The sequence below is a fragment of the Bubalus kerabau genome, chromosome 7, assembly GCF_029407905.1.
Source record: "Bubalus kerabau isolate K-KA32 ecotype Philippines breed swamp buffalo chromosome 7, PCC_UOA_SB_1v2, whole genome shotgun sequence".
Classification (NCBI taxonomy): Eukaryota; Metazoa; Chordata; class Mammalia; order Artiodactyla; family Bovidae; genus Bubalus; species Bubalus kerabau.
Window position 1 is genome coordinate 21,265,837 of NC_073630.1, and position 106,032 is coordinate 21,371,868.

At 40.6% G+C, this 106,032-nt stretch overlaps 2 protein-coding genes, 1 long non-coding RNA gene and 1 other non-coding gene across 4 annotated transcripts; 2 read left to right on the plus strand and 2 right to left on the minus strand.

The window, feature by feature from the left end:
- Positions 1 to 1,807: 1,807 nt before the first annotated feature.
- MTTP (microsomal triglyceride transfer protein) lies at positions 1,808 to 54,980 on the plus strand. Its single transcript, XM_055587795.1, has 18 exons — positions 1,808 to 1,932; positions 8,508 to 8,695; positions 10,063 to 10,206; positions 16,849 to 16,956; positions 19,313 to 19,429; positions 19,720 to 19,859; positions 21,914 to 22,064; positions 24,779 to 24,936; positions 29,319 to 29,487; positions 30,465 to 30,572; positions 33,773 to 33,985; positions 35,689 to 35,900; positions 37,665 to 37,762; positions 37,864 to 37,985; positions 39,368 to 39,595; positions 48,565 to 48,689; positions 51,767 to 51,937; positions 53,497 to 54,980. Exons 1-18 carry the CDS (start codon positions 1,872 to 1,874, stop codon positions 53,666 to 53,668), a joined length of 2,685 nt encoding a protein of 894 aa, XP_055443770.1. The 5' UTR covers positions 1,808 to 1,871; the 3' UTR covers positions 53,669 to 54,980.
- A 9,942-nt stretch (positions 54,981 to 64,922) lies between these two features.
- Positions 64,923 to 82,540, minus strand: C7H4orf54 (chromosome 7 C4orf54 homolog). Its single transcript, XM_055587796.1, has 2 exons — positions 77,111 to 82,540; positions 64,923 to 69,214 (listed from the first exon to the last, which is right to left on the minus strand). The coding sequence occupies exon 1, from the start codon at positions 82,518 to 82,520 to the stop codon at positions 77,148 to 77,150; it is 5,373 nt and encodes a 1,790-aa protein (XP_055443771.1). The 5' UTR covers positions 82,521 to 82,540; the 3' UTR covers positions 64,923 to 69,214; positions 77,111 to 77,147.
- Positions 81,681 to 88,568, plus strand: LOC129657520 (uncharacterized). Its single transcript, XR_008716781.1, has 3 exons — positions 81,681 to 82,308; positions 82,414 to 82,560; positions 85,682 to 88,568. It is a non-coding gene; the product is annotated as an uncharacterized LOC129657520 (long non-coding RNA).
- A 12,560-nt stretch (positions 88,569 to 101,128) lies between these two features.
- Positions 101,129 to 101,200, minus strand: TRNAC-ACA (transfer RNA cysteine (anticodon ACA)). The gene has a single exon. It is a non-coding gene; the product is annotated as a tRNA-Cys (tRNA).
- Positions 101,201 to 106,032: the final 4,832 nt, after the last annotated feature.

The following is a 106,032-nucleotide window of genomic DNA, read 5'->3' on the forward strand; positions in this document are numbered from 1 at the left end:
AATTTAAAATAGTCCTTAATCTAAACAAAAAAGTGGGTAACGTGTAAATGACTATAGTGGCTTCATATCACTATATATGCAATGCAGAAATTGTGGGACTACATTGAAATCTATTCAAATGTAAAGCAATAAAGCACTTTCACATTATCTTGTATTTATAATACCTACCATTCATAAAAACTTATATTTCTTCAACAGTTATTTTTCTAAGGGGACAACTTATTATTTTCTATTTACCCCAGGACAACTTATTAGTTATAACTTTAAAGTGAAAGTAATAACCAAATATTTTATTTTTGTATAGGTACTTTAGCTATGATTTATATATAAAACATGATAGCAAATGAAGTTTTTATCTCAATAGAGGATAAAGACAAACAATTTTCACATTTCAGTTCTTTATAAAAAATATACATATTTCAAAAGGAAGTATGCTTAACTTTGAGATTTTATATTTTATATTTTATCTTGTGGCCCTGTCTATCAAGTTGACTATCTTTTACCTGTGTTGTCTAGAAGATTTAAGCTTAAGGTTAGGGTTCTAGAAAAGGGTTTGGAGAGAGATGAGGTTAGATTTAAGAACCCGTTATGCTTAAACCTGGCCATAGTGCTGCTGTTTATGCTAGGTTATGTCTGATTCTGTGACCCCATAGACTATAGCCCATCAGGCTCCTCTGTCCATGAAATTTCCCAGGCAAGAATACTGGAATGGGTTGCCATTTCCTTCTCCAGGGGATCTTTCTGACCCAGGTCTCTGACTTGGCCAAGAGGTGAATTCTTTACCATTGAGCCAGCAGGGAAGCCCCAAACATGGCCATAAGTATTTTCAATTTTATTTGAAAAATCCCTTTACCAACACATTATTCCTTCCTTTGCCAAAGCATCCCCACATGGTTTCCAAATCACCTCATTTTAGTAGGTTTTATTCATAGCAAGTTTCTCTTGCTGAAGTTTACAAGAGCAGAGCTGGTTTAGTTAGTGTGGTCTTAGCCATTCTAGGGTACTCACTTTAATTCTAGAGAAGTGTCCTAATTAATTTTCTGTTGCAGAAGTAGTAAGGACTGGAATCCCCTTTCTGAATTTCTGCCTAGAACAGGAATTCAGAAAGCACAGGGAACTCCAGCCAGCCAGTCTGAGGATCCAGACAATTGTTTATTGTCATAGCTATAGCTAGAGGGCTACTATGATAAACTCAGTTGCCCGCTAGTGTGTTAATGGTCAACAATGCTGATTCACACGTAAGAAGAATCATCTAGTTTTAAGAAATGAATGTTGAATCTATTCTAACATTATTTTGAAGTGATTGGTGGTGGTACAAGTTAAAATTTTAAAATTCAAATTCTAAAATTTAGAGTGATTTTTTAATAATAGCATACCCATGGTATAAAAAATTTCAGATGACCATACAAGAGAATAAAATTCCATCAAGTTTACCTGAGTTCGCAAATCCTCACCACCCTCCCACATCAAATGGTAAATGGGAAGACAAGCATTTAATGATATAGGCATGTTGATGATTATGCGCTGAGCCCTAGTTTTCCTTGATTGCCCCTCTGTACTTCTGAATTTACAGGATGGCAACTGGTTTAGTTTAGCTCTCAAAAGTGAAAATTTTCTTGATTTTTCTGATTGAGTAAAAAAGTAAAAGAGTGAGAGTCTGAAAACTATAGCCCACCTAAGTTTAATCATTAATAGTGAGCCCTTCTGTGAACTTAGGTCCTGATTTTGGAATTTGGAATCTGACCTTTCTCCCAAAGATAAACATTGTTGCAGGTTCTGAGAAGGGTCACTCCCTTGCTGCCATTGAAAGAGTCCACTTCTCAGTGACTTCTAGCTGGGAACTGAATGCATTAAAGGGTAGCTGAATCAATATGATTCTTCTCGCTGTGCTTTTTCTCTGCTTCATTTCCTCATATTCAGCTTCTGTTAAAGGTAAGTTTGTGTTGCCTTCTGCTAAACTTTAATTTTAATCGTTGAGGGGGAAAAGTGTGTGTATGTGTAATGAAAGAATTCTTAACTAAGTGATCCTCAAACCCATGTAACTTTAGAATGCTGGTGAAGGCATGACTGGGTTGGAATGAAAATTAAATTCGAATTCCTACATACATTAAGCAAACAGAGGTTCCTTTTAGTTTCAGTCCTTCAGACTAGCATGCTTCTTGCTTCATTCTCTCATTCATGGTTTATTTTTAAAGGGGAGAAAAAAGATGCCAACTATTGTTATCTGCTGCTGCTGGTCACTCAATGAACGCAGCTCCTTCATTTGAATTGTAAATGTAGATTTAAAAAAACCAGTTCTTAAATTTCCTTCTAGTTGCCTAGCAATGTGACATCAAAAAGAATTAGACTCAATGAAAAAGGCATTTAACTTACCAAAGGATTATGAATGAAATGGTAAAGCCTGTATTTAATTCTATAATCATTCAAAAAAGATAAGATTATCATAGTTGGTGGATTATAGAAAATAAAACTACATGACATAGATTTGAGAGATAACATTTATCTTTGGAAAAATAGTGTTGCTCATTATAGTTTCTATTTTAAGATAATATCTATTTAAAAACATACAAATTGCTAACTTTCAGAGCAAACAAACTTTTGAGTAATGATTTCAAAAAGCTGTATGAAATATATTAATATGTAATCTTGTTTTAAATCAGCTAATTTATGCATGCCTTGAATTTCTAAATATTGGGCCTGTAAAATGATCGCTTTTTTGAATCTCTTAAGAGGACTCTCCATCAAAGTCAGTTGCCCTATTACAAAACAGCATGATAGTGTCCAGTTTTAATAACTGTGTACGCTAAGCAACTGGTATAAAACAATTCACTTGTAAGCTTCTAAAATCCTCTTGAGATAACTGTGGCTTTTTTTTAATAAAGTAAAGTTTGTCTCAAAATTTTTTGCATGGAAAATTTCCACATGAGGAAAAGAGACAATTTTTGCTATTGGAACAATAAATTTGGGGGGGGACTAAATTATTTCACCTAAGCAAATTACACTTCAGATTCTTTAAAGATTATACATATATTTATATGCATTATATATGTATATATATTACTATTTTCTAAAATGTTTGGTAAAGATATGGCCCTTACTTGGATGAGAGAAAATTTTAATGAGAAAAAATAAAGGTTTGTAAATTATATCTGACAGAGAACTGTGAAACAGCTTGTATTTTATCTGTCAAATACTGCTAAATATTCATAATATGACCAATTTATGCACCATGAGATCAAACCTAATACCATGATTATTTTGAGAAAAATGATTGAGCTATTGTGGGCTTCTCTCTTTTCCCTTACCTACATAGAATATTGGATAACTTGATGTTTTCAAATACATGCATTTGTAAAGATTTAAATACACACATATACACATACAGAAATGACATACAGGAAAATATGACTGAGAACATAATAGATAGCTATAGTTTGTTGTAAGTTCAGTGACAAATCCAGAATTTTAGAAACTGAAGCTTATACAATTTAGGCTCCATTTTTGAGAAAAAAGTAATCCACATTTTCACAAAAAATATTTTACTTTTGCAAATATTACTGAAAAAAAGATTGACATGTAGGCATAACACTAGGGTCCCCTTCTAAGATCTTGGAAAAGGCCTTGGCAAGTGGGGGCCTCAAAGCTTAAGTGTTATTAGTGTTGTGATACAAGCTGCTTGTGCCAAATATCGTGAATAAAAAATATAGGACTTGGCAACTTTCTCTTACCCAGATGGGGTAACTTCTTATATTATGGTGCTTTGTTCACTCAGTTGGGTCCAATTCTTTGCAACCCCATAGACTGTAGCCCACCAGGCACCTCTGTCCATGGGATTTCCCAGGCAAGGATACTGGAGTGGGGTGCCATTACCTTTTCCAGGGGATCTTCCCAACCTAGGAATTGGACTCTAGTCTCTTGTGTCTCCTGCACTGGCAGGTGGATTTTTTACCACTAGCGCCACCTGGGAAGCCGTGTATTACAGTATCATGGTTTAATCATAGATTCCTTGTCCTTTGAAATGATTGATATTTAATAAGCGAACTAGTTGTGAAGAGTTTACTTTAAAATCAGGCCATTATAAATTTGGGATGTTATGCATCACTTCAAAACTCATCTCAAAGTTAATTATCGATGCAATTATTTAGCAAATCTCCAGATCTGTGTGGATGTTGAGAGCAGATTGGACTGTAAAGAGAATGAAGAAGGAGTTAGTATAGAGAAGAGATATGCTGACTCAACGTTTGGGAGACTCATGTTTCCTCTACTTTTTCTAAATCATATTTTGTAATGGTGGGTCTATTTTCACTACCTTCCTTGGGTTTTCTTCATAATGCTTTTCCTTTCAATAATCCACCCATATGTACACTTTCTACTTAATCTTGTTACCTCTAAACCTGAACTGTTCCTTCACACAGGTCTTTATTTCCTGGCCTGACTATACTTTTCAGTCCATTCACAACAACCATCTTCCATTTTTTCCCTCCCTTATCCTTCATCCTACTCTTTTCTTTCCAGCCTTCTGGGTTTCTGTTGGATTCCTGCTGCTGCTGCTGCTAGGTCGCTTCAGTCGTGTCCGACTCTGTGCAACCTCATACATGGCAGCCCACCAGGCTCCCCCGTCCCTAGGATTCTCCAGGCAAGAACACTGGAGTGGGTTGCCATTTCCTTCTCCAATGCAGGAAAGTGAAAAGTGAAAGGGAAGTCGCTCAGTCGTGTCCGACTCTTAGCGACCCCATGGACTGCAGCCCACCAGGCTCCTCTGTCCATGGGATTTTCCAGGCAAGAGTACTGGAGTGGGGTGCCATGGCCTTCTCCAAAGTCCCCTTATCTTTCATCCTTATCATCAATGCAGGTCTCTTCAAGCCTCACCTTTACTAGCTTATTTCTATTTTGTCTTTTTGCTTAAGTCAATTAACTATTATATTGATCTGAGTTTAATAAAAGAATACTTTAAGATTTTTTTTTAAAAGTTCAAAATTAAAAGCTTTTTTCCTTTTGTGGTAGTAAAAAAAAATCTCTCAAAGGAACACATTGAAAAGGTACAGACTCCTTTGGGGGCTAAAAATTGATTTGCTCATTTAATCTATCATCAAGTCCTGTTGCCCTTCTGCATACTCTACAGAGCAACACCCGAAGACAGAAATTTAGTCAAGATATATAAATGGAACATGCCCCCACGTGCCAGTATTGCTGGATCTCTTAGTAACATAAACAGAGAAATACTTATCAAAGAGGAAAGGACAGCCGGGACAACACTTCAGCACCATCCACTTATTTAAAGGATGTATCTTTAAATCCTTTTTAGGATGTATCTCCTATTGAAAGAGGTAGGAAAAGTTGTAGAACAAAGCCATTCTTTCCTCACTTTATCACTTCCAAGTCATCGTCAGGAACTGAAATATATTGTCCCTTTTCACATTCTTTGGACCAGTCAAGTAAAAACAAACAAACAAACAAAAAACTCAACATGATAGTTTGGAAGGCTTTGGCATTAAAGAGAAACTTTTCATAGTTATTTTAATCAGAAGCCACTTCAGGTTGTCCACAAAACTTGAATTTTAGTATATTCCTACATCAAATTCTGCATTGTATCTGCTACGTTGAGTTAAACGTGGAGTCAGCTTTTCTTAACTGCCGTATACTGCTTACCTATCAGAATTGCTGTAAGGGTTAGATAAGGCAACAAGTATTTCCTTTTTGCCCTTTGTGGAGTTTGATAGGTGTCATAAAAAAGAAGGCCTCTGACCAAAATATCTTCCTAGTCAGAAAGCCGGTGTTTGAACCTGCTGCAGTATCCCCAGTCTAGGGAGGCTGGAGAGACTCACAGACTTTGTTTCCTTCAAGGTTTTTCCTGCCTTTGGCTGCCTTCCTTATCTCATACCTGAGGTTCTGCCTGACTTGGTGTTTGGACACAGCCTGTTTTCATGTACGCATTTAGGTACCCACTCTATTACTTCCTTCTAGCTTTTCTGTTAAAATCCTCATCCCCTTTCATTGAAGTTTTGTCAGATGATGTAACTTCACCACCCAAAACTTTTCAATAGTTTTTCATCTCAGTCGAATTCTAAGTCTATGCAAATACCTTCCCCCCTCACCCACCATCTCCCAGCCACTCATGGGTGCCTATTTGACCTCATCTTTTTCAGCTTTGTCTTTTACCCAATCCCAGAGTCTTTGGCCTCTCTGTTGTTCCTCCATTACCCCTCTGGGAACTCTCCTCAGGGTCTTTGAACTTGTTCTCCCTTCTGTGGGGGGATGGAGTGGAGTGTGGGGGTGAGAAATGGGAGGAAGGAGGGGTGGGCAATGCCCTCTCGGCAGATATCCAAGTGACTAGCCTAATGTCCTCGCCCAGAATATTACCTTCTCAATAAAGATTTTCCCCTCAGCATCCCCATTTCCTTTCCTATTTCATTTTTCTTCATTAGCATTTCTAATATTCTTTATAATTTACTCATGTACTTTTCCAATGAGTCAACTCTTCGCATGAGGTGGCCAAAATACTGGAGTTTCAGCTTTAGCATCAGTCCTTCCAATGAATATTCAGGACTGATCTCCTTTAGAATGGACTGGTTGGATCTCCTTGCAGTCCAAGGGACTCTCAAGAGTCTTCTCCAACACCACAGTTCAAAAGCATCAATTCTTCGGCGCTCAGCTTTCTTCACAGTCCAACTCTCACATCCATATGTGACCACTGGAAAAACTATAGCCTTGACTAGATGGACCTTTGTTGGCAAAGTAATGTCTCTGCTTTTTAATATACTATCTAGGTTGGTGGGGAATTGGGGGCAGGAGGGAAAGGGGACGACAGAGGATGAGATGGCTGGATGGCATCACTGACTCAATGGACATGGGTTTGGGTGAACTCCAGGAGTTGGTGATGGACAGGGAGGCCTGGCGTGCTGCAATTCACGGGGTTGCAAAGAGTCGGACACGACTGAGCAACTGAACTGAACTGAACTATGTACTTGCTTTTTTATTGCCCTTCCCCCCTCATTTAAATGTAAATGCCGCAAAAGTAGACATGTTGTCTGCTTGTTAACTGGCATAGCCCCAGAACCTAGGAAAGTGCTGACTACCCAGTAGGTGCTCATACATCCTTGTTGAATGAATGAATGAATTCCTAGCTCACTCCCCAGAAATGGAATAGGTCAACCTAAAGGTTTATATGTGTATAGTGTAGGTAAGAACATGGTCTCTGGATCCAGACAGGGTGTTAGAGGCTTCACCACTAATTTCTTGAGTGATCTTGGGTAAATTGTATAATCTCTGTATCTCTTGATTTCCTCATCTATAAAATCAGGCTAATAACAGTACCTACCCCATTAGATTTTTATTAGGATTAAATAAGTTAATATGTATGAAAGACTTAGAACAGATAGTAAGGAGATTTTCTTAGTTTTTGACTTTTTAAGTAATTTTACTTCCTTTCTCAGTTGCCTCACTTCTCTCCTACTCATCTCAGCCTCGTTTTCTGTCCCTCCCCCATATGCATATTTCCTGTGGGGGGAAAAGAGACATGGTTGCTTGTTACAGTTAACTAGTCAATTCTGCCCCGTTAGCCCTGCGGAAAAATGCCTACTGAAATCTTTTTTTACTCTCTCCTGAGAGCTATGAATAGAAGATTTATCAAAAGACTTTGTATGACCTCAGTTCATCTTTGGGAAAGACTGGATGCTACTCTTTTATGTTTTCTTTGGGTTAAGATATACTGTTTGGAAAGGGTATGAACTCCTCCATATATCTTTTTTTTTTTTTTTTTGGTTATGATGCCGACTTGTATACTATTTGACATTAAACATTAAGTTGTCCCTTCCAAATTAAAACTTGTGCTGGATTTTATGTAGGAAAACATCATTTTATTCAGCAACAACTAATTTAAATTTACATATGTGTTGCCTTGAAATGTACTTTAATACTGTAAGTTTGCTAATTTAATTAATAGGATAAATTACCTTGAAGGGATATTTTTTAAATGTTCAAAATATCCAATGTAAGGGACAACCATCTAACTGCTAAAATTTCTTTGGCTTTGACCTGTTGTATTTTAAATATGTTAATTGCAAATTATCAAGCAATCTCTGGCTGAGCTTCTACTTGAAATCAAATTTTATTATTTGATTTAAAGAAAGCTGGGCAGGGAGAGGGGAAGAAATAATATACGTATAAGTTAAAGCAATACGATGATATTTATTTAAAAATATTCTATAGTTTAACCAAGGCAATATTTAGATAATCGGATTATTATTTAAAGATACAAACTAAGTTTTCTGAAATGGAAGCTTATTTCTTTGTTAGTTGTTGTTTTTGTTGTTGTTCAACCAATAATTTCAGCCGATGAAGAAGTAGAACCATGCTTCACTTAGCAAAGATTTACTCCCCTTAACAAATATAAGCTCCCACTGGGTACCACCGTGCTGGAGAAGGAATGTGTTGATGATAAGATAGTATCATGGCCTGCTGGGTGCCTTACAACTAAGACTTGACTTGTATCACTGTCTTTTTTACAGGTCACACAACTGGTCTCTCATTAAATAATGACCGACTGTACAAACTCACATACTCCACTGAAGTTTTTCTCGATCGGGGCAAAGGAAACCTTCAAGACAGTGTGGGCTACCGAATTTCATCCAATGTGGATGTTGCCTTACTGTGGAGGAGTCCTGATGGTGATGATAACCAACTGATCCAAATTACGGTGGGTATTTTCTACCAGAGAGATGCTAAGATTAGATGTTAGCAAAGTCTTTGAGAAGTGTACCATTCAATAGCACTTGTTTGTGCTGTTGGTCATATGTTCATTGAATATTATCCATCACTAAAATAAGTAGATATACAGTTTTGAAGTTTTTGCTAATCAAAAATTATCTGATCTTTCCAAATTATTGAAACAGGCAAATGAAGGTGTCTACTGCTAACTGAAGTATTATGTTCAGTTCTATATGTCATATTTTGTTGTTGTTCAGTAGCTCAGTTGTGTCTGACTGTGATCCCATGGACTGCAGCATGCCAGGCTGTTAATATGTCATGTTAATCGGTACAATAAACTGGAATCCATTTGAAATGTTCTGCATGTAAGGAGTGTAGAATCCATGTCATATAAAAAGCAATTGAGACCACTCTAAGTGAAGGAGGAGGCAAATTGTGACCTTCTAGCTTTCCTGTGTTCCTTGATCTGACAGGTGGAATCACCAATGAGGGAGTAACTTATTCTGCTTTCTTCCTGAGGACAGAACCAGGTGCTTCCCTGAATGGCAGTGTTTGGTTAGTTATGATGCTTTAAATTTATGTATTGACAAAGAAGGTCAAATTAGATGGCCTTTGGGGCCTCTTCCAAATTTAATATATGATTCCACATTTGCTTTTCAAGGACCTAAAAGCAATAGATTTCTTTAGTAAAGTCAGTTCTCCTTCTACATGTCAGTGTGAAACAGGTACCAGGACCATGATTTTCCTCATTGTAACTGGTAAGTAGTTGGTAATATACTTTATAATGAGGTATCATTGCAATACATTCATCAAGTGATCTTTGCTTCTTTGGGTGTCTCTAATAGCTGTGTGTGTTTTCCAAGTTGGATCAAAACTTTATCATTCACCTCCCCATTTCTCAGTAGAACAGTATTCTGCAGAAAACATTCTGTAGCTCTTTGTTCAGTAATCAGATTGTTAATGCTTAATTTTGTATGTATAGATGAGGTACAATGGGGCAGGATACCTTTCAAACAAAAGTTACAGAAAGTGAAGAGAGTAGGCAGATAGCAACAGTTCAAAACAAATGAAGAGAGTGAAAACGACATTAAAGAGCCATATTCCAGCCACAATTACTATAAACCTGAAGTCGCAGGTTCCTTTAATGTCAGTATTTTTACCTAATTCAAAAATCTAAGTTTTGAATACCTTCTCCTTTCTTTTAAAGATGATGGCTAGGTACTGTGAATCATGTGTTGAATGACAAAAAAAATTATGGCCAACCCTGTTTATTGCTTTACCATTTTTTTTTCTAGGAAACTCTGATGGAAACAGGTATAGGAAGTTTTTCTAATAGGTTTCTTTCCGTGATTCCAGATGAAAGATGTAAACGTTGAAAATGTGAATCAACAGAGAGGAGAGAAGAGCATTTTCAAAGGAAAAAAGTTATCTCAAATCATAAGAAAGGAAAACTTGGAAGCAATGCAAAGACCTGTGCTCCTTCATCTAATTCATGGAAAGGTAAACAAGATTTTTGGAGTTCCACGTGTTTTTTTTCCCCCAACTTCATATTTTTCTTTCTTAGGTAGATATTAATATTATTTTAGGTGATCATGGTGTCACTACTTTTGTGAAAATGGAGTTTTTAAAAAACAACTAATAAATGAAAGTCACAAATTAAATGTTTCAGAAGTAAGTCAAGGCATTGGATTCACTTATATTACCTAGCCACTTATGTTCCCTATTTTTATGAAAAATCTTTATAGTAGAATCAAGTATTTGTTTATTGATGAGAGGCAGTATTAAAAGGTACATTCCTTATTAAATTAGAGAGGATTAAAAAGCTACTGTAACACAATAGGTCATCATAGATGAATGAATAAATTCAGGAAAGTAGGCAAATTATAAGAATGAAATGATCTAAATTAGATAAGTGATATGCATTTGTCATGAGAGTATCAATAACTGGCTCAAGTACAAAACTGAAGCTTTTGAAGGGAGATGGCATTTCTAAGATAGAGTTGATTAAAAAAAAACATTTAGAGATTATTTTAAAGTTATGACTTTGAAGAGCATTTTATATACTAAAGTGATGAATGAGCACTATATGTTGGAAATTTGCTCTGAAAATTCTGTAAATGTGATTACTTACAATTTGAGTCTCATCTCTTAAAATTGTCTTAGTATGTTTAGAATTGAAACACAATTGTGATCTGTGAATTTTCAGGCATTAAATATGGGTTTATGAAGAGTATAGATGTTATATTGACATGTTAAAACATACTATATTAGTAAAGATGAAAGCTTACTTTCAGGAATTAATGTAGAAAAACAGAAAGGGATCATTAAAACTTCAAATCTCTAAAATTTCTCTAGATCAGAAATTTCCAGATTCAAACTAAAAATGAAAACAAATACTTTAAAATACAAATTTAAGACATGTAATATGTTGCTATTCCTGATGCTCATTTTTAGTAAAGAACTAAAAAGGGATTCTCAAGAAGGATTATTGTATCATCACTCTCTTACAACCAAATATGAATCACCATTTCAGGAATGCTTCTCTCCCTTCTCTACTTGTGAAATATTAATACTTATTATGCCTCAAGCTTTGCTTACAGGCCTTTTCTTTTGTAACATTCACACCCTTTTAACCAGCTGGAAATAACTATCCCTCTTTAGAAACTTCTTAGCACATTATAGCTCACTCATAGCCCTTATCACTTTCCTTTTGGCCATTTGTGTTCATTGCTAGATGATAGGTTTTGGTGAAGAAACTTGTTCTTCCTCTTTATATTCCAGCCCTTCTACTCTCTTCCTGCGCAAAGCAGTCAGAACCAATTCTTACACTGACTGATTCGGTGTTCTGGAAGCTTTTCCCAAACCCTATGCTCCCCTGAGCCTACCCAGGTATTGCTAGTGGTAAAGAACCTGCCTGTCAATGCAGGAGACATAAGAGATGTGGGTTCGATCCCTGTGTCGGGAAGATCCCCTGGAGGAGAGCATGGCAACCCACTCCAGTATTCTTGCCTGGGTAATTTCATGGACAGAGAAGCCTGACAGGCTACAGTCCATGGGGTCACAAAAGAGTTAGATACAATTTAGCTAAAACATACTTAACGCTTAATACCTGTACTGACCGAAGGTATTACATGAATTTTCTCTTTTATCTCCATAACAGACCTGGGAAGCAGGTGCTGCTTTTTCATCCTCTTGTAATAGATGAGGAAATCAAAGTTAAGAGAAGGAAAGAAATTTGCCTGCTGCTGCTGCTGCTAAGTCGCTTCAGTCGTGTCCGACTCTGTGCGACCCCATAGACGGCAGCCCACCAGGCTCCCCCGTCCCCGGGATTCTCCAGACAAGAACACTGGAGCGGGTTGTCATTTCCTTCTCCAATGCATGAAATTGAAAAGTGGAAGTGAAGTCTCTCAGTCGTGTCCGACTCTTAGTGACCCCATGGACTGCAGCCTATCAGGCTCCTCCATCCATGGGATTTTCCAGGCAAGAGTACTGGAGTGGGGTGCCATTGCCTAGGGTCACACAATTAGCAAGTGGTGGAGCTGGGATTTAAAAGAGAGGGTCTATGTGGAAACTTCTGTGTTTTTACTGTCTTTTCTAGCTGGAAAGTATTTGGGGGAAAAAACCATGTCTCTAGTTGCTTTGTAGTCTTCTTGTCATTCTTCACTGTATGTATTAACTCAGTTGATTTTCATATGGCCTAACTTTTTAAACAACAGGAAATACTGTTATTTTTTTCTTTGGCATTCCATTGTGGCAACATGCTTGAGCCATAACTTATTAATTGCATTTATAATCTAAGTGTGAAATGTTAGTCACTCAGTTGTGTACAATTCTTTGTGACCCCATGGATTGTAGCCCACCAGGCTCCTCTGTCAATGGAATTCTCCAGGCAAGAATCCTGGAGTTGATAGCCATTCCCTTCTCAAGGGGTTCTTCTCAATCCAGGGATCAAACCCAAGTCTCCCGCTTTGCAGGTGATTCTTTACCATCTGAGCCACCAGGGACGCCCAAACCAGTCAGTGCTAAAGGAAATCAACCTTTCCTTTCGTTGAAAGGAAATCCTTCTTTCATTGAAAGGATGCTGAAGCTGAAGCTTCAATACTTTGGCTAAACCACAACCGATCATTTTATAGCCCTGTGGGTGGCAGTTGAGTACAAAGTCTTTGGTTACACATAGAAAAGGACTCAGTGCCTCCCTGTACAAAGGCTGGGATGGAGCTGCCACATCATTATTTCAGTGACCCCAACGTGTCATTTCTGCAGGAGCTGTTTCCTGTGACACAAGTTAAAGTACATTGTGGTATCTTTCATTTATATGATAAAGTACTTGTTGGAAAAAACATGACCCTGGAGATAAAGAAGCCACGTGGAATTTTTAGCCACTTCACTGTCAGAAATATCATTATTTTAACTATCACATCATCTTACTATGGGAGAAATTATGAGAGGAAAGTCTCTACTGCTGATTGGCAGTTTTCTCAGAGAGTATTTTCTATCCCAGATGCAATTTAAGTTTTACTCCCTGAAATTTCTTTGATCTCAAGGTTTCTCACCAGCATGTATTTTTGTCTTCTCAGAGTCCAAATTCACATTATAAAAGATATCCCATGAAAATACACAGATGCATGTTTATCGCACATATGTTTTTTTTCATCTTCCCTTGCTTAAATGTTTGGGTATGACTCTAATTTATTTACAAATTAAGTTGGAAACATGACAGTTTTCTGCTTAAGACTGATGTGCAAAAGATGCCTCGTTACCACATGGATTCTTTTTTGGCCTGAAATGCTAATCCAATTAACTGGAATATTACCAGATTTCTATTTCTGGTTTTTACTCAGTATTGATTGAATTATGTGGCTGCTGAGTCTGCCCTTCATTTTTGTTGTCCTTAGGCATTGATTTGCTCTCTGAATCGAGCAGCGTGGCTCCTGTACCCACACCCAACCTCCAAAAGAAAAGTGACACCTTGAAAGCCTCCTAATTCTTTGTGTATTTCTTCACTTGTCTGTTTTACAAGGTACCATTTCCTAGCTATGCTCTTTCTTAGGTACATGTGAAAGAGACATACATGGCTTCAGCTAAGAAAGTAGACCAAAGAAAGTGACTCATCTCTGTTTGGTGTGATCCTTTTTGTTCAGTTTTGCTCTTTGGCCGGTTAATGAAGTTTTGCTTCCTCTTTTTCGTAATGAATGTATAAATTGAAGGAATGTATAGAAGCATTTTTTTCTTTAAAAAATATGAATAATCCCTACTGATTTCTAGGGGAAATTGGCCCTCAAAGTTGGCCAGAAGAAGCACTGCATCTCCTTCGTCACAACCCACCCTTATCCCTCTGTGTTTAGTTTCCTTGGGCTGACGGCTTACTTTGTGAGGACCATGCCGCTCTTTGGAAGCTTCAGGGGCTGTGAATTTAGATAAGAGTCCTGTGCTCTTGGATGTTCAGAGCTCATTTCAGAACTGAATGAAGTAATCAGATTTATGGCCTGAATATAATAAAACTTACTCAGTTCCTGTTGTGAAATAATGAATTTAAGATTGTGTCAGCCGCATGGATTAAACTTCAAAGTTCTGACTTTATTATTTTCTTAATTACCAAAAGTCCACTTTATTCTAACAGTTTTGACATTTATGGACAAAAGTGCTGTCTTCCCTCTGGGTCTCAGTGGTCTGCAACTAAAGGGAGGGAATGTAGGCCCCAAAGGTTAGCAGGCACACGAAAGGAAAAAGAGACTTGTCGTCTTTTCTAGTGTTATGGAGACAATAAAAACGAATAGGAGTAATGAAAAAGAATTTTCTGTCTCACACTTTGTGTTGTTCAGCCTTCCAGGAAAAAAAGTCTGTCACGCCGTTTTCTTAGGGATATAGCAGTCAAGATCAGAAGAAGGAGTAGGAGGGGAGCATTTAATCTTATATGTGAAGATTAAATCTGTCAACTGGGTTCCTGAAATTTTAGGGAAAACTTTATAAGCAATTCAGGCATATTTTATAGCTTGGAAGCAAACTGAGGGTACTGATCAAGTACAAGTATAGTAGTACTTTTCCTACTTAACGGATCCTCTCACTTTCTGAGGTATTTAAGGCTCAGGCCAAAAATGTCCCAGACCGTAGGCATGTGCGTATTGCTACCGAGCCCTTCTGACTGTGTATGGGCTCAAGAAATCCAGTTAGGATCCTTTAATAGTCCTGATATTTGGAGATTAAGTACTCCCAAATATTTGCAAGGAAAGTTACACTCTAATTCCTCAAAGGTAAGAAGACCTAGTTTACAAAATACAGCATCAGAAACTCAACCTTGGTTCTGAGAAATTGTTAGTGATTTGTTTGAGAATATGATACCGTGGATTTCCAGACGTTGAGGTCACTATTCCAGTTCCCTTTTAACCTGGACAAACACAATCCCAACATTTATAGGTTCATCCAGTGTAATGACTAAAATTGATTGCCGGATAAAGTACCCGGTAAATCTGTCCCTAGGCAGAATATATGTAGAAAATAAAAATAGAAAATTTGAGGTACTTGTTTGATTATTAGGCAAAATGTTTTCATCTAAGGTATGAGGGAGTTTTCATGTACACTAAATGGTTCAGATTGGTATTAATTGAATTTATTGCATAATGACTGAGCTTTCAGTTTTACTTGAGAAGTCATGGTTGGTTTTAAAGAGAAATAGGAAGGCATTCAGGATATTTCTGGTAGACATGCATCTATAATTACCATAAACCTTGGGAATTTTTATAGGGAAGCTATATCCATCCTCTCCATTTCTAAATCATGTGATGTGTTTGAAGTCAATACAAGGTAAAAAATGACAGCCTCCTTTCCATAAAATTCTTTGTATTTTTATCCTTGTTTCTTAAACATGAGCTAAATGGTCAAAATGGTATGAGACATAGTTATCGTCTCTGTGCCTGTAAATGTCAAGGATGAAACAAAGCTAAGATAAGCCGTTTACTATTGCAGCCAAATCAAAGTCCCTTCCTCATTCTAGCCTTTTTCCTGCTTTCTGAAGAGAAACTCAAAGCAGTGCCTGTGGCAGGCCATGCAGTGTTAGCACCCTAAATCTCAAATCTTCCAACCTTCTATGTCTCCTCATAGCCAAGGCCAACAGGAATGCTCTGCAGGGCCAATGAACATCAGTTTTGTAGAATTTTGTCCATGGGCATTTTGGCCATGTGTGGGCCCTTATCATAGCCCTTAGAGGCCGTGCTGTCTCAGGATTCTCAAGCATGGTGATTGCCATTCTCTACAAGAATCTATTTCTGTGCTGCTGCTGCTGCTAAGTTGCTTCAGTCATGTCCGACTCTTAGCGACCCCATGGACTGCAGCCCACCAGGCTCCTCCGTCCATGGGATTTTCCAGGCAAGAGTACTGGAGTGGGGTGCCATTGCCTTCTCCCCTATTTCTGAGATGTTACTTTGAAACCTGATTAGTTTTTTTAATTCTGTTTATATATTTTTGACTGTGATGAAGACTTGATTTTTGTCTTCGCTGCTCTGAGCGGGAATTCTCTAGTTGCAGGGGCTGCTGTTCTGTGAGGTGCAGGTTCCTCATTGTGGTGGCTTCTCTTGTTGCGGAGCATGGGCTTTAAGCGCATGGGTTTCAATAGTTGTCGCATGTGAGCTCAGCAGTTGTGGCACTCCAGCTTAGTTATTCTGCGGCATGTGGGATCTTCTTGGACCAGAAATCAAACCCATGTCCCCTGCGTTGGCAGGCAGGTTCTTAACCACTGGATCACCAGGGAAGTCCAAACATTGGTTAATTTTTGTTCCAAGCAGAATTACAGGTAGGGAATATGTTGACATGCTTGAAGAGAATGTTCCTGATTTCTCTTTCTTGGGCAATCCTTGTTTTCACAGAAACCCCATCCTGTATCAATGCTTTTTTTCCTTTTCTATGTTATTCCCATCATAGCCAAAGCCTTCATTATCAACCTCCTGAAATGTCATATTTTGGTGGTCTAGCCTTTTGAAATGTAAATGGCTTCTTTTCACAAAAAAAGAAGTCCCAGCTTTGAACTAACAGATCTCTTTCTCCCAGAATTGATAGGAGTGAGAATCTAACCTCTCCTGCTATTTATTTAACCAAGTCTCGTAAATGATCCATTTCTGCTCTATTTATGTTTGTTCTTTTTTCACCTAGATCAAAGAGTTCTACTCATATCAGAATGAACCAGCAGCCATAGAAAATCTCAAGAGAGGCCTGGCTAGCCTATTTCAGATGCAGTTAAGCTCTGGAACTACCAATGAGGTACTTAGTAATATTATTAAGCATCTAGAATCTTATTTGTTAATATAGTTACTAAAATTGTTTATATGGCTTTCTATTTGCAGAAATTCAGTAAAAAAAAAAAAATTTACTCCTATGGTAATGATTAGAAAAGGTGAGTTGGGTAGTTGTCTCATTTACATATGAAACAAATCGTCCTTTACCCCAATTTGTATTTGAAGACAGGGGAAAGGAAGTTAGAAACAGTTATACTAAGGAGACCAATAGAATGACTGAATGATCAGTTCAGTTCAGTTCAATTGCTCAGTCATTTCTGACTCTTTCTGACCCCATGGACTGCAGCAGACCAGGCTTCCCTGTCCAAACCAACTCCTGGAGCTTACTCAAACTCATGTCCATTAAGTTGGTGATGCCATCCAACCATCTCATCCTCTGCCATCCTCTTCTCTCCCTGCCTTCAATCTTTCCCAGCATCATGGTCTTTTCAGATGGTCAGTTCTTCGCATCAGGTGGCCAAAGTATTGCAGTTTCAGCATCAGCATCTGTCCTTCCAATGAATATTCAGGACTGATTTCCTTTAGGATTGACTGGTTGGATCTCCTTGCTGTCCAAGGGACTCTCAAGAGTCTTCTCCAACACCACAGTTCAAAAGCATCAGTTCTTCGACACTCAGCTTTCTTTATAGTCCAACTCTCGCATCCATACCTGACTACTGGAAAAGCCTTAGCTTTGAGTAGACAGACCTTTGTTGGCAAAGTAATGTCTCTGCTTTTTAATATGCTGTCTAGATTGGTCATAACTTTTCTTCCAAGGAGCAAGCATCTTTTAATTTCATGGCTGAATGATAGAGACCCAAAAAACTTTGGAGAACATTCCAGTGACCTCACTGTGCATCCCTATGCCATAGGGAAGTTATAATTCCTGGATTATAACTTCCTGGATTCACTGCAGAGATTCTGGTTCAGTAGATTAGCATCTGTTTTTTAATAGTTTTCTCAGCTAATGTAGGTGCAGTCAGTTTGAGAAACTACTAGTCTATATGAACCCTTCCATTTAATAGATGAAAACAAAGGTTAAATGACAGAAGTTTAGTTGCTCCCCAAGTATTATATCTAAAGCAGAGCTGAGTCCAAGTTTTCTTGTCTGAATTCAGCCAGTTCATGAGCTGGTAAGAAAATCTGATGGCAAGGCTGGGCCAAGAGAATGCTGGTTAACTTGCTGAAAAGACTGAGGGTAGAAAGACTGGCTTGTAGAGGCCAAAAGGATGCCTCAGAGAAGCTATACAGAGTCAGTATTGAGATGTATTTGTCTACATTCAAATTATTGATGTGCCTTATGGTGAGCTGAATTAATGCCACAGGTTTTAAAGGACTTAGCTCATCAAAGCATGTGTGTGTTTGCATGTATACACACACACACACACACACACAGCCTACACATAGTATTAAAAGTCAACTCCCCTCACCCCATAATTACCCATGTGAGTGATTTTGACTATGACTAGGTCATTTTGGGGGGTTACAAAATCACTGCAGATGGTTACTGCAGCCATGAAATTAAAAGATGCTTGCTCCTTAGAAGAAAAGTTATGACCATTCTAGACAGCATATTAAAAAGCAGAGACATCACTTTGCCCACAAGGTCTGTCTAGTCAAAGCTATGATTTTTCCAGTAGTCATGTATGGATGTGAGAGTTGGGCTATAAAGAAAGCTGAGCATTGAAGAATTGATGCTTTTGAAGTGTGGTGTTGGAGAAGACTCTTGAGAGTCCCTTGGACAGCAAGGAGATCCAACAAGTCCATCCTAGAGGAAATCAGTCCTGAACATTCATTGGAAGGACTGATGCTGATGCTAATACTGCAATACTTTGGCCTGATGCAAAGAAATGACTCATTTGAAAAAACCCTGATGCTGGGAAAGATTGAAGGCGGGAGGAGAAGGGGATGACAGAGGATGAGATGGTTGGATGGCATTACCGACTCAATGGACATAGTTTAAGGAAGCTCCAGGAATTGGTGATGGACAGGGAAGCCTGGTGTGCTGCAGTCCATGGGGTTGCAAAGAGTCGAACGTGACTGAGCAACTGAACTGAACTGAACTGAGGCCATTTGTCCAATTCCTATTAGACATTAGAGAGAAGTAGGAAATCATTTATTATTCCTGGGGCAATAAGAATGTGCTCATAAGACTCAAAGAGGATGGAAAGGAATCCACATGCTGCAGGAAACACTGAATTCTTCTGTCTTCCTATCTTGTCAGAGAAAGGAATCCTGCATGACGTATTAGAACCCCAATTTTTAAGCTACTTCCCACTGGAATTCAAATGGTTCATATGAGAATCCCATCTGAAACATTGTATTTTGGCTTTTCTTTTTAGGTAGACATCTCTGGAGATTGTAAAGTGACCTACCAGGCTCATCAAGACAAAGTGACCAAAATTAAGGCTTTGGATTCATGCAAAATAGAGAGGGCTGGATTTACGACCCCACATCAGGTATGCTCCCTATCACTTTCTTTGAGGCAACCAAGTTCTTTTTGTAGAGACGATTCAGAAATAATAGGTGAATAAAGCAGCAATATAATTTGGGAACACTTGTAATTTTTAGTTTAGGGTATAGTATTATATAATATCAAATGAATGGATTTATTTTAATATATTGTAGGTTTGTGTGTTGAAGGAATATGAAGGGGGCGTTCTTGTGAAGATGAAAAGATAATTTGCTATTTGGCTTGATTCAAAGATAAAAAGCTGGTTGCTTGTTACAACCACATTTATTTATTTAGGTCTTGGGTGTCACTTCGAAAGCCACATCTGTCACTACCTATAAGATAGAAGACAGCTTTGTTGTAGCTGTGCTCTCAGAAGAGATACGTGCTTTGAGGCTGAATTTTCTACAATCAATAGCAGGCAAAATAGTATCGAGGTAAGATAATGCTTAAATTTTCTTTACTGTTATTTAATGTATTATTAAAATTTAAAAATATATATGCCTATATATACATGCACATGAATTAATATATTTATTGCTTCCTCATTTTGACTGTGAGCTCCTTTAGAACAATTATTATGTCTTGTTCATCTTTATTTTTCATATTATCTATAATAATATGTGGCATGAAATAAATACTTAATGTTTTAAAATAGGACTTCATTAAAAATAAATTGTTTATTGAATAAAATTTAAATTTTTAAAAGGCAAACACTTTGATTCATTCTTATTTATTTTCTGATTTCTCTATCAAATGCTTTTAATGTTTAGATTAAAAAAGTGGCATTTGTGTATTCTCTCCTCAAGATTATTTTTTTGTCATTGTTGTTAATAAACACAAAAATGTTCTATCATAAAGTGATATGACAGAATTTTTGCTGTGATTTATAGTACTTACATATTCAAGACTGTTATTTCAATTTGAGAAAATTTCTCTGGTCAGCATAGTTCTCACAGACTAAAGGACTAAAATTTCAAATCTAAGAGTATGTCTTATTTTCAGATTTTAACTTAGAATAACACATCCTAGCATTAAATGTAAGTTATATCTTCTGCTATTATTTCTCAAATATTTCTTCTGAAATAACCCTAATGTCAGAGGTAAATGGTTAAAATCTTGGTAGAAATGTCTCAAACCACAAATGCTTGAAATTTTATTGAAGTCTCCTCTGGATTAGAACCTTGCGTGCTACTTTGTACTACATCCGTCTTGTTTTCATATAAAATTAATATTTTAAATTTAGGTTTATCAGGATTCCATTGTTCTATAACACACCACTCCAAACTTAGTAGTATAAAAAGCAGGAATCACTTTATTATTTTCTCTCCCAATCGTGACGCTCGCCTTGATCCTGCTAGCTTGCTTGGTGTGTGTTGTGCAGTTGCAGAGCTGGTTCACAGGCTGCTCCCTCACCTATCTAGCTTCTGGGCTGGAGAGTCACACTCCTTAGGCTCTTCATGCATCTCTCTTTATCTCCATGGGGCCTCTCAACATGGTAGCTTCAGTAGCCAGACTTCTTACATGGTAAGAAAGTATGTGCTGCTAGCATGCCAGATGAAAGCTGAATTCCCTTTTGTGACTTATTGTTGTTCAGCCACCCAGTCGTGTCTGACTCTTTGCGACCCCATGGATTGCAGTACGCCAGGCCTCTCTGTCCCTCACCATCTCCTGAAGTTTGCCCAAGTTCATGTCCATTGCATCAGTGATGCCATCCAGCCATCTCATCCTCTGATGCCCTCTTCTCCTTCTGCCCTCAATCTTTTGCAGCATCAGGGACTTTAGCGATGAGTCAGATGTTCACGTCAGATGACCAAAATACTGGAGTTTCAGCTTCAGCATCTATCTTTCCAATGAGTATTCTGGGTTGATTTCTCTTAAGATTGACTGGTTTGATCTTGCAATCCAAGGGTCTCTCAAGAGTCTTCTCCAACATAAAAGGACTTAGCCTTACAAGCCATATATTGAAACTTCTACTGTTCTCTACAAGTCCTGGCAGTCACAGAGTCCTGCCCAGGTTTTAGGAGAGGGATGTAGACTCCGCCTTTTGAAGGGAGAGAGGCAAGCTACTGAAAGAGCATATCAGATTATTGAGGCCATATTTGCAAAACAAGATTTCCTAATTGTCTTAGTAAGTGACATGTGGTTGTCCTGAAGATATCATTTTTCAGAGAGCTGGGCTAAAGCCCAAAGAAGTGACATCATATATCTTGCTCAGCATCCAGGCAAATTTTCTTTCCTGTAGTCTCTTGTCATAATATTTTGAAATCCCAGGCTTAAACTTTCAAACCTTTGAATAAAATTGTTGCTTCAGAAAAGTTTCATAATTATCTTGAGGTTTCTGTTACTGCTGGAGATCTCTCAGTTTGAAAGACATGGCCTTACAGAATTTGAATACATTAGTATCGTTTGCCAAAAAAAAAACCAATTAATAGCTTGTTCACTCAAAAGAAGGCCGCTGATGTAGTATTTCTCTTCCCTGGTTATGCAGGCAGAAACTGGAGCTGAAAACCACGGAAGCAAGCCTGAGACTGAAGCCGGGAAAGCAGGTTGCAGCCATCATTAAAGCAGTCGATTCAAAGTACACGGCCATTCCCATTGTGGGCCAGGTCTTCCAGAGCAAGTGCAAAGGATGCCCTTCTGTAAGTGTGAGCCACAGCGCTATGTGGCCAAATCATGGAATAATCATGGCCTACAATTCTGTTTTCCTTTTGTCTCCAATGGAAGCTTCAGTTAATTTATAAGGAAAGTTTACAAAGAACTTCCAGCCAGCACTGAGTTATAATAGCAGTAGCCTAATAATATGCTATAATAATTAACAAATGACTACCACATCCACTTATTTCAAATAAAAAATGTTATGACTTGAAGGCAGCTTCCTCAAAGCAGACCTCAGAATGCAGTGGGGATAAGCCTGATGAAGTTAGGGGAAGCATAGAGCATTGAGAGCATAGACAGTGGCCTGAATCCTTAAAGTTCTGCCTCTCGGGAGTAATATGTCCAGGCTTCTCAGGTGGATCAGTGGGTAAAGAATCCACCTGCAATACAGAAGATGCAAGAGATATGAGTTGGATCACTGGGTCGGGAAGATCCCCTGGACGAAGACATGGCAACCTACTCCAGTATTCATGCCTGGGAAATCCCATGGACAGAGAAGCCTGGTGGACAAAAGTCCATGGGGTTGCAAAGAGTAGGACACAACTGAAACAGCTGAGCATGTCCACAGGTGAAATGTTTTACTGAGCTCAGTGTTCTGAGAGCTGCTAGGAGGACTAGAAATGGATACCAAGCTCTTCACCTAAATCAGGAACACTTATTTACCACACCCCAACCTCTCCTACTGTTACAGCCAGAAATGAGCACACCCCCAAGGCTAAGTGTGTGAGTGTGTGTGTCTGTGTGTGCAGGTGTGAGTGTATCTGTATGTATTTGTGAGTGTGTGTGTAATATTTTTAATCTAGTAAAGAATAATTTCTTTTGTTGCATAAATCAGTTGTGATGTATGGCCACAGATATGACTCTGGGTTCCAGCATGTCCTAATACTTAACCCTTGTCTTCAGGCTCTGTTTGTAGCTACCAGAAGATGCTCTTCCCTTGGCCATTATTAGTGTTCAAAAAAGTGGAATCATCAAGAGCTAATACCAGAATTTGCTTAAAGTGCAAGGCACTAATTCCTTATTAGTTTCTCAAATATATCAAAATTGAGTGAAGGGGAAAACAAAATGAGACAAAAATAATTGTTCTCAAACCTTGTTTCTTCTTTTTTCCCCACAAATTATCTAATATTCCAGTGTCATTTTCTAATGTCATATGAGATGGAAATTATTTAGAAAGGTGACTAATGAAACCAATGATCTTTTCTTATTCTGTTAATTTCTCTCCCCATAGTTATCAAATATTATGAGCCATCTAAGATTTCTCAAAACTATTTCTTCATTATTATAGGAAAGATAGGAAAATAATTCTTCATTATTATGTCAGTATAATGTCACCATTGCAACTCTTTAAAGAAAAAAATTCTGACTTAACACTGATGTGATCTCTGCCCTCAGAAACGACCCAGTAAATCTAGCTAAGTACAACTGGAATATTTTTTTGGACTATCCTCTTAAGATTAGATGACCAAAAGGGATTGGAAGAAGAGCAAAATGTGTATCTGTTGTTATTGGAAGGAATGAATAATTTAAAAACTGGTAGCATGCAGATTATGCAGAGTTAAGAGAGAGGTCACTAATGGGATTTAACACATTTTTTTACAACTAGGGGAGAAGTGGTAAACTATGAAAAATAAGGTTTTGAACTTTTTTCTAAGCCAAAAGATGTTATTGATTAGAACTATTTACTATTTTTAAAATCACAGCAGCATAACAGTAGTATATATGAGGATTCAGTCCAGTTCAGTTGCTCAGGCGTGTCTGACTCTTTGCGACCCTGTGAATTGCAGCCTGCCAGGCCTCCCTGTCCATCACCAATTCCCAGAGTTCACTCAGACTCACATCCCTCGAGTCGGTGATGCCATCCAGCCATCTCATCCTCTGTTGTCCCCTTCTCCTCCTGCCTCCAATCCCTCCCAGCATCAGGGTCTTTTCCAGTGAGTCAACTCTTTCACAGCAGGTGGGCAAAGTATTGGAGTTTCAGCTTTAGCATCAGTCCTTCCAATGAACACCCAGGACTGATCTCCTTTAGGATGGACTGGTTGGATCTCCTTGCAGTGCAAAGGACTCTCAAGAGTCTTCTCCAACACCACAGTTCAAAAGCATCAATTCCTTTATCTAAATGCCACTCTACTTAACACGGATATATGAAATGAACAGTTCAGATCTCAGCAAGATGTTTTACTATTACTAGTATTTCATACAAACCGTAAAATAAACAGAATAAGGAGATCAAATTATTATAAAAACTGGTTTTCAATAAGGTTTCAGTTCATAAGAAACATGACACAATTCTTCAGCAGTTCTGATGATTTTTCCCAACAAAATATCCTGTTGTTAATGAAAATTCAACATAATTTCACTATGGTAGTCAAAGCCTGGCCTCAGATGTAATGCCCTTGTGTAACCATGGAATGACCTATATGCCTGGAATCTTGAGGTCATTTGAGCTAAGTACTAATCGACAAAAACTGTCCTCTTGAGGAGGACTTGTGCACTGGTCAGCAGGCCTCTGTATTTGCCTCTGAGAGTCACAGGACTGTGATAGGGGCAGGGGCAATCAGATATATTGGGGTAAGATAAAAAGAGCTTCTTTTGCTTGTCAGATACAAGGAAACATTATTTCTGGAGAGAACATTCTTTACAAACACAGGTGTTCAGAATTATGAGTGTGGTCTGGGCCTGTGGCCGTGTTTTGCAGCTCTCAGAGCACTGGCAGTCCATCAGAAAACACCTGCAGCCTGACAACCTCTCCAAGGCTGAGGCTGTCCGAAGCTTCCTGGCCTTCATCAAGCACCTCAGGACGGCAAAGAAAGAAGAGATCCTCCAAATTCTAAAGGCAGAAAACAAGGAAGTACTGTAAGTTCCCTGAACATTTCCTGGGGTTGTCTATAATAAAGTGTTTCTGGGTTGCTGTGTATTAAGCAGGTAAGATCCCTTTTGAATCAGCTGCCTCACCTTCAAACCAGTTGTTTTGCTATTTCACATTTGCATTGAACAGTTATACCTCAGTGCAGTAACTCAATGGTTAACTGGCCAGAAATGCAAGTTTTCAGCCGTGACTCAGAGTGAATATTTTATTTTGAACATTTTGTTCTTCATGAGTGTAAATCAGGTCTAGATTGGTACATAGACAGGGGGATGGTAGGACTGTGATGTGATACCAAGCTGTAGGCGCTGCCACACTCTGGTGAAATTGTATTCCCAGAGCTATTAATTGACACTCAGAAAGAGTTCAGAATTGATTATAAAAACAAACAAACAAAAACAGTATGATTTTTTCTATTAAAAATGAGCTTTCATTAAAGATACAGTGATGATTGTCATAGAAGCCTTGTTTTGAAGAGAAAATTGAGAACTGAGATAAACAGCCAAAAGAATCCAGAGAAAAGAAATATGTACATCATTTGAGTATTCAGCGGAAGAGTGCCTTATTTTACATCCACAATAAAGAGAGTTGACAATTCTCAAACTTACTTTGTAAATACCAATACAAATACACTTTCTAAATAGAAGTGTTTTGGTCTGTAAAACAAAATTTATCTGCAACTGCAAATTCAACTGTTTAACACTAATTATCCTAACTGATGATATAGAACATGGCTCAATTAGTTTGACAAACAGTGGAAACTAGCCATTAAAATAGTCAAAAGTATAAAATGGCCAAGTTACACCCCTTCCCCCACACATACAACACACACAGCAACAGTGGTCACTGAGTTCAAAGGACTTGATTACTCAAGAATAAGAGAATATAGCTTTTTTCCTGAGAAGATTGTTTATTCTTGATTGTACTGTTATTGACTTGACTTAGGTCATTAAAAAATTGATATGAATTCCATATGACTAACTACAAGTTAGTTGGATACTGTCTTCAAAAATAAACATTTAAACTGAGTTAAATATATGCAAAATTATAAATCCTCAGACTCTGTTTTAATCATAGAACTTAAGGATATATGTTAGAGTGACTTATCTTTTTGTCAAAAAAAAATTACTGACAAAAACAGTACAAAATTTGGCTGTTAACTTAGAACAGAGATTACACTAAACCTTAGACTTATTTGTATCCTAAAAATCTTATGGTGGCAATAATTTGTATGATTTCATGATACATTTTCTAAATCAGGTTATTTACCTGATAATATTTTCAATATTGTATCATATCATAGGAAATAAACATGTAACATTGTATAGTAGAAAAGATATTCAGTTCAGTTCAGTTCAGTTGCTCAGTTGTGTCCGACTCTTTGTGACCCCATGAATTGCAGCACGCCAGGCCTCCCTGTCCATCACCAACTCCCGGAGTTCACTCAGACTCACGTCCATCGAGTCAGTGATGCCATCCAGCCATCTCATCCTCTATCGTCCCCTCCTCCTCCTGCCCCCAATCCCTCCCAGCATCAGGGTCTTTTCCAATGAGTCAACTCTTCACATGAGGTGGTCAAAGTACTGGAGTTTCAGCTTTAGCATCAGCCCTTCCAAAGAACACCCAGGACTGATCTCCTTTAGGATGAACTGGTTGGACCTCCTTGCAGTCTAAGGGCCTCTCAAGAGTCTTCTCCAACACCACAGTTCAAAAGCATCAATTCTTCGGTGCTCAGCTTTCTTTATGGTCCAACTCTCACATCCATACATGACTACTGGAAAAGCCATAGCTTTGACTAGATGAACCTTTGTTGGCAAAGTAATGTCTCTACTTTTTAATATGCTATCTCGGTTGGTCATAACTTTTCTTCCAAGGAGCAAGCGTCTTTTAATTTCATGACTGCAGTCACCATCTGCAATGATTTTGGAGCCCAAGAAAATAAAGTCTGTCACTGTTTCCACTGCTTCCCCATCTGTTTGCCGTGAAGTGATGGGACCAGATGCCATGATGTCAGTTTTTTGAATGTTGAGTTTTAAGCCAACTTTTTCACTCTCCTCTTTCACTTTCATCAAGAGGCTTTTTAGTTCTTCTCTGTCTGTCATAAGTTTGGTGTCATCTGCATATCTGAGGTTATTGATATTTCTCCTGGCAATCTTGATTCCAGCTTGTGCTTCCTCCAGCCCAGCATTTCTCATGATGTACTCTGCATATAAGTTAAATAAGCAGGGTGTTAATATACAGCCTTAATGTACTCCTTTCCCAATTTGCAAAAGAGGTTGCATACCTAAAACTGCTAGTCAGTGTTTGCAATAATAACCCTTAATAAGTATTATCTCTCTGTCAGTCTGCTCCATTCCATGATGTTTTGTTAGGGCCAAAATGGTATAGTACAAGAATATCTTTTTTATTTTTTTTTTCCTTTCAAAATGTCCTTTATTCAAATTGCCAAGACTTCTATTCTTGTACCCTGGCTGTCAGCAATCCCAGCACAGGACCCACTGAAGCCCCAGAACTCAGCCTTCTTCTTCTTCTCTGTAGTTCCCTATCTCACCTTCATCTATTTCAACTCCAGTTAATTCTGTATCATTTAGTGAACACTTGTGCAGGTCACCAGGTTGGGGATTAAAGAAGGAAAAATCAGAGAAATTCCTTCCCCCATGGAGCAGATGGTCTAGAGAGTGAGCAGGCATTTCAAACCATAGCAGGCGTCAGAATCACCGGGAGAAACAGTTAACAGATTGCTGGGTCTCATCCCTAAAGTTTTTCTGTTTCAGTAGTTCACGGGTGTAGCCTGAAAATTTGTATTTTTTTAACACGTTCCCAGATGATGCTGAGGCTGCTGGTCCAGGGACCACACTTTGAGAAGCACAGTTCTAAACAAGATATTTCTACCCTCAAGTGGGGCTGCATCATCACCATCTCTAGAGAAGCTCTTTCATATTATACAGCTGGCCCCTGCCCCTTGGGAATCTGGCTCCCACCCAGCTTCCACCCAGCTTCTGGTGGTGAGATCTTGTGCTGGTAATTCTTTAGCCACTTTATAGCTTGTCGTTGTTGTTCTTTAGCTGCTAAGTCATGTCCGGCGCTTCTGTGACCCCTTGGACTGTAGCCCGCCAGGCTCCTCTGTCCATGGGATTTCCCAAGCAAGAATACTGGAGTGGGTTGCTATTGCCTTCTCCAAGAATATCTTTTTTAAAATATGTATATATATAATGCATTAGACACATGTATGTATTTGTTATGTAGATGTGAAATGAAATATATACAGACATCTTATGTTCATTAGTATAGCAACTAGTTTCAGAAATATTATCATCCCAAGACTCAACCAATCAGAGATGCTTGATGAGTAGACTATGTAACTAGCACTTTCCTTCAGGAGTTTCACTCTACTCACAACTAATTGTTGTGATTGAACTTGAACTATGCTTGTGTGCATGCTAAATCGCTTGTTGTGTCTGACGCTTTGTGATTCTGTGGACTGTAGCCCACCAGGCTCCTCTGTCCATGGGATTCTCCAAGCAGGATTCCCCAGGAGGGTGAGTTGCCACGCCCTCCTCCAGGGGATCTTTCTGACCCAAGGGTCGAACCCGCCTCTCTTACCTCTCCTGCACTGGCAGGCAGCTTCTTTACCACTAGCACCACCTGGGAAGTCCGAACTTGAACTGTACCATGGTGCTTTTTATTTTTTATTATTTTTTTATTTTTGCTTTTTTTTTTTGCTTTTTATTTTTTAAAAAGATGAGCATAAATTTCTTTCTTGGGTATAAATGAAAGTTAAAAGAATGTCCCATCTTTCCACTGAATGATACTACCTTAGTTATGCATTTAAGAAATGTATATAGTTGCAAAGCTAATTAGAAAAAGAATTGATTTGGGAGGCCATAGCTTTTACATATTACTTATGGAGAAAAGAATTTGAACCTAATTTGTAATATTATTTATATAATTTTATTTGCAAACCTCCAAATTGTATTTGGCTTAGGGTAATACAGTAAGATTAATCTGTATATTCTGAGGGTACATTAAGTGAGAAAGAAGGGAGTTAAGAGAGAGGCTTAAAATAAAATGGGGTAGTGTCTTTCAGAGAAAGCCATCACTTTTCTTTTGTTTAAAAAAAAATTTTTCACTTCTTTAGGAAACTCAAACCAATGGGGTCTATGGTGCTACTGCTAAGTCACTTCAGTCGTGTCCGACTCTGTGCGACCCCATAGACGGCAGCCCACCAGGCTTCCCCGTCCCTGGGATTCTCCAGGCAAGAACACTGGAGTGGGCTGCCATTTCCTTCTCCAATGGGGTCTATGAATGGTAGCAATTCAAATAATTTATTAAGCACCCTAAAATTGATATCTATGACTGTTTTCTGTTGCAGACCCCAGCTAGTGGATGCTGTCACCTCTGCTCAGACACCAGACTCATTAGATGCCATTTTGGACTTCCTGGATTTCAAAAGCGCCGAGAGCGTTATCCTCCAGGAAAGGTTTCTCTATGCCTGTGCATTTGCCTCACATCCTGATGAAGAACTCCTGAGAGCCCTCATTGTAAGTCAGATGGACACTGCCAAAATTAAAGCTCTCAGCTGATCTTCGGAATCTAAGCAGTAATTAAAAGTTGCCAGCATTAGAATAAAAGCTGAAACTAGAGCCTTCTGATTATTCATATTTAAATTCTATTAGACTGTTTTCTTTCATTAATCATTAATTGTAGAGTAGATTATTTCACAAAGTAGAATATTTCACATAGTGTCTTCTTTGCAATTCCTCTAGATTACTTAAGCTATGTTTAATGGAAATTTAAAGATTATATTCACCTATTATGTAATGTGACATAGGACAGAATTTCAATTTCAGTCTTAGTTATATTTCACAATTTGACTTTAAAAGATTTATTTTGACTTCAAAAATCTTCGTGCTATTTAATGTACAGTACATTGTATAACATATAATCATTATATGTTATGTATTGGGTTGGCCAAAAAGTTCCTTTGGGATTTTCAATACATTATTACTGAAAAACCCCAATGAACCGTTTCACCAACCCAATACATATTCTTCTGTTACTGAAAAATTATATTGAAAGCAAAAGCTAGAGTTCTCTTGGACCCAGGGTTTAAAAACAGAAAGTGCACTTATTCACTTATAATTTAGGGGAATAATTCATAATCTTTTTGGAAAATAGGCTTGTTTGAAAATCTGATAGCATTAGTGGAGTCCCTCGTTACCCACACGTACAATTTTACAGACCATTTTTTGGATTCACTGACGCAGTGAATATAATCCATAAACCTCTCAGGAATTCACAGATCTATGTTAAAAATACCCTAGAAAGACTTTACCAACTCTTCAGTTCAAAGCTAGATAGTGAATTTATGTGTCCCCAAAGCAAAATTCAGAGTTTGAAATCTAGAAATACGGAAACAGTTTCTTTAGGCTTTGGCTACTTTGTTTCTTACTGAAAAATATTCCATGAAAATGTTTAAATGTTTTGGTAATCTGTTTTATCCCTGTTTGGCTAATAGAGAAAGTTCAAAGGTTCTTTTGGAAGCAATGACATCAGAGAATCTGTTATGATCATCATCGGGGCCCTTGTCAGGAAGTTGTGTCAGAACCAAGGCTGCAAACTGAAAGTAAGTGCAAATCCAATCTAAGTCACTGTATATATAGCTCCAAACCATCCTATTTAACACTCACGTGCTGTCTACAACTGGTGTTCCTATTTCCCCTCACCCTACTCTATTTTCACCACCTGCAACCCACTCCAGTGTTCTTGCCTGGAGAATCCCAGAGACAGGGGAGCCTGGTGGGCTGCCGTCTCTGGGGTCGCACAGAGTCGGACATGACTGAAGCGACTTAACAGCAGCAGCAGCATGGCAATTATTGCTGTTGAACATACTTTATAATTCAGTTAATTATTACATGGATTATTTATTCTGTCTCCCACTGAAATATAAGTTCACTGCAGAAATGGATCTCTCTTTATTCCACACCAATTGCTTAAAATGGTGCCTGGTACATAGGTAATGTTCAATAAATGCTTGCTGAAAGTGAATAGTCCAAGAATCCCCCATCAAGAAATAAGTATTGAGTACCCACTGTGTACTGTACTCAACTTTGAATGATGTATATATGTATATATGGTAAAGTTCTTATTCTTCAATATTAGATTCTAAGGCTACCTCCTAGGGCAGACTATTATCTATAGTAAGTATGGTTTGCAGTTTTTGAGTTTTTATGGGAGAAATTTAGTTACTTCTAACTACTTTAGAACTTTATATTTTATTTTTAATTTCATTTCCTCAAAGCTTCTCCACTTGCCTGAGTGTACTATCAATTTTAACATCTTCCTCATTAAATTATGACAAAACACTCACTTTTAAGCACAACTAAATATGGAAAATCTAAATGAATTAATATCCAACTCAACTCATCTTTCTGTAAGGCAAATAGGTTAAAAATGTTAAATACATACGAATATAATCTGTTTTCCATCCATGTTTATTATATAACCAGCTTTCAGTCAGCATTTTACTTCTATCTCTGTTTCCTATTAATATTTGTTTTTGCTTACATTTTGATCTCACTGCATCCTAATTTCTTTTGTCCCCCAAATTTATATTTGGAAAAAAATTCAGACCTATGAAAAAGTTGTGAGGATAGAACAATTCCATGAATATTTGTATACCTACAAATATACCTACCTATTTCATATAAATATATGAAATAGGAACATGATTTGAAAGTCAAATATTCATCTAAATTTGACAGTTGTTAATGTATTGTCCTATTTGAATTATCTTATTTCATTTTGTATTATTTTGGTTGAACCCTTTGAGAGTAAGTTGCATGCATCTGACATTTTACCCCTAAAGACTTTTACTTCTCATTACTTGAAGGTCATTGCATCTAGGCTCTTACAATGGACAAAATACATGTATTTATACTTATTAAATTGTGAGTTCATACTGCTACCTCTAATTCTAATCCAGTTCTACAGGGTTCTTTCTCTCCTTCCATCATTCCATAATTATATCTTCCTTCTCCCACAGTGAGAACCTTGGTTCTCAAGAACATCGATACTGTGATTCATTTGCTCAGTCCTAAAGCATGCACAAAATAGCTTTGGAATTGTTACACGAATATCACCACAAAAAACAAGCTATCTTAAATAAAGTTCAAGACTTCACAATCTTTTTGTCTTTAGAATATTTACAGTAAAGGTGTATAATCAGAGTATTATGCTCAAACATTACTTGGGTTAATTCTTTTTTATTCTCTTTAGTTATTAATCTGATATTTATTCATGTTCATTAGATTTTGTTTGAATGCAGTTTTAGCATGCTTTCATCCTTGTTAACTTCATTTTTTGAATATATGAAATAGGAACATGATTTGAAAGTCAAAACTTGATTTTAAAAATATCCTCAAAGAGGTCTCATTCCCTTTCCTACCCTTCCACCCATTCTTACCTACTTTTTCTACATAAGTGGTATCATTAGTTTTGGGTTCTCTTTCCTGTTTCTTTTTGCAACAGTAAGCAGGTGTACACACACATTCTTATTCCTTTTTTCTTACACAAACTATAAACTTCTGTATACATTCTCTTGTACCTTATTTTTTCCACTTAACAACATATTCTGGAAATCAGCCCATACTGGTTCACAGAGATCTTTCTCCTTCCTTTTACAGCTGCCTAGTACTCCATTGTGTGTTAACCTGAGGCACCACAGTTTATTCTCCCGTGTATGGTCATTAGGTGATGTCCACTGTTTTTGCTCTTTACAAATAATATTTAAATAGATAATCTTGGGCACATTTTCTCTTATTTTTGGAGCTATAGCTTCAGGGCTAGGGTACTGGATCAAAATGCAGATCTGTTAGCTTTTGCCAAATTATCTTCCACGGGATTTGTAATATTTTAGGTTCCCACTAGGATGCCTATTTCCCAATAGGCTCAATAACAATGTATGTTATAAAACTTTTGGGTTTTTAGAGTTCAGTCTGATAGTTGAGAAATAGAACTTCTTTATTACATTTAAACTTTAGCATCTTCATTCTATTTCAGGGTCTTTTATGTCTTCACTACCCCCCATCTCTCCCACTGTGTGTGTGTGTGTGTGTGTGTACCTGAAGCCTACAGATGACACTGAAGCCCCTAAAACATACCTAGTAACAAAGGTAAAATAGAGCCTATTTCTAATTTACTTTTCCATTAAACTATTAACTTACTAGCTAATAGTTTCTAGGCCAGAAAACAAGAGGCCTTTCCTGATTAAAGAATATGTTTGCACAGTACCTGCTACACAGAAGGCATTCAAGAAAGGTTTTTTGAACAGTATGTCAGCGTTAATGAAATTTGGAATTGAGTGGAAATGAGCAGTCTTTAAACAGTTAGAACAAGACCTTACAGTTGAGTCCTAAGTGCTATCACCATAGTTAATACAAAAGTAAAGGTGAGTGCCACCAGTTAGGCACCTCCTAACCAGTATTTAGAATTTCAATGAATGGGTAATTCTAGGAATAATCGATCACAAGGGAATTTTTAAAATGATTTTATACATTCAGGATGTGTTTAAAAGTAAATATGCCCATTGTTAATTATAATCATTGCTTCTTGCAGATATGTTAATGTGTGTATTTAAAAAATAACAACAATACCTTTATCAAGCTTTACTTTTTCATTTTCACTGCGTGCCTCAGTCGAGCAACCAGTGCGAAAAGTTGTAAAACTTTAGGCTGCTGTCTTGGACACAAGAGTGAAGCCAATCTTACCCAAGCTTTGTTTCATGTGTGGTTACACATATGTCTGATGTAGAATGTGTTCTTTCAGGGAGTGATAGAAGCCAAAAAGTTAATCTTGGGAGGACTTGAAAAAGCAGAGAAAAAAGAGGACATAATGATGTACCTGCTGGCTCTGAAGAACGCCCGGCTTCCAGAAGGCATCCCGCTCCTTCTGAAGTACACAGAGACGGGAGAAGGGCCCATCAGCCACCTCGCCGCCACCACACTCCAGAGATACGATGTCCCTTTCATAACTGATGAGGTAAGTTCTCCAAGAATATTTGCAAACTTTACAAAAGGGAAAAAAAAGCATGCCTAATCATGAGTCAAATGCAAACTTCTCTGAAGTCACCCTATTCCCACCCCCCAAACTAAGAATCTCTTTTTCCTGTTTAAAAATAACTTCAATTGGATTTAAGTCAGTTCTGAAGTAGCCTCACATTTTGAGTAGATAATGTCCTATATCCTGAAGCATAAATATTGAAGCACCTTCTCTTACTTTAAGAAACAAATTCTTCTCTGAAATATCTTTATTTCCCTGGTGGCTCAGACGGTAAAAAATCTGCCTGCAATGCAGGAGACTCAGGTTTGATCCCTGGGTAGGGAAGATCCCCCTGGAGAAGGAAATGGCTAACCACTCCAGTATTGTTACCTGGGAAATCTCACAGACAGAGGAACCTGATGGGTTACAGTCCATGGGGTTGCAGAATCAGACATGACTGAAATATTCACACACACACACACACACACACACACACACCCCATAAGTTTTAAGATGCTCTTAAATTGTTTGACATGGGAATAACCTGGCTTAAGTGTGACCATTCAGGAAGCAATCCAAATTAAAAATTTTTTTAGGACAGAGAGTGTTTACAAAGTATAAGATAAGCTGCCTGCTCAGAATGATGTTCTAAGTTTGCAGCTACGCTTATTGATAGGCTGTGAAGTGTGATAATTAGGGTCATGAGTGTTTGAGACAGACAGACTTAGAGAGAGATTCTGGCTCAGTCTCTTCTTAGTTGTTTTTGTTTTGATGAGTTTCTTAATTCCTATGTACCTGAGAACAAGGTCAACATTTGAGAGAGAGAACAAGGCAGAGGGGAGTAGAATTGAAAGAAATATTTATAAATACCTAGTGTAGAACCCCAATTGTTAGGTGATGTTAGTGACTAATGAAATTAGTTGTTGCCACAGGATGTAATTATTTTGATGAATTTTTTTCAGTATTAACATTTCGTAAAAAAAAATAAAAGAAGAAAATCCTCTATTATAACCTATGGCCTTTGGATGATAATTATGTATCAGTATAGGTTCATCAAATGTAATACACGTACCACTGAGATGCAGGATGTTGATAGAGGGGAGGTTGTATGGAAGGGGGAGTGGGAAGGGATGGAGATCAGGAGGTATATAGGAATGCTATACCTGCAGCTCAGTGTTTCTGTGAACCTAAGATTTCTCTAAAAAATAGTCTATTAATTTTAAAAAGATGGAAAATTCTGAGGCACTTCATTGTAAGGAATATAGGTTCATATAGTCCTCTCTCTCCAGAGGCCCCTTGCCCTGTAGCAGTATAGTACCTTTGAAAAATCTGTGTCTGTTAGGTAATACTATGATACGCTGCATAGCAATCAAGACTCAAAAGTCTCAGTTTCTCACATCTCAGCTTCTCATCCATGCTATGGCTAATCCATGCTAAGGGAAAATGTGGCCATGAACTCACTATAGTAGTAGATGAAAGAGAGGGATAAGATATATCAACTCTTAACTGCCTCAGCCCAGAAGTCACCCACAGAAATTCTGCTTACGGTCTGTTAGCCAGAACTATGGCCCCACCCTAAGTGCAAAGAAATGTGGGAAATATAGAGGCACGTGTCTATTTCTATGAGCATGAACTCTTCCTGCCACGGTATCAATTCATGAAATGAGATGTGCACTAACCAAGCTTGAACATCTTGTCTACAGGTAAAGAAGACTATGAACAGGATATACCACCAGAATCGTAAAATACATGAAAAAACTGTGCGTACAACTGCAGCTGCCATCATTTTAAAAAACAATCCATCCTACATGGAAGTAAAAAACATCCTGCTCTCTATTGGGGAACTTCCCAAAGAAATGAATAAGTACATGCTCTCCATTGTCCAAGACATCCTACGTTTTGAAACGCCTGCAAGGTAGGGAACAGCGCCCCTCTCTCTGCTTATCCGAGCTTGTTTGTATAATGATGTGATATACATGTGGCTAATAATAATGGTGTGGTCTTTATGCTGGGTTATGTTGCATAAAACCATAGAGTTTGCCAAATTTCCCATAAGAGAAGTATTTAGCAGGCCAGATTAAACTTCACCTTGGTACTATTATTTGGAACTCTGGATATGTGTTTTTTCACTCTAGGTCTCCTGTTCGATCCGGTAATATCATATTGCCAAATGTTAGTAATGTTTTAAAATCCAATTACATTTTCAGTAGGACTGAAATCTTCTCTCGGCCTGACTTCATCCCTGGAGCAAAGCAAAAGAGAGCTAATCACTCATTCACATGCAGTCCCTGTGAATATTTGAGGACTGCTCTTTACCTTTTATTCTCCATGCTAAAATCATATCACCTAGTGATTCTGGGGTGAACCCTGTAGGGCAACATTCTTCTTCTTCCTCTCAATTATGTTCTACATCAGACCTCGGTACAGATTTCTTTGGTGGATTATTTTCTTTTTTTGCTGTGCTGTTTAAATTTTATTATTACTGATGCAATTAATGTTTAGTCAGGAATGGCAATATCTCAACACTAATTAGATAAGTGAATAAAATAGAGAAAAAAAAAGAGTGAAAGTCTCTTGTCCAGCTCTTTGGTACCCCATGTACTATACAGTCCATGGAATTCTCCAGGCCAGAATACTAGAGTGGGTAGCCTTTCCCTTCTCTAGGGTACATTCCCAACCCAGGGATCAAACCCAGGTATCCCAGGTCTCCCGTATTGCAGGCAGATTCTTTACCAGCTGAGCTACAGGGAAGCCCAAGGATACTGAAGGCCATAGCCTATCCTTTAGAAGGTTAAGACTTAGAAAGAGACGCTCAGGCTTCCCAGGGGGCGCTAGTGGTAAAAAAAAAAACAAAAAAAAACAAAAAAAAAAAACAAAAAAACCTGCCTGCCAATGCAGGACATGAAAGAGACATGGTTTCAATCCCTGGATTGGGAAAATCCCCTGGAGAAGGGCATGGCAACACACTCCAGTGTTCTTGCCTGGAGAATTCCATGGACAGAGGATCCTGGTGTGCTATAGTCCATAGGGTTGCAAAGAGTCAGACACGACTGAAGTAACTTAGCACACACATTGCGTTTTACTGAGAAGTTTCTTCTTCTTCTTTTTTTATTTTATTTTTTTTTTTTATGGCCATGCCGAGTGGTTTGTGAGATCTTAGTTTCCTGACCAGGGATTGAACCTGTGTCCCTTATGGTGGAAGCTCATGAAGTCCTAACTGTTGCACCATCAGAGAAGTCCCTTGTGAAGTGTCCCTTTAATTGAACATTAGACAACACTAGAGGGTATAGGAAAACATTTAAAGAAAGATTGGGCAGCCTCTCCAGTTTGGTACAATTTTCCTTAAAAGTATATACTATTTGACAATAGAACCACAATGATTCAAAGAACGTGTTGTTTTCCACTTCTGAGTTGTGTCCATCACTCAGCTTCAACCATTTCATAGCTGGGTGTCTTCACCTTGCTGTCATTTTGATACCAAACTAAACTTCAGATAGCTGAGGAATGAAGGGGAAAACCCTCATCCTGATGCTGACACTCCAGCTGGCACCTCCCTAGTCTTGGAGTGGCACGAGGAAAATTTGGCCCCTTCTTTTTTCCACTGAGGATTTGGGTTCCTTCCAAATCTGACTTGGGAAACAGCCATCACAATGCAGCTTTTTCCTTTTTTGTGTTACAGCAAAATGGTCCGTCAAGTTCTGAAGGAAATGGTCGCTCATAATTACGATCGTTTCTCCAAGAGTGGGTCCTCCTCTGCATATACTGGCTACGTAGAACGTACGTAACCCAGAAAGGGGTTCTCCCTCCCTGCCCCATGCCCTGGTCAGTGTTGCTGTGACTGTTGTTAAATTTGCGGATTTTTTCGTTGGTGTCATTAGGGACTTCCCATTCGGCATCTACTTACAGCCTTGACATTCTTTACTCTGGTTCTGGCATTCTAAGGAGAAGTAACCTGAACATCTTTCAGTATATTGAGAAAACTCCTCTTCATGGTATCCAGGTATCTCATTTTTCATTAATTTTGCTTATTTGACTATGTAAGCAGTTAGTGTGAAGTAGGATAAAATATATACTAATGATAACACTGTAGAATGTATAAATTAATCATGGATCTATCATGTCATCCTGATTCTATCATCTGCAAGAGGCTGTGTGGTTTATGGTCCCAGAGAGACCACAAATTCAAATATGCAAACATCCATATTTTTTCAAAGGTACACATGTTCACAAAATTGAAATCATGCCAGTATTTCTCACGTATGTTTTGCAAAAATATTTTATTTTTACTCATAGATATGTATACTCCTTGGAGCTCCAGATATTTAATTCTAGAATCTATTTCCTTCTCTTGGTGTTTCTATGGAGAGATTGATTCCTCATAATGAAAGGTCTCATAATAGAATATAGTTCTCTGAAGAGTTGATCTAATTTTTCTAATACTTCTAAGACAGAAAAGAGTAAAGTGGAGGCATTTGACAACTGGCTGACTTCCATCCCTTTAGTTTTACCCCAAATTTGGTGACAATCTTTAAAGGCTTCCTAATTCCAAAATATACTCTCTTTTTAGTTTTTATGCGTATCAAAACTATAATCTTCTAAATAAGCTCACTTTATCTTTAGAAATGATTCAGTGTTCTATAAACTTGAGTTCTTATCAATATTGCATTACTACACTGTTTAACAGGACTCTAGTCAGAAACCATGCCTGTGTCCTGAGGAATCACCATCTGTTTTCTGATATGCGCTCTGAAATGCCAAACGCCCATGGTTAGGGCCCTGGGTGTGGAGGACAGAGAATATGTAGGATTCCTATGTCTGGTAGATCTCAGGGTGTGAGCCTGCTCTCGATGTTCAATGTCTCTTCTTTTACTGGAAAAGGTTTTATGTGGAAGGTTGTGAGTCATGGCTTAGAGAGTTGCACACCCTCTCATAGCACAGACTTGGGCCAACTGTGCCAACATCTCTCCACCTCGTTTTTAGGGGCTCCCTGAGACAGGCAATCCACTATGTATGACAATTCTGCAGAGACTGTGTCTCTAGGATGACACCATTAAATGGAAAGTTCATGGTCTTTGCAGTCAGACAGAAGAGGTTTGAGACCTATCTCTACCATCGGAGTGTTTTTTCAGGCTTCATCTACAAAATGGATACAATCATGTGTACCTCCAAGTGTGGCTGTGAGAATTAAATGAAGAAAACAAAGAAGAAAGAAGAAAACAAACTCATATTCAGGCACAGAGCTGTTTTTGTTTTATTTTTTGGCTATTTTTTTGCAGCTGCAGGCAACTTTTGGAACCCCAGGAAAGTTGTAGGTGTAGCTCATTCTCTTGTACAAAACAGGCAGGGAACTAATGTCGTGAATGCTATATCCCTTTTCCCTAGGTGGTCATTGAAGCCCAAGGACTGGAGGCATTAATTGCAGCCACTCCTGATGAGGGGGAAGAGAACCTTGACTCCTATGCTGGCTTGTCAGCTCTCCTCTTTGATGTTCAGCTCAGACCTGTCACTTTTTTCAACGGATACAGTGATTTGATGTCCAAAATGCTGTCAGCATCTAGTGACCCGATGAGTGTGGTGAAAGGACTTCTTCTGCTAATAGATCATTCCCAGGTAATTCAGTCTGCATGTGAATATTGAATATACTAGTCACATTTTATACACATGGAGGATACAAGATAAAGTTCCACTCACCTTGGAGCTCACATTCTAAGCATTCGACCCTCTTGGCATTATTGTCCTTTCTCCTTACCTAAAGGAAAATGGGTTTTCTTTTGCCTGTATTATCTGATTAAGACGTCATCTCACTGTTGAGGCAAAAGAGAAACTACTCAACATGAGTGTAGTACAATGTCATTATATCTCAGTAAAACTAAAAGTGGGGGAAGGAAACTGATGGGAACAGAAAAAAGAAACTATGGACCAACAGAGGAGAGATGGCCTTATTTCTTTCACTTGGCTTTTTTGGGTACAAATATGATATTTTTTTCTGAACACAAGCTTTGAACTACAAGGCTTCATAAGTTACTGATGACATTTAACATGATGACATTGGTAAAGATTCAAGTAGTGCATCATCCCTACCATCTCAGCAGAGGCTCAAGCAATCACTGACACCAACCACATGTTTAATGGACACTCTTTGCCCCACAGTCTCATGTTCACAGAACCTTACAAAGGTCCATTCATTGTTAAAGAATAAGAGTACTTTCATTCACTTGACCTGCATTCTTCAGAATAGTTTTCAGTTTTCTTCACTCCTAAATCTTATATTACTGTATTAAGATATGACAATAGTATATTCTGTATGGTAAGATTTAGGTGACCAGGTTACTGTAGGGTGGGAATGGTCTGTTTCATGGAATTTTCTCAGAAACAGAAGAGGATTAATCTGAATAACCTTTGAGTTTGAGTGTGTTTGATGCTTAATTTTTTTTTTCTTTAATAACTTGACATTTCCAGTCTTACTAAGCATCAGTTCAGTTTAGTTCAGTCGCTCAGTCGTGTCCAACTCTTTGCAACCCCATGAATCACAGCACACCAGGCCTCCCTGTCCATCACCATCTCCCAGAGTTCACTCAAACTCACATCCATCGAGTCAGTGATGCCATCCAGCCATCTCATCCTCTGTCGTCCCCTTCTCCTCTTGCCCCCAATCCCTCCCAACATCAGAGTCTTTTCCAATGAGTCAACTCTTCGCATGAGGTGGCCAAAGTACTGGAGTTTCAGCTTTAGCATCATTCCTTCCAAAGAACACCCAAGGCTGATCTCCTTTAGAATGGACTGGTTGGATCTCCTTGCAGTCCAAGGGACTCTCAAGAGTCTTCTCCAACACCACAGTTCAAAAGCACCAATTCTTCAGCGCATAGCAATATAAAAATGGAATATTTGCTAAAAAGAGGATCTTATGAAAAATCCTTAAAGTGATCACTTGCACTCTAACTTGTATTTTTGAGTTGAAGAAGTATGAGGAGATTGGATTAAAATGTACAGACTATAGGACTTTCTGGGGAAGTTTGCTTTTGTGGTTTATTCAGAAGTAATAGCCTAGGTTTGACTTTTGCCTCCACTAGTTACCTTCTGAAATGGGCAAATTTAACTCAGATAACCATTATATTTACTACTGTGGGCAAGAATCCCTTAGAAGATATGGAGTAGCCATCATAGTCAACAAGAGTCCAAAATGAAGTACTTGGATGCAATCTCAAAAACAACAGAATGATCTCTGTTCGTTTCCAAGGCAAACCATTCAATATCACAGTAATCCAAGTCTATGCCCCAACCAATAGTGCTGAAGAAGTTGAGGTTGAATGGTTCTATGAAGACCTACAAGAGCTTCTAGAACTAACACCCCAAAAAGATGTCCTTTTCATTACAGGGGACTGGAATGCAAAACTAGGAAGTCAAGATATACCTGGAGTAACAGGCAAATTTGGTCTTGGAATGCAGAATGAAGCAGGGCAAAGGCTAAGAGAGTTTTGCCAAGAGAATGCACTGGTCATAGCAAACACCCTCTTCTAACAACACAAGAGAAAACTACACATGGACATCACCAGATGGTCAATACCAAAATCATATTGATTATATTCTTTGCAGCCAAAGATGGAGAAGCTCTATACAGTCAGCAAAAACAAGACTGGGAGCTGACTGTGGCTCAGATCATGAACTTCTTATTGCCAAATTCAAACTTAAATTGAAAAAAGTAGGGAAAACCACTGGACCACTCAGGTATGAACTAAATCAAATCCATTACAATTATACAGTGGAAGTGAGAAATAGATTTAAGGGACTAGATCTGATAGAGTGTCTGATGAACTATGGATGGAGGTTCATGACATTGTACAGGAGACAGGGATCAAGACCATCCCTAAGAAAAAGATATCTAAAAAAGAAAAATGGCTGTCTGAGGAGGCCTTACAAATAGCTGTGAAAAGAAGAGAAGCGAAAAGCAAAGGAGAAAAGGAAAAATATACCCATTTGAATGCAGAGTTCCAAAGAACAGCAAGGAGAGATAAGCAAGCCTTCCTCAGTGATCAATGCAAAGAAATAGAGGAAAACAATAGAATGGGAAAGACTGGAGATCTCTTCAAGAAAATTATAAATACCGAGGGAACATTTCATGCAAAGATGGGCACAATAAAGGACAAAAATGGTATGGACCTAACAGAAGCAGAAGATATTAAGAAGAGGTGGCAAGAATACACAGAAGAACTATACTAAAAGATCTTCATGACCCAGATAATCACCATGGTGTGATCACTCATCTACAGTCAGACATCCTGGAATGTGAAGTCAAGTGGGCCTTAGAAAGCATCACTACAAACAAAGTTAGTGGAGGTGATGGAATTCCAGTTGAGCTCTTTCAAATGATAAAAGATGATGCTGTGAAAGTGCTGCACTCAATATGCCAGCAAATTTGGAAAACTCAGCAGTGGCCACAGGACTGGAAAAGGTCCATTTTCATTCCAATCCCAAAGAAAGGCAATGCCAAAGGATGCTCAAACTACCACACAATTGCACTCAATTGCTATCCAAGTAATGCTCAAAATTCTTCAAGCCAGGCTTCAACAGTATGTGAACCATGAACTTCCACATGTTCAAACTGGTTTTAAAAAAGGAAGAGGAACCAGAGAACAAATTGCCAACATCCATTGGATTATTGAAAAATCTAGAGAGTTCCAGAAAAACATCTATTTCTGCTTTATTGACTATGCCAAAGCCTTTGACTGTGTGGATCACAATAAACTGGAAAATTCTTCAAGAGATGGGAATACCAGACCACCTGACCTGCCTCATGAGAAATCTGTATGCAGGTCAAGAAGCAAAAGTTAGAACTGGGCATGGAACAACAGACTGGTTCTAAATAGGGAAAGGAGTACGTCAAGGCTGTATATTGTCACCCTGCTTATTTAACTTATATGCAGAGTACATCATGAGAAACACTGGGCTAGATGAAGCACAAACTGGAATCAAGATTGCTGGGAGAAATAGCAATAACCTCAGATATGCAGATGACATCACCCTTATGGCAGACAGCAAAGAAGAACTAAAGAGTCTCTTGATGAAAGTGAAAGATAAGAGTGAAAAAGTTGGCTTAAAACTCAACATTCAGAAAACTAAGATCATGGCATCTGATCCCATCACTTCATGGGAAATAGTTGGGGAAACAGTGGAAACAGTGACAGAGTTTATTTTTGGGGGCAAAATAAAGTCAAAATCATTGCAGATGGTGACTACAGCTATGAAATTAAAAGACACTTACTCTTTGGAAGGAAAGTTATGACCAACCTAGACAGCGTATTAAAAAGCAGAGACATTACTTTGCCAACAACGGTCTGTAGTCAAAGCTGTGGTTTTTCCAGTAGACATGTATGCGCGTAAGAGTTGGACTATAAAGAAAGCTGAGCACCGGAGAATTGATGCTTTTGAAGTGTGGTGTTGCAGAAGACTCTTGAGAGTCCCTTGGACTGCAAGGAGATCCAACCAGTCCATCCTAAAGGAAATCAGTCCTGAATATTCATTGGAAGGACTAATGCTAAAGCTGAAACTCCAATTCTTTGGCCACCTGATGTGAAGAACTGAGTCATTTGAAAAGACCCTGATGCTCTGAAAGATTGGAGGTGGAAGGAGAGGGGATGACAGAGGATGAGATGGTTGGATAGCATCACTGACTCGATGGGCATGAGTTTGAGTAAACTCTGGGAGCTGGAGATGGAGAGGGAAGACTGGCATGCTGCATTCCATGGGGTTGCAAAGAATCAGACACGACTGAGCGACTGAACTTAACTGAATTGAACTGAGTTACCTCCTGTGTACTCTTGGGAAGTTACTTCATAGCTTTATACCAGGAATTCCTACCCATAAAGTGAGGTTTTTGGAACAGATGATTCAATTGTTTTATTAGCTTTGTTCTTTGCTGGATAACTCAAGGATTTTGATGTGTTGGGTTTTGTTTTTGAAATCAAAAATTTTAAGATCTGTAAGTGACCTGAAGTATCAGATTTCCTAAAAATTCACCCAAACATCATTGGTTGCAATTAGAAATTAATTCCCTTTCTTTATTATTCTTCATAACAGTTCAGGATAGCTATATATAACAACAACAACAAAAATACTTAATTTTGGGTAGTTTGACCAAATAGTTTGATTTTTATCATGTAAAAGATATTTAGAAGTAGATAGTCCAGGGTTGATATGGCAACCCTAGGTATTATTAGGATGCAGGTTCTTTTTCCATCTTTACTTGTGGCTTTTAACCTCATCTTGCCACCTCGAGATTCTCAGATGGCCGTTGTACTTCCAGCACTAATTTCTCATTCCAGGAAGGAAGAGGGAAGGGTAAGGGGCAGCAGAGTCTGACTCTTTTCAAGAACTATCCTACAAGCCCTATCTATTTCTAAAAAAGAAAACCATATGCAAATGGAAGTCCTTTGTTGTGACCAAAACTGTGTCATATGGCTCTCTAGCTGCAAGAGAAGCTGGTAAATATAGTTTTTTTGGTGGTTGTACCAACACGCTGAACAAAACTGTATTTCTGTTACTATGAATGAAAAGAAGAAAACCAGCAATGCCTCTAATACCCCTTAATTCTCAAAATCACACATGAAAAATTGTTCTCAAATTAATCAGAGAACTGCACATCATTACACTGCACATTTCCATTAAAGTATTACCTGGGGAGATAATCTTTTTTTTAAGTCGGGGGGCTGTGGTGGGTCTTCGTTGCTGCACATGGGCTTTCTCTAGGCATGCAGGCTTCTGACTGTGGTGGCTTCTCTTGTTGCAGAGTGCAGCAAGACTAGGCACACAGACTTCAACAGTTGCAGCACATGGGCTCAGTAGTTGTGGCTCATGGGCTTAGTTGCTCCACAGTGTGTGGGATTTTCCCAGACCAGAGATCAAACTGGTGTCCCCAGCATTGCAAGGTTGATTCTTAACCCCTGGACCACCAGGAAAGTGCTGGGGAAATGCATTCATAATGAAAGAATCTCTGAAGATGTCCTAAGAGTGCTGAGAAAGTAGTTCACAATTTAAGATGCAGGAATAATCACAGTTCAATATCATCTATATGTACTCACCTTCCCATCAGCAATGCTTAATGTCTGAATCAGATATTAAAGTTGATGCAAACATAAATAGTAATCTAGACCAGGGTTGGGAAACAATTTATGTAAAGGGGAAAAAGTAAATAGTTCAGGCTCTGTGAGACATATGGTCTCTACCATTGTAGAGTGACAATAGCTGTAAATGATATATTAACATATGAGTGCATCAGTGTTCCAATAAAGTTTTATTTACAAAAGTAGTCAGTGGGCCAGGTCTGCCTGCAGTCCATAGTTTGCCAACCCCTGATCTAGATTATCTTTATGGTTTTTCTTTTTAAAAAACAATTTTTTACTGAAGTATAGTTGATTTAAAATGTTGTGAAAGTTTCTACCATACAGCAAAGTGATTAAGTTATTGTATTTTTTTTTTATTAATTAAGCTAGGGCACCACAGACATATTCTAAGAGAAAGATCTTCACTTAGCTATTAAACATAGCCCAGTGGCAGTGTATTTTAAATTGAAGTGTTTTGCAGATCTCAATTTATTATAGAAATGAGCTGTTTGAGTCTCCCTGGCTCTGCAGAGCGCTCCAGTAATGCAATTCCAGCTTGAGAGGCACATACCACTCTAGGTCAAGTGCTGACATTGCAGGAAATTTTGGCAGTTGAGGGACTGTCACAGCCACCAGGGCAGATGGAATTACTCTGTACTCTCTCTCTCTCTCTTTTGGCTAATTGGATTACTCTTCAGAGAAGGATGTTTGATAAAGTCAGATTAACAGGGGGATCCTCTTTAGCCAGCAAGGGACATACTTTCCTGAATGGAAGCAATGGGATGAGTTATCAAAACATGCGTGTCTGAGCTATAAGAAACACCTTTAGGACCAAAAGTAAAAGATCAAAGGGGTCCTATTAGCTACAAATACAAAGCTCCAGTATCTTGTTCTTCTAGTTCATGGACAAGAATTAAATATGCACTCTGAGTCAAACAGGACATAAACCTATTGCTGTTTTAGTCACTAAATCGTGTCCGACTCTTTTGTGATGCCATGGTCTGTAGAACACCAGGCTCCTCAGTCCATGGGGTTTCCCAGGCAAGAATACTGGAGTGGTTTGTCATTACCTACTCCAAGGGGTCTTCCTGACCCAAAGATTGAACCCAAGTCTCCTGCCTTGGAAGGCGGGTGCTTTACTGCTGAGCCACCAGGGAAGCCCATAAGCCTGTACTTTATCTTTTTTTGCCATATTTCTTAGAACAGGCCTCCTTGCACAGTAGGAGACAAGTGAGAGTTATGATTCTGTGATAGTCATGTGTGGTAGTAGAAAAGTCTCCCCACTAGAGACGATCTGGATATTCAGTCTAGCTCCACAGGTAGCCTTCAAGCCTCATTTTTCTTTTCAATCTTCAGATATAATGCCAACCATGGAAGATTTGTATGGAAATGAAATGAGATACGAAATATAGAGCTTCAAGGGGCACAACAGATACTCAAAAACCATTAGTTCTACTTATTTTACATCCCTCAAAAATTAAAACCACTGGGCTGTGTGATTTAGTCCCTTTCATCAAGGAAAGCATGGTTTGTCCTTCTACTGGGGTCAGTGGTCTATCCTGAACATATTCGTCTACGATTATATGTAAGAACTCTTCTTTGATCCCTTTGCATGAGAGATGAAATCTTCCCAGAAAGCCAAGGCTCTCCTCAAAACCCACACTGCAGTGGAAATGCTCTCTCCCCACAAAAGGAACATTGTCTAATAGCCGTGAAATGTTCTTTCCCATGGTGCATGGTGTGTTTTGACATCCACGTAATGTATGGTCAGTGGGAAAACCAAAGTCTACGTCATAGACCTCTGCTGAGTTGAGTGGACTAACAAGATTATAGCTTTCAAATTGGAAATATAGAATATGATCCAAAGAAAGAAATACTTCTGAGGCAGGGCACACCGTAGGGCCCATTTGGAAGCAATCACCATCATGGTACAAATGCAGAATTTGTATCTTGGTTCTGCAGTTCATAGGATGGGGTACAATTTGAACATGATTATTTGGGTTTTTTCAGGATAATTTGTGTTCCTTCATACTAGTTATGATGCCTGAGACAACCCCTGCATCCTTCCACAACCACATTTTGTTCTAGACTTAATGTAGCAATAGGTATTCTTAGGGCTGTTTCCTAATGTGTCCTGAGCTCTGTGTCAAGAATCTCATGTTTTCATCTGAACATCTTTCAGACCAAAGGTAGTTTCATGCCACAATCAGACTTTTTTAGTAAACCTAGTTCTATGACTGAGGCTCTTGCCACTCTTTTTGGAAAGTTGGAGAAAATCCAGGGAGATCAATGACCAACACAATCCTCTCTAGAAATTAAAATTGCAGCATTAATAGTTGATGAAAGCATGGTTTGTTTGGTCTGAGTAGGGCAGTTACATAAAGAAGTTAGCCATGCTGCCAGTTGCCACGAACCTAAGATCTTCGGAGGAATATAAAAATTAAGCGTACTGAGCCTTTTTCGAAGAACTGTTGTCATTTCCAACATTGTCCCCGGGCAATCTGATTCCAGCCCAGCTGAAGAAGTTTTCAGCCAACATCACCCCATCTAGTGTACACAGAAATTGCAAGACTTAAAAAGTATACGCTGGCAATTGGTATAAAACAGTGGGCTTCAGACAACTACAAAGCTGCTGAGGATGGACTGTGTTTGTACATGATTACTGTCACTCTGGAATATGCTGTGTGGTTCATGTTGATCTTTTTTGTTATATTGATGTCATTCCAAACTTCAAACAATAGGGTATTAAGGCTTAGTTAAGTTACCCTGCCTTTCTTTCCCCGCTTTCCTTTCCTAGGCAATTCATAGAATTTGTATACTGCACCAGCAATTTTTATCTTTCCTTACATTTGCCAGCAATATGCAGTTTACTTTATTTGACACAGCACATAACTACAGACGTGCTAAAGGACTTCTGGAAATCATTTATCCCAGCCCTCATCCCCACCCTAAAGCCAATGCTGGATTTCCGAGGGAGATGGCTTCATTTTTCCTAGTCTGGTGGCTCTCAAATTTGGGTACATCAGAATCACATGAGGTCTTGTTAAAACACAGATCCCTGGGCACCACGCTCAGAGTTTCTAATTCAGTAGATAGGGAGCTTGCATTCCTAACACGTTCCACAGATGCTCCTGCTACTCATCAGAGAACCACACTTTGAAAACCATATTCCTCCCAAAGTGAGGCAACGGTTGAGAGAAAGCACCTTTCTCAACTGACACTTTATTTGTTTATTATTTTAATTGATTAAATAATGTAGCATTATCAGTAATCTACTTCCAGTGATCAAGATTAGAATGTTTCCCAGCCTAGAGAAAGACTTCAACATTAACACGACTCCAGTGGTATTGCAGGAGGAATGTGCTATTAGGGGCTGGCTAAATTGTGCTGCCGCTTCTCCTCCCCTCTCCCTTCACCTTCCCCTTTCCCCTCTTCCTCCTTCCCTTTCTCCTTCTAACTATTATTACATATTTTTGTTTCTAGGAGCTTCAGCTGCAATCTGGACTTAAGGCCAATATGGATGTTCAAGGTGGTCTAGCTATTGATATTACAGGTGCCATGGAGTTTAGTCTATGGTATCGTGAGTCTAAAACCCGAGTGAAAAATCGGTAAGCATTTGTATAGTACTCTATGAAAAGAACCAAAGATATTTCTTTTTTAATTTTATTGAAGTATAGTTGATTTACAATGTTAATTTCTGCTGTATAGCAAAATGATTCGGTTTTATTGATACATATATGTGTTGTTTTTCATATTCTTTTCCATTATGGTTTATCATAGAATACTGAATATAGTTCCCTGTGCTATATAGTAGGACCTTGTTAGTTATCCATTCTATATATAATAATTAGCCACTTCTAATAGCAAACTCCCAGTCCTTCCCTTCCCCATCCCACTCCCCCTTGGCAACCACGAGTCTGTTCTCTATATGCAGAGATATGTTTTTGAAATCCTTTAACCTTCCAACCCCTCAAAATCTTATGCTCTCTATTTGTAATCATTAAATCATAGAGTAGGGAGTAACCATGGGAAGTCATTCTTACCATAGATCCTCATGAGCAGGTAGGTATCTAATACAACTTAGAGAAGGATCTTTTTGCTTTTAAAGACATCCATGGACAGCTTGCCCAGTGGGTGAGACATCCATCTTCTCTTGGTATTCCACTTTCAGTTCAGTTCAGTCGCTCAGTTGTGTCCAACTCTTTGCAACCCTATGGACTTCAGCACGCCAGGCTTCCATGTCCATCACCAACTCCTGGGGCTTGCTCAAACTCATGTCCATTGAGTCAGTGATGCCATCCAACCATCTCATTCTCTGTCATCCACTTCTCCTGCCTTCAGTCTTTCCCAGAATCAGGGTCTTTTCCAAGGAGTCAGTTCTTTGCATAAGGGGGACAAAGTATTGGAGCTTCAGCATCAGTCCTTCCAATGAATATTCAGGACTGATTTCCTTTAGGATTGACTGGTTTGATCTCTTTGAAGTCCGAGAGGGACTCTCAAGAGTCTTCTCCAACACCACAGTTCAAAAGCATCAATTCTTCGGTGCTCAGCTTTCTTGATGGTCCAACTCTCACATCCATACATGACTACTGGAAAAACCATAGCTTTAACTAGACAAACCTTTGTTTTGCTTTTTAATATGCTATCTAGGTTGGTCATAGCTTTTCTTCCAAGGAGCAAGTGTCTTTTAATTTCATGGCTGCAGTCATAAAATAAGCAGGGTAACAAAATATTCCACTTTAGTAGTTGACAATGCTGTCAGAAAACTTTACTTTTAAGCAAATTATTTTAGCTTATCCCTCTTGTTGAGATTTAAAATCTTTCTTCTTTTGCTGTCTTCAGTGGAGAAAAATAAAAAGATGATCACTTTTGTGCAGAATCTAAGTCTTAAATATTCTGAGTCCTTTAAGTGTATTTATCAGTGTTCATTTTTCTAAACAGAATTTCCTCAGGTCCTTTAGCTTTTTTAATTGACTCATCAGATCAAATGAAAGCATTTTATTTTGACCTTAAAGCATCTTTGAACTAGCATTATAATCAAAAGAATTTTTCTTCTGTTTGTTATAGTATTGAAGAAAAGAAAATGAAAAATGAAATTGATTTTTACATTTTTGGATATTTAAAAATACAGTGGGGCAGAAGTGAGATAGGAGTGCTAAAATTAGATTTTTAAAATTTATTTTGAACAATGGGTGAAAGAATTGAGAAAAATCAAAAGGTAGCACACTTAACATGAAAGATGACCCTCAGGGTTACTGAAAGGAACCAAAGAATGAGAAATGGGAGAAGCTTTCAGAGGGATAAGCAATATAATTTAGGGCCTCCCACCAAATCAGTCATCTTTCTCCTCTTTTTCATGTATTTTCTGGATAGAAGTTTTCCCAAATTAAACTGAGTTGAATTATTTGCAGAAGGAAGTCAACAACAGCAATGCCAAAAAAAATAGCTGGCTTTTTAAAAGGGACACAATATCCCTAAGTGTCTGCCAGTGTCCACATTATAGCCAATTCATCTTTAATTTTCCATTTGCTCATTTAAAGATGATCTAAGCCTTTGTTGCGGAGAAGGCAATGGCACCCCACTCCAGTACTCTTACCTGGAAAATCCCATGGACGAAGGGGCCTGGTGGGCTGCAGTCCATGGGGTCGCTAGGAGTCGGACACGACTGAGCGACTTCACTTAATTTTTTCACTTTCATGCATTGGAAGAGGAAATGGCAACCCACTCCAGTGTTCTTGCCTGGAGAATCCCAGGGACAGGGGAGCCTGGTGGGCTGCCGTCTATGGGGTCTCACAGAGTCGGACACGACTGAAGCGACTTAGCAGCAGCAGCAGCAGCAAGCCTTTGTTGAGTGTAAGATGTGAGAAGGTATGATAAAGGATTCAGGGATTTAAATGCTACCACCTCTGACCTACTTTTCACTGGCAACAACAGCAAGTGTGCTTTGAGTAGGACGGCAAACATTAGTAGGTCTATCAAAAGAGTGTAAAGTACAATTCATATTTCATCTGAAGTCTGCAATTAAATTAGAGTGGTCCCAGAGGTAAGCCTTCGAGAATTGTGTATCCTCTTCATTTTCCCCCAAGACTTTATCCTACTCAGTCCAGTCTGTCTAGGTGATCATTGGAGAACCTATGATATCTGTCCTTTCTGAGCCACGCAATGTACATGCTGTAGGAATTGTTCTTCATAATACTATATATTTTTTAAAAAATATCTTGGCAATCATAGACTTCTGTCACCAAAGACCTTTTAGAGAAAGTAATGAAATGAATTAAAATAACTACATAGAAGCCAAAAGAGAGATAAGTACCAAGAAAATCGTTGTAAACATCCGCTGTCCTCTGGGTGAGCTTAGATTTTAAGATAATCAGGTATTTCTGACTTTCTGAAAGGACCAGATCCCAGGCATCTTTTCCTCTTGGCTCTTGGTATGCCCTTATCAAACATTAATGCCAGATAGACATTTCATTCCCACATTTAGAACTGAAGGCTGGGAGAGGACTCAGAGGGAAGGCAAATTTTCACTGCCCAATTCCTAGAACTATCCAGGCTCTGGTACCAACAGAATTCTAAGCAAATTTAGGTCACCTTTCCAGTTATCAATGTCAGAAATTCAGACCCCATGGTCTGTTAGTTCAGCTCAGTTAAATGTGATTCATGGATTATTTTGCTCAATTTTTAGGGTAAGTGTGTTAATAACTGGTGACATCATGGTGGACTCCTCTTTTGTGAAAGCTGGCTTGGAAATTGGTGCAGAAACAGAAGCAGGCTTGGAGTTTATCTCCACGGTGCAGTTTTCTCAGTACCCATTTTTAGTTTGTCTGCAGATGGACAAGGAAGATGTTCCATACAGGTAAGAAACAGGACTTACAGAATGTTCCAGGGACATCAAGAGTTCACCAGGAACTTGCACCCAATTTTGAGCATTCCACAGAAATTAAAGGAAAATGGTAAAACCCAGTGAGACATGAATTTTCTTTAAGTGAGTAAAGAATAATTGATAAGACTAAAAAAAAAAAAAAGTCAGTTTCTAGCATGCCAAGAAACTATAATGACAAATTCATTTGATTCTGGAGATAATATCATTTTCTAGCCCAGAAATAATTTATCAAGGCAACAAAGAGATTTGATTTAGTGTAAGTTTCCACATAGTTTCAGCAAAAACACTAGATACGTGTTTACTATCAGCTGTTTTCACAGTTTTCTCTTGGATAGAAAGCTCAAAACAGAACATCTGACAATCATTTACCATGGCTTAAAAGCCCAAATGAATTCACAAGTTTTATGTAATCCATATAACAGCAACTTGACCTGGTTTAAGTTTTGGCTCAAGCTTAAGTGTTGGAGATTTTGAATTTTAAAAAACATGCTTTTATTAGAGTACTTGTGTATGCATGCTCAGTCTCTCAGTTGTGTTCAACTCTTTGTGACCCCATGAACTATAGCTTGTCAGGCTCCTCTGTCTGTGGAATTCTCCAGGCAAGAACACTGGAATGGGTAGACATTGCCTTCTCCTGAGGATCTCCTGAGGATCAAACTCAGGTCTTTTACATTACAGGCAGATTCTTTACCATCTGAGCCACCAGGGAAGCTTCCCTGAGGCTATTAAGCAGTTGTTAATTTATATTAACTTATGTCTAGAATGGACTTCCCTGGTGGCTCAGAAGATTAAGAATCCGCCTGCCAATGCAGTAGACCTGGGTTCAGTCCTTGGGTCAGGAAGATCCCCTGGAGAAGGGAAAGGCTACCCTCTCTAGTATTCTTGCCTAGAAAATCCAATGGTCAGAGGAGCCTGGCGGGCTACAGTCCATGGGATCACGAAGAGTTGGACATGAATGAGTGACTAACACACACACACACACACACACACGCATGTGTCTAGAATAAACCTCTATTAACACATTAAAAAGAAAATCAACCTTCCAGTGGTCAAAATGCAGTGACCAGCAGCCCAGGCACAAGGTTAACTGATCTGGTTCCACATTTCACTTGGCCCAGAGCTCTGGGGGTGTTTCCCTGTCAGCATTGTTGGCTTAAACCCAGATGGATTTGCTCCTTACTAAAAGGGGTGTACCCCAAAGGCAGGGCCCCTGGAATGAGGGATGGGAGACATAGCAAGGCCTACAAAGCTTAGAAGCATCTCCAAAAATTTGAGAGGCATTTGGTCCTTCATGCCAGAAAAATGAGTGGCAGGACTCTCATATCCCAGGCCTGTGAAGTGTATCTGTTAGTGGGAAAAGAAATGGGAAGAAAAAAATCACCCCATTTGTGGGAACGAAAGCTTTGATACTGACGCCCTTTCTCAATTGGCTTTGACTCAGAAGCTTGAAGTGTTCATTCAATAACTGGGCTCTGATGGGTGTGGTGTGACTTTAATATGTGTGTGATTTTGTTATTGTTGTTGTTATGCAGGCAATTTGAGACAAAATATGAAAGGCTGTCCACAGGCAGAGGTTACGTTTCTCGGAAGAGAAAAGAAAGCCTAATAGGAGGATGTGAATTCCCGCTGCACCAAGAGAACTCTGACATGTGCAAGGTGGTGTTTGCTCCTCAACCAGAGAGCAGTTCCAGTGGTTGGTTTTGAAACTGATGGGGGCTGTTTCATTAGACTTCATCTCACCGGAAGGGATACGACGTGACATGCCTAAGTATTGCTCTCTGAGAGCACAGTGTTTACATATTTACTTGTATTTAAGAGTTTTGTAGAACATGATGAAAAACCTCACATAATTAAGTTTGGACCTGAATCATTTGATACCACCTACAGAGTCATTCTGAGCCACTCTATGTGATACTTTAGTAGCATTCTGTTTTCCTGCATCTCTCTCAAATCACATTTACTACTGTGAAACTAGTTCTGCCCTAAGAAGAAACCATTGTTTAAAAAAAAAAGACCTACACACACTAGGGGGGAGCACAGTTTTGTTTCAAAAATGTTCAGTCACTGTATGAAGTCCTTGGTAAAATCTTGCATGGCTTGTCTCTACCAAACATGCCCAATCAGGAAAGTGGACCTTTTTGTTGCTGTTTTTACCGGGCATGAGGGAAAAGGGACACGACTTTTAAAGGCTTCTGTCAACTATGTTCAAGAATTAATATTTATCTCTTCTACTGTTAGTTTTATTGAGCATTGAGGTAGGAGGCACACAGAATTGACACGTACCATCTCATCTCTGTGCTGGTCACATCAATTGCTAGAAGAAAGCCTGTCAGGCCTCTGCCTTCTGCCTTACAAAAATGTCAGACTGAGCTTATCAGAATTAGAAATACTAACTTCAGGAACTCCATTTGACTTTTTTTGTGCTGTGTCTCTTTGAGACTTCAGTATGGTCCACTGTCCTGTATAAGGAAGATCCTCAAATAGTCATCATTTTTTATCTTTCCATCAATTGTTTTGTGGTAGAAGTTCCAGTCTGTTGGACTACAGTCTACAAAAGCTGGGAGAACTTAATAATACTTTAAGAAACTGATGGATTTGGATTCTAAAATATGAAATCAAGAAAAGAATGTCTCTATCTGTACAAATAAAAAGAAACATTAAAAGAGATATCTCTTACATCTCCTGTATTGGCAGGTGGGTTTTTTACTACTAGCGATCAGTACTTTACTCTTTTTACTGTTGAATAATATCCCGTTATATAAATATGCCATTTATCAGTTGATATACATTTGGATAGTTTTCACCTTTTCATATGTTAACCATTTTCAAGTATTTACTAATAAAACAGACACATGTGTTAGTGACAGGATCCAAACAGATAACAGGTGCTCACTTGTCCATGAAACACACACACACACACACACACACACTATGGGATTTAATGGAAGTTTAAGTAGCCCACCATTAGTTGTAAATTTAAGATGATATGTGATGAAATAAATATGTGGAATTCCTACTGAATTGCTTTTGTCTTCTGTTACTTAGTTGTTGTCGTTCAGTCGCTAAATCATGTCCAACTCTTTGCAACCCCAAGCAGCACGCCAGGCTTCCCTGTCTTTACTATCTCCAGGAGTTTGTTCAGACTAGTGTCCATTGAGTCAATGATGCCATCCAGCCATCCATTACTTTGAGCACCATATTTATCTGTTACCGTCACTTTCTGAGCACAGACACACCTACAACGGAGCCTCTACAGCTCTACAGAATAGGCCAGGTGCTCTAATGAGTGGTCAGAACCCTTTGGAAAATACACTGCTGAAAACAGCAACAGTCAGAAGCTTTTAAAAACAAGGTCTAAGCCCAGTTTTTTAAAACTTTGGACCAGCACACTTATTGTGTTATTGAGAAAAGAAAAAAGACTAAAAAGCAAGAGGGTTTTGGGGGGTACTGGTAGTGGTGGTGGCATTGGCCTTGGAGGAGACATTCTATAGAGATACTGTTGTTGCAGCAAAAGCAAGTTGATGCCGAGCACTGAGCTCAAGATGTTGGGAGCTAAGAAACCTCGGCTATGTGATGCTTGGCAAATCCCAGCTATTTCTGTGATAACAGCCTGTGTGGTGTGTGTGTGTGTGTGTGTGTGCAGGCTCAGTCGTGTCCAACTCTTTGTGATCCCATGTATGGTAGCCCGCCAGTTTCCTCTGTCCATGGGATTTTTCAAGCAAAAATACTGGAGTGGGTTGCCATGCCCTCCTCCAGGGGATCTTCCTGATCCTGGGATTGAACCCACAACTCTTACATCTCCTACATTGGCAGGTGGGTTCTTTACCACTAGTGACCAATATTTGACTCTTTTTATGGTTGAATAATATTCCATTGTATAAATATACCATTTAAGAGTTGATGTTCATTGGGTAGTTTTCACCTTTGGTTATCATGAGTAATTCTGTTATGAATTTTTGTGTACAAATTTTTGTGTGAGCATATGTTTTTATTTCTCTTGGGTATATGCCTGGTAGTAGAATTGCTGGGTCAAATAGCAATTCTATGTTTAGACTTTTAAGAATTGCCAAATTGTTTTTCATGTGACTACACCATTTTACATTTCCACCAGCAGTGTATAAGGTTTCTGATATCTCCCTATCTTCAACAACAATCTTACTGCCCTTTTTAAATTATAGCCATCCTAGTGGATGTGAAGTGGTACCTCACTATTGTTTTGATTTGTGTTTCTCTAATGACTAATGGGGAGAAGGCAATGGCACCCCACTCCAGTACTCTTGCCTGGAGAATCCCATGGATGGAGGAGCCTGGTGGGCTGCAGTCCATGGGGTCTCGAAGAGTCGGACACGACTGAGCAACGTCACTTTCACTTTTCACCTTCATGCATTGGAGAAGGAAATGGCAACCCACTCCAGTGTTCTTGCCTGGAGAATCCCAGGGACGGCGGAGCCTGGTGGGCTGCCGTCTCTGGAAGCGACTTAGCAGCGAGCATTCTTCAGTGCACTTACTAGTCACTGCATATTATTACGTCTTCTTTGGAGATATGTTTATTCAGATCCTTTGCCTTTTAAAAAATTGGATTATTTGTCTTTATTATTGAGTGGTAAGAATTCCTTGTATATTTGGGGTGTAAGTCCCTTGTCAGATAAATAACTTCTGAATATTTTTTCCATTCTGTGTGATGTCTTTTCACTCTCTTGATAATGTTCTTTGGAACACAAGAGTTTTTAATTGTAGTGAAACCCAAGTAATCTATTTTTTCTTTTGTTGCTTGTACTTTTGGTCACATCCAAGAAACCACTGGAAGTCCAAGGTCACAAAGATTTACCCCTATGTTTTCTTCTAAGAGTTTCCTAGTTAGCTCTAAATTAAATATTTGATCTAGTTTGAATTAATCTTTATATATGATGTGCAGTAGGGGGTCCAAATTCATTCTTTTGTATGTGGACACCTGGTTGTCCCAACAGCATTTGTTGAAAGTATTTTTTTTTCCCCACTAAATTATCCTGACATCTTTGTTGAAAAGCAGTTGACTGTTAGTGTAAAGGCTCACTTCTGGATTGTCTGTTTTATTCCATTAATCTGCATGTTATCTTTATTCCAGTAGGATACTCTTTTGATTGTTGTTGCTTTATAGGAAGTTTTGAAATTGCGACCTGTGAGTCCACCTACTTTGTTCTTTCTCAGGATTGTTGTGGCTATCCTGAGTCCCTTGAGTTTCCGTATGAATTAAGGATTTAGCTTGTCAATTTCCACAAACACAGCTGGGATTCTGATAAGGATTATATTGAATCTGTGCATCAGTTCGAGAAGTATTACCATCTTAACAATATTAGATCTCCTGATCCATGAATGTGAGACACCTTTCCACTTACTGAAATCTTTTAAAATTTCTTTCAACGATGTTTTGTAATTTTCAGAGTATAAGTTTTGTACTTCTTTTGTCAAATTTATTCCAAGTGTTCTATTATTTTTGATGCTATTGTGAATGGAATTGTTTTCTTAGTTTCATTTTACAATTTTTCATTGCAAGTGTATCAGATCAGATCAGATCAGTCACTCAGTCATGTCCGACTCTGCGACCCCATGAATCCCAGCACGCCAGGCCTCCCTGTCCATCACCAACTCCCAGAGTTCACTCAGACTCACATCCATCAAGTCAGTGATGCCATCCAGCCATCTCATCCTCTGTCGTCCCCTTCTCCTCCTGCCCCCAATCACTCCCAGCATCAGAGTCTTTTCCAATGAGTCAACTCTTCGCATGAGGTGGCCAAAGTACTGGAGTTTCAGCTTTAGCATCATTCCTTCCAAAGAAATCCCAGGGCTGATCTCCTTCAGAATGGACTGGTTGGATCTCCTTGCATGCAAGTGTATAGAAATGCAATTTTTTGTATTCGATCATGAATCCTGCAACCCTGCTGAACTCACTTATTAGTTCTAATATCTTTATAGATCCCTAAAGATTTTCTATATAAAAGATCATATCATCTGTAAATAAAGACTATTTTACTTCTTCCTTTCCAATATAAATTGCTTTAATTTTCTTATTGCTTGAATGCCCTGGCTAGAACTTGGAGGCTGAACATTGAATGGAAGTAGTGAGTGTGGACATAGCCAAGATGGTGGTGCTAGTGGCAATGATGCTGGGGGTGAGAGCAATGAGGGATGATAACCCCAGAACGTGGAAGGAGGGCTCAAATCACTTGGGAGTGCTCCAGCTCTATTTTCACAATTAATTTACTTTAAAATTCATGAAAACTTATTTGAAAGCTTAAAACATATTAAAAATAGTCTAAATGTGCTCCTGTACAGGGAGGAGGGACAGAGTTCAAGATGTCTATCCTGTCATTGGGCTTCCCACGTGTTTCAGCTGGCTCCTGACATTAAGAGTCTGTTCTGGACTCAGGTTGATCAAATACTCACTGCACTTTCTGCACTAACTTAGTTGTTAATTGAGATAGTGGGGACAGCAGATGGGTGGAACCGGCAGATTGTGGCTTGAAATTCCAGGTCTACAATCTGTTGGTTGGATGATTTGGGGCATATGACTCTATTTGTCCTCTTTAGAATAGGTATGATAATCCTATTTCACTGGGTGGTTTGAAGAATTCCTTGAGATAATGAATATATATTGTGCTGAGCACACAGTGCTGTGCTTAGTCACTCAGTCGTGTCCGACTCTTTGCAACCCCATGGACTATAGCCCACCAGGCTCCTCTGTCCATGGGATTTCCCAAGCAGGAATACTGGAGTGGGTTGCCATTTCCTTCTCCAGGGGATCTTCCCAACCCAGGGATGAAACCCAGGTCTCCCACGTTGCAGGCAGATCCTTTACCGACTGCGCCACCAGAGCACACAGTAGCATCTGATAAATGTTATTTTCCACTTTAATTAATGTTGTTTTTAGTATTAAAGATGTCATGAGCAATGTTCTTAGTCATCAATGATCAGTTTCAACAAAATGATATTTGTTTCTACTTTCTACTTCCACCTTCCAACTAGTGAGATAGCACAGTGGTCATGCTCCTCTAACTCTATGGCCAGGATATCTGAGCCTCTCACATGCAGCATCCAGAGAGTGGGAAGCAGGGAGGGCAGTTTGGAATAAGACCACATGATTTCTTTACCTTTCTTCAGCTACTACTTAACCAGGATTGGCTTCTCTTGTGTATCAGACTCCTTTACTATCCAGGATTTCTAAAACCCCCAGACGGAGTCAGGTCTGTTTGCAGCTTGAGTGTGCAGACAAGCAGTTCACACTCACAGAACCTACTGCATGACTGCATATTCTATTTGATGAGGTTAGCTGCTGCTGCTGCTGCTAAGTCGCTTCAGTCGTGTCCGACTCTGTGCGACCCCATAGACGGCAGCCCACCAGGCTCCCCTGTCCCCGGGATTCTCCAGGCAAGAACACTGGAGTGGGGTGCCATTGCCTTCTCCGGATGAGGTTAGAGAAGAGCATAAAAGTTGATATCAATAAAAAGTCCACCATTGGAGGCACAATAACTAATCTTTTACCTTCCATAGTGGGATTAACATTAATCTAGAATGAGTTAGTAATCCTTTGCTACCCTCCTATTAATAAGAGTTTAATTTGTTCACAGTTGACTTGGAACGTCACATAAACCTGTATGCTATTTTCATCCTTCTATTTTTACTAAAAAGATTCCTGCCATAATCTTCTAGGATTACATGTAAAAGTTTGGACCTTCTCTTTCCAGAATAGGCTTTAGATTATATTACCTGATTCCTTTGTTGGTGAAAGTGAGTCACCTCCATTCTGTTTTGGGTTACCTATCCCCACTTTTTTAAACTTCTCCCACTCAATATGCTTGAAGATCAACCATGTAAACACAGTCAAAAGTAAGATTTCCATGTGAGATGAATTAAATTATTGAGATACGAAGAGATGTTTATGAGTGAAGATGTTCTAATATATTCCCCAATTATGGAAGAAGACATCACCTTTTCAATAAAATCTGAGAGGACCTTGGTGAAGCCAAAGCACTTACGGGATGATCAGACAGTTCCCAAGACAATTATTTGTACTTCACCAAAGTCTTCCACAGTCTCCCAGTTACCCTTATGATTCATCATTTTATACAGAACCTCTTAGGCATCATGCACTGCTCTAGGCACTTCATAGGTGGCCTATAATCCTATAAGGTAGAAACTGTAATTATACACCTTTTCTATATGGAGAACTGAAGCACAGAGAGACTCAGGGCCTTGTGTAAGATCTCATAACCAGTAGAGAACACAGGATTAATCCGGGAGTCTCCCTCTAGCGTTCAAGCACATAATCATTGTCTTCTGCTACCTACCCAGGATTCAGTTTGACCTCCTAAATCTGGAAGTGAGTTTCCTCTCCACACTTAAATTTAACATTTCATTCCAGCTTCAACCACATGACTCTTCACAAACAGCACCCCTCATGTTCCTGCCACATATACTCTCCAAACACACCAACATCCAGCTGTTCCAGTTCCTCATCTCTCACCCTTCGTTCTGCCCAAATGAATCTCCCTAAGCACAGCTTCCATCGTATTTCCTGTGCGTAGAAGCTGCCAATGACTGAGCTACCTGCTTACAGGTACTTAGTACATCTACCACCCACCTGGGAATTAAAAAGGGTGAGCTTCTCAAGCTTAGATCCACACTTGGAGAGCCTTGCCCTAGAGAAAAAGAAGATACTTAAAGTCATAAGAAGATTCCCAGTCTCTTCTAAAGTGTGCAAACTGTATGTGTGTGTGTGTGTGTGTGTGTGTGTGTGTGTGTGTTTAGAAAGTCGGGTTGTTGGGTGGGGGAGGGGTTGAAAGCAAGTGTTTGTATCTTAGCAGTGAATACGTATTTCAGCAAATCACAAGGCGCTTCTCATCCCTCAGTCTTCAGGATAATTTTATACAAGTGAAGTGCTAAAATATGAAGTTTCTAAATAAGGTGTTTGCATGTTTTGGGGTGGATGATAGGGAGATATCTGTGTCAAAAGTTTTAAGATTGTTCATGACCTTTTATTAGAGGATTTTGTCTCAAGGAAATCATCAGAGATGCTTGGAAAGATTTGTGTTCAAAGATGTTCATGGCAGCATTATTTTCACAGCCCCAAACCATAAGAACTAAGTGCTTAAAATATGAGATTAAGTAAACATGAAATAAGAAATAAGATATAGATGTTAAAAAACATTCCTTTAAAAATATTGGAAGTTAAAGAGGTAGGTTTATAAATTTATAGAAAAAATAGACTACAAAATAGCATGTAAAATATCAAGTACACTTGCAAGTAATAATATTTGTTTCTGGAGGTATTTTTCTTAGTGATTAAGAATTTTCCCTACTTTTTAGTTTTTAGATTATTTTTACATTTCTAAATTTCCTCAAAGAACATAACATGTACTATTTTTATAAACAGAAGATATCCCAGTAAGTGGTTTGAGCATTTTTAAGCAAACTGTATAGGAGTGAACTTGAATTTTTCAGTAGCAAATGTGCTATAATGGAGAGGTATATTGTAGCAGTTTATATTTCTTTTTTTTGTTAGTAGTTAATATTTCTTGAATGCAACTACAGGCTAGGAGTAATATGCATTATTTCACAATTCTCTCTTTATAATAATATATAATATACCACATATTATATGTATATTATAATGTTATCCTATAATGCTCTATCTAGTGTGTGTTTGTGTGGAATATACATATGTGTATAATAAAACCTGTTTTCACTCTCTATCCAGTAGTACTGAAGGTATATAAGCCTTCAGGGATGATTATACTCAAGGGACAATCTGTTGATTGGGGCAGAAAAAAATATATGTAAGTTTTTGCTATGTCTTTGATGACTATCTTTTCACATCACTTCTGTTGGATAAACTTCCTGTCAAAGGGCTTGGGCCATGCTACTGCCTGACACACTCCTCTCCTTAATGCTCTTCAACAGCTCCCTGCCCTCTACACAACTAAACAGCTGCTTCACTTTCAGTCTCTTGCTATTGCGCTGGTTTTCTGCTTCTCTTCACACCTAGCTCTCTTTGTGCCACGCCTGCCCCATGCTAGGGCGCTGGCATGGATCTCCTCTTTGCAGCCGTTGGCCAGTTTCCTCTTTCAATCTCCATGCCTTCGACAAGGCTTAGACTAAAGAGCTTCATCAGCGTATCAGGCATTCTCACCATGTTTAAAGGCTTCCTGAAATCCTAACCTCTTCGTGAATCAGAATGCCTGGCATTTAGCAGACATTCATTCATTCCTAAAGAACATTAATTCCCTCCATGCTAGAAATACACCAGTGAGATTCTGCCCTCTGAGATTCCAGCATACGCTCAACACGCACATAAAGCACACCCAACAAATCTTTTTTTTTTTTTTATTGGAGTATAATTTCTTTCCAATGTTGTGTTAGTTTCTGCTGTACAACAGTGTGGATCAGCTATACATATACATATATCCCTCTTGAACCTCCCTCCCCTCCACATCCTACCCCTCTAGGTCATCGCAGAGCACTGACCTGAGCTCCTGGTGCTATACAGCAGCTTCCCACTAGCTATCTATTTTACACATGATGGTGTATAGTGTATACATGTCAATGAATAAATCTTGTATAGACCATTCTCATTCTAGGTTTTTTCTAGAATCTTTGACCTAACCTACACTAGTCTGCTGCTGCTGCTGCTGCTGCTAAGTCGCTTCAGTCGTGTCCAACTCTGTGCGACCCCATAAATGGCAGCCCACCAGGCTCCCCCGTCCCTGGGATTCTCCAGGCAAGAACACTGGAGTGGGTTGCCATTTCCTTCTCCAATGCATGAAAGTGAAAAAATAAAGTGAAGTCGCTCAGTCGTGTCCAACTCCTAGTGACCCCATGGACTGCAGCCCACCAGGCCCTTCCATCCATGGCTAAGAACTAGCTTTAAAATTCCTTCTTTAAAAAGTATCCGTTTAAAAGCACTCCTTAATTAGGATGGTGGTTAAAACAAGTCCCCAAATTATTGGACACTCTTTCCATTGAGAGATGGGACTATGTTTCTGCCCACTGAAATCCGGGCTCTGTGAATGCTTTTCAGATAGAGTAAAAGTGATGCTGTCTCACTCTGAACTAGGCCTTGAGAAATGGGCAGTGTCTGTTCCTGTCTGTTGGATACTCATTTTTGGAACCCAGCCACCATGTTTTGAGGAAGTCCAAGCAGTCCAGGGTTCGATTCCTGGGTTGGGAAGATACCCTGGAGAAGGGAAAGGCTACCCAGTCCAGTGTTCTGGCCTGGAGAATTCCATGGACTGTATAGTCCATGGGTTGCAAAGAGTTGGACACAACTGAGCGACTTTCACTTTCTGATCACTTTTCAAGCTGTCCATGGAGAGGCCCAGCTGAAGAGGAACTGAGGCTCTTGACTGGCTCCAACTGAACTCCCAGCTGACAGCTATTATCAGCTTTCTAGTCATAGGAATAGGCCCTTGTGGAAGTAAATTCTCCCTAGAAGTTGAGCTGCTGTGAAAAGCAGAGCCAAACCTTCCATGCTGAGCTCTGCCCAAATTGCAGACTCACAAGTTAAACACATGAGTTTTGTATTTTTTAAGCCACTAAGTTTTAGGGTGGATTGTTACTCAGCAATACACAATGAGAACAATGGTTCTGGACATCTGGACATACTGCAGTGGATCTGCTTTAGGAGGGCTTTGTTAGGTGGTTAAATTGCCCTGTATAAGAAATAATAGGAAAATAAGAGGATTCCGAGCCATCAAGCTAAGGAGCAGAGGATGAAGAGAGGGAGAGGGCTCCAGCCATACAAAGGATGGGTAAAGCATAAATGAACTCAACAGCCAACAAAATGATCTAGTGCTAGAGATGGGAGGGGCTATTAGGAACAGGGATGCTAGTGCTCAGGTTAAAGGTGTTTGCTGACACAGCTGGCTGCAGGGATGGGGCACCTGCTAATCTCTGTGCCATTACCGTAAGCATTCAACATAACCCTGCCACATGTACACAGTCTCGAGTCTGGAATACTCAGGACAGGATGGGTATACCGCAGTGAAGCTTGGTGGAATAACACAATGCAATTATTAAGGTTTATAGTAACTTCAGTGTTAGAGCTGATCCTTCCTGCCCTGACTGCAAGTGTGCACCTCATTTATTTTGGTTTTGAAGGGAATGACCACAAATTCTTTCCTTGGCCTCAGTGTGAACCCTTGGGGACATTCATTTTTCTGGGTTGCTCTTTGGTGTCAGTGGAGCATCCCATACCTTGGTAGGTGCCCCTCACAATGTTACTTAATAATGCAAGCAGGTAGATGCCTTAAATACCTGGATTAAGTGAAATACTCTAGGTCCAAGGAAAGACCATATCAGACTCTGATGTCAAGAACCATAAAATAATAAATTCATGTTGTCTGAAGCCACTATTTCCAGTGGCTTAAGCCACTAAGTTTGTGGTTACCACAAGAGAAGACTAATACAACCTGGATGTGAAACATTATTATAGAGTGTTTTAAGTTAAAGAAAAGATTTGTTAGAAGACAAAAAAAAAAAAAAAAAAAGGAAAATGTCCAAAGCTTGTTTCTTGAGTTAAAAGAAAGACAAAACAATGCACATTTTCTTTGCATTTACTTTTACTGGAAAAAAAAAAAGAAAAAACAACAACAACACTTTTTTTTTTTTTCAAAAGAATCAAAAGACCATTACACAAGATCGCACAATCACTTACAAATGCTGTCAATTAAAGGTAAGTAGGCTAGTCTCACAGAGTCCTTGTCTAAGTAGTTTTCCCCGTATGCAATACACTGACAAAGTAATTCTCAGAGCTGTTGGGCTGGATTCACAGTCCCACTGGGCATGCTCATTGCATTCCATAATTGAATCACATCAGATCTCAAGTAGGAACTCTTCCACCAAGATTTCTATCATGAGAGCAGTTTAAATAGTCACCTTCTTTCCATTTCCCACTGGCTTTTTTCATAGTCAGGGGTATAGTTCAGCGTTATCCAATGTCTTTCTCCATTTACCATACAATTTACTCTCCTTTGTTTGGGACCTAACTTCCTCAGTCTTCACATTCTTTTCAACCACCACTGTCTTTACCGTACAATAAGATGAGTTCAGTGTAAATATAGAAACCAACATCTTCCAAGGGGGAGAAAAACAAAGGACCACTTGCTAGAAAAAGGATGAGGGATGATAGGTAATTTCAGGAAGCCCTAGAAAGGACTTTTCGCCATTAACATTAGCTTGTAAAACGCAAGTATGAAACTTAAAAAAAGAAATCAAATTTGATGTGTTGTGTGTGTGTTTTATTTTGCACCATTATGAAATCAAATACAAATACAACTAATAATATGCTCTAAGTTGCAACATGAAACAAGAATGGTAACAGCTTACAAATGCTGTGAACGTTCAGTTCTCTTCTGAGACATGGGGTATATCAATACTCCATTTTTCAGAATCCTCCCCTGGGCCTTGTAATCACACATGCCACAGATGGACCTGTGTTTCTATTTTCCCCCCAGGGGACTGGAGTCTGCAATTCTTATTAGATTCAAACTCAAGGTACAACTTAGCAAATGCTACATGCTTTATTAATGATTTTATGCACCTGTGAGGTCTACTTAGGACCCAGAAATTAATTAAGAATATAGAAACAATCTCTTGAAAATATATATCATATCTCTACATATCCCTCTTTAGGAACATGTAAAAGCCTAACATATTCTGTGAATTTGATTTTTATAAGTAGTTTTCTAAAACAAACCTACACATAATTTTTCCCCTCAACAGTACTGATAAAATACAGGGCACCTTTTTCCTTTCAAGTATTTGGGTAAAATAGCATACCCTGAGAATTTGGGGTGCAAACCTACACCTTGTAAACTGTAGAATGAAACTCCTCAAGCACCACATAGGAAAATGTGTACCATGATGGTTTTAAAACACAGAGACTATTACTGAATGTGTCTTCTCATGCACATATAATATATACTTATCATGAGATTATAGTCAGCCTACTTAAGAATCAACACTGTCCTGCAGTCCAAAGTATTATTTCAGGTAGCATGAGCATTCAATTTGTAACAAACACAGACTTCCATTTCTATGAAATATGAAAATAATTTAAATGCATTAAATCTCTTCAAGAGGCAAGAATGGTGAAATCAAATCTGAAATTAAAAAGATTTGTATAGCTATGTATTTCTGAGTGACATAAGATGGTTTTGAAGAGCATGTTAACATTTAAGATTCATCATAAAGATGTCAAAATGTAATTTGTTTTAGCTTATTTGCTCAATGATATCCAGAGAGCCATACACATACAGACATAACGTAGATGCAGACATACAGAGAGCCAATATGCTAAGTCATTAACTGCATATTTGGGCTTCATTTCATCCTGAGGGCAATTTCAGAGAGTGTTTTTCAAGAAAATACATTCTGGTGAATTAAACTGTTGTACTGGTTACAAATTTGTTCAGTTTTCCAACAACAATTCAAAAGGAGCATATTTCAACCTGACCATTTGACCAACAGGGAAAAAGGGGAAATGTGTCAAGATTTCTACACAAAATGCCCTGTGGTTCATTTGGAAAACTACATTTTGACATGTAACCCCAAGAAGAGATGGCAAAAGCCAGACTCTGCAATTCTAATTAGATTCAAGCTCCAGGAAGCATATAGGAAATGTTACATGCTTTATTAATGGTTTTGTATATTTAAACCATAAAATGGGAGCTTGGTAGCTGAAAGGACACTGTTAGGGTGATGGTTTTATGGGCCAGAAGGTTTCATACACTCATGGCTTTTTCTACTTAGCTTTGGTTGAATAAGGAAGGACACAACGACTTCATTCAAATATCAACACAACCTCAAGAAATAAAACAATGAAAAGTGAGGATTTAGATTTACCTTATGTTTTTAAAAATGTTCCCCTCTATCATTTGAGGTGGTAAATGGCCTGGCAGCTTTGCTTTTTATGGCTTGATGAAATAGAGAACCATGAAATTATCACAGATGATATGGTATTCATAGAATACTACTTTAAAATCACTTTTTTTTAACCACTTGGATATTTACTACAACCAAAGCAGCTTCTCAGAGGACATGGCCTCTCTGATAGGGCCAACAAATGAAAAGTTCTTTCTTTCCTAGTTTACCTCAATGTGAAAATTTGAGGCTTAGATCTGTTAGGGAAAAATAATGATAAATAGTGATAAGTAAGCTTATGGGATCCCCAGATCCTTGGTAGGTAAGACTCCACCACATTCTCTAGGAAAGGAGATGTCTCTCTTTTTGGAGACCTGGAAGTAGTTGACTACTTAACACCAGCACTGGGTTTTCCTAAACGTCACATGTAGTTTTGAAATAGTCTTGTCAATTCTGGTTCTATCTATGAAATTCTATCTGAGTTTCACAGGATGTGTTCAGTAGTTGAGATTTCAATGTTCTGAAAGCATTATAAGTTATTTGAGTGTTATGTCTGAGATCTTTAAATGATTCTACATTCTTGTTTCAGTATTAAGTGACCCAGACCCAGAGCATCTCTACTGAATATAAGGAAGGACTGATGCTGTGAGAGACACTTCCTAGTAATGAAAAATTAAGTTCTGGGGTGAATCTGTTGATGGAGTTGAGTAAGATGACTTCTATAACAAAGGAATAACCCTTCCCCCAAATGTGGCTCAAGGGCATCTTTTCCAAATACAGGGACTATTTCATATTTCATGCTCCATATCTCATAGAGGCAGCCTCCTCATTTCATAGCTCATCAGCCCAATGATTAATTGAATTGTGACCAGAGCTGACTATTCCTGTCTCAAACCCTTCCTTTTACCCAAAAGAACTTTTTACAGGGTAAGATCCCTTTAAGGAAAGCCCTGAATATGAAATTGAGTTTTTTTTTTTAAAGAGTACAACTGAGATGGAAGCATAACACATATCTTCAGTCATGAACAGTATAAATTTCTGTGGTTTCAAGAGGCAATTTTAAGCAAAAATCAATACTGATGATCATTAAAATAAAAATAAGGCTTAAAAAATTACCAGAATGCTTTATCTTTGAAAAAATAAGTAAATAAGAGGAGATTCCTTTTTGAAAAGCCCAGGAGAACCTTCAAGTTATTCTTTTTAAAAGTAAGAAATATTCCAATGTAGCATTTGCTGAATATATATTGACTCACTTATAAATTATAATGAGCTAAGTATCTGTTCAATCAGCTCTTCAAAACTTCCCATGAACACTCACTAAAATAACCTTCAGAAGTGGGTTACAACTGAGGCAGTATTGAATGTCAATGAAAGATTCTATGATTTGGATTCTCGACATCTCTTACAACCATAAGGAGCAAGTGATATAAACCTAGATCACTGCTATTGGTATGCTGACGGCTGGAGAGAATCATAGCCACCAAATCAGAGTTCACTTTCTGCTCCACTACCCCAAACAGGTCACACTTCAGACTCCAAACAATCTGTGAGAGAGAGGAGTATGCAACTATGGAGGGAATCATTAAAGAAGAATATAATCCTCCACACTCATAGCAAAGCTTGGATTCTAGAGGGAAATAGATATTTTATACCTTTCTGAAACTAAGACCTTAATCTTAAATGCAACCACTGGCTCTCCAGTCTTTCAAACCACTCTATTTTAAGGCAACAAATGGTGTCATGGCATTGTACCAATGGGAAAGTTAAAACAAGGCACAAAAGTTAAAACCACTGCTTTTCACAATCACATTTGAAATCATGCTAAACCCAATAAAAGGACATGTAAAACATAACCAAGAGAATGACTAGGCTTGGCTGGTCTATGATTCATAATACAGACCCATCATATTTAAACCCAGACAAATGCTACAACTCTGCCAGCCAGTCCTGATATATTGCAAGAATCTGTAGGGAGATTTGTGATCCAAATTTGATTTGCTAGTTTGGTTTACAACAAAATCAATCTTATTCTGTTGTATGTTTTGACTGAACTACAAGAACATCTAAGAGATGGTTTGCCTAGTCACAAATGCAGGAAGGAAAGATGAAGGGAAAGCTTATATTAAAGTACAAAAGGAAATAGTTTTACATAGGAAAAAACACAACCATTCAATCAGCAATAAAACAAAGTGTCTTAACAGGGTTATTCAGAAAAGTATAGAAACTTACACACTTGTTTATAAGAAGCAAAAACTAAGAATAACATATCTAGAGGAAGTTTTTCAGGTGATTCTTAGTGTTGTTACAATGAAGCCTTCAGATTTAAGAAGGTTTGTCCATCTTTCTGTCTTGCTCCTATAAACAAACATAGTCAAATAAAAGACTGTTAGTTCTAAAAGTAAATCTCAGTCTTAAAGAAGCAAGAAAAATGCCAAGATACATTTTATTTAACTATTTGGCTAATTTCTGTGTGAATAATGCTGAAGTTCACATTTTAAAATTGGAGAATGTGTTTCTGAACCTACTAGACATCAAATGGGACATCTTTTTGAAACTTGAATTAAATACAGTCAATCCATTCAAAAATTATTTTAGAGTTAAATATTTAGTTTTACTGAAATTATCCATGACAGAAAATAGTATAACAGATATGTTCTTAAAACATGCAAAAATGATATTTAAACTAAATTGAAACATATGAAATTCATCATGAGTTATTTAGTTGAATGAATAAATTCTATACTTTAAAGTGAATGGTCACCACCTAAACTATGTGGAATTTCATACTGTACATTTTGTTTGAAATGAGATATACTGGTTAGAGTTTATAACTTATTTCAATCCATTCTAAAACAAGCATTGACGTGTTCAAAATCTTACTGAAAATTAGCCCTTTCTTTCTGTCAATCTCTCTCTATATTGCATATTTAATAGAACTTTGCCTAAAGAACTTTTTAAAATTAACCTTTGGGAGTTGGAACTTGAACATAATATTATGAAGACAGAAATAGAGTGGCCTACAGGTAATATTTTTTTAGGGATTAGACGACTCTATCATGTGAAAAACAACCTTTAAGAAGTATCAAATAACAGCTATCTAATCAATTATATGCAATCAGAGTAGAGTGGCAAAGGATATTTTAATCCTGCCATCTAGAAACTGATCTGTGTTAAATATATGCTTAAGAAACAGGAAGACTATAAGATTAATTATAGGTTTACAGCTCATATGTATATATTTCAAGTTTGTTGATTTTACCCTTTTGTACTTTATATCAAGAAATGACTTTCAAGAGAAAAGGGACTGTTGTGGGTCTGGAAACTTCCCATTTGCTAAAGTTTTTCTACCTTAGGACACACAGAACAGGAAAAGAAAACATAATTACAAGGGGAGGAAAAGAAAATAGGAGACCAAGAAGAAAAATGTCAATGTGGATCTAAGGACAACTCAGGCTGAGTCCCGTCATGAAGCAAAGTTTGCAAGGACTCCTTGAGCAGAGAGAGGAGAAAGACAGAGAGAAACAGTGAGAGAGAGAAAGAGAGAGAGGGAACACCCCAGGAAGGGGGGAGAGCAAGCTGAGGAATGGAGGAGAAATCTGTTTCTACCATTTGCTGGGATCATTTTCAGGGACTTGTCTAGATAACATCTTTTCACTCATTTGTGGGATATTGCTTCTCCTAATTGGAGAAGGAAATGGCAACCCACTCCAGTATTCTTGCCTGGAAAACCCAATGGACGGAGGAGCCCTATATATTAACTTTAGAGGAACTGTGTTTAAACTCTTGAAAGTAATGAGGTTGCTCCAGTTCCTATTAAGGCTAAAATAATGATTGCCAGTTGAACCTGGCAGAGGGTCATGACGAAGTCAGGGAAGGGAGGGGGTGATTGTACCGTCACCAGGCAGTCTGGCCTGGATGACTTCCCATGATTTGAGGATGGAACCCATGACAGAGTTCAGCAGGGATGTTGGGTCAGATTCTCCCTTGTTCCACACGGGCCTGCGCTCAGAGAGAGGGGAAAACCACCACACGTAGCTGGCACCCTATGCCCAGAGCTGTATAACATGCTGAAAAGTGTGGGGGATACTAGAGGACCCTGACCACAGCCAACTCCTGCCCCCAGGGGGTCAGGCAGCATGTGGAGATGTGAGCATGACATCCGGTTAGGAGAAATACCAAGAAATCCTGCATACCGGCCCCTGGTGCTGCCCTGAGAGTATGCAGGAAAAAGGGCTGACTTTCTGCCTTGGTGGAGGCCCCAGAGAGATGAGGGGCTTCTGAGGCATTGATGAGCTTCTAGTCTCCAAGGAAGATTGAACTCTTATGACAGGGAATAGACTGTGTGCCATGTTCTTTGCAGTGATTTTATGATTCAATCTTCACAATGTTCCTGCAAGGTATCCCCACTTTACCCTTGAGGAAATTGAGGTCCAGAGAGAGCGAGTCATTTGTCTGCGGGAAGACTTTGAGCCAGGGTGCCTGACTTCAAGGCACACATACCTGGGTTTTAGTCAAAGCCACACAGCTTCCTTTGGACTGAAATGCATGTCCCCATCGGCATTTAGCAGACCCTGCTTTCAGGTGACATCCCACACCTGCCCCCCATCCCCCCTTAGTTACCTGTCCCTCCCCCCCAACACAGATTACCCCACCCCACCCCACCCACACAAACACTGGCAGCCACAGCCCCTAGAAGTGCTGAAACTATTTCTCTTTGGGACGTACAGTGTTCTAATGACTAATGAGAGCTAATTTTTTAATCAAAAGAGAAACACACATGAAGGCTTAATATATGCTAGGCATTGCCAGACTCAGGATCAGTTTCTTACCTTATTCTCTCCCCTTTTCCCAGTTACGAAAGAGGAACAATACACAAGGAACTGAGATGTGCAGGGCAGAGAGGAAGAAAATGGGCAACACATGGCCCCTGAGCTCCAAGGGCCTGGATTTCAGCTGGTCTTTTGATCTGGGACAAATTATTTTTTCACTTGTCAAATGGGGATAAGAAAGTACCCACTGGCTTAAAGAATCAAGCAGCATGATGTTAAATCTTGGTATATAATAAATGAATACACATTAGCTATTAATTTTCCTTTCTTCTTAATTTTATAGAGGTTTGAGGAAAATACAATGACAAAAAAAAAAAAAAAACCTGTAGAGAAAAGCATAAAATAATAAGAATGAGGAAAGCTACAATCCAAGGAAAGAGAAAGGGAGAAAAAAGAAATGGCAAAAAAAAAAAAAAAGACAAAAGGAAGATAATACAACAGCAGCTATATATAATCATCAGGAGAGGAAGCCACAATCACGGTAGGAAAAAACAGATATAAATGATTCAGAAATGTGATCATGGGATGAGCTGAAAATGAAACGTCGAGCGTGCTGCCTGCAGCCCGCCCTGTGACCTCATGCGCAAGGCTGCCTAAAACACAGGTGAGGGAGCCGCCACTTCCAGCCCACCCTGAGAGTGGTCTAATCCATGATGACAACAGACTCCAAGCAGAAAAGGGAGGAGAAGGGAAGAAGCAAGGTGGCGCTTTAAACTAAATCAACTTCAAGGGAACAGGAAAGAAGAAACAACAATAAGGAATAAAAAAGAAATTATCAAAAAACAGAAAGCAAATACTCAAACAAATGGAAAGGGAAGCAAAGAGGGAAAGTAAGGTGTGGCCTGGACCCCAGGATGGAGGAGCAGAAAGAAGAGTGGGAGAAAAAGAGAAGGGGGCTGGGTAGCATTAAGAAAGAAGCAAATGGAAATTGACTCTGGTCTGGGATACTTCAGTTCTGAGTCCCAGTTCTGCCCTAGATGGACACTATGACTTAAGAAATGTTAGCCTGAATTTGCTCCTGCAATTTTTACACAAGGGGACAGGGTTCGATGATCTAAGGACCCCATGGGGCCCCTTTAGAGAACCCTATGGAAATCGTTTCCCCTGAATCCACTCCCTTTCTCCTTCCTCTTCAGTTGCTGATGCCTGGGGCTCTACTCAGGAGGTAGAAATAACTCCGAAGAAGTGAGGAGAAAAAGAAAGAACAATGACACAAGAACAGTATAAGGCACACTCAGAAATGAAGAAGCAAATGGGTTAAGTATTAAAAAAAGAAAAGACATTCAAAGGAAACAAAATAATTGCAGTCCCCACTGGGTGGCAGGCATGGTGCCAAGAAAAGTTTTCTGTTGTTATTATTACATATTTATCTTTATGCCCTTGTAAATGGTACTTAGTATTAAGTCTCAGATACAATTTTAAAGCAAAAATACAGCATGTAAGCGGGTGGGCAGGAGAAAGCAGGAGGCTGAATATGTTAGGGAAGGAAAAATAGAGCTACATGCCTCAAATGACAGAAATCTAAAATACAAATAATCTCATCAGAAAAGGCATCAGAGATACTGTGGAGAAGGAACTTCCAAAAGGAAACGTAACAAAAAACAAAGGCCTAACAAGAAAAGAGAGAGCTAGCAAGTTTTGAACTGGTATGCCAGGCACACTGGTGTGTTTCCAGTGGGTTTCTGTTGTAACTCTCTGGCCACCAGCCGGGAACCATTTGGTCCATTTATCACACTGTGTGATATCATTACTAAATACAAATAAAATACATACTATTACTACTTAGCTTCTGAGATGGGTTGTGACCTGGCAAAGATTGAGGAGCACTACAACTTTGTTCACAGAAAGAAGAGAAACAGTAAAGACACACCTATAAAAGCAAAACTGGAGGAAAATTCAGAATAATCTGAGAGGAGCAGCAGCTGGGTATATTCAAATCTATATGGGGGAGAAAGTAAGGCTCCTGGTTACAAGGTACAGCTAAAAATAGATGATGAAATACTTATTATTTGAGCTGGAAGGAATCTTAAAGGTTAAGACAGGATTTGAACACTGGTTTTGCAGTTCTGTGTGTACAGCTTATGTCTTCCAGCTGGAGTGCAGGCTCCTGGCTTGTATTAATAGGATGGTCACATGGGGGTTCATAGCCTCACCACAGAGTTCACCATGGCTGATGGAGTGTAAACATGTAATTCATGCTCGTGGAATGAATGAAGGAGTTAGTGTGTTTTATTAAACATTCATTTTACAAAAGTCAAGAGAATCAGAGCAGGTCCAAGGTGTCCTGGCTGCCAGTCCTGGGCTCATTAGGCTCCTCTGCCATCCTCTTTTTGTTTCATGACTCCTACCAACAAACAGCACACTGAGTGGTCCAGGAGCCAGGAGCCAGCCCCAGGGGTCCTGGTTCTCTCCCTCTCTGGGGCCCACTCCAGCAAAACCACTTCTTTCTAAAGCCCCAGGTTTCTTCTCCATGAAGTGCTGTGTTTGGATCAAGTCATTTATGTGACTTCTTAGTTGAGAGGGGCACATAAAACCCTACTCTACCTCAAGAAAAAACTCTGGAATAAGTCTAGTTTTCAAAGGAAATCTTAAAGTGAAACTAGCTTCCAGGCCTTCTCACACTGACTGTCCGTACAAACACCAACAGATGAACGGGGGTGTACCATGTAATTTTTGCTATATCTGAACCATGTTTAAATTTTTTCACACAAGGGAAAGAACTATACATTTCCTTTTTTTTAACCTGACTTTTCTTTGGCAAGTGGCATAGAACTTTCAGGATGCTGAGTCTTGAAGGATTTTAGTTATCATCTGAATTTGGGTAATTAGATTTTCACCTATACACAGAGAGCTAATAATTAACTCCTCTGTGTGTGTATGTATTTGTGTGTGTATGTGTATTAATTGCTCAGTTGTGTCTGACTCTGTGAAACCCCATGGACTGTAGTTCGCCAGGCTCCTCTGTCCATGGAGTTCTCCAGGCAAGAATCCTGGAGTCAGTTGCCATTCCCTTCTCTAGGGGATTTTTCCCAACCCAGAGATTGAACCCAGGTCTCTGCATTGCAGGCAGATTCTTTACCTTCTGAGCCACCAGGGAAGCCCCAGTTATTTCCTTGACTATCCTTAAATCTTGAAGCCAGCTTTTGCCTTTATGTCTATTTTTAGGGTTGTGGAGTAAAATAAATGTTAAAGAAATGAAAAGCTTTCAAATAAATCACTGTTCAAATCTCTAGTACAAAAAACCTGGGTTTGTATTTGTGTCTGATGGAAACCACTCTGGCCTAATCTCTCCAGACTCAGCAGACGGGAGAAGGGCCAGAGGCAGCTGCTACAGGACACGAAGCTAGCCTGTGCCACTTCCTCCCTCCTCGGGGCCCTGTCCTCCTTTCCCCTTGCCCTGTGCCTCCACAACTCACACAAAGGCCTCCCGGGATTAGCTGCTCCCAAACAGCCTTAGGTAAACATCTCACCTGTCCAGAAGATGAAAACACTTTTGTCTAGAGGCTACTCCTTTTCTTCTGCAAAGCTATCTCTAAATTGGGGCCTCTTCCACATGCATATTTCTTTATTTTCTACATTGAACAACAGTTGCATTATTTATCTTTAATCTTTCCCTCCTTTCTTTATTTGTGTTCATTACATATGGCCTGTTGCAAATTCTTGGAAAGGAATTCGAATCATTTATTTCTAGATAAGAAGTGAAATGAGGGTTGTGCTTTTACCTGAATTTTTAAAGGAAGATCCAAGGATTATTGAACAGTGGTCTATTGTTTATTTTGCAGCCTAGTAAATATAATACATAGTAAAATCCCTTAATTTGGAAAGCTTTTATATTTTGCAACAACTGTTACATGATATGACATTCACACAAATGTTGAGCAGTAGAAATCATTGACACACAGTTGTCATGGGTCCTAGAGAGCTTGCATGCCCCAGAACATACAACTGGTGAAAAGATGCTGGCACTCTGATCCTACATCTTAATTTAAGGCTTTTTTCATTGCAGAAAGAAACAATGTTCCTCTCTTTCTTTTCAGTACAGAGAAGACAGGAATGGCTTATTTTTTTCATGTAAGCATAGAAAGGGTTCCTCCCCTCTTCTCTCCTTTCTCAGTTCAGTATGCTCTTACGGAGGTATGAAACCCCTTAGAAGCATTTATGCTGTCAACCCTTCCTCATGTGAAGACAACAGGAGAAGGAGTGGGCAAATCTGTCCGCCCAGTGCAGGCAGCTTCCTCCTGTATCTGAAGGGGGTGTGTGTGTGTGTTTAGCTGCTCAGTCATGTCCAACTCTTACGACCCCATGGACTGTAGCCCTCCAGGCTCCTCCGTCCGTGGAATTCTCCAGGCAAGAATACTGCAGTGGATTGCCATTTCCTTCTCCAGGGGATCTTTCCAACCCAGGGATTGAACCTGCATCTCCCTTTCATCACTGAGCCACCAGGGAAGCCTGTCTGAAGGTTGCCCCTGCCTTATGTGCTTGACCTAAAGTGTCCTGGTTCAGAAAAACCTGGCTCCCCTTCTTTTCAAGTTCCATGGACTGTAGTAACAGCAAGGATTCCCACTGATGAATTTCGAATTCCCACCGATGGACTTCGGTGTCAGAATCCACATCTACTTCACTTAGAGAGGGGAACAAGGGAGAGTTGATTCTTTTGTGATGGGAGGGAATGCAGATAGAAAAGGGTGCCTTGTAGGCATTCCCAGCAGAGCATAGTGGATTCACTCTGAACAGACTGGATCAAACATAGCAGCTTCATCCCAGGAGCCACTGCAGCTTGGGAATCTCCCATCCCATGGGGTCAAGCCATGTGTGTGTGTGTGTGTGTAAAATACCTTAAAGACTTTGTAAAGACTTTGGACTTGCCTAAACAAAGTATTCTGATGGTCTGAAAGCAAAAACAAGACCTTAAAAATAGGCTGTTTGTATAAGAAACTTCAAGAGAAAGATGTGGAGCACAGACAGAAGCCATTCTGCAGATGTTAGAAAACCTCTTAACAAGAAAATGTCAGTCTTTGACTCTCCTTGCTCTGAGGAGCAACCAGAGTAATGGTGTTTCCAAAGATGTCCTGTGCCTCTGTCACTGGGGCTGCAAGGAATAAAGCTCACTCCACAAAATCCAGACCAGGTTTTCATTTCTTCCCCCTGCCAATCTTCACCCAAGGCTAACCCTGATAGATACCTGCTACTCACTGTGGGAAAAACACTCAGGCAATTTGAAAAGGTCAAAGGGAAAAGGCCAGCCATGGGGCTGAGGAGTGGGGAGAGAAGGAAGCTTGGCAGGAAAATTAGCTCCATAACAATTTGAATGGGGTTCTATTACGAAAATACCTCCTCTGCTATGAACCTGCCACTTCAAACACAAAGCATTAGGACTCCTCTTAATCCCTCAAACCTGATTATCAAAGTGATAGTCACTCACCAGCAGCTGCTCCCTTTGGCTTTCTGGTGACCACTCATCATCTGTGTTCCACCACGAAGCTCATGGTGGTGCCGTCAAAGGATGGGGGTGCGATGATCCGCGGCCCCAGGGGCTGTGAGGTGATGCTGATGACAGGCTTGCCGTGCAGCTGGGCAAAGCCCTTGGCCCCCACGAGCTGGGAGGTGGCTGCCGGGGCAGAGGAGGAAGAGGAGGCGGGAGACTGACCAGAGGCCATGAAGTAGGGGGCCTCGGTGAACGCTGCAGCTGCCTCTTTGCTGGGGGGCTCTGCTGTCAGTGGGGAGAGCTCACCGCCCGCTGGAGTGCAAGCAATTGGTGTGGGCTGTAGGGCGTTGGCAGGCAGCACCGTGGGCAGAAACCCGGGGTAGATCATGTAAGTGGGTCCATAGGCCCCAGGACTCAGGGCCAGGGGAGGCACAGGGAGGGACATGGGAGCCACTGCCTGCTGCTGGGAGGTCATTGGCACGTCCACATACTGCCCTGTCTCGGGGTCAAACAGTCTCCGGGTCATGGGCTGTACTGGTGTGTCCACCAGATAGTACTGGCCGGTGGTCACATCCAGGAGCATCTTGCGCTGGGTCTGCTGAGGTGGGGGCTGCTGGAAGGGGTCTGTGGGGATGGGAGCTGGGCCGGCAGGTGCCGGGGCTGGCATGCCTGGTGGGGAGAAGCAGAGGACCTGGGGCTGGGCGCTCTGTAGGGTGAAAGGCAGTGGCTGCTGGTGGTAGATGGCGGTGGGGGGATGCTCAGGGCTCTGGGGCCCCGTGGGGGCAGCTACTGTCTCCCTGGGGTGGTCAGGTTTGGTGCGCCAAGCTGGCCGGCTGGTTCCACTGACCTGAGAGCCCTTGGGACTAGTGGGAACCTGACTGCGAGCACTCAGAGGGGGCAAGCTGCAGAGAGTGGCCGCGGCTGAAGATGCTGGGGGTCCCTCCCTCCCTGCCCCAGGCCTGCCTGGAAGCTCTCCAGCTGCAGAGCTTCCTTTAAGAGGGATGGTCAGGTAATTCTCACAGTCACTATTGCTCTTTTCCAAATTGCTGCCGATTTTCCTGTTGGTCACCTCTTCCAGAGGTGCCCGGGTGGCCGGAGAGATCTTGAGGGACCGCAGTCCCTGCGATTTGATGCCCTTGGCGGCCGCCGAGGGACTCTCCGGAGAAGGGCCTTGCGGGAACTTGCCAGCGACTCCCCCAGTTTTCTGGGTGCTGCTGGCACTCATTGTGAAGACGTTCCGTTGGCTGGGGAGTGGGGGCAGGGGCTGGGTTCTGTCCACATCCTTGTGCACCGGGGGAATATAGAGGGACCGGGGCCGCTCCCTGGCCAGGTTCTCAAAGGCGGCCGCGCGGGCAGACACGCTCTCGGTGCTGGGGTTGGAGTTTCTCCGCTGTAGACGCTCTGGGCCCCCTCTCAGGACCACCCCGCCTTTGTTCCCCACGCCCCGCGGCTCCTCCGCCTCACCCAGCCGTCTGGCCAACTTGTCGGGGTCAGCGCCCCCGGCCCCTTCCCTCTCCTCGCTGGCGATGAGCGACAGGACGTGGCTGTCAGTCAGCAGAGGCAAGGGGTCACTTTTCCGCTTCCACTCGTTCCTGTTGAAGCTGTACAGCTCTTCCATGGACCTCACGGCCGCTGTCAGCTTCTCCAGGGCATTCCGGGATGTCTTGGGGCCTTTCCCTTCCTCCCTGACCTCCTCCTCCTTGACCTTCTCTGGGGTCTTCTGAGCCTTGGAGACAATCTTGAGCACAGGCAGGTAGGAGCCCTGTTCAGGCTTATTGGGGGCGATGGTGGCTACCGGCAGCCTGCCAGATGCCCTGTGCACCAAAACTGTCCCTTCTGGCGAGGAGGAGTTCAAGACCCTGCTGCCTCCCTTGCCCACATTCTCCCTGGGCTCTCGCTCGGTGCTGTCCTCCCTGGGGTTCACCACAGCCTGGCACGTGATCACCATGGGGGACAAGGATCCGGATCCCCCAGCAGCAGGAGCCAGCTGCCTGGGTTTGGGCCCAGTCAGCCCCTGCTCTGGGGTAACGCTGCCCTTGTCACTGCTGTCCCCTGACCCCTTGATTAGTTTCCGGACATCTCTCACCTGATGGAGGGGGCCTTGGGCCTTGGACTTGTCCCTGACGTCTCTCACCTGGAACTGGGGCACTTTTTCCAGGCTGTCCCCCCGGAAGAGCTTCTGCTGGGCCCTGCTGTTGTCCTCATTGGTCTTGAAGAGGTTGGAGGCACTGCTGCTGGCCAGTTTGGGTGTGAGCAACTTGGCAATGTTGAAGTCCGAGCTCGGCTGTTGCACGCTCCCCAGGCGGATCTTGATTTCAGGAGCCTTGGGTCGGATCACTGCCGTGGAGGTGGCCTGAGCAGCAGGGTACTTGGTGGCCTGCTTCCCCGGCTGCTTATCCTTGGGTGTCTGCTGGATGTTGGGGACAAAGAGGCGAGACATGATGGTGGACTTACTGGCAGAGATCTCCCCCAGGTCGGCCCTCCAGTCACCCCCCTTGGGGAGTTTCAGCTTCCCAACGGGGGCTCTTTCTTCTCGCTTTTCAGCCTCTTTCTCCTTCCAGGACCGGAATGCACTGTTCTGACTGCGGAGGAAGATGCCCTTGACAGTCTCTGAGGCACTCTTTTTAATTTCACACACTTCTGGGAGTCCATCGGCAAAATGACGGCCGGAGCCTGCGTGGCTCTCCCGAGGGGCGCTGGCTTTGAAGATGGGGGATTTAGACCCAGCTACGGCCCCCTCCCCGCCGGCATCAGACATGCTGACCACCGTGTACTCGGAGCCAGCCTCCGAGTGGCGAGAACTCTGCCTCTGCAGGCCCCTTTCGCGCTGCTTCTCAGCCCCCGGGGGAGGGCCCTCCGTCTCCTTGGAGGTGCTGGAGAGGTGATGGTGGGATGTGTCGCTGAGTTCTCCCCTCTCCATTTTGAACTCGTGTTCCCGCTGCATCTTCTTGGAGATGACATTTTTGAGCAGGCTGGAAGCAAACTTGGACTTCTGGGGGCCATCAGCGCGGGAGGCCGGCTTGCCACTCTCGGAGGTCTCTGAGCCATCATCCGTGTACACTGACCCGGGGCCCTTGCTGGGGCCTTTGGTGGCCTTGCAGGGCCCCGCAGCCAAGCTGGCTTTGCTCTCACTGCGTAAATTCAGAGGCTCGAGAAGGGTGACCACGCGTGGACCCGACTGGACCTGCTTCTGAAAACACAGAGGTGTCTCCACGTGTTTGATCTCGCCCTCGACTTTGCTGACCACGAACTCCAAGGCCTTGGTCTGGGACTTCTTGGATTGGATGTAGAGCTGGTCTGCTGTGGTCCTGGCCCCACCGCCCTTCCTCAGCCCTGCAGCCACTGAGGCCGCGCTGCTCCTCAGGAGGCTCTGTTCCACCCTGGCTCCAAGACCTCCACATTTTAAGTCCAGGAAGGTTGACCAGCGCCCAAAGCCGACTTCGGAGAGCACGGAGGACTCCCGGGAGCTGATGTTCAGAGCCTCAAAGTAGGGGTAAGCAAGGCTTCGGAAGGCCCGGGAGGTCAGGTTACGCACCTCTTTGTCCGCATCGTCCAGCTCGCTCACGGCACTGGAGGCTCCACTGGAGTAGTCCACCAGCTCCTTCGCCCGGATGGCCCCGCACCGGGTCTGCAGGCGAGCAGGGACGGCGATGAATTTCTTTGCATGGTCCTGAGCCACGGCTGCAGCCGGGTCTTGCTTCAGCGAACTGGAATTGTGTTCAGCAGCTGTAGAGACGCGGAGGCTCATGTCGCCTTCATGCTTGGCAGCATAAATAATGTTTTGCTTTGCACACACGTTGCTAGGCTCATTTATAGCCCGGGAAGTCGGTTTGATTGATAGGAGGATCTGGCTTGCTGCGTTCCCACAGCTGCTGGCGGCGGTGGCTGCTGCTGCCCCTGAAGCCGCCTCCGGGGGCTCGGGCAAGGGCTCCCGCGGGGTGGCCGTGCCAGGCCCCGTGGGTGGGGGAGTGGGGTCAGCGTCCGAGGGGCCGCTGCCCACTTCCGTGCTGCTGGTGTCGCCGCCGCTGCTGCCCGCGCTGGGACGGGCGGGGTCGCTGCTGGTGGGGCTGGGTGTACGGGTGGCGTTGGTGCTGGGAGTGGTGCTAAGGTAGCAACTGTTGTCGTCGTCCTCTTCGGTCAGGGTGGTGACGTCCTCTGGGGTCTCGTCGCTGCCACCGAAGGAAGCGTAGTCCACAAATGAGTAGATCACGTTGTTGTCCTCGAAATCCCAGCGGGAGGCCAAGCCCACGTCGAAGTCCATGTCCTGCTCCACCTCGCTCAGCTGGATCTCGTGGGTGGTGATGTAATGGGCCTCCTGATTTCTGGGGGGGTCCCGGCTGCCCTGAGACTTGGCAATAATGTCTCTGCACTCTGTGGCATCTGCTTCCCCACATCTCCCTCTTCCTCCTCCTCCCCATCCTCCTGCTTTTTCCCCTTCTCCCTTGGGCTGGCAGCTCAGCGCGTTCTCACCACCATCACTCTCGAAGCCTAAGGATGAGGACGAGGTGGCCAGAGCCCCTGTGGATGTGGTGGTGCCATCCATCTTGGACAGACCATCTTCTTCTGCTCCGTCCACTGGGGAGGAGGAAGAGGAGGAAGAGAAGGGGTTGCTGCCCTCATCAGTACCGGAGGGCTGGGATCTGGAGAGTTCCGAGGGGACAGAATTCTTCAGGGGGGCTGGAGCTTCGTGCTCTTGACTGCTGACTTCGTCTTGGGCTTTCTCCTGGGGACTCTTCAAGCCCCTCTGATCCCCCTGGCGCTGCTCCTGAGTGAGTCTCATGGTCAGGGGACTGTCCCTCGGGACTCCAGCTGAAGCGCACATCTCCACATATTTTGCTTCTCGCAGGGAGGAGGCTGGTGGCTTGGGAAGCGGCTGCAGCTGCTGCTTTAGCTCCTGGCTATCTTGAGCTCCGCTCGCCCCGTCCCCCACCTCCTTGGATCTGGCCTGCAGATTCAGTTCAGGAGGGGTGCCTTCCATTCTGAGCCCTTGCCTAGGTGTCAGCGACAGGAGGAGACAGTGGTGAGCGACGGGACTGTCCTGGGTCCCTCCCTGGCCCTGGAGGGGCTGCAGAGTAGCCTGAAGCAGGGTCCCACGTGCCTGGACTGGCCCCAAGGCTGCAGGCACCCTTGCCACCGCCGCCACCACCTCCCAGTTCTTCAGCCCCTGTGGCGGGGCCCAGGCCAACCTGAGGGAGGTAGGAAGGCTCCTGGGTGGGGTGGCAGAGGTGGTCTGTGGCCAGGGGGCTGCTGCTCTGGCCGAGACTGTGGCCAGCTTCCAGCAGCCAAGCTGTTCTGTCCAGTTGTTGGCCTGACGCTGTCGGCAGCTAGGAGTCTGAATGCCATCGACCACGGAAGAAGCAGCATCTGTAGGTTGACTCCGGGACTTCCAGAAATGAAAGGAAAGCATGTGCTGTTTCTTGTGGAGCCTTGTCCCTTTCCTGGATGGGGTAAGAGTGGGTCACGTCATTCCAGAAATATTTTTAGTGTCTATTCCCCAGTCATACTGAAACCACACTTGAGGGTAGAGAGAAGAGGCTCTGAGATGAAGAGAGAATGTGGGAGGTAGAGAAGACATGTGGGTTCTAATTGAAATCAACCAAATGTCCTATGTAATCTATTACGAGGATGTCTAGCAAGTATGAAATTATTCTTTACTCACTGCCGTCTTTCATTCCCAAGTCTGATTAAATGTGACCCCCACTCTTGTTCTTAAATAAATCTGAATTCAGCAGTGCATTTCAAATCAATTAAGGACAGCCCAGAAAGACTTCAAAATCTCCCTTGGACATATGGCAGCTTTATGTTTGTCTGAAAATCTATGCCTTTTCTTTCTCTTTCATCTTAAATCAGTTGAGTTCTGGTAATACTACCTTTTGTAGGAATAAAACACTCTATTCCTCCTTCCCCAAAGTTCCACTTTATGAAACATAATCTGTTTGTTTAAAAATAGGAAGAACTACTCCAGCCCTTACTGTTGACTAAAGTGTAAAAGGGCAATTTCAGAGACTTGAAACTTAACACTTGAAATAAACTTTTAATTAGACTCACTAAAAAGCACCACGTGGTTCCAAACTGACACTACTTCAAATCCCTACAATCTCAAAAAGTTCCCTAAACTTCCAAAACCGTGGCAAGACAATAAACCTCCAATTATATATATAGCCTAAGCCGCAGCCTCATGATTCAATTACACTGGCTGGACTCCAGACCTGCAGGGCACCGACTGAGAAGGCACGGGAGAACAACGAACACACTTACCCTTCACGAGTACAGTGAGGCTGGGAGGGAGGCTCAGAGAGGAAATGTGACCCACTGGCATGCCCCATGGCACCGAAGCCAGAATCCTAGGTCACTGGCTCTGAGATCCTTTCATTTCAAACAATTCAGGAGTTGTGCAAGTGTATTTGCCAGGCAACCCCAGATGGGGGTTCTGTGCTGGCCATCCTCAGAGCAGATCCCTTGGGTCTATCAGTGGAGAATCACAACTCTTGGTTTGGTGAGATCTGGCTCCAATCGCCTGCCAGGCCTAGTTCCACCACTATACATAGTCTATGTGTCACTTATGCCGATTGAATAAAGCACTATTTTAAACATTCACATTTGTGGGAAACAAAAATAACACCATCAACCATCCCCTTCCAACATGAAGGCCACCCCCGCACTGAAAAATGTTCCTTCCTCTGGCTGGGCGTGGGGGGAGGTATGGAGTGGGAGCCCCTAGCAACTGAGGCATCCACCTTCTCATCCTTGGGATGTGGACAGTGCAGCCCTGCCATTCTCCTGGGACAAGTCTCTCCTGCCCACATCACTGCCATTGAAAACATGACATAGGGAAGGCTGGAAATATCAAGTATCACAATGTGGATAGAGAGCCAGAGTGCTAGACACAGAAAGTAAAAGAGAAAAGGAAACAGAAACAGAGAGGGAGAGAATGAAAGAACAAAAATGTGAGAGAGAAAGAAGGGACTTGCTAAATTTGTGATCAAATTTTTGATTATGGAGAGCCAGGTGGAATGGCACAAAATCCTAGATTCTTAATGATAAGAAAAAAATTGTGAATCACAATAGTTACAACTAAGTGTTGCATAGTGTTTCCTGTGTGTGAGTCATTATCTGAGGCACTTTTAGATGTGTCTGTATTTATTAATTTAATTCTCATTACAGCTTGGTAAGTTAGGTACAATAATTGTAGTGAATTTACAGATGGAAAAGCTGAAGCACAGAGATGTTAAGGAATTATAGTGAAGTTGCTCAGTCATGTCCGACTCTTTGCAACCCCATGGACTGTAGCCTACCAGGCTTCTCCATCCATGGGATTTTTCAGGAAAGAGTACTGGAGTGGGTTGCCTTCTCCTTCTCCAGGGGATCATCCTGACCCAGGGATCGAACTCAGGTCTCCTGCATTGTAGGCAGATGCTTTACCCTCTGAGCCACCAGGGAAGCCCAAGAAATTATACAGCAGAATTCAAACCCAGGCTGTCTGGTTCTAGAGCTCGCCCCTTCACCATGTTGCTACACTGCCTTGCTGACTTCCATACTCAAATACTCTCTGCTGCACCCAGACGCCCAATTAGACTGGAGCAGGATGTCCTAGGCTATTTCATCTGAATGACCACAAAATAAGCCATGTAACCATTTCTTGGTTTTGTTTTGTTTATATCATCAGCCTGCATTCACATTATGTATTCAGGGATTAAGGAACATGAGCCTATAAATAAAATGAAATAAAATATATCTGTCTCCTCCAGGCAAGCAGAATACTTCCAAAGCCCTATTTTAATTTTGCTTCAAAGCCTGGGATGAGAAACCCTGAATACTACCTCAAACACTGTGGGCCATACACACTCCTCAGCTGATTAGAAAACAGAGTTTCTGCCCATCATGGCAATTATACTTCAAGAAGAAATGTTTCCAGCACTTTCCATATGGCCCTGTCTGTCACGACAACTCAACAGATTTTAGCAGTTTTGCCTTACAGTTGGCAAAGCACAGAATTGAAAGGTCAGATGCCCTGGATGTAGGTTAAGCATAATTATTCAATATCCTGAGTTCTAGAAGCTTGCTTCCAGAGTTTTGCTTCTTCCAGAGAGCACAACCCTTGCCCAAACTCCCCACAAAGAGAGAAGGTTAACCTAAAATAGGCACTTACCTCCAAAATACCTGTGTGGCTCCTTTTCTCTATTCTAAGTCAATGCCAGCGTAGGAAAAAAATTGTAGGAAAAAAAAATTGGCCTTTTTCAAGTAAGGTCAATTTCCAAAAAGTAGAGTTTAATTCAAACCACAAGTTCTATTTAAAAATCAAAAAAGCAGAAAATTTGGAGTAGAAAGACTCTATTAAAATATTTTTTTTAAAAAAGAAACTCATAAATGGAAAAACAAGGACCAATCATAGAGTAAAGTAAGACAAAAGCACCAGACTTCTGCTTCCTGGCATTTCCAGAGCTCTAGATTAGTATGTCCTACTGTGAAATAATTTCAGTTTTGATGAGATAACTTTTTGTCATTCATTAGCCATAGAGCCATTTATTCCTAACATGACTACAGTCATTTTTTTTTTTTTTTTTACAGATGAACTCAGTGATTGCCTACCTGATCTCAGCTCTTGAGCAATTAACAATGACTAATATCACCAGCATTAACCCATGCTAAGCAAGCATACTTGCTAGACTAGGCAAGGTATACTCAGTAGATAACTTTATATGGGAATTCAAAGAGCAACAAAGGAAATGACTCATGTCGTTATATTTATCTCTGAAGAGAAAGTTTCTTAGCATTCCCTGAAAGTCTTATGCGATGTATCACAGTGAAGAAAACTTTAACACGATTAAAGAAGAATGTTGGCCAGGCTATCCACCAACCAGTGAAAGGGGATGGTTATATTTCAGGCCTCTGACAGTGGCATAGTATGATAGACAAATACCTCATTCAAAAGCAAAACAGTTATCCAATGTAGACTACAAGACCAGAAATGAAGAGACAGGTTTAAACTCGGACTCAAACTAGACAAAGGATTTTTCAAACACAGGTATTTTCAGGATTCTCTGAGGTGCAATAGGGGACAGTTTCTGATTACTTTAAATTTGGAGTAAGGCTTCCCATTGCGTTTAAGTTGTGGTGCTGGAGAAGACTCTTGAGAGTCCCTTGGACTGCAAGGAGATCAAACTAGTCAATCCTAAATGGAATCAACCCTGAATATTCATTGGAAGCACTGATGCTGAAGCTGAAGCTCCAATATTTTGGCCACCTGATGTGAAGGGTCGATTCATTGGAAAAGATACTGATGCTGGGAAAGACTGAGGGCAGGAGAAGGGGGTGACAGAGGATGAGATGATTGGATACATCACATTCATTCAACTCAATGAATATGAATTTGAGCAAACTCTGGGAGACGGTGGAGGACGGAGGAGCCTGGCGTGCTGCAGTCCATGGGGCTGCAAAGAGTCAGACACAACTTAGTGACTGAACAATAACAAAGGCTTCCCCGAAACACCTGCACACCTATTTGCACACACTGATGTGAAAAGGCTTTTCTGTTGGCCGCTGCTTAATGTCCAGTGTGGCCAGCTGTTTCTCCTCCTAGCCAAGGCTGACACACCTAAGAATTACATCTGAAAGAAAAGCATCATTTTTGTTTGTTTGTTTGTTTGGTTGGTTTTTTGGCTGGTGGTGCCAAAGAGCGAAGACAGGTAACCTGGATGATTTTTTACAACTACTAAGTGCTGGAGCCCTGGCTACCTGGCTCTGAGAGACTCAAACCCACACTCAGTTGATGACTGAGCTTTCAGTTCATGAGGTGGAGGTCACAGGCTCTTTCCCAGTGCTGGCCAGTAGGCTGTTCCACAGCCTCCACCAGCTGCCTGCACACGGGAGCAGCTGGTCACCATGGAGTCCAAGGAAACGGAGTGGGAGGATTAGTGTAAAACTATCTCTGTGAATAGAAAACAGTGTGTCCCATGAGGATGAATAAGTAGCACTCTCTTCTTGTGCAAAGAGGAGCACGTTATCATAGAAGCGTGCCATGCACATCGGAGATGCAACCCCTTAGCTATGCCCTTAAAACTTGGAAGGACAGAAAGGGGCAGTTCATCACCAGAAATAAAATATTCATAGACACTCAAGCCTGCACACAGAGGGCAGAGGTGGTGCAAAAAGTCCTTCACTTATCCCCTTGAGTCAGGCTGTATATCTGGGGTTGCTCCTCTTGTGTCCATCCCCACCCCACCACTCTTCTGGGTTTCCTAGACATTTTGAACTCCCCATCCTTGCCCCAGACCCATGCCCCTTTTTCCTTTTGGCCCCTGACAATAGTTTCTATCTTGTTGTCTCTTGAGGGAGTAGTGGAGTTTTTGGTGTTTCAGATATTATGGGATAAAGAAAAATTGTCCCTTCTACATCAATCTCAAAGTGAAACATTGACAGGACAAATAAGTCTTCCTCTACAGAATACAGACCACTTTGAAGAGCCTGTCAATGTTTGTCTATCTCACCCAAGTCTGTCTGTTATCCTAGACTGTAGGAGGCAGAAGCCTGAGAAGGGTGCTGCTAAGGTTGCCTCCTCGGTCTGAGAAAGCAGGTCAAGGAAGAGGCCTCCTTAGGGTTTCACAAGTTAAAGTAAGATTTTTCCAGTTGGTAATGAAACAGAATTCACATCATCAGTCAGCTCAGCTGCCTGTCTATGGAACAACATGAATGACTTATTTCTAAGACTTTAGAAAGGAAGCTTGTTTTGCCTTTTAATTCTGGATATTGCATTGAGAGGGCTAAAAATCATGTTCCTGTTTTGTATTACTTTGGTAAGTATTTTTTCTCCCCACATTTTTGATTTCAGACTGTGGTGATTTCAAACAGGAGCCTCTATATATACACTCAGTATTTTATTTTTCAGCTTTCTATTTTCTATGAATATTTGAAATCATTATGAAAATTAAGATCTCATTTCTTTCTTTACTCCAAATCTGTTCAAAACTCAAGTACTGAGATGCAAATTAAGCAACTTTTGAGCAAATAATGTGACAGCTTCTGTCTATCATATGTAATACGACCATTAGGGTTCAATAATATATATACAGGAATGTTTATAGCAGTGTGTTTTGATAGCAAAACAAATTGGAAATCACATAAATATCAACCAGTAGGGGACGATTGATTGATTACAGAGCACACATACTCTGACTCATTGTGCAGACACTGAATAAACAGAAACATACGTTCTAATCTTTGAAGAATTGCCATGAAAAGACAGTCACAGAATAAAAATGTACTAGTATGACTCTGTTTCAAATACAACCATAATAAAACTTACTTAGTGAACATAGTTCCTATAGTTCATAGTTGAATCAACAGAAAATAGATAGAAGCATAACACCAAACTAAAATTGTTTTTGTATATGTAGGAAGATAAGATTGAACAAGTATGATTAAATCTTCCTTCATGCAGCTCAGTATTGTTTGAACTGTTACAAGAAATACGTTTTTCTTGTATAATTTAAAAAAAAAATATTTTGGAAAAATTTCACTTCTCTATAAACATTCCTTGAGCCCAAGCAGCTTAGCGTGGAAACAAAGACAACCCAGGCTGCAGTAGACCAAAGAGACTTTTCAGTTTTACTTCCTCATTTGATTTAATTAATTGATTGATTTAAATGCTGGTTGAGCTGGGTCTTCATTGCTGTGCGTCGGCTTTCTCTAGTTGCGGTGAATGGGGGCTACTCCCTGTTGCAGTGCACAGGCTTCTCATTGCGGTGGCTTCTCCTGAGGTGGAGCCTGGGCTCTAGGCATGTGGATTTCGGTAGTTGCATCACAAGGGCCCAACAGTTGCAGTGTGCAGGCTCTAGGGTGTGAGGGCTCCGGTAGTTGTGGCACATGGGCTTTAATTGCTCCACAGCATGTGGAATCGTCCCAAACCAGGGATCAAATGCACGTCCCCTGCATTGGCAGGCAGACTGTTATCCGCTGAACCATCAGTGAAGTCCTTACTTCCTTATTTTATTAATGTAGGAAACGAAGTTCAGAGACTGTAAGAGACTTGTCCAAGGTCACACAGCAATGAGTAGCAGAGAAAGAGTGGAATCCATTTCTCCTGACTCCAAATTCAGGGTTTGCTCTTGTGTTGCTTAAACTCTGTCCTCAAAGTAACCGAAGGGAATAGGAAACCAAATCACATTCTCAAACAATTGGAGTATGTTCCCGAAGAATAAATAATTTTATTGTGGAGTTATGTTTTACCTTCAAAATCAGTGTTGGTTAGATAAACAAACCATAGCCACATACAACAATATGGATGTACCTCACAAACGTAATGTTAAGTAAAGAAGCTAGATGTAAAGAGAATATACTAGATGGTTCTATTTATTTAAAAATCTGAAACAGGACAACCTGAATCACTGGTGTTGGAACAGTCTGGATGGTGGTGACCCTTAGGGGACAGTGTCAGAGAAAGGCCAATGAGGGTCTGGAGTGCTGTAACTTCTATTTTTCAATCCACATGCTGATCACATGGATATGTTTACTTTGTGAAACTATATTGAGCTGTATCCTTATGATTGTTCACTTTAAAGATTTTTTTAATTATTTTACTTTTATTTTTGGGCCACACCCTTGGCATGTGGGATCTTAGTTTGCTGACCAGAGATTGAACACACCCCCCCTTTACTGGATGTGCAGTCTTAACCACGGGACCACCAGGGAAGTCCTATGTTCATCAAAAAATTGATGTGATGTTTACAACCATAGTATACTCATATATAATTTCATATATGTACTTTCAAATCTTGAAAAAAATGTGGTAGTTTGTCAAAACACGCACTGTTTGTCCCTTCACATACCCCTTGTCAAACTCCAGGGTGTCTCCAGAGGCATGGGCACCCGGGTATTGATGAGAAGTGAGGCATCATGGCCATCTCTGGGTGCAGGAGGGAGTCAGGATATTTTAGGCCAAGCAACAGAGTGTTCCAAAGCTTGGGCACTGGAGTTACACTGCCTGAGTTTGAATAATGGCTCCACCTCTCCTAGCAGTACAACTGAGGACAAGTAATTTAACTTCCCTTTACCCCAATAGGGTACATGTCAATAGAGCTGTGAGAATCAAACTGGATAATCCACTTGAAGCACTTAGCACAGGGCCTGGCCTGTTGAAGGTATGGGATAAACGTTAATTATTGCCAAATCTTGTTAAGCTGTGTGGGAATGTTAACCCGTCCCTACCTACATGCGTGTCTCCCATGTCCACCTCCCAACAAGAACACCGCATACTGCTTTATACATATCAGAGGCTCAATATTCCTGAATTGAATCCAATGCTTCCCCTTGGTCTATAGGAGAAAGGCTAATATCCTAGTTTTCATTTAAGATTGTTCTTCATTTCATCCCCATCTCTTTTCGAGCTTCAGTTTCTTCACTCTTCCATATTAACCCCTTGTCCCAATCATACAAGTCTACAACCATTCCCAGCTATGCCTTACACTTTTGTATCTCAGAATGTTTCATTGCTTATGTAAATTTGCATTGTCCCCACTTCCCAAAACAATCTTCCTGCTCCTCCGTACCTTCTATAATTTAACCAGTTTTTTAAGACCCAGATTAAATTGATCTCCTATAGCAATGCTTCTCATCTTTTCTGTTTTACAAAACCCTTTGAGAATTTGACAACTGCAATTTGACAGTTTCTCTCTTTTAGGGAAAAAATATGTGCATACATACAAACAATCTGATTCTGGGGGTTTGCGATCCCCCTGAACCCTGGTCCAGCCCCCAACCTGTGGTCTTTGGACTCCAACATTATTACAAAGTGACTCTTGTTCTCAATACCCATAGCAATCCCTATCTGAAATAATAAATGGTCCTTTCTTTTGATGTTTATTTTCACTTTCTTGCATGTTTTTTCTCATACTCAGAATGTAATGTTTTTGAGGAGAAAGGATTTGTCTCACACATCTGTTTGCCCACAATGACTAGGCAATATGCCTTATATATAGTGAGTCCACAGTAAAAACGTGTTAACTCAGTTCAGTTCAGTTCAGTTCAATCGCTCAGTCATGTCCAACTCTTTGCGACCCCATGAATCGCAGCACGCCAGGCCTCCCTGTCCATCACCAACTCCCGGAGTTCATTCAGACTCACGTCCATCGAGTCCGTGATGCCACCCAGCCATCTCATCCTCTGTCGTCTCCTTCTCCTCCTGCCCACAATCCCTCCCAGCATCAGAGTCTTTTCCAATGAGTCAACTCTTCGCATGAGGTGGACAAAGTACTGGAGTTTCAGCTTTGGCATCATTCCTTCCAAAGAAATCCCAGGGCTGATCTCCTTTAGAATGGACTGGTTGGATCTCCTTGAAGTCCAAGGGACTCTCAAAGGTCTTCTCCAACACCACACTTCAAAAGCATCAATTCTTCGGTGCTCAGCTTTCTTCACAGTCCAACTCTCACATCCATACATGACCACTGGAAAACCATAGCCTTGACTAGATGAACCTTTGTTGGCAAAGTAATGTCTCTGCTTTTGAATATGCTGTCTAGGTTGGTCGTAACTTTTCTTCCAAGGAGTAACCATCTTTTAATTTCATGGCTGCAGTCACCATCTGCAGTGATTTTGGAGCCCAGAAAAATAAAGTCTGACACTGTTTCCACTGTTTCCCCATCTATTTCCCATGAAGTGATGGGACCGGATGCCATGATCTTTGTTTTCTGAATGTTGAGCTTTAAGCCAACTTTTTCACTCTCCACTTTCACTTTCATCAAGAGGCTTTTTAGTTCCTCTTCACTTTCTGCCATAAGGGTGGTGTCATCTGCATATCTGAGGTTATTGAGATTTCTCCTGGCAATCTTGATTCCAGCTTGTGCTTCTTCCAGCCCAGTGTTTCTCATGATGTACTCTGCATATAAATTAAATAAACAGGGTGACAATATACAGCCTTGATGAACTCCTTTTCCTATTTGGAACCAGTCTGTTGTTCCATGTCCAGTTCTAACTGTTGCTTCCTGACCTGCATACAAATTTCTCAAGAGGCAGGTCAGGTGGTCTGGTCTTCCCATCTCTTTCAGAATTTTCCACAGTTTCTTGTGATCCACACAGTCAAAGGCTTTGGCATAGTCAATAAAGCAGAAATAGTTGCTTTTCTGGAACTCTCTTGCTTTATCCATGATCCAGCGGATGTTGGCAATTTGATCTCTGGTTCCTCTGCCTTTTCTAAAACCAGCTTGAACATCTGGAAGTTCACGGTTCACATATTGCTGAAGCCTGGCTTGGAGAATTTTGAGCATTACTCTACTAGCGTGTGAGATGAGTGCAATTGTGCGGTAGTTTGAGCATTCTTTGGCATTGCCTGTTCACTTATCATCTGCTATTATTATCCTCTTCTTAGGTGATCTCATCGTGGCCCATGGTCTTAAATGCCTTACATTTGGGACTTCCCTTGTGGTCCAGTGGTTAAGAATCTGCCTTCCAGTGCAAGGGATGCGGGTTTGATCCAACATGCCATGGGGCAACTAGGCCCGTGCACCTTAACTAGAGAATCCAGCCCACATGCTGCAACTAAGACCTGAAGCAGCCAAAAATAAAAATAAATAAATAGGTTACATTTGTTGGGGCCCATCAGTGTTATGCCTTCAGCCTAGACATCATCCCTAAATTCCAGATTCGTATACCCCGAAGGCTCCTTGAATGTCCAATAGGCATCACAGATGTAAAATGTCAAGAAGGGAACTTGTGGTTGTTCACACCACGCTTCCCTTTCCCCAGATATTTCCATCCCAGGATTTTCCATCTCAATAGTGGTACTTCCATCAGTTGAGAGCTGGACCCTCCCTTTTACGCTGTTCATCTCTACCCATTCTTACAGTATTAGTCACTCAGTGTTGTCCAACTCATTGTGATCCCATGGACTGTAACCATCAGGCTCCTCTGCCCATGGAATTCTTCAGACAAGAATACTGGAGTGGTTTGCCATTTCCTTCTCCACTACCCATTCTGGCTGCTGCTATTTCAGTCGTGTCCGACTCTGTGCGACCCCATAGATGGCAGGCTCCCCCATTCCTGGGATTCTCCAGGCAAGAACACTGGAGTGGGTTGCCATTTCCTTCTCCAGTGCATGAAAGTGAAAAGTGAAAGTGAAGTCGCTCAGTCGTGTTCAACTCTTAGCGACCCCATGGACTGCAGCCTATCAGGCTCCTCTGTCCATGGGATTTTCCAGGCAAGAGTACTGGAGTCGGGTGCCAGTGCCTTCTCCACTGCCCATTCCTCCATGTTGGCGGCTCTAGAGACTGAGAGTAGGGAACGGCTTTGGCATATATTTTGGAGATTAATTTAAGAGGACTTAAGAATGGGTAGTCTTCTTAAATTAATCTCCAAAATACATGCCAAAGCCATTCCCTACACTCAGTCTCTAGAGCCGCCACCATGGCCCAACCCTTCACCATTCTTACAAGCTTAGGAAAACTGCTCTCCTTGCTCCCTCTTGGCCCTTTGAAATTCATTCTCAAGCTGCCAGAATGAATTTTTGCAAATACCAATCAGTGCTGCTGCTCCCTCTTAAAACCTTTCCATGTTCCTAGAATAAAGTCTAACGTACAACCTGTGTTTCCAGGGCAGCTCCCTCAGTGCTCCTCTATAAACAAACTAACTCCTGCCTTGGGGTGTCATTTTGTCTGACAAACCCTTTTTCCTTCATCCTGGAGTTTGACTACCTCGCTTCTCCTTATCCCTTATTTTAGTTCAGTCTTCATTTTCTTATGAATCTTCCCTGACCATCACATTTAAAGTGGGCATCTGCAGCCTGGATGGGAGGGAATTTTGGGGGAGAATGGATGCACGTATATGTATGGCTGAGTCTCTCTGCTGTGCATCTGAAACTATTTACAACATTATTAATCGACTATGTGCTGTGCTGTGCTCAGTTTCTCCGTCGTGTCCAACTCTGCCATGCCAAGGACTGTAGCCTGACAGGCTCCTCTGTCTATGGGGCTTTCCAGGCAAGAATGCTGGAGTGGGTTGCCATTACCTCCTCTAGGGGATCTTCCTGACCCGGGAATTGAATCGATGTCTATTCATGTCTCCTGCATTGAAGGTGGATTCTTTACTGCTGAGCCACCAGGGAAGCCCATTAATCAGCTATACTCTAATATCAAATAAAAATTAAAAACATAAAGTAGGCCTCAGAATGACCATGGATCCCATTACTTTGTATATTCCATTTTACTCCAATCCAGTTATCTTTATAAAATGTATATCTGTATTTATGGCTCACCTTTTCCATCAGAATTTAAACACTCTGCAGGCAGGGGTCATGTCTGACTTGTTTGTTGCTTGAAACCCAACATCTTGGAAAATATAAGCTCCACAAGGTCATAGATTTTCTTTTCTCTTTTACTTTTTTGTTTTCTGATATTGTCCTTGGTGCCTAAAACCGTCCTCCCACATAGTAAGCACACAACAAATCTTTGTTGACTGCTGAATGAAGAGTAGGGACTCAGTAAATGCTGTTTTGTCTACATTATTGAATCAATCAATCAATGGATTAATTATTACTTCAGGGTAATTGGAGAAAAGCTAGCAACATTATTTAGGAAAAAAATCCTCCTTAAATGAATAGCTAAAAATGATTTATAATAAATTTATCAGAGCACTATGATTTCTGGGTATTATTAATACATTGTTTATAAACAGTTGCATCCAAAGTCCTTAGAAACACTCAGTACTCAAAAGCTAGTATTCAATTCCCTCCTTATCTTGTTTGCCTTACAACTTTGCATTGTAAAAAAAGTTTCTAAATAAAGCAGCATAGATTTCTAAATAGAAGGTTATCAAATAATACATATTTAGAATGAATATTCATAATGAATTGATCCTAACATAATGACTTTTGTATATAACTCAGCTCAACAGTTGATCAGGTAAATCCAGAAGAGGCTTCTTTGGAGTATTTCATAGCCCTTCATTAAATCAGTCACTGCCTCCAGCAAAATTCTCTGCTCTCTGTAGACTGGCCCTTTATATCATGCAGGAGCCTCCTGGGTCAAAAGAGATGTCTGAAAAAGGTCGTCTTTAAAAGGTCAGGGGTCATTCATCAAGAAGCACTGTTTACTTTAAGCTCAGAAAGCTGACCATCTTCTGCCAGCAGCCATGGGTGATGAAGAGTGCAAGGAGATCTTTCACTGCTGAGCATCTAGGCTTAGTGGGATTACAAAGGAAGGAGAAATCAGCCAGATACATTTCAGGCCTGCAGACCCTTCTTATATTTATAACAACATGTTTTCCTAGTAACAGTTTATTTTGCTGAAAACATTTAATAAAAACTTTCAGAGCCTCTTATGAGAAGATGGTTTCACATTCCCTAGTCAAGCACCTGCCTGACTTTAATGTGCTACTATTTTCGGTCCTGGAAACATATACCCCCTTCCATAAGACTCAAACTGGTCTCTTTATAATTACCAAGCTCACAGTCCCTAAGAATAGAAATAGGTGCAGAGGCTTTTTCTGGATAACTCTGGTGAACTGTCTTCTCTCAAGCCCTTAGCAGCTGGGGAAGCAAACTCATGGGAAAGAATACTACTTCTAACACAACACACTTCAAAAAAATTATTTAAGTATAGTTGATTTACAATGTTGTGTTAATTTCTATTGTGTGATACATACATATATATATATTATTTTTCATATTCTTTCCCATTATAGTGTATCACAGGATATTGAATGTGGTTCCCTGTACTATAAGGTTGGACCTTGTTTATCCATTCTGTATGTAATATTTTGCATCTGCTAATCCCAAACTTTGGATCCATCCCTTCTACTCCCCCAACTCAGCAATCACAAGTCTGTTCTCTGTATCTGTGAATCTGTTTCTGTTTCATATATAAAGTTCATTTGTCAGCACAACACAATTTCAAGACAACAGTTCACACAACATTCTTTCACTGATTTTGACCCATGTTCTCCTGGTTTTGAAAGTTCTTCTCACCTGAGTTTTCTCCCAGCTATCTTAAAGCAACCTCTGTGCAGTTCTGGATAAGATCTAACAGACTGATCAAACATACAGAGAGATTTGGATTGGAACTTGGGACCAGGGGACATCCATCCCTTGGGCTTTCTCGTTCACTAAATGGCCATTTTAATTCACAGTAGAGTCACAGGCTGGTTGGGCTTCTAAGATTGTGTTTAATGTAAAAAGATGTACATGGTGCTCAATCACTCAGTCGTGCCTAACTCTGTGTGACCTCAGGGTCTGTGGCCCGCCAGGCTCCTCTGTCCATGGAATTCTCCAAGCAAGAATACTGGAGTGGGTAGCCATTTCCTTCTCCAGGGGATTTTCTTTACCCGGGGATTGAGCCTGCATCTCCTGCGTCTCCTGCATTGGCAGGAAAATCCTTTACCATTGAGCCACCTGGGAAGCCCCAAGGCAAAAAGACACATAAGTTAAAAATTACCCTAGGAAATCCCTTAAATTGCCCATAAATTCTGATTTCGGGTTTTGAGTATACAACCCTGTGTAACATAATACGTGAATCTGCATGATTGTGTACAACAGATAATTTATAAGTGCACGTGTTTATTCAGTATGTAATAAGAGCATATATTCAGAAGAGCATTTGCTAACATTTTTATTTTCCAGCCTCCCACCCCCACAAACAGAGTGGTTGAATTTGCATAAATTAAATTTACTTGAATTGAAGATGGATCGCTACTGCAGCAATCAGAGGTACTACTTGCCCTCTGAGTACTAACCTGAAGCCTTGATTTCTGTTCTGTGCTTGAAATAAGCCTATTTGGAACCAACTATGTACCTGAGATCATTTTTCCAAGTGAAGTTTTCAGGAATATCAACGACCTTACTTAGACAAACAACATAATCACAAGAAACTAGTACTTGGGCCATCTGATTATCTAGGAAGGCAGGCAGTTTTTCTTTCTCAGCCAGAGCCATGATCTTTCCAAATTCCTATCCTGCCTTTCTTCCATAAAATGATTCATTCACTTGATGGACTTTAGATGTAGTACTTGAATTTTTTAAAAAAGCCATTAATGTAAAACATGTTCCATTTCCAATATTGTAATAAGTAATCAAATTTAAATTATTTGAAAGGCTGAAGTGAGTGCTTTGAGGTTGTGTATATCTGTGTGTGTACGTGGAGGGTGGGGAGGACCAGATTGCACAACCTCTAAGCCGAGTTATACCTCTCAAAATACACCTCTAGACCACATATTTACCCTTTTGCTGAGAATGGATGTGTTTCTTCAGTTCTCACTTTGCAGAGCTGCACTTTCTAAAGTTGAACTCTCATTGCTACTGGTGTAAAGACCAGGATGAAGACTCCACAGAGAAAATAAGAACGCTGTCCTCTACCCAGTGTCTGAGGAGTGGAGAATGTAGAATCCTCATAATGGAACACCAGGTAACTTGGAAAAACTGGGATAACTATAGCTAACATGCTGAGGAAGAGGATCAGAGAGGTAAAGCACAAATGTGTGAAGTACTTAAAATACTGCCTGTATACAGGGAGTTCTGCATTGTTGTTAGTATGGCTTCTGTTGCTCGTCTCATGACAACAGGCATCCTGGGAGTGGTTTGAATTTTTTGGAACCATCTCAGTTCAGTTCAGTTCAGTTCAGTCGCTCAGTCGTGTCTGATTGCTTGAGACCCTATGAATCGTAGCACACCAGGCCTCTCTGTCCATCACCATCTCCCAGAGTTCACTCAAACTCATGTCCATCAAGTCAGTGATGCCATCCAGCCATCTCATCCTCTGTTGTCCCCTTCTCCTCCTGCCCCCAATCCCTCCCAGCATCAGGGTCTTTTCCAAAGAGTCAACTCTTCTCATGAGGTGGACAAAGTATTGGAGTTTCAGCCTCAGCATCAGTCCTTCCAATGAACACCCAGAAATGATCTCCTTTAGGATGGACTGGTTGGATCTCCTTGCAGTCCAAGGGACTCTCAAGAGTCTTCTCCAACACCACACTTCAAAAGCATCAATTCTTCGGTGCTCAGCTTTCTTCACAGTCCAACTCTCACATCCATACATGACCACTGGAAAACCATAGCCTTGACTAGATGGACCTTTGCTGGCAAAGTAATGTCTCTGCTTTTGAATATGCTATCTAGGTTGGTCATAACTTTCCTTCCAAGGAGTAAGCATCTTACAATTTCATGGCTGCAGTCACCATCTGCAGTGATTTTGGAGCCCAGAAAAATAAAGTCTGACACTGTTTCCACTGTTTCCCCATCTATTTGCCATGACCAGATGCCATGATTTTAGTTTTCTGAATGTTGAGCTTTAAGCCAACCTTTTCACTCTCCTCTTTCACTTTCATCAAGAGGCTTTTTAGTTCCTCTTCACTTTCTGCCATAAGGGAGATGTCATCTGTATATCTGAGGTTATTGATATTTCTCCCGGCAATCTTGATTTCAGCTTGTGCTTCTTCCAGCCCAGCATTTCTCATGATGTACTCTGCATTTAAGTTAAATAAGCAGGGTGACAATATACAGCCTTGACGTACTCCTTTTCCTATTTGGAACCAGTCTGTTGTTCCATGTCCAGTTCTAACTGTTGCTTCCTGACCTGCATATAGGTTTCTCAAGAGGCAGGGCAGGTGGTTTGGTATTCCCATCTCTTTCAGAATCTTTTTTGTTTAATCTTTTAAATTTACATTTATTTATTTTAATTGGAGGCTAATTACTTTACAATATTGTATTGGTTTTGCCATACATCAACATGAATCTGCCACGGGTATACATGTGTTCCCAATCCTGAACCCCCCTCCCACCTTCCTCCCCATACCATCCCTCTGGGTCATCCCAGTGCACCAGCCCCAAGCATCCTGTATCCTGCATCGAACCTGGACTGGCAATTCATTTCTTATATGATATTATACAGGTTTCAATGCCATTCTCCCAAATCATCCCACCCTCTCCCTCTCCCACAGACTCCAAAAGACTGTTCTATACATCTGTGTCTCTTTTGCTGTCTCGCATACAGGGTTATGGTTACCATCTTTCTAAATTCCATATATATGCGTTAGTATACTGTATTGGTGTTTTTCTTTCTGGCTTACTTCACTGTATATAATTGGCTCCAGTTTCATCCGTCTCACTAGAACTAATTCAAATGTATTCTTTTTAATGGCTGAGTAATACTCCATTGTGTATATGTACCACTGCTTTCTTATCCATTCATCTGCTGATGGACATCTAGGTTGCTTCCATGTCCTGGCTATTATAAACAGTGCTGCGATGAACATTGGGGTACACGTGTCTCTTTCAATTCTGGTTTCCTCTGTGTGTATGCCCAGCAGTGGGACTGCTGGGTCATAAGGCAGTTCTTTTCCAGTTTTTTAAGGAATCTCCACACTGTTCTCCATAGTGGCTGTACTAGTTTGCATTCCCACCAACAGTGTAAGAGGGTTCCCTTTTCTCCACACGCTCTCCAGCATTGATTGCTTGTAGACTTTTGGATTGCAGCCATTCTGACTGGCGTGAAATGGTACCTCATTGTGGTTTTGATTTGCATTTCTCTGATAATGAGTGATGTTGAGCATCTTTTCATGTGTTTGTTAGCCATCTGTATGTCTTCTTTGGAGAAATGTCTATTTAGTTCTTTGGTCCATTTTTTGATTGGGTTGTTTATTTTTCTGGAATTGAGCTGTAGGAGTTGCTTGTATATTTTTGAGATTAATTGTTTTTCAGTTGCTTCATTTGCTATTATTTTCTCCCATTCTGAAGGCTGTCTTTTCACTTTGCTTATAGTTTCTTTTGTTGTGCAGAAGCTCTTAATTTTAATTAGGTCCCTATGTTTATTTTTGCTTTTATTTCCAATATTCTGGGAGGTGGGTCATAGAGGATCCTGCTGTGATGTATGTTGGAGACTGTTTTGCCTATGTTCTCCTCTAGGAGTTTTATAGTTTCTGGTCTTACGTTTAGATCTTTAATCCATTTTGAGTTTATTTTTGTGTATGGTGTTAGAAAGTGTTCTAGTTTCATTCTTTTACAAGTGATTGACCAGTTTTCCCAGCACCACTTGTTAAAGAGATTGTCTTTAATCCATTGTATATTATCGCCTCCTTTGTCAAAGATAAGGTGTCCATAGGTGCGTGGGTTTATCTCTGGGCTTTCTATTTTGTTCCATTGATCTATATTTCTGTCTTTGTGCCAGTACCATACTGTCTTGATGACTGTAGCTTTGTAACAGAGACTGAAGTCAGGCAGGTTGATTCCTCCAGTTCCATTCTTCTTTCTCAAGATCGCTTTGGCTATTTGAGGCTTTTTGTATTGTCATACAAATTGTGAAAGTATTTCTTTCAGAATTTTCCACAGTTTATGGTGATCCACACAGTCAACGGCTTTGGCATAGTCAATAAAGCAGAAATAGATGTTTTTATGGAACTCTCTTGCTTTTTCCATGATCCAGTGGATGCTAGCAATTTGATCTCTGGTTCCTCTGCCTTTTCTAAAACCAGCTTGAACATCTGCAAGTTCATGGTTCACATATTGCTGAAGCCTGGCTTGGAGAATTTTGAGCATTACTTTACTAGCGTGTGAGATGAGTGCAATTGTGCGGTAGTTTGAGCATTCTTTGGCATTGCCTTTCTTTGGGATTGGAGTGAAAACTGACCTTTTCCAATCCTGTGGCCACTGTTGAGTTTTCCAAATTTGCTGGCATATTGAGTGCAGCACTTTTATAGCATCATCTTTCAGGATTTGAAATAGCTCAACTGGAATTCCATCACCTCCACTAGCTTTGTTCATAGTGATGCTTCCTAAGGCCGACTTGACTTCACATTCCAGGATGTCTGGCTCTAGGTGAGTGATCACACCATCGTGATTATCTAGTTCGTGAAGATCTTTTTTATACAGTTCTGTGTATTCTTGCCACCTCTTCTTAATATCTTCTGCTTCTGTTAAGTGAAGTGAGGTCACTTAGTCATGTCTGACTCTTTGTGACCCCATGGACTGTAGCCTACCACGCTCTCTGTCCATAGGATTTTCCAGGCAAGAGTACTGGAGTGGGTTTCCATTTCCTTCTCCAGAGGATCTTCCCAACCCAGGGATTGAACCTGGGTCTCCCGCTTTGTAGGCAGATGCTTTACCATCTGAGCCACCAGGGAAGTCATCTGCTTCTGTTAGGTCCCTAACATTTCTGTCCTTTATTGAGCCCACCTTTGCATGAAATGTTCCCTGGGTATCTCTAAATTTCTTGAATGTATCTCTAGTATTTCCCATTCTGTTGTTTTCCTCTATTTCCTTGCATTGAACCATCTAGTTTTATCATTCACTGATCCAAGATACTCCAGACATATAAAAGGCTGGTAGAGTTCACTTTTAATGGTAGATATCCATTTGCAACAAAGACTCAGCCACATCTTTCATTTTTTAAAACCTTTAGTGGGAAACAACAGTTATGTAAAGTTTAAAAATAAAATAAAATCAAAAAAAAATTAAAAAAAAACATAAAACAAAAGCACTATTGCAACAAATTCAGTAAAGACTTTAAGAAATAAAAAAATAAATAAATAAAACCTTTAGTGGGAAACAGAAGTAGGCTGTGATTTCTTAGAGAGTGAGTAGAAACCTGGAGGAAGAGTGACTCTATAGGTTATTTAGTTCAACCTACTTAGTGTAAAACTGATAAAATTGAGAATAAGAGAAGCACCAATGTAATCAACACTTGTGACTATGACTGTCTATCCTACAAGTGGGTCTTCTTTCTTCATTTGTCCAATTCCAAGGGAACCGGAGAATCAAAATCACACTTAACCATGAGACTGAAACACAGCCCAATCTTCTTTAAAGAATGTGAACGCCATGTATCTTTTTCAATTAGTCCTACTATGAAGATTTAGCTAAACCCACAAAGTTATCAGACACATGACCAAAGCCATAGTTATACATCTCTATAAAGAGTTGAATGGTAGTTTAGTCACTAAGTCGTGTCCAACTCTTGCAGCTCCATGGACTGTAGCCCACTGGGCTCTTCTGTCCATGGGATTCTCCAGACAAGAATACTGGAGTGGGTTGCCATTTCCTTCTCTAGGGGATCTTCCTGACCCAGGAATTGAACCTGGGTCTCTTGCATTGCAGGCAGATTTTTTACTGACTGAGCTATAAGAGAAGCTCAAGGAGTTGAATAGCTGAACAATATATGCATTTTCATTATCTATAATAATAGGCAACCTACCTGTAAAATGAGCAATCAATATGAATATAAATAAACACCAAAATTAGATTTATTGCTAAACTTTTGCCCTAATTGACTTAGTAATATGATACTTCTATCATGAGAATACCTGCAAAATGCTTGCTATATTGTGGGTTATAGAAAACGTTGTGAAAAAGCTAGAAAAATAGGCAAATTGTAAAATTAAATAATGATTATTACAGTGTAACTACACGTGGGCAAGAAGAAATATAGCATAATAACTGAGATGACTATAATATAGAAATGAAAAAGTTTTATCTTTTACCTTGTAAGGAGTTTACCTGCAAGTTGAAAACAAGGACATTTTTGCCTTCTGCATTGTCCTCATCCTCACACTGCCGCCACCACCATTCTCATCATCATCATTAGCAGCAGCATCAATGCCCTTTACTGAGCAGGTTTTAGGAGCCAGCAATGTGCTAAGTGTTTGATATGTGTTATCTAATTAATTCTTATATCAGTTAAGTTCTTTATAATCATGACACTGACAGAAAAACTGATGCACATCTTTCCTAAGGTCATATTGCTAGTAAGTGGTATCAGAACAGTGATTTAACTGAACTCTGTTCATTCCAAAACCTAATTTTGGAATCACTAAGCTCTATTGCTAAACTGTGGTAAATCTCAAGGTAAAGGAGTACAAAGTTCAGAACTCAGAGAATATTTTCAACTGGGGATTCAACTGTACATGAGACCAGACAAATAAAGTTGATGACTTATTAGCGCTCTAGGGTTTGCGGGAGAATTGTACCTTCAAGTTCTAGGTGACACTGTGTTCCTTATCGATCGTGGAGTAACATATTCTGCCACAACTTAAGGGCTTAAAACAATGCACGGTTATTACTTCACACCATTTCTCTGTGTTAGGAATTTGGAAGTTGCTGAGTCCAAGTCTTCTGGCTGAGGATCGCTCATGAGGTTTCAGTGAAGATTCTGGAGAGAGCTGAAGATGCACGAGGCTGAGCTGGGGCTGGAGAATCCACTTCCAAATGGCCTACTCACCCATTGGGAAAGAAATCTAGCTTCTCACTGGTGGTTGGTGGAGGCCTTAGTACCTGACCACATGGACCTCTCCTTAGGGCTGCTTGAGCATCTTCCTAACATGGCACATGGCTACCCCAGAGCAAGTGATCCAAGAGTGAGAGAACAAGGCAAAAGCCAGAATGTCTTTCATGACCTGGCTTTGGAAATCACATACTGTCACTTCTGCCTCATTCTAGTGATTACAATATGGGAAAGGACTTCTCAAGAGTGTGAATTCTAGGAGAGAGGGATGGCTGGAGCCACAGACTTCTTCCAAAATTCCCCATCACTGTCAACTTAAGTAAATAGTGAATTTTACACACAGTTTCTATTAAGATGTTTAACCTTAAGACCATGACCATTCTCAGGTATTATCGTGTTTACTTTGAGGAAGCTTTCATAAAATATTTGGACTAAAGATCATGAACAAAGACAACTCATTTGAATGTCTTCTCTGGATATCCTTTAGCAGTCATTATTCAATAACCTTCCATTCTTAATGCATTATTCCTTTATTTTTCAAGGATGTTTAGATCCTGGGATCTACTGCCAGCATTATCATTATGGTCCTATCTTGATATTGAATGAAACTGTAATAAACATAAAGGCCAACATAAGACACCAGGAATTACTCCTTACCATGCTTTTTTGACACTGTTTCCACTGTTTCCCATCTATTTCCCATGAAGTGATGGGACCAGATATCATGATCTTAGTTTTCTGAATGTTGAGCTTTAAGCCAACTTCTTCACTCTCCTCTTTCACTTTCATCAAGAGGCTTTTTAGTTCCTCTTCACTTTCTGCCATAAGGGTGGTGTCATCTGCATATCTGAGGTTATTGATATTTCTCCTGACAATCTTGATTCCAGCTTGTGCTTCCTCCAGCCCAGCGTTTCTCATGATGTACTATGCATATAAGTTAAATAAGCAGGGTGACAATATACAGCCTGACGTACTTCTTTTCCTATTTGGAATCAGTCTGTTGTTCAATGTCAAGTTCTAACTGTTGCTTCCTGACCTGCATACAGGTTACTCAAGAGGCAGGTCAGGTGGTCTGCTATTCCCATCTCTTTCAGAATTTTCCAGTTTATTGTGATCCACACAGTCGAAGGCTTTGGCATAGTCAATAAAGCAGAAATAGATGTTTTTCTGGAACTCTCTTGCTTTTTCCATGATCCAGCAGATGTTGGCAATTTGATCTCTGGTTCCTCTGCCTTTTCTAAAACCAGCTTGAACATCTGCAAGTTCACAATTCATGTATCGCTGAAGCCTGGCTTGGAGAATTTTGAGCATTACTTTACTAGCATGTGAGATGGGTACAATTGTGCGGTAGTTTGAGCATTCTTTGGCATTGCCTTTCTTTGGGATTGGAGTGAAAACTGACCTTTTCCAATCCTGTGGCCACTGCTGAGTTTTCCAAATTTGCTGGCATATTGAGTGCAGCACTTTTATAGCATCATCTTTCAGGATTTGAAATAGCTCAACTAGAATTCCATCACCTCCACTAGCTTTGTTCGTAGTGATGCTTCCTAAGGCCGACTTGACTTCACATTCCAGGATGTCTGGCTCTAGGTGAGTGATCACACCATCATGATTATCTGGATTGTGAAGATCTTTTTTGTACAGTTCTTCTGTGTATTCTTGCCACCTCTTCTTAATACCTTCTGCTTCTGTTAGGTCCATACCATTTCTGTCCTTTATCAAGCCCATCTTTGCATGAAATGTTCCCTTGGTATCTCTAATTTTCTTGAAGAGATCTCTAGTCTTTCCCATTCTGTTGTTTTCCTCTATTTCTTTGCATTGATCTCTGAAGAAGGCTTTCTTATCTCTCCTTGCTATTCTTTGGAACTCCGCATTCAGATGCTTATATCTTTCTTTTTCTCCTTTCCTTTTCACTTCTCTTCTTTTCACAGCTATTTGTAAGGCCTCCCTAGACAGCCATTTTGCTTTTTTGCATTTCTTTTCCAGGGGGATGGTCTCGATCCCTGTCTCCTGTACAATGTCATGGACCTCCGTCCATAGTTCATCAGGCAGTCTATCTATTAGATCTAGTCCCTTAAATCTATTTCTCACTTCCACTGTATAATCATAAGGGATTTGATTTAGCTCCAAAATCACTGCAGATGGTGATTGCAACCATGAAATTAAAAGACGCTCACTCCTTGGAAGGAAAGTTATGACCAACCTAGATAGCATATTCAAAAGCAGAGACATTACTTTTCCAACAAAGGTCCGTCTAGTCAAGGTTATGGTTTTTCCAGTGGTCATGTATGGATGTGAGAGTTGGACTGTGAAGAAAGCTGAACGCCGAAGAATTGATGCTTTTGAAGTGTGGTGTTGGAGAAGACTCTTGAGAGTCCCTTGGACTGCAAGGAGATCCAACCAGTCCATCCTAAAGGAGATCAGTCCTGGGTGTTCTTTGGAAGGACTGATGCTAAAGCTGAAACTCCAATCCTTTGTCCACTTCATGGGAAGAGTTGACTCATTGGAAAAGACTCTGATGCTGGGAGGGATTGAGGGCAGGAGAAGAAGGGGACGACAGAGGATGAGATGGCTGGATGGCATCACCGACTCAATGGACATGAGTTTGAGTGAACTCCGGGAGATGGTGATGGACAGGGAAGCCTGGCATGCTACAATTCATGTGGTCGCAAAGAGTCGGACACGACTGAGTGACTGAACTGATGCTTTTTTGGATGACAAGTATCTATTAGGACT

What these genes read in the sequence shown, in the direction of transcription:
- MTTP (XM_055587795.1), top strand. Translation starts at nt 1,872, where the DNA reads ATGATTCTTCTCGCTGTGCTTTTTCTCTGCTTCATTTCCTCATATTCA. An exon ending in ATATTCAGCTTCTGTTAAAG is followed by an intron (nt 1,933 to 8,507) that starts GTAAGTTTGTGT and finishes TCTTTTTTACAG; the next exon opens with GTCACACAACTGGTCTCTCA. An exon ending in AGTGCAAAGGATGCCCTTCT is followed by an intron (nt 22,065 to 24,778) that starts GTAAGTGTGAGC and finishes CGTGTTTTGCAG; the next exon opens with CTCTCAGAGCACTGGCAGTC.
- C7H4orf54 (XM_055587796.1), bottom strand. Translation starts at nt 82,520, where the DNA reads ATGCTTTCCTTTCATTTCTGGAAGTCCCGGAGTCAACCTACAGATGCT.